The following is a 113504-nucleotide window of genomic DNA, read 5'->3' on the forward strand; positions in this document are numbered from 1 at the left end:
ACATACTAGTGACATATCATCTACAGTTACAAATCAATGTCATTTTAATTATGCACACAAATTACCCTACCATCTCCAACTCTCAGCATGTAAAAGACATTACTGGTTAAATGACAAGATTATGAGTGGGAAATCAATGCAACCTGTCTTGCTGAAAATAGCTGCAACTTAAACTCTTTGGAAAAGCTTTCAAAGAAGCATTCATTCTTCAGAGTTAGAATTAAATAAACAGTAAAATCTCCTTTGATTCAAGCTCATATTATCGTAAATACATGGATGTGGACATGCGGCTTTCTTAAAAAGAGTAGTTTCTCACTGTCTGCTTCCATGGGGGTTTTTACTCAGTGATTAATTCCAAAGTTCTATGCTTCCATGGAAGCATTTATGCAAATATTAACCAGGTGTAACTCTGCTAGCTTTTTGAAATTAGCCGTGTGTGGTTTGATGTTTCCACCAGCTATGCTCTGTTTTGGAGATTTAACTCTGTTTATTTCTGGCCTCTTTCCAGCTTATTTGAACCACGGCAAAAAGTTATATTATCCTACGAGTCATTATAACGCTGCAGATCTAGTGATTAATCAAGTTTCCTACAGATGGATTTATGAAGGCAACAGCTGTCAAGAGCCAATGCAAAGGACAGAGACTAGGCTTCATTAGAAAAACAATGGACAGGGGCCAGCCACTCATCACACTGTGAAATGGATAGAACTAAGCACCGAAAAAAAATAATTTTGGATAGACATTACACATAGAGGCAAATAGCTTGAATTATTATGGTGATCACTCTATTCTTTTTATTTATTAAGACTTTTCTAAGATCTTATTAGAGCTTGGTATTTTCATTTCTACCTGTAGGTTTTCTAGTTCTAGCCTCAGTTTGGATGAAGCTCAACCAAGCACTTGCAGGACTCAAGTCTGCCTTTACAGTACTTTTCTTTCACCCATTCTGAAAGAGCTAGGCTCTTTGGGAGATTGCCTATAGATAATAAGATCTACTGTATGCAGAGGGAGATATAAAATCATCTGCCCTAGATTGAAATAACTTTAATCTTTGTTTTTAGCTTTTGCTCTTGATAACTGTTGTCTTCATACATTAGAATAAGAATACTTTTGAAGGCAAAATGGCACAGAAACAAGAAATGTCTATAGCTCCAAATTGTTGGTTTCGGTTGGTTCATTAAAAACTTTACTGTCTGGCTCTGGAAAGTCCACAGTACAATGTATGTCTACAGAAATGTGTGCCTTTTGTTCGTGTATTGAGAATTCTTTGTACAGGCTAACGGGAATTTTCAAACACCAACAATAAAAAAGATACAGCTATGATATGTGGGATGCTGAGTCAATACTAGAAGAAAGAAAAGCTTTCAATCAGGATGTTGATGCTTGTTAACACTTCTCAAAACCCACAGCAGAATATTGCCTTTTTATACTGCTTGGTGGTCTGAAATGCAGTATGTAACTGTCAACACATTCTGAATAGTTTTGACAATCTAGCCAAGATGGATTTCAACTTCAAGGTTATTTTCTGCTAGGAATATAAAATGAATATTTAGCTTTCTTGCTTCACTTTACTTTGTTTCAGGGTAATTTACACCATGGATGGAAAAGCTGTGATTCTTTAACTGTTGGGGAACCATAATTTGCAGCCTTTTTCATTGAAGTCATGTCAGCTATAGCTGGTGGAGAACTGGGAGCAGAATTTTTGAGTAGTTCGAAGAACCGGTAGTAAAAATTCTGACTAGCCCCGCCCACATCTATTTTCTGTCTTCCAAGTCCCAGCTGATTAGGAGGAAATGGGGATTTTGCAGTAACCTTTCCCTGAATTCGAGGGGGAACGGAAATTTTACAGTATCCTTCCCCTGGAGTGGGGTGAGAATGGAGATTTTACAGTATCCTTCCCCTGCCACGGCCACCAAGCCATGCCCACCAAGCCATGCCCACAGAACCGGTAGTAAAAAAATTTGAAACCCACCACTGATTTATAAGATAGCCCTGTGGTAGAGTTGTGATATATCAGTTTTCTAACTCTAAACATTTTTATTTTGAAAGAATTAAAAAGTCCATTATATTTCCAGTGGGAAAAGAAGTCGTGATAGATCTTACTGATGTATGAATACTATGTTTCATACTAGAAAGATTGTGTCTTGTTTTTCTTATAACAATATTATAATTGCCTACAGCAATTGTGTGCAGCTGTTGATTGATAACTACAGATTAAAAAATCATTTAAATTATAAATAATAGAATCTAAAAGCTTGAGAGGGACTCTGAAGCATCTCCATAATTTGTGCCTGAAGTATAATTTTTGCTCTGACAAAAAGTAATCACTTAATATAAAAAGTAATCATAAAATCTCTTTAATCCATTTCATATGTACAAGTTTAGCAAATGTAGCTTTTGGAGCACAGCCTTTGCACACTACTCAAAAATCTGTTTTTGAGGGCACCATGGTATGCACCCCATCTGAACATGGTAAGCACCCTGTACTAATCTCAATTATTCTTTACTGTCCCTAATATTTTCTTAGTAAGAAACCTAGTATAATGTGTCCTCACTTGTGAAAACTCAAATCTTCCACAGAGTTCAGTTTTTCAACTATTTACGTCTGCTGGAATCATTTAGTAGGCAGACTGCTCATTTTTATTTGCTTTGCTAAAAATAGTGAACACTTCTTGTCTTGATAGGAACAGAATAACTAACCTAAGCTGCTTCCTTTGGAAGTATTCATACTAGCAAGCTATTTGCAGTCACATCTGTGCTCCTTAATGCTAGACATCTTAACTTATTTTCATTCAAATAGGAATGGGCATTCAGTATGTACATGAATGTAAAAGCACTTAAGGATCCAGTGAAATTCATTTAAATAGGATTCTAGCTGAGGAATCATTTTACTTGAAAGGATATTGAAGAAGACACATTCCAAAATAGCTATTGACTCCACTTTGTTTCAAGACACAAAATTCAGTTAGTTCCTTACAACCTATTTAGTTCTTAACAGCCAATATGTCTGGGACACTGTTCTCACTTGAACCATCCCCTTCACATGGGTTTGCCCAAGAGACCCCTTACCAAGTTCTACTTCCTACAAAAAAGCAGCACTTGGCTACTGAAGTCATTTCCATGACGGTGTCCTACATTTGAAAATACCTTTTCTGAAAAATAATATTGATAAGAAACATTTTGTCTTTTCAGTTTTTTGTTTATTTATTTGTAAAATTTATAGGCCACTCATCTTACCTGAAGTAACTCTGGGTAGCTTACAATCATAACCATTAAAAATATTTTTCCTGATTAATGTTTTAATGAAGTCGTTTGTTGCAGCGATCAGATGTTGAAGGTTTTTTGAATTACGTTAAATAGATGGAGATTCCAACAAGAAAAAAGTACAAGTTACCTGATAAAATATCTTCTTTTAATACAGTTATGAAAGGAGAATCCCTTACTTCCTTTTTGGCATTCAACATCTGCACATGTAGAATAGTGAGCGATCCCCATGTGTACAACTTTTTATGTATGCATATTTTCTCCTGTGCATAAAATCTTAGTATTTACACTGGAAAAAATCATGACATGATGAAAAATGCTTCTAGATGATTGGCAGGAGTTGATGTCATCAACTGATTGGCAGGAGGTTTAATTGACTTTCCTTAACCACACAATCCAAGGTGTGAATTAGGGAGTTTCCAAAAGATGCAGCCTGTGTGAATAAAAGGCTGTCATTTTTCATCATGATGTTAACAAGTATGCTGGAGCCCAGGGGATTAAATGAAATAAAATCTCCAAATGAATTTGGCTCCATGCTTTTCTCTCATTAATTAAGCCACAGCTGGTTAATATTATTCACTGAAACAAGTTAAAAATAATCCGGCCAGCTACTACAAATATTTCTGTGATGCCAATTTGAATTTTGATAGTGACTAACAAATTATTAGTAGCCTTACTTTGCAATTTGTTTGGTGTGGGATCCTAGTAAATGTTACCCATAGTGGGTAGTAAAACTGTTCAGTGCCCAAATATTCTCCCAGACTACTAAATATATTGTAGATGGCAAGAAGTCTATATCCATTCCATCCCCCCCTTCCTCTCTATCCTATAACTTATCACAGGACTATAAACCTTCATGTCCAAAATTTAGTATTTTGAAAAACCCTTTGCAGGATTGTCTTGCAGTCCAAATAAGGTTTGTGTTTATGGATAGGTTTAATTTAATTTAATTTAATTTTGCTTTTAATTTGATCAGCAATACATCTTTGTATTTACTTTGTAAATGTTACATTGCTTAATAAAGAGTTAGAATCCAAACTAATTAATAAACCCCTCTCCTTAAAATGCCACATACTTTGAGATGTGCCTTCTTCCCTCACCCTCCCCAACTTCTAGGACCAGCAGCCAAATTTAGAAACAAGGGAAACTATTGATGCCTTTTACGTCGCTATCATCAATGACCTTGGTGAAAGATGTATAAAAGCCAGTAACAGTAGAATCTCCTTAGTTGGTCCTTTTCTTGCCAGGGTAGGTATTAACCTTTCTTCTTTCTGAAGATATATGAGTATATTTTGTGCCTGGTGTCCTATAAAGTTTGATTGGTATTGTATGTTTTTCTGCTAAGATATGAAGGTTTAGTTTTGCTAGCCACATAAACAGAGAATATTGTTTTAGTAGCGCTGACCTACTGCCAATAATGTATAGATTAGATGTATTAAATGCTTAATGTTTTGAAAGGAGATTGGGATCTGTGTTATATTAAAGATGGACTGATACATTTTTAGTCATATTTTCTATTTTTTCCAACTGTCATTGGAACTCATTCTGTGATACAGTTTAAACAGATTGTGGATTGTGATTAAGTTAGAGCTGAGCTGGAATCCTTTAGAAATAAATAGTTTAAACCAATTCTTATTGCAGACAAGAATATTGATCATTGCAGTGGAATACAGCTATTTGTTGGGATTTTTCTTTGGTTTGTATTCTTCCTGGTTTTATTCATAATACTCTTCTTTTAACTGTCCAATATTTCATTAAAAAAAAATATAAGCATTTAATTTATTTTATTTTAAACAGTCAATACTAATTTGCATTACAGATTAGAATTCCATTTCTTCCTACTTTTAACATTACTTAGTATTTCTGTCCAATGTTTATTTAGCCCAGGAATTACATTCTATTGCCATGGTTTTTATGTCACATTATGAGACCTTTCTGAAATTAGTCTAATACTTGCAGACCAGAGGTGGTATTCAGTGGGTTCTGACCAGTTCTGGAGAACTGGTAGTGGAAATTTTGAGTAGTTCAGAGAACCGGTTAATACCACCTCTGACTGGCCCCACCCGTATCTATTCTCTGCCTCTCGAGTTCCAGCTGATCAGGAGGAAAAGGGAATTTTGCAGTAAGTTTACCCTGGAGTGGGGAAAGAATGGAGATTTTACAGTATCCTTCCCCTGGAGTGGGGTGGGAATGGAGATTTTACAGTATCCTTCCCCAGTCCCTCCCACCAACCCACTTCCACCAAGCCATGCCACGCCCACCAAGCTACGCCCACAGAACCTGTAGTAAAAATTTTTGAATCCCACCACTGTTGCAGACTATGGAATATCTCAACAGATGAGAAACCCTGTGTGGAAAAGATTATTCTTATTATTTCCAATCTTAATAGCTGAAAATTCATAAAGATTACTCAGACTTTCTGTTTTAGGATAAAAAGCTTGATACAGTGGTCCTTATTAGTGAACATATAAAAGAAACTCTGGAGAGATTTCTTGTCACTGATAATATGAAATTACAATTGCATTCAATGTAAGTTTTTAGTGAATGAGTCATTTGTTGTACACAAAAGGAACTTCTTACCTTCCACTTTTTTTTAACCAAGGTTTTCTTTTTGATAAATCTTATAAGTTTGTACAAAATGATAGAATTACCACCAAGAAGATATTATGTCAGATGTATAAACATCAAGAGCACAAATAAGAACTAATGTTGATTATTCTTTTGAATGTCTGGTTTTAAGAGGAACTAATCAGGGATGGCTATTATCATTCTTCTGTTTAATTTATTTACAAAAACATTAATATTAGCAACATCCAAAAAGTAATAAAAAGGGGAAAATGAATTTTTTTAATTTCTCACTCCTTATTCTTTAAACCCTAGTACATTTGGATAACTGTATAAAAAAGGCTTCAAAAGTTTTGCAAAATTATCAGGCCTATCAATTATTTAAAAACTATAAAAAGCAGGGTTATATATAGAATACAGTGTACAGTATATGTATATATGTATAACTGTATATCTGATCTTATGGAAAATGAAGGGCCTATCTGGAACAAATGCCTTTAATAAAAATTTAGTAAATTAAAGCATGCAGGTGAGACAGACTATTACTCTATAAAGTGTCATGGCTACTTTGATCTCAGCTAAATTCATGTTATGAGCAAAGAGTATACTACAACTTGTAAACCCATGTTTTTGAGAAAACAATAATCATTCTGCACAACCCAAAAGTTTAATATAATAAATTTACTCATATTTGTTATATTTATAGGTGACCCTACACCAGATTTGAGACAAGTTTAGGAGTCAGATTTAGGAAAGGCATTGGATGGTGCCATTTGGCACTCTTATATGTTTCAAGACAGGAATTATATTGTAAGACCTTACATTTATGTTATTTAATTCCTATAGGAATCCTATATAAAATACATAATTATTGAATAGGTGATGGTGGGTTATAATAAAACAGACTCTGTTCCATTTTAGGTGGGAATGCAGTAAAGCCTCAAAATTTTGAGGGAAATCTTTGACAAAATAATAGCAATAACTAAACAATGAAGGAGTTCCTACCAAATTTAAACATATTATATACAGTATATTTGATGGATCTTACAAAGCAAAAATCATATTGTTTCCTGCTTCTAGCAGCAAAGTTAATTTTCATGACTATTGAAATATCTGCAACTATTTTTGCTTGATAAATGATTTAATAAGATTTGATCTATTGCTCAGCTTGAGAAGTGGAAATAATTATTGTACAGAAATTGGCATAATTTTATCTGTTTTATAAATAGCAAAATTAATACTCATCAAAATATAGAAAATTTAAATTTAAATGAGCTGATACAAGAATGTAGAAATTTGCATAATAAAACAGTGTAATATCATTTTGAATGTTAGAAATTTTATTTAGTAAGTCTTCTTTTGACTCATAATGGCTTTAGATCAGGTCCTTTTAATAAATAACAGCTTCCATTATTACTTTTATTTTTGAAATGTGCACAGCCCTAGTATTCATGTTTACTATAAAATAAACAAAAACTGAATAGTCTCCTGGCCTGCTTGCTTTGAAGATGAATGAATGAATGAGTGAGTGAATGAATGAATGAATGATGTGAACCTGTTTTTTTTTTTTAATTTATTTTTATATGCCGCCCTTCTCCGGAGACTCAGGGCGGCTTCCAATGCGTTAAGCAATAGCCTTCATACTTTTGTATATTTTATACAAAGTCAGCTTATTGCCCCCACAAACCGGGTCCTCATTGAATCTGTTGATACCAACATTCATTTATAATGGAGAAAAATGGAGAAAAATCATATATTTAAAAGACTGCAGTATCACTTTTATTCAAATTCATAGTTAGAATCCAATGTGAGTTTCTAAATCCCAAGTTATCATTAAATTCAAACCTTGAAGAAAAAATAAGCAATATGCCCTGTGGCTTTTTGTATCATTTTGTATCATAAGTCTTCTCATATTTGAGCATTTTCAGAACCTGTAACAGTTTATGGTTCTATTTAATTTTTTGGCTGTTTCCCCTTTATGAAAAAATTCTAGCAAAATGTTACAAGATTTCAGTGTTCACTGCAGGAAGAAGGAAGTGCTATTCCTTGGTTTTTGTAATCCACTCAGAGAACAGTAATAATTAGAAATTATAATGGTGCATGAGCAATTATATACTAAATGTCACAATATCTCCAAGGAATTTTTTCATTCACTCCACAAGAAACCTGAAGAAAAAAGGTATTGATTTTCTAAATTTCAGCTATGCATTATTTTATTTGCTTCATCAATTTATATAACTGCTCACTCAATATAAAAGTGACAGTACAAAATAAATTCAGTAAAAGAAATTAATAAAAAAGACATAGAATATATAAAGATATCAAGAACAGGGAAAGAATTCATCCAACAGGCATACTGCATATTGACAATATCAGCTCGTATTGAATAGACAGAAATAAAGGGTGAAATAGTAATGATCTAGAAAGCAAAACTAAAAAAAAACCATTTAAATCATCTATGTAAATATTTTTTATTTATTAAATTTATATAACCAAATGTGATTCTATGCAGTATATTCTTATTCATCATAGTGTTTTGTTTTATATCAGAAGTTGTATTAGCCATCTAAAAATGTCATATTACCTAGGACCAAGTGCCACTGAATTCACTGGGACTTAGCTACAAATAAATCAGTTTAGATTGGATTGACAATGTATTTAACATTTATTTATTTGGTAATATTAATTGTACTAAAAGGGATTTTTGTTCATTTATATGAATATTTTTACTCCCAAACATCTACCATATTTCATAATGACTCCTTGTTTCATTAAGGGGAATGCTGATTTCATTTTAAACAAAATGAATGAAACTACCATGATGTGTGGCTCTAGTTTTCAACTTAAGAAAATTCAAATTTTACTTTAAATGAGAACAATATTCTGCCTGTTCAGTTGTTTGTGACTAGTTGTTAGCTATGTTGCTGTCAATCTACATAAATAGTTCTGAACTAAGTGGTCTGATTCAATATGGCAACATTGTGTGCCAAAATCAGCCTTCCTTAACTCCTACAATCTCCAGCTGGCAGAATTAGTAAGCAATTATAACAGTTGTAGTACCAACATATTTGGAGGCACTAGGATGTGTTGGGAGTAGAACAGGAGTGGGAAGCTGAATTCTCCAAAGGGGGAGTGTATCTCTTCAAGGTCAGCAGATTGTCACATTATGGCACAATAATGGGACATAAATAGCTTTTAAAAATTTATCAGCAAATTGTGGAGTATTAGGTACAAAATGTTGTCCATATCAGAAATAATGTTTCCAGACAAGATTAAGTCTGATCAGTATTTTTCTATTCCCCTAAAAAATCAATGCTGGGTGATATATATTGAAAATGTTCCAAATGAATCATTTGAGCCTGAAAAAAGGGGACTTGAAATAATAAGAATAACCTGGATATGTATAGAATCAATTATGTGCACAATCAAATCAAGAGCCTTGGTAGTACAGGGGTTTAAGGCACCCTGTTATTAAACTGGTTATTAAGACCAGCTGCCTGCAATTACTGCAGGGTTCGAATCTCGCCAAGGCTCAAGGTTGACTCAGCCTTCCATCCTTTCTAAGGTAGGTGAAATGAGGACCCAGTTTGTGGGGGCAATAAGCTGACTTTGTATAAATATACAAAAGGATGAAGGCTATTGCTTAACGCATTGTAAGCCGCCCTGAGTTTTCGGAGAAGGGCGGCATATAAATCAAATTAAAATAAAAAAAATAAAAAATAAATAAAGTACTACTAAACTATTGTGAGCAGTCCTCTAGAAACCAGAATAACAGAGACATTTAAAAAATAAATGAATGTATGTGTTTGGAACTGGGGAACAATGTTACCTGTGGGCTTTAGAACATGCATTTATTAATTTAATTTAATATTTAAATATTAATATAATATTTAATTTAATTATTCATTTATTAAATTTATATTATTTTATAAGTTTTCTTTTGCTGCAGAGAATGAGCAGTGTGCTTCCAAATTTATTAATTAACTTGCTCAATGTATGGCCCACTTTTCCACTAAGAACACAATATAGTATTTGTGGTAAATTTTTCTCCAGTATTCTCCCATAATAATAATCCCACAAAGTAAATTGGCTAAAAGATAAAGGTTAGCCCAAGGGCAACCGGTCAGCTTTCTTTCCTCAAGAGGAATTTGAATCTGGATGTCACCAGCCTTAGTTCAATATTTTAATTTAAAATTGTTATTTCAACCAAGAAGCATATTCTTTCTCTCTGCTTTAGTGTCCTGTTACTTTAACAGAAATGATTTTTCTGATGCAAATGTATCTCTTAATCTCAAATACACAGATTTTCTCTTTATTTATTCAGGGTCTATGTTTGGCTATGTTGGAAAATAGAGAATAGTGTAGAGAAGAGTAGAGCAGAGCAGAGCAGAGCAGAGCAGAGCAGAGCAGAGCAGAGCAGAACAGAATAGAATAGAATAACAGAGTTGGAAGGGACTCTGTTATTCTATTGAAAAGTTGAAAAGATGTTACCTACTTCTGTTTGGATATTTTAAATTTGTCATTTTATCTTTGTAGGCTAGCTTGCATCATTTTTCTTTTGTGAGCATACATTCTTCACTTTGCTTGCCAAGATGATGGACATGTCGGAGTTCGGGGAAGCTGCAGCTTTCCTCCGAAAAAGTGAGAAGGAAATCATGGTGTTGCAGACAGTGGCCTTTGATGGTAAGATATAATGTGATTCTTCTGCCCATTATTTCTCCTAGACTGGTAAAGCAGATATCTGATTGGATACAATATAATTGAAAGTTCTGATATAAAAGGTACATTGTAGGTCTGAACTTGGATTTTAGCCATTTTGCTGTCTGGGAAAATGTTACTCTGGTTGAATCACAGAATCAGACTAGTTATATCAGGCAAAGTTTATAATATAGCAGGTGAGGACCAATTATTTGTTGTTTTATATTTAAATAAACTATCCTCTTTGAGGTGAAGAAAACATTTGGCTAGGGAATTCTGGGAACTGAAGCCCACCCATCTTAAAATTGCCTTATCTGGATAGATTTTGCAGGCATTACTTAATCTATGAAATGGGTTGAGCATTTAGAGAAAGCAAGCGGCTTAAATACTGCTAAGAGAACATTGTATAATATATAGCTGGTGTTATTTGACAATTTTAAGTATTTAGCATGCTTGTATAACAACAAAAATGTCTTTCTTTTCAAGGAAAGAAGAAATGTTGGATTCCTGATGAAAAGAAAGCATATCTTGAAGCAGAGATCAAGGAGAGTGGTGGTGGCAAAGTTACTGTAGAGACAACAGATGGGAAGGTAAGGAACTTGGCCTCTCCACTCTCAGAAAGGGCGTTCAGGTAAGACAACGCCCCTTCTCTGATTGATAGGTCACAAGTGCAAGACCTACAAGAAGAGAAACAACAAGCCAGTATAAAGAGTTGGTCCAGAAGCACTTTAACAATAAGGTCAATTAATCCAAGGACAAAAAAGAAATGGCACATATAGCTGGAGATTGCCTTTATATTTTTATGTCTTTCTGCCCATCCATCCATCCATCCATCCAACATCCTTCAGTGTTGATGCCTGGTGATTGTCTAGAGACAAGTCCTTATAATTTTCTTGGCAAGAAATTGTCTTCTTCACAGGGCTGAGAGAGAGTGATCGGTTACTTAGCTGAATTTGTGTGCCTAAAATGGGCCTAGAAATCATTGCCTCCTGGATTATAGCATGACGTCTTATCACTACATCAGATTTGCTCATATATACTGTAGTATGTCAGTGTTAAAATATAAGTCTTTTTAAAAAGAGTGCAGCAGTTTCTACCTTGTCCTGCAGGGACAACTATTGTAGCAACTTGATCAGAGTTCCCTACAAATACATGCATATCTTTGGATCTGAGGCTTGGTTAAGTGCAATACTTGTGACACAATAGTGGGTTTCAAATCCCAGCGCTTACGCACTTACTTTGTGAGCACGCGGCACTTCTGTGCATGCACAGAAGGTTCTGCACATGCGCAGAGTGTTTTTGATGACGTCTGGGCGGGTGGGCAGAGCCTCCTGCCACCACAACCAGTGTACCCAAACCGGGGTGAACCGATAGCAACCCACCCCTGTTGTGACAGCTCTGAATATTCTCAGAGGCAATGGGCAACAAAACCTTAAATCTTTTATGTCACATGCACAAATACAAAGCAACTGATTATAAGCAGAGTAGAATAAAAAGATCTGACTTTACAAAATGATAGAGGTAGATTTTGTAATTTTTTGTACATTCCCCAAAAAGAATTGTAAACAATCTTAAAGCAGTCAATTGCCACTTTAATAATTGTTCAGTTGTTTGGAATGTTTTTAAATAAGCATGCTTCTTTGCTCAGTTTCATAAGTTTTTAAATGATTTCATTCATGAAATATGCTTTCCAGTGGTTGGAATTTAACTTTGAATATAGCTTACAATCTTCTATGTCAGATGGCTTTTAATTTATTCTTAGATAGCCAGCATCATTATTAATATCTGAACACCTCAAATCCACTATTATTGTTATTTGAATTTCTACACCATACTTTATAAAACAAAATTACAAACCTACCATTTACAAACAGCAATAGTATCCCATAATTTTTAAAATAAGAGATACATTTTAATTTTTCTATTTGATAATCATCCCAAGAGATAATGGTACAAGACTGTGCTGATCTGTTTAAAATTTAAGTTGCATTTGTAAATAATGTATACTTGGGAATAATCTTTAATAATGTCCTTTTGTAGTGAGGCTACTATATCCACAAAGACAGAAAAATACAAAATTACTCACAACAGATAAGTGGACTGTGAAGATAGTAGAATTTGCTAAAATGGTTAAATTGACCTGTTTATTAGGAGAGGAACAATTTTGTAAAAAGACCAGAAACCTTTTATGGACTTTTTCCTGAAAATGGACAAAAATGAATTGGTGATTTTGGAAAAAGGGTTGTTTAGGGAAAAAAGGACATGTTATGTGATTTGGGAGGGGGAAGCAGTAATAATTATGTTTGTAACTGCTGCAAAGATCAGAATTCACTTATTTAGATATTTTTCTTTCTCTTTTTTCATCCTATTGTTGATTTTTTCACTTTTTGTCCTATCATCCATCCAGCCAGCCAGTTATCTATCTGAAAACCTGAGTGATCTTGTGTCAATCCCTTTTATCTCAGCCTTAGGAAAGAGGCAATGGCAAACCACTTCTAAGAAACCTTGCCCAGGCAATCTCCAAGAATCAGACACAACTAAATGGAAGATAGAGATATACATAAATACCTTTCAAATTAATAATAATGGGAAATAGAATGCATCCAATTAAAAGTTCTTTTCTCTTTTTCTTGCAGACTGTTACTGTAAAAGAAGATGATATTCAGCAGATGAACCCTCCAAAGTTTGACATGATTGAAGATATGGCTATGTTGACCCATCTAAATGAAGCTTCTGTGCTATATAATTTGTATAGACGCTACTCTAACTGGATGATTTATGTATGATTTCTTTACTTTGTCATCTTAAAATGTGCTAGTTGAATAACATATTTTTGTAGAAGAATGCCTTAATGTTTTTCCCTAAAGAATTGTTTAGGAATTATTTTTATGAAATAATTTTTGTGATACATTCCTCTATTTACTTTAACAATATTGTGAACTTTCTCCTTATCAGCCTATTTAAAGGACAACAATTTGTGGAAGGCTGTTTCCAAAATGAAAGAAAGCAAATACATTAGGCTCAGTAGAGTCAATGGATACTGTGTTTTGGGTCAAGGATGTTGGAAAAGATTCTTTAATAAATAAATTATTTTTCATCATCTTTTTATTCTGAAAAATTTCTAAAGAGAGAGAAGGATGTGAATATGACAATTGAATAACAGCATTGTCTTAAGGCAAAGTTGTACAACCCTCAACCTACAGACCTCTGAAGTTCTTGTGAGCCCCCAGAACTCTCTCCTCAGCTGGCTATTGAAATTAAGTGTATTAATAATTGTAAAGTTGTCTGAAGATGATTTAAATTATGTTTAAAACGATGATGTTTCTTTGTTTGTTTGCATAATTTTTTTAATATGTTGCATTTATTTTAGATTTTTAACCCACCTTTATTATTTTTATAAATAAGTCAAAGTAGTGAATATACCTAATACTCCTTCATGCTCCTTTTTTTCCAACAACAACAGCCCTGTGAGGTGAGCTGGGCTAAGAGAGGTAAACTTCCCAAAGTCACCAAGATGCTTTCATGGCAAATGCAAAACAAACTCACAGTCTCCCGGTTTCTAGCCTCTACTAGATCTAACTTAAGAATGTTGGAAGATTATGTATCTATTTTATTCGATATCCTCTTTTATATCCTTACTCCTTACTCCTTCTGACACGAAGAGACAATATTCCTCTTATTAAAAATTTTGGTATCTATTCTTTTCATTTCTAGACTTACTCAGGCCTCTTCTGTGTGACAATAAACCCTTACAAATGGCTTCCTGTCTACAAAACGGAAGTAGTTTCTGCTTACAAAGGGAAGAGACGCTCAGAGGCTCCTCCCCACATCTTCTCCATTGCAGATAATGCATATCATGATATGTTGCGTAGTAAGTAAATCTATTTCATCACAATTTTTTTTAAAGTTATGTGTATGTGTACATGTAGCCTCGAGTGTCCCCAGATCAGTTTGTTAACATTTGATGACAAATCAACAATATACAGCAGTACAGTTTTTAGTTAATATAATGTAGGTGTACTAAATCTCTGCTGGACTTAACTCCTTAATTTGCTTTTTTTTCCTTAAAGTTGTACAGAATAGAACCAAAGTTTCAACTGTGACCTTTCTAGTGATGTCATCTTCATTCTGGCCTACAAATACTTTTTTTTTTATTTATTTAAAAAGGCATATTCTACACTGGAAAGCATATTCTGCTTTCTAAAAGATTTTTAGCACGTAGAAGATATCTTATTTGAAATTACTTTTATCTATTTATTTATCTATGGATTTTATATGCTGCTCTAATTAGACACATTTATGAGCAGTGTATATTCCATGATCCATTAATTATATTAAAACAAAGCTAAAAATATGGAGACATTCACAGAAAAGTAAAACAATCCAATATAACAATAAAACCTTCCTAGGTCAGTATGATATCAATTCTTAGTACTATACCGTCAGGATCATTAAATTATCCATCGATCTTCAATACTTTTTGGAAAAGCGTGGTCTGAAAAGAATGGACTACAGACTTCAAGGACTATGTTGTTCCCAAGAGTGAGAATGATGCAAAGAAGGCCAACCCCTGGAGTTCTTGATGTTAGCATCTCCTAGGTGTTAGGAGCTTCAGTAAACTCTCCTACTAGATGTCATAAGGCAGGCATATCGATCTGTCCTGCAGAGCCATAAAGAGAGTCAAAGAAAAATAATTGTATCCCATTATTGTATACAATTATATTTTTGATTACAATTATTTGGAAACCTGGTCGCAGCCGATACAACTTCCAAAGTACTGGTGTCAGATGGACAAACAAAATAGATGTCATCATAACTTGAGCCTGTCATTTTGGAGATTCAAAATCTTCAAAGGAGCCTGATGGCCAGTTGCAATAATCTAATTGTGATGAAGCCTCAACCCATGGTGACAGATGATGACACTTCACCCAGTGAATTCATAGATCTGTTAAATTGGAGAGATGAGAGGGTTGATCCCTTAAGGCATGCCACAATGTAAGGTACTAGATAAAAAGTGAAGGCTCTAGAAGTATAAGAATTGTGATTCTTAGCTTCACTCACATTTGGCACAATAAATCTATGTTGCCTTTAGTTGAGTTAAATTTAAATATAAAAATGACGTATGATTATCACCAACTCAGACCTACCTTCTGCACTGCTGCAATGATAGGTTGTGATTATCATAATCCAAACTGGACCACATTGCACATTTTGGCACATTAGATTTCTTCCATCAGAGGGCAGTAGTGATGCATGCTTGACATCGGGGAGAGAATATTTGCACTGCTTTCAACATTTATGGATATTACCATACAAGGTTTACAGACTATAATTGTGTGTAGTAATTTAAAGAGCAGTCTGGTACAAATGGATACTTTCTTTGCTGACATAGAAGGCCATAATATACTAAATAATATGTTATACATTAAAAAAAATGTATGTTCAATAATATACACAAAAGCCAAACAAAATCTGTAATTCTTCAAGCTCTAATAATATGTTTTACCGACTTGTATAATTATCTCGTATTTAAATATCTACTTTAAAAGGCAGGATTATTGTTATAAGGCAAAAATAAGGCCTAGCTTGACTCTCTTAAACTCAGTTATTTATTTAATAATATTTGTAGATCACTCCAATCCTTTTGTTTCAATAATTTTTGTTGTTATAAAAAAAAAAAGGGACTCTAGATTAGTGGTTTTCAACCTATGGTTCAAAACCATGGAGGTTCACAAAGGCTTGAAGATTATGATTTAAATCTTGGGGGTCCATGACCACAAAATATATTTAAAGGGGGTCCCTGGTGAAGAAAAGGTTGAGAACCATTGCTCTAGATGATTAACAATTAAGCATAAAAACACAGTTGAAATACTCTTAAAAATGTTAGTTCAAAAAATTTCTATGACTAATATATCCAGGCAAGGGTCAAAAGCATGTTGTAATCATATGGTTTTTACTGATTTACTTATTTCTGAAATGAAATAAGGGGTTGAATGTACCTCAGGTATACACTCCTATACCATTGTTCTACCAAGTTACAAGCATCTCTTAATGGTGGTCTTAAGCCCTCTTTAGATGTTTGGACTTCGTGGGCAGATTCAATTCTAGTAAGGCTCTGCCTCATATATTTCACTGTTGAGCATCTGAAGTTTTGAAGATAAAAGCAGCACTTTGAGCTGATCTAATGGAAACCTACTAGTAAACTGTAAAAAATGATTTCAGCAACAGAGTGGTCAATGCCTGGAATGCTCTACCTGACTCCGTTGTTATAGCCTCAAACCCTCACAGTTTCAACTTCAAACTGTTCACCGTGGATGTCACTCCCTTTTTAAGAGGTCCATAAAGGGGGCATGTACAAGCGCACCAGCGTGCCTACCGTCCCTGTCTTACTGTCTCCATTTATTTGTATTTACTTCCTTTGTTTATGTTTATGTTCATACCTATACTTGTCATCTTGTGCATGTTTGACAAACAAAACAAAACAAAATAAACAAATAAACAACACAATGACTTTAAAACTAGTGTTAATCTGTACTGCTCTCCTCTCAACAGTGTGGCCCTCACATACTCTGTAGACTGCAGCTTCTGAGTCATCCTTAAAGGCACTTCAATGTACAGTGCATTACAATAATCCAACTAAGTAGTGAGCAGGGATTGATCACTACTTGGTTGGATTATTGTCATGCAATGTACATTGAAGTGCCTTTGAGGATGACTAGGGCATCCTAAATTAGATAATATAACTAGCACCCCAATCAGAGTTGGGCAACAAACCCATAGCCACAGTTTCACTCCAACTGCTAGAACATGAACTGAGTATCTAGGAGCACCTTCAAGTCATGAAACACTTGCTTTGGAGATAGAATTCCCCCGTTCAAATTACTATGTCTGCTTATTATTGGGTTTTATAGTTATTTACTAATGAATAGCAACTCTTGGCATAATTAAAGTCATAAGTGACTATAGGCACCATCAACAATGAACAGTTCAATTGTACAACTATTCAGGATTTCAATGGAATTTCTAGCTCAGTCAGAGGTGGCAATGTGTAACCAGGTGTCATCAGCGTATTATTATTTAGTCCCAAGGTGGTGGATGACATTTCCTAACAGTTTCATGTAAATGTTCAATAACATAACAGCCTTAAGCTCTATGGGACCCCACATTACTCGTACTCTGCACTGTCAGCAGAATCAGATACAAATGGAACAGAACAGGCCCTCCAATTTCCAAATTCTGTAGAATACCATAGTCAATTATACTGAATGCTGCTGACAACTACCATCCACTAGACTAGAACAACCAAAGCCCTTTTTACTGATGATCAGGATGATACATTTTCCTGTAGGATTCTCTGTAGTAGAATTTTTTGACAAGAATGCCCTAAAATATGTATTTTAAAAATAAGCATTAAGAATAATTTAGGAGGAGGAAATGCTGTTGAAATTTTTTTTTCCTCTTCCTCATAGATCGAGAGAACCAATCAATGCTGATTACGTAAGTGACTCTTCTCAAATACTTTATATTCAAAAATTACTTTTTGTAATAGTTTCTAGAATTTTAGCATAACATGCAAATCTAGAGGAACCTTATTTTCTTGATTGCTAAACCTTTCCATTTTGGCATACAGTTAAATTTGCTCTTATGTCCTAAAAGCAACCTTGGTTTGTATGAAAGCTTTTTTATTGAGATTACCTTAAGTCATAAATCTGGCACATTTCAAACAAATTGCCCTAGTATTCCTTTCTAACATACATGAACTGTAGATTTAAATGGATCTTGTTTGAGAAGCACTTTCAGAACATATTAAAAACTATGCTGAATTAAGATCAAGTTTTATCTTTTATTCCAGTACCTTATTTGCTACAGGGCCCAATTGAAAGCATCACATCAACAGCCTTTACCTGAAACTGCTCATAAACAACTTTTATTCGGTGGCACATTGGCTATGAGCTAGCATCATTACCATTACCAATGGAAAGTCTTACCCTCCACATTGGACAGTCTTTCCTCTTTTCTTTAGTGTACTATGTTTGGACTGAAGTTATAGCGATAACCACCAGATGGCAGCAGAGTTCTCGGTGTCTCTTTTCTGCCACATAGAGGTCATCTGGATTGTTGTAACCAAATTCCGGTAGTTCCATTTTCCCATAAACATTCATTGAAAGACCACTTTTTAAAAAGGGAAAGTTAGCATTACAAAGAGATTAATTTTCAAGTTGTATTTTCTTGTAAATTAAAATGTTGAGATGCTATCTGTCAGGTTTCGATGTCTAGTGCTGACACTATCATCTTTCTTTTGTTTACAGTGGAGAATCTGGTGCTGGCAAAACTGTGAACACAAAACGTGTCATTCAGTATTTTGCCACCGTTGCAGCAATTGGTGAACCTGGGAAAAAAAATGTAAATACAAATGACATTTACTTTGTATATACAATGACTACATAGTCACAAATAGCATGATAATTACCTATGATGCTTTAAAGAAATTCCAAGAGTAAAAAGACCATGAATCTTTTCTCCAGTTTGTACCATTGTTATAATAGTTATGACTGGGCTTCAGGTATAGCTTATAGGAATATTAAATATTCTCTCTCTCTCTCTCTCTCTCTCTCTCTCTCTCTCTCTCCCTCCCTCCCTCCCCCTCCCTCTCTCTCTCTCTCTCTCTCTCTCTGTCTGTTTTTCAAGAGGCAACTGGACTTTCTTGTTTTTCTTTAAAGACATTTCTCATCCAAGAAGCTTCTTCAGTTCTGACTGGATGGTGAGAAATGGAATGACTGAAGAATATAAATCCTTCCATTCCCTACCATCTGTCAGAGCTGAAAAAGCTTCTTGGATGAGAAGCAAAACATCTTCAAAGAAAAACAAGAAAGTCCAGTTACCTTTTGAAAAAGCACCTTTGGGGAAACCATGACCTGCATGACTGAAAATCTCCATTGACACTCTCTCTTGGCTTCTCCCAAATAATGTTGAAAATGATAATTTTGTAAGGCATTTATGAATTTCTAAGAGATTTCCTACACCCTCTTTCAGACAAAAGAGGAATGATTATAAAAGTTAAGTAAATTTGCAGTATAAAATGCCTCTGACCTAGGGGAAAAACACTGCTGTTGTCATGCCCCTGTTGGAGTGTTACTCTGAGATGGAAGAGGAACAGTGACAGAGAGCGAGCGAGTGGCTCTGTTGGCTGTGGAGTAAACTGGGGAAGGGCAAAGTCAGGCTGGGCTGAGCAGGGAAGAGTTAAAACAAGGGAGAGGGGGAAGACCAAAGCCCACCCTGTCCTCATCCTAGGGCACGCAGGGAAGAACGGAGAAGAGAGCAACGTGGGTTGCGTGGTTTAGGAGGGAAGAAAGGGCCCTGATCCGCTTCCCAAGATACACCTGGAGCTGGAGTTTAAAAGGAGAGGGAAATGGAAGGGGCAGTTGTCAGGAACAAATGCTTATTTCATGTTCGTGTTGACTGCTTTATCTGAGTTCCTGGATCCTCCCAACTGGTTTAATTTACGGCCCTGCTACTTCAATTCTGGAATTCCTTATCTTGCTTGCCCTGCTAGATTAATTACCTTATCTTGCCCTGTTGGAATTATGGTTATTTATTTATTTATTTATTTATTTATTTATTTATTTATTTTATTTTATTAAATTTTTATACCGCCCTTCTCCTGGAAGACTCAGGGCAGTGTACAGCCAGAGATAAAACCCACAACAATATAAAAGTTAAAAGACGAATTAAAAATATTAAATAATTTGGCCAAAAAAGCTAAAATAAAGACAACCCATTAAAATAGCATTAGGCCAACCCTGCTTGGTGAAACAATAGCATTTTGAGGGCGTGGCAAAAGATGCGAAGGTTGGGAATCCTACGAATCTCCGGGGGCAGCTCATTCCAGAGGGCAGGTGCCCCCACAGAGAAGGCTCTCCCCTTGGGGGTCACCAGTCAACACTGTTTGACGACGGCACTCTGAGGAGTCCCTCTCTGTGGGAGCGTACTGGTCGATGGGAGGCTATCGGTGGCAGAAGGCAGTCTTGTAAGTACCCGGGTCCTAACCCATGGAGCGCTTTAAAGGTGGTGACCAACACCTTGAATCGCACCTGGAAGACCACCGGGAGCCATGCAGCTCGCGCAGGAGCAGTGTTACATGGGAGTGTCAAGTCGTTTCCATAATCACCCACGCGGCCGCATTCTGGACCAGTTGGAGCCTCCAGGTGCTCTTCAAGGGGAGCCCCATGTAGAGAGCGTTACATGGTTGGAAGTTTTATCTGCTTACAGGTTTATGGAAGGGTTTTTCTCCAGACCGGAGAGTAAAGGGACATTGAGGGCAAAGTTTGGAGCTAATAAAGGGACTTGTACTTATTTTCTGGCTGTGTTGCCTTTGTGCCACACCCTGGGTCATCACAACTGTTTTAATTATTTACAACGTATATTTTTAGTATTGTCCTAGTGGAATAGGTATGTTTTGCCATTAATTATACAGGGCATAAAACAGCTCCTTCAGGTGGGACAAGACATGAACAAAGTTAATCGGCATATGTAACTGAAGCACTGATCTGATTCTTGGTGATCAGGACAAGGACTGGTCAGGATTAGTAGTTTTGAGAGAACAATCAATAGTAACCAATCCATGCTGCAGAAACTAAGTCTAAACCTAGGTACCATTTTTTGATTAAAAACAAGAATCTTAGAATTAAAATCATGATGTGTCACCTATCAAAGTGAATTGTAAAAGGAATACCTAGTAAAATCACAACTGGAATGGATTGATAGATGAATATATGTTCTTGGTCTTTTCTTCAATTTTGTTTTTATGTTTTGTTTTAAACAGCAGCCAGCCACCAAGACTGGGGTAAGTTATCTACATTTGATTTTGTGCTATCAAACTGTTGTCAACTCTTAGTGACCACATAGTGACTGTGCAGATAGTCATCTATATTACCAAAAATTAATCCAAGAATTTTCTGAAGTTTATAAGTCATGTGTACTATAATGTTAGTGCTTTAAAATGTAAGGATTAGTTTGCATTCATCCATTTATTGAATTATAATGGCAGTAACTGTAAGAGGAATGCATGATTCACAACCCTTCCATATTTGCCAATTGCTTTTTTTCCATTTTAAAAATTATTTACTTGAGGTACTGTCTCACATTACTGGGACTGTCCCACCCTACCCGCACCGGCAGAGGGGCACACTGAGGATCCTGTCAGTCAAGGCACTTTGGCTGGCGGGGTCCAGGAGAAGAACCTTCTCTGTGGTGGCTCCTGTCTTTAGGAATATCTTACCTCCTGAGGTGAAATTGGCTCCCAGCCTCCTGACTTTTCGTAAAAGTCTTAAAACCTGATTATGCCAGATGGTGTAGTGTACTAATGGGGGGAACGTCACACTAGAGGTGGTTGACTAATTAAAGGCTAATACGAAATCCCCCCTTTCCCTGTGTATCTGGCTCCCCCCCCTTCTCCATATTATGTTAATGATTTTATTTTGTTTTGCTTGTCATTTTATATTGGAATATTTTAATATTTTTAAATGTTTAACATAATGTAATGTTATGTTGCAAGCCACCATTTAAAATGAGATGGGTGGCAAAAAAAAAATTCTATTAAATAAATACAGAAAAATCTTAGACGCAAGGAAGGATGGAATTGTTGTAATGCTAAGCCAATATTATGTAGGACATCTGACCAAATACAGAGATTTCAGCTTCTTCATCATAGAATTCATTGGCTGACCTTGGGACAGCCATTTTCACTCCAAATAGGTTGTGAATATGAAATGGGAGAAATATCTCCTATGTCAACTTCCTTGAGTTTCCAGAATAAAGGTATTTGAATTGGAAGGATTAGCAATTGTCCATGTGAAAGCTATTCTGCAGTTCTGACCACATCTTAACCCTGATTTAACTGTTCTGTCTGAATATCTGGACTTTTGTATATTCTTTGCATAGTGTTGCATTCTTCTGGTTTATCAAGGTGAAGCCAGGAATTGGGTATATGGTTACATTCTAAAGGTACTTAAATTTTTTGCATTGTAAGGGAACCCTGGAAGATCAAATCATCCAAGCCAACCCAGCTTTGGAAGCTTTTGGGAATGCCAAAACTCTGAGAAATGACAACTCTTCACGTTTTGTAAGTAGCATTTCTAACTATGGAACATTACCATTTTGCATTATTATGCTCATAAAATAAAAGCAGAAATTGAATTACATTAAAATCAGTTTTTTAATAGTACTGAATTCCTTGATTAAGTTATTGGATTGTTTGTTACAAGTAATGTCAACAGCTGTTCTGCTGTTACTTATTGGAACATTTTGGCATAGAAATTGTACCGTCTTGGGATTTTAGCAACAACTTGGCAAGCTAAACCATAAGCAAACATGACTTGATTTATTCAGGTTTTCCTACTATAAAAATGGCAGGGAAAAATGGTGTTTAGAAATGGCCCAGAGGGAATTCAGGTTCGAGAATTTTATACAAGAACTTTTCTAGCCCCATCAATTACAGCCAATGATTTTTTTTTTCTTTTTATGCCCCTGTAATCCCTTTTATTGGGATGGAGTTGAAGCAACTGAATGGAGCTGAGTGTTTACTGGCTGGATTCCCTCCCTAATGCTTATGCGGAGTTCGCAGCAGATATTTTCTCTTTGCACCCTGATAGAGAAACATCTGTCATTACCTAGAATTGAACTCTCAACGTCCTAAGTGTGAGGCAAGCGTTTTCACATTGCACCACTCAAATCTAGCCAGTGATAATTATCCTAAATCAGAATACAGTACTAAGCGTTTCTGGTTCCTGCATAGGGAATCATTTCCTTTGGAAATATTCTTCCCTTTGTATGCTCTATCTTTCATCTTACCACTGCCAATACTCTCATGTGCTTGGAGGATATACTGTTTAATCAGAAACACACCCTAGAACCATAGAGTTTAAATATATGAAGTTGGCCCTCCCATAAATCCTATGCTTTATGGTCTCAGCAAACTCTGTCGAATTGATTTTCCTCCTCAGATGTTAATTTGCTAGAAGTTATGGTAGACACCATTGAATGTGATACTATCTACATCTTTAATCACTGTTGCCTGTATAGTTATAAAATACTGTCACATTAGAAAAGAACAGAAAAGAAAAACAGAGTTGGAAGAGACCTTGGAGGTCTTCAAATCCAACCCTATGCTCAGGCAGGAAACCCTATACCTTTTCAGACAAATGGTTGTCCAATCTCTTCTTAAAAACTTCCAGGGTTGGACCATCCATAACTTCTGGGGGCAAATTGTTTCACTGATTAATTGTTGTAACTGTTAGGAAATTTCTCCTTGGTTCAAGGTTGCTTCTCTCTTGATTAGTTTCTCTCCATTGCTTCTTGTCCTGCCCTCAGGTATTTTGAAGAATAGGTTGACTCCCACTTGTTTGTGGCAACCCCTTAGATATTGAAACACTGCTATCATGCCACTCCTAGTCCTTCTTTTGATTAAACATACCCAATTCCAGTAACCATTCTTTATATGTTTTAGCCTCCAGTCCTCTAATCATCTTTGTTTACCATTAATAAAGGTGTAATAGGGAAATATCTGATAATGCCATTTACCTCCTCAGAATTAAACATATTAGACCATTTACACATTCCTGGCATGAAGTATTTACTTCGGTTTTTTGCAAAGTTCCTAAATATACACAAACTGCTTACATTCTTACATTTTGTACTTATCTGAGAAGTGTGAAGGTAGTCCAAAGGAAACTTCTTCAAACTGATACTTTCCATTTGTGTTTGGCAACAATTTTAGAATTGGTTATCCTTGACCAAACTAGCTAGGAAACCTGAAGAATACAAGGTAGTTTTATGAACTTGTGGATAGAAAGGGATCCTATTCCTATTTCGCTGCCTTCCTCTAACATGTATTCACTCCCAACAGAATACACTTCTTATATCAACTAATGGTCCAAATTTTACATTAGTTCTGATGTTTATTAAATGAAAACCTCATTTTTCACTGAAATACTTGGCCCTTGGATTATTTTCCACTAAAAACATTATTATTCACTGGAAACGAGAAGGCATGCGCCGCGAGAAAGCAAGTACAGCACAGTTTTGTATATGTGAAACATTTGAGTGCTATGTAATACTCCCTAAGGGATTCAGCAAAAGTAAGCTGATCACAATAAAACCAAAGGACATATTTGTTCTAATAATGGCTACAAAGCTGCAGAAACCACAAACTCACACATTTAAAAAAAACGCTGAAGTTCCAGACACTTGAAAAGTATCTGTTGTAAACTGATAATGCATTTTAAGTCTCTGTTTGTATATACTGTATATAAAATGTGTGTCTTTCTAGGAGGAGTATTTAGAATAAAATGTGTATATCTTTGCACAGATATCTAAATATCACATTTTCTTAAGCAGTCCTAAACAATCAGGCTCCATGTATACCAGCCGTAGATTATTCATCTGTCAAACTGTTTTAGAAAATCTATTGACTTAGAATAGTTCCAAACCAGTTTCTCAGCACTTCAGGGAATGGCCATAGACTTGATCATTGTCACAGTTTTATTTTGGAAAAAATGTAATTTTTTTCTAGAGTTGAGCTTGACTCCCAGTAACCTCCATGCTTATTTGGTTCTCTTGACAACAATATGTCAAATATATTCTAGCTGCTCTATTCTTTGGGATTTTTAAAAAATCAGTAATCGAACTAATTCCTATAGCAATGTACCTTGCTTTTTTTGTATGTGAAGTTTTTCTATATCTAATGGTAGTTTCAGACTATTTTACAATGTCTGCTGGAGAAACATGCATATATATCTAAAGACAAAAAGGGAACCGTATTTAATGACTGTGGGAAGATATAATAGGACAGAGTAATATTGAGCATCCTGCTGATGTTTCTCAGCAGAAGATATTCAGTACCATATTGCTCCTGATATTGGAGATTATAGTCATCATGATCAGCATATGCTAAAATACAAATAGGAAAAATTATTTTAGATTAATATAAGTACGTTATGAAGTTCTAGCTTTTTTCCATAACTTTTGGCAATTGATTTTATAATTAGGTTTCACATTTCACAACTCAAGGTAATCAAAAGTAGCTCACTGAAAAGACTCATCAACCAAATCCCTTGTCAAAATAAAGCTAGACCATTTCACAGAGACCTACTAGTAATAAATTCATAGTCCTGACAGTGATAAAAGAATTGAGATAATCACAAGAAGCATCTGTACAACCATAGAGCATTCAAAGGAGTTGCACTCAGGCAGGGATTTATATAATGGAAAGTCCTATGTTCTACCCTAGGATAGGTAGTGCTGATTAGAGGTAATTTGGTAATCTTATTACTCAGAAACAATAGATCATTACTTTTAATGTGGTCTTTAGACAATCAGGCAGTGGAAATAACATCTGTGGATTTAGAAGCTGTGTTTCTGTGTCAAAGTCAAAATTCTTGATTGTGATGTATCAGAAATCCTGGAGATGGTTTATCAAGATTTCTGAGTATAGTTTGGGAACATGCATGGCAAACTCTTTTTCTAGCCATCGTCACCATTACTTCCTTGAATGAAGATTCATCCTTCCATGGAGTCATGTTTCTTTAATTATGTATTGGTGGAAAAATTTCTCCCAAATCTTCCACCATTAAATTAGATTAATGAAACTTAACAATGAAACCAAGACACTATTGAATATAAATTATATCTTATCACTTACTCTAAATAAACCATTGTGATTTATGCAATAAGCAATGATTTAAATAAACAATGGTGTAGCATAATGTTTGAATCAGTCAAAGATTTATCATAACATCCAAACAGTGCAGTTATCAAAGCAAGCTTATGGTAATTGGTGGGCTACTATTGGTCCTATATATTATCATTTTCACATGTTTTTAAATTTTGTACAATAGGGTAAATTTATCAGAATCCATTTTGGGACTACAGGCAAGCTGTCATCTGCTGATATTGAAATCTGTAAGTAACATACTACTTGTTATAACTATAGGCTTTATATTTCACATAAAACTTTCAACCTATTTTTCAATTTAATTCTTCACTCTCCAATTAGATCTTTTAGAGAAATCCCGAGTTACTTTTCAACAACCAGGTGAAAGAGACTATCACATCTTCTATCAAATCTTGTCAGGAAAGAAAGCAGAGCTACAAGGTAATAAAAAGGAAAACCATGTTATAATCCATGCTTTGTGTGCATGAGGCAAAACTTTTCTGAATGTGAATGAATAGAGGAACTGAGAAAGAAAAATGTTAATGTGAAATAACAGCCATTTCAATTTAATAATATCACCGCAATAAAAAGTGAACAGATAATCTGGAAAACTTTGAGTAGTTAAAATGACAATTTTCTATCTCCAAAATAAAGAGCAATCAACAATCTATTGAAATAATGCTAAAAAATAATTTACAGTTATTGATTTTAAATGATTATTTTATCTCATTATTGGCCATATTAACCCACAGATTCTTAGTCTACAGATTCTTACCTTATCCAGCACTTTAAAATAGAATATATGGAGCTCATATTAGATAACACTATATGTGTATAGAAGAAAAGAACTAAGTTTCTATGTATAATTTGTGTTTAGGGTAGATTGCGCACACGTATAATAGTGAAATCCTAGAATTCCACTACTGGTCAAGGTAGACAGTATTGTCTATATGGATTCTAACAATATGAAAATGAATTCTTATGTACCTCAGTTTATGTCTTGTATTGGGATTCTGCATATACCGGTAATTATGGATGATATTGGTAATACTTCATATAATTTGAAAGAGGAGGTTCCTTTCCATCCATTTTTTTTACTTACATCTGAATTTTTATGTGACTACATCTGTTATTACACAAAACCATTTTTGAATTTCAGTAGCTGGACCTGTCTATCATGTAGTTTTATACCCTATTTATGCATAAGGATTGTACATTTATGTGGATTGCTAGTGCTTCATGTAATACTAGCAAAGCTTCCCTTTATACATGTCCTAAATTTCTGCTTGGCAAAAGCAGTAATAATCTCATTTTTGTTCTTGTCATCCAGGCTGAGTGGACCATCTGCTAAATCCTTAACCGGTTAGCCTTTACTATGGCCTAATTAACGTAGATTAGAGAAACTGTTCCAAAGTGATTTTCAGCTAACAGGATTTGGATGGAAATATTCCACTGTGAAAATGTACCTTCCATGGTTAATTTATTCTTATGCTATACTTGCTGGCCATGATGGTTGTATGGATAAACTGCTGTCCACACAACAATTTTGCTATTACAATCAATTATTCACAGTCTGCACAGCTGTATATGTAGAATGGCAGAGAATTTACTAGAAGTAATAATTTTGTAAGACTGGTTGTTGACCACATTTTCTGATATCTTAATACATTTTTGAAATAATCATTTTGTCCTAATTATTGGGAGGGCGGGGAGAAGGGGGTATGATATGCTTCTTGCCCTGATTTGGTCATTTGAAATTACATTGCTTCTCCCCACAACATCAAGACATTAGAATCAGCTGAACACAATTTTGATGGGCTTTTGAAATATGAGAAGCTGTGTAAATGCCTTGCCCTTTATTATTTGTAGCAGAATAAGGATCAGTAAGCACATCTGCCTATGCTGTTTGACTGAAAAGCTAAGCAGGGTGTAGGATATGAGTCTATTGATCATGTGGAGTTAATTGCATACAGTATAAGAAAGCATCATTAGATGGAACTATTCAAAGAGACTTGATTATCCAGGCAAATAAAATAAAGTCAATTTATAGTTTCAGAATGGCTTGGAATTCAAGATCTTTTTAATCCTGCTGAAAATGTGTTCATGTTATCACTATCACTATTATGTTAGATTAATCTCTTTCTGAAGGACTAGAAATTTCAATAAAAGTTCTGTATAGGAACCAGGTTAATATAAGCAAAGTAGTGGAATAAGCCATTTTATAGTGATCAACTGTGGGTTTATATATTTTGCAACAAAAGTCTCTTTTGTTTGGCACTAATACTGTAGGATTGCATTGTTCTGTTCTTACGTGGAATAAATCCCATTGAATTGGTGGAACATATTCCTGTGTAGATATATGCAGGGTTGCATAGTGATATAATTTAAAAATAGAAATTGTACACATTTGTGTAGATCTAATTTCCCAGCAACTTTGAATAAGCCTTGATGTATGAATTGCACTTGTGCTATACTGTATTTTGACTTAACAGGAGCCCAGATCTTGAGAGAATAAATAGTTTTATCTTCTCCTCATTTGCAGATATGCTACTGGTGTCAACAAACCCATATGACTACCACTTCTGTTCACAAGGTGTTGTTACTGTGGATAATTTAGATGATGGGGAAGAGCTGATGGCAACTGATGTAAGACTTGTTTTTTTATTAAACTACAAAAGGGCATAAGCTGTTCAGTGAGAACAACAGCAATTTCCTTATTTGAGTCAGTTCAAGCCAATCCATATAAATTGTCTCACTGAACAGGATTGCTGAGCATAAATATGCAATGAATCCAGGATCAGTACATCAAAAGTCAGGGCAATTTTCAGTATGCAGAATGGTCTTAACAGTGAGTCAGCCTTAGTCTTCCTGTATATTATTTCAGAACAGGACTATATCAATAAACCCATGCTGTCAATTGACTTTCATAAATTGAGGTAAGAATGTAGTTCTGCTAAATCAGATTAACACCCTTCAAAGATCAGAATTTTGATTCTTATAGTGGTTAACCAAAGCCAGCCAGTATGTTTGCAGTTGAGATGGAAATATAGCAGTTTCCTGTTATTTCTTTGAAATGGGATTTGGAGGCATGCTGCCCACAGCAGTGTGAAAAAAATACTGAAACTACAGACAAATAGCCTTTGATAAACCTGTCCTACATACATTCATCCAATCTCATTTGAAAGCTATTTAAGTTATCAACAATAAAATCTTTTAATAAATATATCCAAAATGTATTTAGGGAGTCTGTTTTCCAATTTGAGCACTGTGTTCCCCCTAGAATTTGCCTAATTGTCTTTTCCAAAGCATTTTGTTAAATGATGTGCTTCTTTTAAATACATTTTCCAAATCTGACAATGTGCTCTTAATGTTGCTAACTGTTCCATCAGCATCAGGAAATAGAACATGAATAGAACTTTTCCAACAGTTTTGGCTTGAATTTTCAATACCAGAAGAAACACAGCAGTGCTCTAAGCCAACTTTGGAAAACAAAGCGGCATGTAGCTGAGGAGGCAAATAACAAAAGTATCTGGTTTTTTTTCTTTTTAAAAATTTTAACAGCAAGCCATGGATATTTTGGGTTTTGTTGCGGATGAAAAATACGGTGCCTACAAACTCACTGGTGCAATTTTGCACTTTGGAGACATGAAATTTAAACAGAGACCCAGGGAAGAGCAGGCAGAAGCTGATGGCACAGAGAGTAAGTATTTTATTTTTTTGTTTACCAACAAAAAAATAACAATAACAACAATTCCTTTTCTTGTTTTGTAATATTAGCATTGTTTCCCCCCCCCAATATTATTCATAGAAATCAAACTATAGATCAGTATGCTGCAGTTGGACACTGCAATCTGAGCATATGGTCCATAGGAGTGGATTGATGTATTATAACAGGGAAAAAAAACAGCAGAGCTTTCAAAGATTGAAAGACTTTAATTGCATAAAAAGTGCCCTGAATAATTTTCTCACTATTTGCTGAGCATTTAATAGAGATTAAAATCCCCACACTTAACTCCCCACCACTCCCAATTCAAAAGATTCTAAGATTCCAATCATTCCTTAATTAGAGAAAAAGTAATAAGTAGTTTCTGTGAGTGTTGCCTTAGCCATCATTTTGCAATGAGGACTCCAACATTACTATATAATAGGCTCTTCTCCTGGGCAAGGCGTATGTGGTGTGAAGCCCTTGGGTGACTCTCTTGTGCCATATATTGAAGTTGATTTTACAAATTACTCGTACAAAGTGTACGTGATACAAACCATGCTGTTTTGCTTACATTTTTACAAGACATACTTACCCATGTAAAATATGCAGAATCTATTAACACAATACGCTATTCATACTAGATAGGTAGTTAGTTCTGTAATCACTTCAGAATCAGCTATTGCCCCCAATCAGTAGCTAATTTTTACATGATAATGTCTTCCAGACAGTTGTCTAAATTATGATCTTATTGTGCCCATTCTCTACACTTTCAGACTAATACCTGCAAAAAAACACCTTGTATTCAATAGAATACACATTGAATTCTTTCTGAGCAATCAGTTTCTCAGTGTCATGAAAGAACCTCTAGGCATGCAGGTGATCAGATCACACTAATTAATTACCTATGGTGAGAGGTCTAAAGATGCATGTGGTCCTCAAAAGCTTCAGTGTAGTCCTCAACATGACCTCGCCTATGTCAACTATAATGTAACAGACGGCAGGTAATTAAATTAGGCCTATGTGATTCTTTGGATTAAATTTTGAAAAGTTACTGAGGGGATGCAAATAGAGCAGCTGTCAGTGTCTAATTAAGAATCAACACCCTTAAAAAATATCTCTCACTTTCTTTTTTTTCTTGCCTTTGAACTGAAATGGACTCCTTGTGACTTTAGGGAAATCTGTCTATATATAACTAAAAACTCTCATTGCCATGACCTTTAACTGGGCAAAATGATGCATTTTAGGGCAACAGTTTTGGAACCAAGATACCTCAAACAGGCTAATTTACAGAATGTGTCCAAAATCTGGGGCCCATGATTTTCAACAACCCACGTTTGGAGAGGTTGTAGCTGCTTCAGTGCTATTGATTGCTGTGGTACTGCTGCTGCGGTCACATCAGCGGTGGGTTGCTCCCGGTTTGGTCCAGTTCTTGCAAACTGGTAGTAACAGCAGTGGAAGACTCCACCCACCCACTTGGACATCATCATGAACGATCTGTGCATGCGCAGAAGTGTGCACATGCGCGCAAGCGAAGAGCGCGGGCACACTCCCGTTGTGAACCGGTAGTGGAGGTAAGTAGAACCCACCCCTGGGTCACATGATCTTCATTGGCAACATTCCATGACAGTTTCCCAGCCAGTTTTGCAATACCTCACTCTTTGAACCCTACCTTTGAACAGTTTGAACCCTATCTTTGCTTTCTTTTGCAATAGTCATTCTACTTTTATATGCAGGCCTTTATATTTTATTGTTATATTTTGTGATTTTTTTCTCCCTAGTTCTTTCTTTTCTCTTTTGCGGTCTCCAGATATTGCAATGTCTTCTATCCAGATTTTTTTGTCTTTCTTTTCAGCAATTCTTAAGTTTGGGGTGTTATGTAACAGGTGCTTGCCTGCCTAAATTCTAATGTCTCAGAGGATTTTAGCGTCTTAATTTTCTATTACTTTGTTTTGTGATCTCACCAGTTTGTGCTTGCAAGCTTATTATTACTATGGTTGATTGCAGTTTAGACTGGATTTGGCATTTTTATCCACTATTGAATCCTTCTGGAGGACTTGGGATAGGTAGATGTTGTTGTTTGATGGTGTTAAATATATCATTGAAGGTTGTAAGCTGTTCCAAGTAAGTTGAATTTGTCATTTTAATTATTATTATTCCTTAGTCAAGCCTACAACCTTGATGTTCCCTGGTAGTTTCCCATGCCAATATTAACTAAATCCAATTGTGTTTGGCTTTTAAGATTTAAAAAAACACTGGGTAGATGTTATTAGATAGCTGACCTCTAGATTTCTGTTCATAGATACATACAAAATTGACTATTAAGGTATTTTCTAAACATAAATATACAGTAAATATAAATATAAATGGCATATGTTTAATAAATAATGTAAATATGTGTTAACTCTTCAAAACAGACCATGTGAGCCAACAGTCACCACACAGATTAAACAAATATGTTTTATTATTATAGGGTATGGTAACTGAATCTTGAAAGCCTGCAAATAATTCCTTCTGCCCCTAAAAAAAATAATACATAGCTATTTTGAATCTCTTTCCCATGCCCCCTTCTTTTACTTTTCCAGAACTGAATTTCATTTACTTCTTATTAGCAGCAATTCTTACAGTTTTTGCATATCTTTGACATGGCTACTTCTGCGTTCCTGTACCATATTCCACTCCCAGGTTTTCAAACTCGACTACATAAAACCATCTTCTTCAAATTTTCCTTTAACAACAATGTATAAAGTAGATTGGGCTAATAGATCATGATTGTTCTTTGAAAAAAAAATTACATTGTGCTCTTTCATCGGTTAAAATAAAAAACTTAAAAGTCTGTAATGGAATCAGTCTAAAAAAAGTTTTTCAGATTTATTTATCAAGATTGTACAAAAAAGAGGATATAGAAAAAAATACTGTCCCAATGTCCTATATGTCTTAAGATGTCCAAGCCAACACTAGCACAACATTGGCTCTGTCCAGTATAAATCAGAATGAGAACTTCTAAGAAAGTTTATCCATAATCACAAAGATGGGTGCCAGTTCACATAAACGTATGCACCTTTAAACACGGTTGTATGCAGGAGTTCAGAAATTTGAACCTGAATAAATTTTTTCCTCAAATTTCCACTAATGTCTCAATTAGAATAAGAATAAACAGTTACAACATTGCTTTGCAGTAGATTATTTTTCTTATTATTTCTGTTCATGTAACTATGGCTTACACTTGTATTTTTTTTAAATTAAATCTTGTTCAATGTCTCAGCTTTTGATAAATCTGACAATTGCAAATGTTGCTTCAGTAACTAAAATAAATATTTCTTTCTCCAAAACTGCTACTGTACACAAACTGCTTATTTATTTTTCATTTTCTTCTGTTTTATTGTTATCCACCTTGAGTGTCATCTAGGTAGAAAGACACCATATTTTGAAATAATCATAATTATAAAGCTACAATCTTTTTTTAGACAGCTAGAATTTCAGCTACTTTGCCATCAGTTAGTTTTCTTTTTTTGCAAGAACTGTGGATCATTCTTGTCTTCTTGGCTTCAGCATTATCATTTCTCTGTGACTGAGATTATACATTGTCTGAGCTGTAATGCTGACAAGTCTGTGTTCTGCCAAGTGTCAAGATTTTTCTGTTGAGGGAAATAAATGTCAACACATAACAATAAGTAGACTTCCAAGTATTAGTACTGGATATGCGATAAACCTAAAGCAGCTTTATATGACGGAAGTATTTTATTCTACTACATGTTTTACATTAAACGTAATTTTAGCTCACAATGATTTTTAGGTGAGCTAGTAGTTGTATTATGGTTAAATACCTGCTTGCATCATACACTTCATATTATTCCTCTACTTTGGAATTCTGTTCTAGAATATGTTATAGAAAACAAATAAGCTATATTTGAAAAATATAAGGCCACAAACATATCCATTACCATTTTACCCATTGAAATGCTGTTTTTTTCAGGTGCTGACAAGGCTGCTTATCTAATAGGAGTTAACTCTTCTGATATGCTTAAGGGCTTGGTGCATCCAAGAGTGAAAGTTGGAAATGAGTATGTCACTAAAGGCCAAAGTGTAGAACAGGTGAGAAATCCTTAAAACCACATAATCCATCCAAATACCTCTGTCATATTCAGTTGATTCTTCTGTAAACAGAAGTATTATTACAAATATTTGTATTTTTATTCCTTCTGCTACAATTGTCGAGTATTTCCCATTCCATGAGTATGGCTTTTGAATGGTCCAATCAGCATCTAGAATATCATAGTGGTTAATGATCACCAGACCAAGCCAAATGGACAGGATTTATTATACGGTTTCAGGTTTCAATAAGGTTCCTATGAAATTTGTCAAAATATCATAAGACTTCAAGCAAAACAATGTTTCTCTCCATAACTGCAGTCCCTTAGTGTAAACTAGCCACAATGATTTAAAAAAAAAATCTTTGATGGATACTTTGGTTCCACCATCTACGTATCCTTCTTTGGAAACTTACAAATCTGCTGCTTACAACTGCACACCAAACACTGTGTGGTAGAAATAAGACTGCAAATTTCTATCATTCTGAACACGAATACTGTACAACACTCATGTCGACCTAACTCTAAAGAACAATAAACTATGGAGCACATTTTAATGCAAATTTCAATTCAGCAAAGAAATATATGGTTTGGGCACAAGAAAGCAAAATTACTTTGTGGCATTTCACACATTATTTTTTCAAAGTTTCCTAGATCGGGATGCCCTTGCCACGGTCATTCATGCCCTTGTTACATCTTGGTTGGACTACTGTAACGCCCTCTATATGGGGCTGCCCTTGGGATGCACCCAAAGGCTACAGTTAGTCCAGAATGCGGCCACGCAGATTGTTACGGGGGCTTCTCGGTACTCCCGTGTGACACCTCTCCTTCGCGAGCTGCACTGGCTACCGATGGTTCTTCGGGTTCGTTTCAAGGTGCTGGTGCTCACCTATAAAGCCCTACATGGCTTAGGCCCGGGGTACCTACAGGATCATCTCCTGCCATCCTCCCATCGTCCGGTGCGCTCACACAGAGCGGGCCTCCTCAGGGTGCCGTCAGCCAGACAATGTCGGCTGGCGGCCCCCAGGTGGAGTGCGTTCTCTGTGGGAGCGCTGACTCTCTGGAATGGGCTGCCCACCGGCCTCAGGTCAGCCCTTGACCTCCTCTCCTTCCGCTGCAAATTGAAGACGTGGCTTTTTCACCAAATGGGCTGAATCCGTAGGGGTGATTTTTAATAATTTTAATTAAATTTTTAATTAATTTTAACTAATTTTAAATTGACCTTGATGTTTATGTAATTTTTTTTGTTCCTTCTTGTAAGCCGCCCTGAGTCCTTCGGGAGAAGGGCGGCATATAAATTACATAAATAAATAAATAAATAAAATAAAGTGAGTCTGAAAAAAATATGTGGCTGTTTTAAGGTGATTCTTAAATGCAGCCAAACAGAGGTATCCTTTTTCAGGCTCATAAAATGCAGGTTGCTCTAAGGAATAGCAAAGATGTATAAAGTACTCTTGAATCATTTCAAAGCATTCACAGTCCTAGTAAACCAAGACAATATTCCATATATATTGATGTCATGCCATACAGTTCAATTATTGATATTTTAATCATTTTACTGACCAATAGAAAAATGGGAGATTAGCAAATATTGTATAGTTCTCAGAATTGGTCTGTTATGGCTTTTCTTCCTAAGTTATCAGTGTATTCGCTCGCTCAAAGCTATTCCACAGCAGAAATGGAAGCAATGAGTTTTAACTAATATTTCTTGCAGATGATAAACTTCATTACATTCTTCACTATATACCCAGCCATTGCTTCTCATGTTTCCTTAGGTTACCTATGCTGTTGGAGCTTTATCTAAGGCAGTATACGATCGAATGTTCAAGTGGCTTGTTACTCGCATAAATAAGACTTTGGACACTAAATTACCAAGACAATTCTTCATTGGAGTATTAGACATTGCTGGCTTTGAGATCTTTGACGTGAGTAATTGAAACAAAAAATGTCTACAAAACACCAAGTTAATATAAGTTAGCAGACTTTATTCAAGTATTTTGTTTGGAAACTTATATTAAAAGAATTATTAGTGTCATATAGTCTACCCACTTATTAGGCAATAACTAGTCAGAAGATTTCTTTGTTAAAATAGTTTTCAGGAACCTTCATCAACCTGTTTTACCACATGCCTTCTAGTTGTATTAGACTTAAACCTTCATAATATCCAGTGTGATCATTTAATGTTATGTTTAAAGCCCAACATTGCTAGAAAGCATCAGATTGGTGAAGCTTGACTAGCACCTTGGAAAATTAGAAATGCAACTAATATTAAAACCTTGATTGCTTCCTGGGATCTCTGATCTAATGTAAAATTAATATCAGTGGGACAAGGATGCCTTTGGGTCATATTTTTGTGAAACATGCCTGAATAATTAGCCTAGCAAACTTTGTTAATTAAATCAACAATTCTGTTTTTTTTTTAAAAAAAAAACGGCTACAATATTTATGCAGATTAAAACAGACCTTATATTTAAAGAAATTCAAGTTTTACCAACAAGCCATACAGAAATTTTGTCTTAGTTACACTGTTTGATTCTAAACAATTTGTTTTCTCTCTCTCTCTCTTTGCCTTCCTGAAGTATAACAGTTTTGAACAACTTTGCATTAATTTCACAAATGAAAAATTGCAACAGTTTTTCAATCATCACATGTTTGTCTTGGAGCAAGAAGAGTACAAAAAGGAAGGCATTGAGTGGGAATTCATTGACTTTGGATTGGATCTACAGGCTTGCATTGATCTAATTGAAAAGGTACTAATAAATTCTTCTAAGTCCCTGACTGTAAATTAATTTAAAAGGTTGAACTAGTGCTGTACCTTTGTCATTTTTTCCCAATAGTTATAAGAAGCCTGCACTTTGGGTTGGAAAGTTAAATGTACTTAAATGCGTTTACATTGTGGCCATCATGTTCTGATTTTTCTATTTAGGATTAAAGGAATTAAAGAGAAGGATTGGTTTCTTACTAGACCATTACTAACAACATGTAGTTTTATGGGTCACAAAGCATATAGATCTGAGTATAAAAGTGTTTTGATTCTATCTCTTTCATTGAGATAAATATGTCAGCCCATCAAAGTATTTTGAAAGCGAAAACATCAATATTATGTCAGCAACTTGGATAAAATCTAACATCTTCACATGCTATGTCAACAAGTTTTATAGCAGATGGAAAGAATAATAGATTAATGGTTATGGAAATAGAAACCCCAACTCTGTTACCAGTAGCATTCATTACTGGCAACATACTGTGTATAGTTGGAAGAACAGGCTCCTAAATCAGTTCCCATTGATTGTGTTGGCTTAGTATTTTAAAACTATGGTACAACTGGAAGGGACCAATCTGGAAAGGCTGTCATTGTTTGTTTATTTTTCTATTTTTTTGTTCACAGCCCATGGGCATCCTTTCTATTCTTGAAGAAGAATGCATGTTTCCAAAGGCTACAGATATGACCTTTAAAGCCAAACTCTATGACAACCACCTTGGCAAATCGCCCAATCTGCAGAAACCAAGGCCTGATAAAAAAAGGAAATATGAAGCACATTTTGAACTTCTGCACTATGCTGGAGTGGTAGGATCTTCCTTCCTTCCTTCCTTCCTTCCTTCCTTCCTTCCTTCCTTCCTTCCTTCCTTCCTTCCTTCCTTCCCTCCCTCCCTCCCTCCCTCCCTCCCTCCCTCCCTCCCTTTGCAGTTGGAAACACCATAGAAAGTTTCTCTTCTGTGGCATCACTTTTTGTACATTTATATCCTATGGGGAATTAAATGCCATAGAACAATGAAGCACAGTGGAATTGGAAAATGGGAAGAGTGAAAAAATGTTTTTAGCAAAAAGAGAAACCGGCATTTTGAAAAGGCTGGCATTTGAAGTGGAAATATTTTGAATATCCTTTTTGCACTAGAAATGTATATCTTAGAATTCAGCAAATAAGAATCAAGATACCACTTTTAGTACACTTTATGCCTACTTCTCACCTTTATATTGATAAAATTCATGCAATGTAATGTACATTAAACACTTGGATAGGCAAGCCAGAAATATACAACCTTTGGGTGAGAAAGCACACTTAACATTTTTGAATAGGGCTGGAGTTTGGTGTAGATTGTCAAGTTTTTTTTAAAATGGGAGATTGACAGCTCCAATGGTAATGGGTTGCTGAAGTTTTTTTTTTTCTTTTTTTACCTCAAAGTAACATCCCTGAGCTTTTATTTTTCAGCAAACGTGTATGGAAAAGGCTTCAAGGACTGCAAAAAAGAGAGTTGTGCGCACAAAAATACTGATTTATTAATAGGTTAAACTAAAATCAGGCCAGCCACTTTATGGTTTAGTATCTTCTATGCATCAGGCCATTTTTTTATTTCATCTTCAAAAATATTAGGAAAAAGAATCCCTTCTTTAAAAGGTCTAGTACAGAAGTATGCAGTATTTTAATCCAAAATGGGCAAAATAGCTTTCAATCTGTCATTCACTTCTTAGCTTTACCTGTTAGAAACAACTCCAATGAGATGCTTCTACCATGCAGATTCAAGAAAATGCTTCATTAAGTCAGAATGATGTTATGGATGAGGTGAAGCATGCAGCAGCATGCATTACTTTGGTCTATCCATTTTCATTTGGAAAGAAAGAGATTGCCGATGTGGATCAAGAACTCACACATTGGAAGGCAGTGTTTATGGAGATACTTACTGGATACTGGATACTTACTTATGGACTCACTCACCAAAAAGTTACTGTAGCTGGGGGAGGGGGAGAGACAAACCAGGATGAAAGCTAATATTTGGTTAACCAAATACAGTAAATCAGATAAACATAGTTAATGTGACAAATGTCAAGCTAAAAATTAATATTTTATGGCAATTTGGGAAGATCTTAAGTCCACAGACTCTACCAATGGTGGGTTTCTACCAGTTCGGCCCAATTCGGGCGAGCTGGTAGTGACGATGGTGAGCTGAGAGCGAACTGCTTTTCTCTGACGGTTAGGTTGGCCCTCCCGTCCGCCCCTGCGTTAGAGATACCTTTTATTTGGTCATTTTTAGCCCAGCTGAAAGGCATGGCAGAGCGGATTGCTGAATCTCAGCTGTTCCATAATACACAGCGCTTGTGCAGAGTGCACGTTTGGTGTGCATGCGTGAAGCGCATGCATGATGCGAACCGGTGGTAACACCGGTTGAAACCCACCACTGGACTCTACCATACGGAGATACAAATAGCACAGCCCTCATTATGCTGAATTAAGTGTAACTTAGTGTAGAACATCCTTGTTATTAATGAATGAGAGGAAATGAAAGTCTGGGAGGCCAGGCAGAAGAATGGGAAAATGAGTATTCTGAAGGTATCATGTGTTACCAAGATCAATTATCCCAAAGGTGCTTTTTCAAGAGGCAACTGGACTTTCTGGTTTTTCTTTGAAGATGTTTTGCATCTCAACCAAGAAGCTTCCTCAGCTCTGATGGGATGGTGAGGAATAGAAGGATTTATAGTCCTTGCAGACAGCTGGTTATTTGCATTGTTTTAGTGAGTCATTAAGGTCACCTGGAGGTGTCATCAGGGTCATTTGAGTGGTGGAAATGGGTGTGGAGCCTTCTTGGAACTGTTGAAATGACTATGTTGTATAAATAGATGATGTTGTATCCCTCCCACCCTGTTGAGGGAGGCTGTTCAATTTTGACATAGATGGCCTCTTTAACTCCTCTTTCAAGGCTCAATGTGGCCTCAATGACTCTCTAAAAGAATGCAAATGACCATCTGTCTGCAAGGAATATAAATCCTTCCATACTCCACCATCCAGTCAAAGCTGAAGAAGCTTCTTGGATGAGAAGTGAAACATCTTCAAAGAAAGTCCAGTTGCCTCTTGAAAAAGCATCTTTGGGACAACAATGACCTGGATGACTCAGAATCTCCATAGACAGCATCAATAGACACCATTTAAAGACCGAAACAGTTCATTTAGTGATTATTCGAAGTTACAACGGCACTGAAAAAAATGACTTATGACTATTTTTCATACTTATGATCGTTACAGCATCAACATGGTCAACATGTGATTAAAATTCAGATGCTTGGCAACTAACTCATATTTATTATGGTTATAGTGTTCCAGGGTCATGTGATCACCTTTTTTTTTACTTTCTAACAAGCAAAGTCAGGGAAGCTAAATTCACTTAATAACCATGTTACTAACTTAAGAACTGCAGTGATTCACTTAACAACTGTGGCAAGGACAGTAGTACAATGAGGCACAATTCTTTTAACCACAGTCTCATTTAGCAACATAAATTTCGGGCTCAATTATGGTCATAGGTCAAGAACTACCTGTACTTCATAGATCAAAACTAAATATAGAATTGATGTCAAGTAAAAAGAGAACAATTGGTTGGGTAGTTTAGTTTCTAGCTTGTTGGCTTTAAAATTCTTTTTGGTGCTTCTTTTAGGTGCCCTATAACATAGTTGGTTGGCTTGAGAAAAACAAAGACCCTCTCAATGAAACCGTGGTGGGCATTTTTCAGAAATCTTCCAACAAACTTCTGGCCAGCCTATTTGAAAATTATATCAGTGCTGACAGTGGTAAGTGAAATAACCTTATATTTTATTTCTTATATTATATACAAGAAAATGTGGCTAATAAATATATTAGCTTATGACCTTGGAATATTTGGCAGTGGCAAATGTTAGGCACATACACATCTCTCTGGGGAGCAGAGTAAGAGTCAATAATTCAAATTGTTGGTACCTCATTAAGTATGTTTGCTGGCTCTGGTGGAATGATAATTATTAAAGGGTACATTTCACAACTAAATATTGCGTATTAGGGAAGGAGCAGAAGCAGTGAGTTGGAATTATAAGGAAGGAATTTCAGATATATTTCCTCAATGTATGCACCGTCAGTTAGTGGAGTAGGCTTCCACATGATTGGCAAGTTCTCTTTCATTATCCTCTTCAAATAAATACTGGATCTCAGAGATGCTCTAGTACTGGGGTGTCAAACTCAAGGCCCACGGGTCAAATTCAGCCTGCGAGATGCTTAAATTTGGCCTGCAGGGCCGGCCTGGAAATAGCAAAGGACTGGCCCGTGGTGCCTTTGGCAGCCAAAATGGGGCATGGGCCACACGTGCCCCCCTTGCACCCCTGTTTTGGCTGATAGAGTGCTACAGGAGGCCATCCAGGCTGAAAACGGGGCTCTAGTAGTTGCTACTATGTGGAGCAGGAGATTGGAGACAATGGCTTCTATGGTTTCCTTTATTTTTTTATACTGCTTGTGCTACTCAAAGATTATACTATTTTATAATGCTTGAGTAGCGCAGGCATTTGTAAATCAGCCATATTATAAGATATACCATATTTTTCAGCATATAAAACACACTTCACCCCGCAAAAAAGTGGGTAGAAATGGCTGCGTCTTATACAGCAAATGTTGCCAAAGCCCCACCCACCTGCCACTCCCCACTTCGGCCTCTGCCTCCTTGCAGCAAACAGCAAACAGCAAACATCGTGGTCAGCTTCAGCACAGCCTCATTTAGCATGAGCAGTTGATTGGTGGTTGGATCTGCCTCCTGGAATACCTCCTATCAGCTGTTCCAGGCTACAGGGATCACCGCCGCCCATCGGCGCCATCGCTGCCCATTGGCACTGCCACCTATTGCCTCTGCGCACCCCGTTTTTAGCCTCCGTGCATCCGGTTTTGGCCTGCATGCGCCCCATTTTTGGCTTCCATGCATCCCATTTTTGGCCTGTTCCAGGTGGCGGGGATAGTCATCGGTGGCGGGGATCCCTGCCGCCTGGAACGGGCTGAAAATGGGATGCGTGGAAGCTGAAAATGGGAGGCCAAAAATGGGGTGTGTGGAGGCAGTGATAGGTGGCAATGGGCGGCTGTGATCCCCACAGCCTGGAACAGCTGATAGGAGGTATTCCAGGAGGCAGATCCAACCGCCAATCAGCTGCTCATGCTAAATCAGGCTGTGCTGAAGTTGACCACAGTGTTTGCTGTTTGCTGCAAGGAGGCAAATTGCTGGGAGGCAGAGACAGATTTTTTTTTTCTTGTTTTCCTCCCCAAAAGCTAAGTGTGTCTTATACTTTGGAGCGTCTTATAGTCCAAAAAATATGGTATTTATGAGGAAGCTAAAATAATCTATAATTTTGATCAATAAAGGAGAATATTTATAGCTCAGGATTGAAATGAGAGTTTGCTCACCCCACTCCTCTCTATCACTGATGATATTACCTAGTTTGGGTAATAAAATGCTTGCAAGAAAACAATCAAGCTTAGACAGCATCAAGGACCTCTCTCTCTCTCTCTCTCTCTCTCTCTCTCTCTCTCACACACACACACACACACACACACACACACACACACACCCCTATAGTTTTGAAGATTGAACAGTCTTCAAAATGTACATTCATATTTCAAGAATGCAAAATAATCCATACAAAAGGGATGTTTTGTAGTTTAGAGATATAAACCCTGTAGGTGTAGACATGTACTGTTGCAAACAAATTGGATTCAGACCTCAGTGTTATATAGACAGGCTTTTGTATGAAAGAACAAAGTAATATATATTTATAACACAGAAATTGCATACACACACACACACACACACACATTTCTGTCTGTCTGCCTGCCTGTCTGTCTGTCTGTCTGTCTGTCTGTCTATCTATCTACATACATGTTTGAACACACAGCTACATCTGTTTAATTTTGCCTTAGAGTAATCTCGAAGTCAGCCCTTATGTTTGGTAAAACATGGTTTATGGCTGACCATAATGGATAAGAATAGCCATTGTGGCTCCTTTAACCAATCATGGTTAAACTAACCATGACTTAGTGTCACAACACAATAGTTTATGGATGAGTCAACCAAGTGAAAACAAATTGTGCTTTGTTTGTTTAGAACTGCATACAATTATTGTACATGGGTCATTAGTTGATAATGGTTGTGTATGTCATGAATTTTAAAAGGACATTATAGGAATCCATTCTCCGTGGACACTAGCTATAACGTTCCAATAAAACAAAGCTGAGACAGTTTATACACAGACACACATAAATACGTTGAATAAGGATGTGTCTTTAGTTATAAAAAGTATTTTGTTCTAAAATATTGTACATTTGATAAGTAAAAAACAAAGTTGGCTACTTTACAACTTCCTTGTTATGGAGATTAATGATTTAATAGTTATTTGTAGAAACCAAATATCTACATATTACACATTTTTACACCATAATTTCCCAAAACTGAATTGACATCAATCACACCAGTTAGCCATATGACCAGGCATTGTCTATACAGTAACTCTTGGACCCAGAGCTTTCATGGAAGATCAGTTCTGATTGACAGTTGGCATAGTTGTTATCAATAGTTGATGTCAATAGAAAAAACTATAAATAATTTTTTTTTAAAAGAAGTTGATATCAATGGTTATTCCTGGCCCAAGATTTGACTCTAGTAGAATAGAGGAAGTTCAAAAGAACAAGTAGTTCCAAAGATTTGCCCAACATTTTAAAACTGAAAATACCACTGAACCAAAAGAAATCTGTTTGTTGTTTCTAAAATACTCCTAAACTTTTAAATCACGTAAAACATCTGTGGTTAATGTTAGGGCTACAATGAGAATTTAATTCTGTTTTTTTCTTTTATTTCAAGTTGATCAAAGTGGAGAGAAGAAACGCAAGAAAGGGGCTTCCTTCCAGACAGTGTCATCAATGCATAAAGTAATTTTACACACACTTTTTAAGTATAACATCTCATTTATATTTTCTTTCACTGCTGCAGAAATAGTATATTCGAATTATAACAGAACAGTAATTAAAAAATCCTTTTACAAGGTTTGCATTTTCAGCATGTTCACTTAAAAAAAGAACTACTTCTTAAAATAATTATATGAATACTTAAACTTCCATAGGATTCATTGTTACTTTTCATGGCAAGCAGTGGTTAGATTTCTCAGAATTAGATCAGTGACCAAGGCCACTTCCTAGTCATCTGGATTCTTTTTCAAAAGTAACTGGCATGTCTGCTTTGGTAAAAGTAATTGGACAGCATTTACCCTTTAGGAGTTCAGAATATAATCTGAAATTTTCATAGCTCTGCTAATATATAATGCTAAACCATAATGTAGGGATTTCTGAAATGCAAATTATTTGCTTGTATAGCAAACTATGCCCCAAAGGCCCTGGTAGAAAATACATATCTGAGAATCAGTGAGAATTTATACTTCAAAACTAAAGATCCAAATAGGCCAGCATAGGTGGCCATTTTCACAGAAGATACCTTCTATATATTAGGTAATATTTTTGCCATTGATAAAATTTGTGGCTTAGCCCAAATTGTAGAAAATGTGCAATTCTGGATAAAAAGTGCAACTTCTGCTTGTCACACTCAAATATATAAATAGAATAACTGCTAAATATCTAAAGATCACACTTTCAAGAGTGAACGTTCTGTTTAATTTTGTTTGTATTTCTTTTCAGTATTGGCATTTAATACAGAAGATAGGTCTTCCTTCAATGTATTTAATTCATTAAAATTATCAGATACCTCTGTTCAGAGTCAGATCCTGTTGCAGAAAAAAAATCTGCAAGATCCTTTTGGCCCAGCAGTTCCCAATATGTGGTGTAAAAGAGCAGGAACAGATCTTGCTAGAAAGACCAGATTGCCTGATTGAACAACAAAAATATGGAAGTGGGGGTGGGTGACTGACAAATAACTTAGTTTGCTTGTTTAGAATCATAGAATTATAGGGCTGGAAAGGAACTCGGAGGGCTTCTAATCCAATTCTGCTCAAGGCAGGAGACTTCTACTATCCCAATAAAATTGGTTGCTATTTAAATAAATAATAGTTTAGAATAGAATAGAGCTAGAAGGGGCCTTGGAGGTTTTCTAGTCCAGCCCGCTGCTCAAGCAGGAGAACCTATACTATTTCAGTGGCTGTCTAGTCTCTTCTTAAAACCTCCAATGATGGAGCACCCATGTTTTCTAAAGGTAAGCTATTCCACTGGTTAATTGTCCTCATTGTTAGGAAGTTTCTCCTTAATTCCAGGTAGCTTCTCTCTTTGGTTAGTTTCCAAGCATTGTGTCTTGTTTAAAGTTTAAAACTGGATGATGTAGTGTATACGGTATATAACTTTTTTCAGGAAAAAGGCTGCATCCAGTCTGTAAATAGTATGTGAAAGACCTTATGTCAAAAGGATTAAGAAAAAATTATAAATAGGTAGAAGGGACTAGGACAAAAAGTCCTATTTTCATTTCATTAAAACGTGATTTCATTTCATTAAAATGTGAATACACAGTTAACAACTTCAGTACCTCATATTTCATATGTTTTCCCTTCTGCTAGGCTAACAATGATAATTTGCATCTAATGGTGATTCTGGAATTCTGGGAACCACACATAATATTTTTGGAAGAGGCAGGCAATTATGAGGCCTCAGGTTGTATGGTGTAAACTAAACACAGTGTAATCCAAGATGGACATCACAACAATACACTTTCACTTTTAGAAAGCAGCTGTTTCTAATTTTCTACATGGAAGAAATGTTAGATTTGAATGCGCAAGCTCAAAACTCACCCAAACTCATTATTATATGATATAACATTATTATTTAGCATTATATCTAAATAATAACAAAATAAGAATACTTAACCCTAAGTGAAAACTTGAATAGACAGCAGAGAACTGATATACGCTTCATTTTAGGACTACAGTTAGTATCCTATAAATAAAATTAGTATGGTAATTTATGATGTAACTCTTCCAAAAATAATTACTTTCTTCAGTGAATTTGCCTACATGACATGGCCAAAGTAAATGAGACACAGTTTTGTGATTTAAATGTTTAAATGATTTAAATGTTTCATGTTATAAATGGCAATTTATATTCTCTCTAATTCCACTGTTTAGGTTTTATTTATTTATTCTCTCTGTATTTAGGAAAATTTAAATAAATTGATGACTAATTTACGATCTACATCTCCTCACTTTGTGCGATGCATTATTCCCAATGAAACAAAAACTCCAGGTAAAACTCTTTGTATATATATATTGCTTTTAATACTTAATCTAATGGGGGGGAAATCCTGCTTTTAAGCATGTGTATATAGGAATGCATTTATTATCCTATCATTTCAGGGGCAATGGATGCTTTCCTTGTCCTCCATCAACTTCGCTGCAATGGTGTCTTGGAAGGAATCCGTATTTGCCGCAAAGGCTTTCCTAATAGAGTCATTTATGCTGACTTTAAACAAAGGTAATGTGAAAATCAATGGCACAGTTAAACTGTTACCTTTACAGAAATGATATTTGTTCTTTAGTAGCAGCTCAGTCAATGGTGGGTTGCCCCCATTCGAACCGGTTCTATAGAACCGGTAGTAAAACCAGTGGAAGGCTCTGCCCACTGACCCTGATGTCATCAAAATGCTTCTGCGCATGTGCAGAAGCTCCTGTGCTTGTGCGCGGCCCCATTATGAACCAGTAGTAAAGGTAAGTAGAACCCACCCCTGAGCTCAGTAGATCCGGTTCTTCGTTTATTCTGGCCAATAACTGGCCAGAATAAATTGTCTTTGAATTAAAAAATGAGAACATGAAAGATATATTTTAAAATATGCAATGCAAATATGCAAAGAGAACAAAAGGATGTTTCTGACTCCACAGAGTGCACTGCCTACGTAGTGCCCATCTCATCTTCTGAAAATGAACATATTTTCTCAGAATTGCATAAATCAGCATAAACTGGTTCCTCAGTTAGAATTTTCAGTCAGCATGGATAGTGGGCCAGAGTGGGTTAAAAGTTCTGCCTAATGCAGTTATAGCATCTCTGAAGAGCACCAGATTGAAAAAGATTGATGTAGACATATTTGATTAGATGGACAAAGTGTCTGGGTTCACTTAACATATTTAATCTGGTTACATTTTTGTGTTCACATTGTAATGAAATCGTAATCATATCCTATGAATTGTCACAATCTGCCAAATCTCAAAAAACTAATCCAGATTAAAACCAATCAAGTTACATAAATGTTTTAAATAAATAAACAAATAAGTTTAGTATGCTGTGTAAATAAAGTACAATATCTACATTTTTAGAAACTGAAGTATTAAACTTGTTGTGGAAAGGCACACATTGTGAGGTATTAGTAGACTTCCTGATTCCTAAATCAAGGAAAGAATTACACCATGGTTTGGAGTTTAATTTTTTTTTTTGTCTGTTATTTATTTGCTCTTACCAGATATCGCATCCTGAATCCTTCTGCAATTCCAGAGGACAAGTTTGTGGACAGCAGAAAAGCTGCTGAAAAATTACTGGGCTCTTTGGATATTGATCATAACCAGTATCGCTTTGGGCACACCAAGGTAAAGCAGTTCAGTTTATCCAGCAATGGAGAAAATGAAAAGACATGTTCCTAGTTGGTATCTGGAGCAAAACTCTTTTAGAATGAAATAACTATTATAAGGGTTATAAGGGAGAGTTAGAATAACCCTTAATTTATGTTCTTTAATCATGTATCTCCTCATATGCAGCCCCCGTTGATAAAGTCTTTCTGGATTATGTTTGGGCAGAATAGTTTTATCTCAAGAATGAAAGGAGAGATTTAAAATGGATCTACTACCAGATCCATAGCCTTGCTATCTACAGGTACAGATTGAAATTTCAATCAATTGTATGAATCTTTTAATGCAAAAAAGAAGGTTTGATCTTTTTTAGTCATCTGATCTGATCTGATTTATAGTCATCCTTGAAATCCTTCTAAAGTGCTTTGTCCCCCAATCCTGAAGAAACAGGCAACATTTCTCCAATTTTCTCTAGATTCTCTATTGGCTTCTTTGCACAGGCAGAGTAGTTCCATTATAAATAGCTTACCAGAATGCTATTATGGTTCAAATACATAAAGGCAGAAGCATTTAAAGTGCCTTGGGTAGAGATCAGCCACTGTGCAATTTGGGTCCAAATGTTTTACTGTATCTAGGCTGACAATAAATACATAAAGGGAGAAGCATTTCTAAAGTGCCTTGGGTAGGGATCAGCTACATTTGGGTCCAAATGGTTTTATTGTGTCTGGGCTGACAAATCAATCTGCGCTCATATATTTGAAAAAGACCATTTTTGGTATCAACTGAGACAATTTCTCCACTAGTATTATAGAGAATCTTCTAGCATTACTTGGCCATAATAATGATAGAAAACCTGCCTTTCTGTTATATAGCACAATAGTAGTTGAATTACTGTAGAAGCCTTTATAAATCACTAACAGATATCCTGCCTTAGGTTTTATTTAAAACTCCTGCTGCTTGCAAACTTGATGTTTATACAGATAGGCAAGATGTTGTAATATTTATTCCCATTTAAATTTCCTAAATGTCTATTAAAACTTGAGCAGGATGCTTTTAAAACTTTCAAAGGCTTTCCTTTTTCTATGACAGAGGTTATTTATTTATTGTATATATGGAATTTGACAGGAAATCCAAAGTAATAAGTAATCTTTGGGCTTATATTTTAGCTGATTAGTTTTTCCACCTCAAAAGAAATCTGTTCCAAATGCAAAACACAAGCAGAGGAGAGGAGTTTCACTTTCAGTTTTACTTTCACAGCAGCAAGTAGCTTTACTACAGAACAGTTGAGCTAAGCCACACCCAGCCTCCTTTCTTCTTGCTCACACAGCAAATACTGTTTGAGTTTCCAAACACCCCTCAACTCTCTCACACATTGACAGGATACTAGCCAGATGAATACCGATGGATGCTGCGGGCTGGGACATTCTACTCCCCCTCCCCCTCTGTTCCAACTGCCAGTTGCATTATATTAACACACTCTGATGCTACAGAGTTACACATTCTACATGAAGTTTCAGGCTGTAAGTGTCAATTTATCAAGTCCGAGCCATAGTTTTGTAGCAAAGCACGGGTGTCCAGCTAGTATTTGATATTGTCAAATACTAGATGGGCCACCCGCAGTCTGGGGTCCACAACTTTCCAATGATTGCCTTTTCCTTGCACCAAAGCCAAAAGATTAACAATCCATCCACTTGTCAAAGGACTGAAGTTGAAGAAAGATAGTGGCTATTATTGTAAGATTACTTGCCTTTGTTCCATAGAGCACTTGTGAAATCTAGCACTTTTTCTCCCTTCATGAATCTACCTCCTCTCCTGCTTACACCCACTTCTCTACTTAACACATAGATTTAAACACACTGCTAGGCTAGAAGACGAGTTAATTATTAACTTGCTGCTCCTCCTGTCAACTGTAGTTTAGCTGGCATATTTTAATTAAGTTCCAGAAGAGATGAGCTTTTGCACTAGAATAAAAAAAACCCCATGACCTAGCTTTCCTTCTTCTAATATATTCATTTTTAGAAATTATATTACATCCCTCATAGAATCCTAGAGTTGGAAGGGAAAAGCTGCTGTGTTGCACGTATACTACCCAGAAGAAGATATATTTTCATTGCTAGATTGTCCAGCCTTCTACATTGTGGAATATGGCTCAGTAACTAGAGCAATTTCATTTCGCAATGAGCTATTATTTTTGCACTTATTTGTATATACACATAAATATATCTATAACTTTGCTTCTGTAAGCAGCACAGTATACCGTAATCTATCTCTATGTATCTTAGTTTCAGTCCCAATTCTAAACCAATTTTAACACTTTTATTACATTTGTACAACTGTTGCAGTATTCTCAGTCTTCTGTTCTCAAAGGAAAATACCCTTAGCTCCGTCAACATCTTTTCATGGGAATTTCTAGCTCCCAATCACTTCACTACCTTTCTCTGAACTTATTCCAAATGAGCTCAATAATAAAAATCAGGTCTGACCAAAGCAAAATAATATGGAACTATTATATCATGTGTTTTTGAAATCTTACTTCTTTTGATACAGTCTAAATTTGTATCTTCCTTCCTTCCTTCCTTCCTTCCTTCCTTCCTTCCTTCCTTCCTTCCTTCCTTCTTTCCTTCCTTCCTTCCTGCCTTCCTCCCTCCCTCCCTCCCTCCCTCCCTCCTTCCCTCCCTTCCTTTGTTTTTTTACTTAATTTCTTTATGAGGAAATTTATGGACAAGTCCCTTCAGTTTTCTTAGTAAGCTTTTTCAGAAGTAGTTTGTCACTGCCTCCTTCCTAGGCCTGAGAGAAAGTGACTAGCCAAGATCACTCAGAGTCTCCTAGTTTCTAGCCTGATGCTTAACCACTACATCAAACAAATTCTATTCTAAGATATTTTTCAGGAGAAATATTATAAGCCAAATGTCTCTCGTCCTAAAGCCGTACATTTATTTTTTGTTTCCAAAGTGAGTTTTTCATTTGTGTACTTAAATTTATTATTTTACTTGCAGTCTACTTCTCTGCGAATATCATTTTTAGTTTATTTCCATCTAAAATAATGGCATATTATCTATTCCATTCGATTTTCTGTCATCTGCAAATTTGATAAACATTCATATTTCTATATCTAAATCATTTGTAAAAATATTGAAGAATTGAGGACCCAGTCCTGAATTAACTTATTCAAGGCGTCAATGCCCAGTCCATCTTCAAGACAACTTTGTCTGTGGCCCCAGAATCCAAATTGCTTCTATAGACACAATTTCCAAATCATAGTTCATTTATAGTATTTTCATTTTCCTTTCCCTGTCTTTTTCATAGCCTGGAAAGATAGAATGGAATATTGTTTGAACCCTCAGTGTCTTCACCTTTTTCAAATGTCTGCTGAAAATTAAGTAGTGATTAAAAAAAAATGGACCTAGCAATAGGACTAAATGGCAATTTTTATTAAGGAAAAAGCCTAACGGAAAAAGGTATATTCTTAGCTCTGGTAGTATAGATTTATATTATCATTCTCATTTGCTTTTACAATGTTTAATTTAAAGAAAAATGAGATATATTTTTATATTTCAAGAGTCAATAGTAATTTCAACTATTTAATTAACCACCTTATGCACTGGATAATGCAATATCACTTCTTCTAAACCGGCATTAAGATTTCATACTCTACTATTTTTATCTTGTTATCACAGTATGCTGATACAACTATTGTTATGCCCTTATACTGTTATATGGCTTTGTTACATGTCTGAAACTGAACTATGTGTCACCAATAACAATTGATTAAATTTATTTGACAAACTGATGGCATGTATTTCAGGTTTTTTTTAAAGCTGGTCTCCTAGGCCATCTGGAAGAAATGAGAGATGAGAGATTAGCCAAGATCTTAACTCTAATTCAAGCAAGAGCCCGAGGCAAACTGATGCATACTGAGTTCTTGAAGATGTTAGAACGAAGGTATTATGCTACATACTCTTCACGACACTGTGTACTGGGGACAAAGTGTTACTTCTTTTTTCCAAGTGATTATATTATACAGCAATTTTCCTCAGCCTGGCATCATCCAGATAATGCAGCGTCCAAATTTACAAGCCATCACTTTCATCATGTGGACTAGGAATTTGTAGTCTTAAATTACATATGTGAAGGAAGTAGCTTGAGGAGGCAGTAGAAATTTGATTTATGGAAAAGAACTTTGAAGTAGTTCATGTAGTATCTGATATTTCACAATTGTGAATAATGCCAGAAAATGCCAGAAAAAAATGTATTGTTTTTTTCCTTCTTTCTCCATATTATTATCTTATGCAAACAAGGTTTGTTTTTTTTCTTATGTTGACTGAGAGCTGAATAAGATTTTTCCCCCATGTCTATTTCTGCACTGGCATGTTCTGGCTAATTTTTTTTCTTCCTGTGCTCCACTGAAGTCCATGAGTGAGACAGCCTTAAGTCATCCTTAGTAACAGCATTGTTAAAATAACCTCTCCTCCATTATTCTAACAGTATCCAAGGACAACCTCAAAGTATATAAAACCTGTCAGGCTTTTCCATCACTGACTATGGTGGGGAGGAAGATAACTCCAGTAACTTGAAACATTGGCAATAAGGGCAAGATAATGACTGGCAATAGGCATACCAAATATAATCCTAGGATAACCGCCAGGAGCCATTTGATGTGGAATGGCACACTAAACAAAAAATTGCATGGATTCAAGGATAGGTTTACAGCACTATAATTCAGCAGTGGAGAAAAACCTAATTTTTTTTTTTATATAAAATAAATAAATAAATTTGCATCACTAAGAAGGAAAAATAGCTGCAGTTTTTCAAAAGCACTTGATCCTTTTGTTACATATAAGTAAAGGCTCGAATATTGTTTTTTTCTTATTTCAAAGGGTACTTATCAGTGATGGGTTTCAAAATTTTTTACTACCGGTTCTGTGGGTGTGGCTTGGTGGGTGTGGCTTGGTAGGTGTGGCAGGGGAAGGATACTGTAAAATCTCCATTCCCTCCCCAATCCAGGGGAAGATTACTGCAAAATCCCCATTTCCTCCCAATCAGCTGGGACTTGGGAGGCAGAGAATAGATGGGGGCGGGGCCAGACAGAATTTTTACTACCGGTTCTCCAGAACTGGTCAGAACCTGATGAAACCCAACCCCTGTTACTTATACAATATAAATAAAAACATGTATCCGTACTAATGGTAGCTGTCACAGCTGTTTCTGCTGCAAAAACAGATAACTGTACTTATTGCTTTGAAAATGCAAAAGAAATGTAGAAATGGTAACACAAAATGAAGCATACAATCTAGAACTAGGAATTATTAAAATATGTAGCATTACTATAATATTTAGCACATAAAAGAAAATAAATTATTACAAAGGCCTAAGATCATGAGAGAAGATCCAAGAACTAGTACTATAGTTGGCTCCATTTCAGATAACTCAAGACTTCCTTCCTTCCTTCCTTCCTTCCTTCCTTCCTTCCTTCCTTCCTTCCTTCCTTCCTTCCTTCCTTCCTCCCTCCCTCCCTCCCTCCCTCTCTCCCTCCCTCCCTGCAGAGATGCCCTACTTGTGATCCAGTGGAACATTCGAGCTTTCATGGTTGTGAAAAATTGGCCTTGGATGAAGCTATTCTTTAAGATCAAACCCCTCCTAAAATCAGCAGAGACTGAAAAAGAAATGGCTAATATGAAAGAAGAGTTCCTGAAATTGAAGGAGGCCTTAGAAAAATCAGAAGCCAGAAGGAAGGAGCTTGAAGAAAAGCAAGTTTCTCTTGTACAGGATAAGAATGACCTGCTCCTCCAGCTGCAAGCAGTAAGTAGATTAAAATATCAGTGTTAATTAATCCAACCCAAGCTTTGGTCCAGCAAAGGAAGCTTGCTGTAAAACTGATCCTGCTAAGTACAAAAGTGAAATCCAGGGGCACGTAAAAGGGGCGTTGGTCCTACCTGAGACGCTCCTTCTCGTTGGGTGGAGACAGCAGCCATCTGATGCTGATCCATTTAATTCTAGCACAAGCTTTTAATACTTACAACCTTAATTTACTCAAAAGTCCCCTTCCTTTCTTTGAGTACTTCTTACATAACATTTAATTACATTTCATATACTGTGAATCATAAAGAAAGAATAGATAAGTAGAATTGAAGGCTTGCCAAAAATGATTGATACATTTTCCATCTTATAAAAAATAAAATTGATAGGTACTAAAGTTGTTCACAAAATGTTTGACAGTCAGACATTTTGCAGCAAGAGAAAATTGGAATGGACAATATGGTGTTTTTTTCAAGAAATGCCTGAGAACAAGTAGAATCTTTTATTATTATTATTTCTTTCAGTTGCTGCTCACCAAAGTTTATAGCTCAAATATGGCTCCCCAAAGTTTATAGCTCAAGGAGAAGAATTTTCTTTCCATTGATAAAATGCTGCTATAAGAAAGTTGGTAAAAAAAAATATTTCTATTACTAGAGAATAGTCAATTTCCTACAAGTAAACAAGTAATAATTTTGCATTTTTTCTCTTAAAGCAAAAACATAGATTGCAGAAGTAACATAAATCTATACAAAAAGGATATGCAAATTACAAAGGAGAAACATATTCAAAAACATCATAAAAATTAATAAGGGAAATATTATAAATCTTTTACTCTATAAAATAGGGAAAAGGTTGTTTTTTTAGTTTATCATATTTTTCAAGTATTTTTCACAATAAACTTAGCTTGCTTTATTTTTTTAAAATAAATATCCTAAAAAAGCAGGAAAAAAAAGAAACAGCCAGTTTCAATAATTTGTTCAACTAAAGATGACAACCTTTGTTTTGCTCTGCATTAGTTAACATTACTTTACATGTAAATATATGAAGTGTAAAACTTTAAAAGCTTGGATATAAATACTAATGTTTTTATACATATTTCAGTCTCAGAATCAGTTTCCATGGCAAATCAACAAAGAAATGGAATGTTAAATTTGGGATATGTAGCATTTTATATACAATTCGTTGGTGTACTTTTGCACTGGCAAAGAAAAAAATGCATATTTTAAGTGTTTGTTTTCTTGAACTTATATCTCAACTGACTGATTATTCTGTTTATACATGCAAAGCAATTTATACCACATTCTTTTTTCACTTCATAAATCCTTTGTGATGAGATGAATAATGTTGGTTGAGATATCATAGAAGCTGCAATATTGTACTGGTTGTTTGCTTATTGATCACTGAAAAAAGGATTGTAAAATTCAGTTGGACCTGTGGGTAACTCGCTTTATGACAACAATGACTTACATTTATGATAGACAGGCTCCATTGTGGTCATAAGTGAGGACTCTCTGTATTCACATAAGAATATATAGTGTTGAAAGGGATTCACTTTTTATGATATATGTATAGGATTCAGAAATTAAAATGGTAGTTCTGGGTTTAATAATCACCTTCTTTTTGTTGTTGTGCCATGTCCGTCATCGGACATTGGCGATCATGTTGGCAATCCTATTTTTGTCAACAGCTGTATGAAAAAGTGCTGCTGAGTTTTGTCCAAACCAGTCCCTTAGGTTTTGAAGCCATGATGCTCTTCTTCTGCCTGGGCCTCGTTTAATAATAATCACCAGATGTGATAAATTTAGATTATTCCAAAAGGAAGCTTTAAATAGAGCCATCACTTGCTATTAGAGTTGAACATTTATTTAGTTATTATTTATTTAGAAAATTACTTCTATGGTACCAATCTCACACATGCATCTCTGGGTGCTGACAACACATTTAGAAACAGTACAAAAAAACCCAGTCTCAACAAAAGTGCTGTATGTCTGATTATTTTGTGCCAGTTTACTGTTAAATCTAGTGACTACATATATAGATTATCTGCACGATGATCTGATCCCAGGCTGGTTCTGTGGGTCTTTTAATGGTGCACACATTGCTACTGTAACTGAATCTTGTAAACATGCTGCTGATTGTTCACTGTTTTGGTTATTTTCACATTTTCCAGATTTCTCTGGAGAGTTAGGTCTTCACGTACTGTCCAAAGTATGATATTTTGCACCTGGTTATTTCTGCCTCGAGTGAGAACTCAAGTTGATGTATTTGATGATTCATTTGTTTTCTTGGCTATCCACAATATCCCCAGGAGTCTGTTACAACTACTTCAATTCCAAACCATCAATACTTTTTCTATCCTACTTTTTCAAAACCCAATTTTCACTTCTATAAAGTATCACATGGAAACTATTCCTTACCTGATTCTGATCTTTGTAGGCACAGAAATATGATAGCATTTGAAAATCTTTTTCGAAGTCTTCATTGTGAACCTACCAGGTACACCTCTGTAGCATATTTTCTGACTCCTGGTTTCATTATTGCAGACTAACCCTAAAAAGCAGAAACTAGCCACTATTTCAATATTTTCATTGTATAAGTAGCTGAACTTGTCAGTAATTTTGTATTCTTTATACTTACTCTTCAGTGAAGTCTTTAATTTTATTACTAGAACTTCCATATAATACCTCTAAAATCGAAGAATGTTTTCCCTTGATGCAAATTTCAAGGTAAAAGCAGTGGAAGAGATCCATTGTCCTTCTATCATGCCTAAAACTTCAACAATGTACCAGTGACATAGATTGCTAAGACTAAATAAAGCACAACTGAAAATTTGAACAAGTAGGCCCATTTTCGTGCTCCATGGGCCTCTGGGAGGTCCGTTTTCCACCTCCCTGGGCTCCAGACGCTCTATGGAGGCTGGAAATAGGCCCATTTTCGCCCTCCATGAGCCTCTAGGTAGCCCATTTTTCACCTCCCTGGGCTCCACCCTCTCACACTTACCTGGGATCCAAAACGGGCTGTGTGGGGATTCCTGGGAGGGGCGGGCGAGCCGGTCATCGGAACTACCGGTTCACCGAACTGGACATAAAACTAACATCTTGTTTGCCCAAACTGGTCCAAACCAGCTGAATTCCACCTCTGAGTCTAGTCCTTTCAAACTGTGTTAATAAAGAGTCAGTTTAAAAGCCAAGTGTGAACACTTTTCATCTATCCAGACCTTGGTATCTACTGCTTAATATTTTTCCAAGAACTCAAAAATATCTCATTTTTTCAATAATCCCTTGCATCTAGCATGGGTTTAGAGTAGCATCTAGTCTAGATTCCAATTTTGTGGCTTAATACTAAAATGTATAGTTGATGATTGATTAGCTAAATAGGTTTTCTTGAGCCATTAATACAAGTCGCTGCAAATTCTGACAGGAGCAAGATACCCTTGCGGATGCAGAAGAACGATGTGATTTACTGATTAAATCTAAGATCCAGCTGGAAGCCAAAGTTAAAGAACTGACTGAACGGGTAGAAGATGAAGAAGAGATGAACTCTGAGCTGACATCCAAGAAGAGAAAGCTGGAGGATGAATGTTCTGAGCTGAAGAAAGATATTGATGACCTTGAAATTACTTTGGCAAAAGTTGAGAAAGAAAAACATGCTACAGAAAATAAGGTACCTTTAATATTTAAAAACAAAAAACAAAAATCAACCTGGTCTAACTGTATAATGATTGTATAAATGGGTTAAAAGTTACATATTGGAATGAAATCTTTCCTAGCTTCACTGATATGCTGAACAATAAGGAAAGGAATATTTAGATCGTGATGGATGGCTTAATGAAAATGTAAAGCTAATGTTGGTCCCTTTGAAAAAAAGCAAATTTCAGAGTAAAATGAATCAAAAGTAAAATGTCCACAGTTTGAACTATGCCTCAGAAAGCTGCAGTTTCTCAGTGGGAAAGGTTACAACAGTTGGAGATTTAAGACTAGAAAAAGAAAGACATAGTGGGGGGAACAAGTGCAATAGCATAACTTCATAAAATTGTACATGGTATAAAAGTAGACAGAAAAACATTAAATCTTCACTAAGTCCAGTGAAATTGAATACTGTAGATGTTTTTGATGACATATAGAGGTCAGTTATGGATTTTGCTAACTCAAGGTCTAATAATTTTTCAGGAAAAAGATATGGTTGAGAGAATCTATATAAATTACATTATTTCCTCCTCTTATTTCGTCATCCTGATATCTATGCCCATAGAAACTACCTATAATTCTGTTATTTTCTGATAACATTCACATGAACAAATGCAGTGCCTGAGTATTTGTTACACACACAAACACACAAATGAAAGTACACAGACACAAATGTGTGTGCACACACAAAAGCATTTAATGTAGATAAAATTTTCTATGCACAGACTCTCCTCTTCAAGTATTGGCCACATCACAGTTGCCTGGAAGATACATTATATGCTATGACATCTTGAGTGTTGAAAATTGTTATGCAGGTTATTTTGAACAACATATTTTATTACCTGGATATGGAACTGTCTCTGCTCCAATACTCTAAGCCCAGGTTTTTCATACTGTGTTCTTCACTGTAAAAATTTGATAAGAGTTTCAATAGAAATTAAAGCTCAATTGAACACAACTTGTTTTGAATCACTAGAGCTTTGCCCTTGATAAAGAGTTCTAGAATTTCCCCCCCCCAACAAATAGGTTTCACAACTGAAAACCCTTCATCTAAGATATTTTCCTTCCTTTCTTATATGATGACATGTCTGTGATTCAATTTACATGAGGGCATACTCAAAAAAGGACCAGCTTTCTTTGTTTTGTATGAATCAGAAGGACAGTGTTTTTCACAAACAAGGATCAAAATGCATTTGAACTGCATTGACTTTACAAGAAGTTCTTGACTTTTGTAGTTACTTCCATTTCATTTTTCAGGTTAAAAACCTAACAGAAGAAATGGCAGCACTGGATGAAACTATCAGCAAACTTACAAAAGAAAAGAAATCTTTACAGGAAGCTCATCAACAGGCTTTAGATGACCTGCAAGTAGAAGAGGATAAAGTCAATACTCTGAGCAAGGCTAAAGTAAAACTGGAGCAACAAGTTGATGATGTATGTTTGGTTTGTTGTTGTTGTTGATTTACCTAGATAAACCTTACCCAACTGGTGCCTTTAGATACAAAGGAGTACAACTCTCATCCTTGCTGATTAATATTGCCATATTGATCTGGAATGGTGAGATCTTTCATCCAATAGTTCTTAGAGTCATTTAATTGAATAAAATTGGGCTTTTTAATTGATTGCCTGGGTGTTTGATGAGTAATAGCTTTGATTTGTTTTGCCATAGATGTCAGACCCACACTTTGCCTTGAGAAAAATGAATTAAAGCAAACTAATTACTAAGCTTCCAATTCAACAACAATGGCCTAAGGTGAAGCATGAACACACATGTTGATTTAATGGTCACATCAGGCTTAGCCAGAAGTGACGGTTTACGAACTATAATGGCTAGGGTCATACAGTATGCTAAACAAAACCAAATAATCCACATTATGTCTTAGCATGATGTACAGACGTTCTATACTTTATTATAACATATGTAACTAAGTATAAAATACTGTCAGAATTCATCGCCCCTTGAAGCCTTGATCTATCAAGTGTTCACTTCCAACTTTTTATGTCTGTAGCTTGAAGGATCTCTGGAACAAGAAAAGAAAGTGAGGATGGATCTGGAAAGAGCCAAACGAAAACTGGAAGGAGACTTGAAACTGACTCAAGAAAGTGTCATGGATTTAGAGAATGATAAACTGCAACTGGAAGAAAAGTTAAAGAAGTAAGGTTATTTACAGCTTTTAATAATTCAGTTTGATATGGTAGCATAGGGAAAGGCAAGCTAATGCCTTTAATCACAATTTCTCCAATTCTTTGTTCCTCACAATTTGCCATGCTGGGTGGAACAGATGGAAGTTGAAATCCAAAACATATAGAAGGGACGTGCCTTTTTGGTATAAGCAATTTTGGGTTCCTTTCATATTCACTTCTAAACATGGAAACTAACTACCAATTATGTGAAAATAATTCCACATACCTAAACTTACAATATAAACTGCTGGGTATTTGGAGGTTCCCTGCACTTTTTGGTCCAGGGAAAGCAGCCAAAACCTGAAGGTTTGTCAGTCTCCTGGGGTTTTCTCATATGTGCCTGGTGGGTATGTTTGACTAGTAAGTCACAGCTTCCACATAACAGAAGTGGATAGCTTGGGAAGGAAGTGTAGAGAATTGATAGCTAATAAGATTGTTAAAAAGAAAGGTCGGGGGAATATCCCTACCTACAAAGTTACCTTGGGCGCTTTTAAATTTTACACCTCAATAATAAGAGGCAGCAAGACAAAACAAAGTGTTGTAGGATTCCATTTTTATTTTCCTCCCCTGATCTGCTACAGTTTCTTTTATTACAGCAAATTGGCTTTGGCAGCAGATCAAAATGTAGCACACAGTAGACTCACCAACTTCACCCAGTATCAGAGTTATTAAAAGTACAACATCCATGGATTGCTTAGTTTGCAAATCGAGAAATAAGATAAGATTTTTTAAAACTTTGCATTAACAAGTAGGTTTAAAATAAAATATCTTGATAAATAGCAGTAATGGTGGCCATTACTCCTGAAATTGCATTTCTGCTTAGAAAGCAATAAGGCTATTCTGATGAATCATTGTCTTATATTCCACTACATCTAAACATCTATTTCATTAACAGGAAAGAATTTGAAATCAGTCAAATGAACTCTAAAATTGAAGATGAACAGGCCATAGTGATGCAGCTCCAAAAAAAGATAAAAGAGCTTCAGGTAAATAATGAGTGATCCTTACTCCATTGAGCTGGTAATTGTTTACAATTTATAAATCAATAGTGAATCTGAGCAGCTTAAAAACACAGTGCATTACGGGGGGGGGGGGGATGATAACCTGCACCAAGGGAACAAATATGCAATAATAATAAACATTATTATTGTTGCTGTTATTGCTTAAACTGTACGCTGCCATTCCCCCAGAATCTCTTATCTATATAAGTCAACCCAGATAAATACCTCAGTAGTTGGGTGAGAGGGCAGGGATCATGACAGAAAAGTCTCAGAGTGGATTCTAGCCACTTCAGGTGCCTAGAATATTTTTCACTTTAAACAGGGCTGGTGACAAGCTATCTGTAGGCTGTTATGCACATTTGATTGGGTTCACTCTTCATCTTCCCAGAGGTGCTCCAGGGCATCTTACCTGTTGTGTCATCTTCAGCATCTCCTTGGAAAATAATGGGCCACAGCTTGGGATCAAAATGGTATATCTTGATACTGTTTCTAAACAGCTTTAATACCATTCAGTCTGAATTTCTGGCAGAGATATCCATGTATGAAAGGTTTGCTGGATGCCACTGGATTCCACAGAAAACATCCAGATCACATTTCTCTACTTCAGTGCTGCTTCATAAATTGGGAGTCCAATTTATATAATTTGTAAAATTTATACTGTTTAAAAATCCATGTCCTGTTATTGGTCTAAATAATGCTTCTCTGTGTGTTGTCTTCCCACAGCTAGAGGTTCCAACTATTACTTCATGAGTACATCTATTTTTCTTTTAAATTCATCTAATGTTGAAAGGGGTTTTGGATTTCATATGATTTGGATTCCTTCTTTTATTCACTTTCTCTTCCTCTTTCTTTTGGGAGGATTTAATGGTTAAATTATAACCATTGAATAACATGGAAATATCTAGGCAATTAAATAAGAATGTTGCACCTTCAGAATGCCGGCTGGCCTTATATAGTCATTTCTACAGCCTGACAATAAATGCAAATCAGAATCCCTTATCATTTCCTATGCCCAACATACATCCCTTCATCCACAGTTTAAACAAAAATGATATATGTGATATAAATGAGATCCATGGCCGGTGAGTCCACATCTAATTCTTCATTTCAAACCTTTGGAACAGGAGATGTAAACTGGAGCCACAGCCTTCCTGATTTTTGTTTTTCAGAGAGTCTCTTCTGATTGTATGATTTTCTGCCATTTTGAAGCAGGAAATACTTTAATACTCTAGGTTAAGTATCCAAATAGGTTTAGTGTAACCATTTTGGAAAAAAAGTCCTCCAAATACCTCCCCTAATCTCAGGAAATCAGAAATTATAGCTTGTCCATTTATATAATTTGCAACTTTTGGGTTTCTCACAGATCTAAATAGCTATCCATCACTCCTGCTTTAAAAGAAGTGCTCTTCACTTCCTGTGAAAAGAATGATAACAGTACTCATTCCCTCACCACACCCTCTCCAACACACAGAAAACTTCATTGAGTTTTATTTTGCACTTTTCAAAAAAAAAAAAAAACTATCGATCACTTGAGAAAAACAGGTTTGAAATCTCCTTCCAGAACTGCAGGGGTCCAACTAATAGGCAGGACTTAGTTGCTGGATTGGCAATCATAAAAGAGTAGGTGAGACACTTGGAAAGAAAGATATATGAGAGAAAGTGAATTGGAGAGGGAGAAAAGATACTCAGCAAAAACAAAAACATCTCTCTGAATACCCTTGATTATAAGTATATAGCGGCTGGTGAGTTACAGAATAAGATTGTATCTTGGAAGAAGACAACATGAACTGTGTTGATATGTGACATCAACACTGAATTTGTACAAGAGCAAAGCCCTTCCAGGAATAAAAATACTCCCCTTAGCTATTGATCTATGGAGGCTCCATGATCATCTTGGTTTAACAGCTGACAAAGTTAGTTTTCATTTCTCTTTGGAGGGGAGGTTATGGGAAGTGCCATTAATAATGCTGCAACTTGCTCATTGCCCAGAAGTAGAATATGCAACTAAGCCGTTTTGACAGTTCTAGTTCAGAGTCAAAACATGGATGAGAACTACAAAAAGAGCTTCTCTTTACCTTGTAATTAATGCTTCTTTGAATTTTAAAGGGGCATAAGACACTCTAGATTTAAAAATATCTATTTACCACTTCCATCAAAATTTGCACTGGGATTTTTGCATCTCAAGTAGCCCTTAGAATAATTCTATGCATAGTTAGACTAAACCCTGCAAAGTTCAATAGTGTATTCCATATAATTTCAAATACAACTGCAGGCTGATGTCATGGGGAAATGGTACAAAACTACCTTTCCAGACAGGTGGAAACATCGTAAATTCACCGTGTATTCAGAATACATATCAGACATTTACCTTCATTTTAATGTCTCTATGGTTTTTCCTATCCAATTATATGTTGAACTGCAACTCTTGTCATCCCAGTAATAATGCTGCCTGGGGATGATAGAACTTAGGCTTCATTATGCTATGGTGTTTTTTGGTCTACAATTAATATTCTAACTAATGCAGAATATTATCCTGCTATTTTTTTCTTCTGGTTCTCTTTCACTCTGATCGTTGATTTTGTGTTTTACAAATTAGGATAAAGGAGAAAATAAATTCAGAGGAAATTTCATAGATGGTATTTGAACTTATTGAACAGAGAAGTGGTCAAAAGATGTATTCTGCCATTTTATTGCTCAGTCAGCGATCAGTAGCTTCCCAAGCTGTACACATATCAATAAATCCCAAGAAAGTCCATTATGAAGGAGTCACCCCCTGGGGCTTTTTGATTAGTAGTGTACTGTCACAGCTAAGAGGGAGTCTTGCCCTTAATAGATTGTTGAAGGATTTCTCTTTCTGCCCACTAAGTTGGTACAGAATTTTGAAAGGCCTGAAGCTCAGATTCATGTTCAACTAGGTGAAGAGAGAACTTAATAAGGTTCAAAATTAAGTATACATTCAGATTATATATACAGCTTGTAGCACATATAAGTGGAATACATAAGAGTGTTTAATTTGTCTGATAGGCCCGTATAGAGGAGTTGGAGGAAGAACTGGAAGCAGAAAGGGCTGCCCGAGCAAAAGTGGAGAAGCAGCGATCAGATCTGGCCCGAGAACTAGAAGAACTGAGTGAGCGACTAGAGGAAGCTGGAGGTGCTACTTCAGCACAACTGGAAATGAACAAGAAACGTGAGGCAGAGTTTCTCAAATTACGACGGGACCTTGAAGAAGCCACTTTGCATTACGAAGCTACTGCATCTACACTAAGGAAGAAGCATGCTGACAGCATGGCAGAGCTTGGGGAACAAGTTGACAATTTGCAGAGGGTCAAACAAAAACTGGAAAAAGAGAAAAGTGAGCTGAAGTTAGAGGTCGATGATCTATCATCTAACATGGAGCAGCTGGTCAAGGGAAAGGTAAAAGCAATTTAATATGAAAATTTGAATGGGGATCTATAGAGAGATAGATGCAGTAGATGTAGAGATATAGCTAGATAGTTTGTCTATTTTAAGTTGTAAGAACAGTTTCCTCTTCATTATGTTGAAGAGCTGGGTAACTTTCTGTTTCTCAGTTAGTGTGGCTATGGTTTTCTGTCTATCCATAGTTCCCGCATAGTTTTATATATCCATTCTCATTAGATCTGCTATTGTAGTGACATTTCATCAATTCCAGAATCTTTTGTCCTATCCATATATGATTGGTTCCAGGAGCTCACTTATTGTCAGGTTGCCCTGGCTCCCCAACATCTGATATGGATCTTGTTAGTCCAAGTGTCATCTGAGCCAGCATGACTCTCTTAGATTCTCGTATTTGAGATAGGCAGGTGAAGTGTTAGGACCCCTACTGGTAAGGTAAGTACCAACCAGGATTTCAACCTTGTCTCCCCTGTCAATGGTGGCACCCTAATCACCATGTATGTATGTATGTATGTGTGTGTGTGTGTTTGTTTGTATGTATGTATGTGGGAGTATGTGTATGCACAAACACACAGTGAGAATGTATTACCTTTTTTTACTATCCAAAACTCTAATTTCATATCTTACTTCGGTTTTCCTTTCTTTATAGACCTCCATTGTAACTTGTCACTAAATTAGTCACTAAACTGTTAGTTACTAAATGAAGCAGTCACTTAATGAGTATTAAAACTAGTGACCACAAACTGTTTTGACATTTTCTGAATTCTTCTGCAGAAATGTTAAGCTACTATCTTTTATGGACTTTGGCAGAAGTGGGTGACAATTTATTGTAAGATCACATCATGTTCTTCAGAAAAATTTCCATCCAAGAGTCCCTTGGGAGTTGGGCAGCATAGAAATTCGATAAATTAAATTAAATTAAATTTTACTTTTCTTTAATAATAAATGATGTGTGGAAGAATTGTAAAATATTCCTTAGGGGTATTTTTTTCTCTCCCAACTACTGACAAGAGTTTCTAAAAGAATGTCTAAAGCTCACAGAAGCATACTATTGTCTAAGTAACATATTTCATTTCATGAATTCAGTCAAATAATTCCAAATTATTATTAATTAAATGATTTATTTCATTTCATATGTCATTATATATTCCTATATGTTTGTTTTTGGGTGATATAATTCCAGTAAAATATTACCTATGAGAAGTTTCTATTTGGATTTCATTTATTTATTATTAAACTTGTATGCCTCGCATCTCACCAGAAGCAACTCTAGGCAGCTGACAGACATTCCATTAAAATGTACCAGAAAACATTAAAACAGCAAATAAATTCCTTTCCTGCTTACAGTAGGTTTGTTCCATTGCTTTAGGCAAATGCAGAGAAACTATGCCGTACTTTTGAAGATCATCTCAGTGAGGCCAAGACTAAAGTAGATGAAATGACCCGGGTGATAAATGATCTCACTGCACAGAAAGGGAAGCTGCAAACTGAGAACGGTAAGTTATTTGACAGTTCTGTACAATTCTTTTTTTTTTTTTTGAAGAAAATTTTTATTTATTTTTCTCTTTAAACATAGATAAAATACATCTTTTTAGAGCAAGGGTTTGATCCGGTATAAAACAAGTACAATTGCTCACACTCCCTTCCAAATTTCATCCATTAACATCTTAAAAAGGAAAAGAAAAAAGAAAAAGACACAAAGAAATCCAAACCCAATTTTTATCACTCAATCTAACATCTTATTCTAAATATTTGGCATTCTGCTATATCACCCTAAATCTTAAACTCCAACTATAGACAGCTCTTTGTTATATTCATTTATCATTTTAACAATCAGTATTTCATATATGTTCTTTACTTCTAAGACCCAAATCAAATCAGTATTTTTCTTAAATCACATCTAATGCCCATAGTTTTAACATAAAATATTTTACTCCTCTCTTAAAATCCTTTCAAAATCAATTCACTTTAAAATTTATTCCACATTTCCATCTATAATTTATTATTCCCAAAATGCTTTGTTTTTGCTAATTATGAGCTTCTTCTCCATTGCAACTAGTTCTACTTTTTAACTGGTTCATAACTTAAATAGCTATTCCCCAGCAGTATTTTCCTCCACTTCTATCAATCTGGCTTTTACTGTTCTTCAAAAATATCTCCTTCACTCCTCCTAGGTTTATTTTTGGCTGGATCACAGCTTAGTTAGCTGGTTTCCAGGGATGCTTTCCTTCACTCCTCACCTTATTTGTTGGCTGGATCACAGTTTGGTTTTAACTGCTCTCCAACATTTTCTCCTCCACTCCTCCTAAGTTTATTTTTAGCTGGATCACAGCTTAATTAGCTGTTTTCCAGGGATGCTTTCCTCCACTCCTCACCTTATATTTAACTGGTTTACAGTTTAGCTTTAACTGCTCTCCAGCATTATCACCTCCACTCCTCCTAAGTTTATTTTTGCTAGTTCACAGCTTAATTAGCTGTTTCCCAGGGATGCTTTCCTCCACTCCTAACCTTATATTTAACTGGTTCACATTGGCTTTAACTGCTCTCCAGTATTATCTCCTCCACTCCTCCTAAGTTTCTTTTTAGCTGGTTCACAGCTTAATCAGCTGTTTCTCAGGGATGCTTTCCTCCATCCTAACCTTGTATTTAACTGGTTCACAGTTTGGCTTTAACTGCTCTCCAGCATTATCACCTCCACTCCTAAATCTATTATTCAGCTGGTTCACAACTCAGTTGGCTGTTTTCCAGCAAAGCTTTCTCCATTCCTTCCTATTCATGGCTAGTTCACAGCTTTATTTCATCTAATCACCAATTAGATGAAATTCTGTACAATTTTTATTATTGTGTTTTATCTTACTTTTTCTCAACAGAAATCTGCCTCAACTTACATACCTCAACATCTCAGAAGGGCTTTTCCTAGAGTTTGTTTTAAGCACTAGACACAATAATAAGTTATGGGAGGTTTCATGCAGTTTGATTTAAAGAAAGACTCTCTGGAGCACCAGCTATTGGAGACATTGGACACATCCCTCTTGACTGTAGACTATACTCTGCAGAAAGGGCAGTTTACTTAGAATTTTATTTAAAAACTTAAAAAATACTAGAGCACCTGGGAGAAAATGTCTTACTTTTTGCAGGGAACATACCTGCATATCATTAATAAAATAGCACTCTTTATATCAAAGGTCAAACTTTTATATCAAAGGTCAAAAAGACAGAATATTTAGATCAGACTGAAATTAACTATAGGGATGATGACTTAGTATGAAAATATTTTATTGTTTTCCTTGTATCTACTTGTATATTTGTATTACTTTTAAATTTTTGATATGTTCAAATGACTAAATCAATAAAGATTCTATTCTATTCTATTCTATTCTATTCTATTCTATTCTATTCTATTCTATTCTATTCTATTCTAGTCTAGTCTAGTCTAGTCTAGTCTAGTCTAGTCTAGTCTAGTCTAGTCTAGTCTAGTCTAGTCTAGTCTAGTCCAGTCCAGTCCAGTCCAGTCCAGTCCAGTCCAGTTCAGTCTTTATTGCCTGGGTATCTTTTGTTTTATTTATTTATTTATATGCCATGTCTTTCACCAATAAGATGACTCTTGCCTACCTTGTCCTAAACTCTATGACAGTGTTTCTTAATTTAGCAATTTTAAGCAATGTTGACTTCATCTCTCCCCCCCACCCCCACACACTCCCCGGCCAAGTAACTGAGAGGTTTTGAGGTTGAGAAACCCTGCTCTATGCATTTCAGAATTCTCGTTGAATGTGAGGAAAATGCTAGGGACAACATTCATACTTCCTTCATTGAAGCTTCTGTTTAGCTGAGCATCTAAACAGATGCACGATATACCTTGTTTACCATATGCACTCTATTGCTAATTGATATTCAGCTTTTAAAATTGATCTGACCACACTTTCTGAATAGCAATCCACTAGATTGCTAGGCTATTCAATAGATAGTTTTTATTACTGCGTTTAATCATTTTTTAAAAAGAAAAATACTATTCAAAATAAGAATGCACTGAATACTTGTATTTCTTTAATTCCCACCAAATAGTTATATAAAGTCAAAAGCATTTGGCTCAGAAAAAGGTTTGCTTTTTGAATCCTGGACACTGGTTTGTGAATTTATATTCAGGTTTTTAAATAAGGATACCAAACAGAAATACTAAATCAGACTTCCAGTCCTTCATTTCTGTTTCTGCATGCAAGAGCTATTTTGTTTTCAATATCTTTCTGCAATATTTTTAGTGTTCTTTAAGTATTCATACATGGTAGAAGTCAATGGAGATGCATTTGTAATAAAACTGAATATCCTGGCTAGCACAGCTACTATATGTACATTATGCATTAACCTGAAACTTCACGTTTCTGCATCGTTTCAGTCCAACATCACATTGTTTTTTCCCTTTGCTTTCTCTATGACCAGAAGACATCTTGAATTCCTAACATAACTCCAATTTTGGCAAAGTGTAAGACAGCCTGCAAATGTTTTGTACTATGAAACACCCAATTTACTATCTGAGACCATCCCATTGTCTCTGAAGGGCGATCTCACTTTAGAATAATCTGAACTGATAGAATATTTGCCTCAAGTAACAAAATACATTCCATTTTGCTTTCCTGTCATAAAAAGCATATGCTCATTATTGCTTTTGATACCTCTCTGGCAGGTGAATTTACAAGGCTGCTGGAAGAAAAAGAATCACTTATCAACCAACTTTCTCGAGGGAAATTGTCTTTCACTCAACAAATAGATGAACTTAGAAGGCAGCTAGAGGAAGAGACCAAGGTAACGCATTCATTAGGAATCCTGGCATGCTTCTGAAACAGCCAGCGAAAAATTCTCATTTTAAGATAGTTTGTGAATAGGTACGGAATCACATGTCTCATGTCAGTGCAATGGAACTGCACTGATCTGCATGACAGGGCAAATCGGTTCATTATTGTTTTTCATTTCTTTAAATCAAATCATTATTTGTCAAGATTTGTGTAAATAGCAATAGCAATTGCATTTAGATTTAGATACCACTTCACAGTACTTTACTGCCCTCTCTAAGCAGTTTACAAAGTCAGTATATGGCCCCCAACAATCTGGGTCTTTATTTTACCCACCTTAGAAGGGTAGAAGGCTGAGTTGAGTTCACTTGAGCTGGTGAGAATCAAACTACTAGCAGTCGATAGAATTTACCTGCAATACTGCACTCTAACCATTGCACCACCACAGCACTTAAAATACAGAATGGGATTATAAATTCAGAATAAAGGTTGTGATAGTTATTATGGATCAAGTGATAGAATGTAATTTATGGGAATTTCATATCTAAAAGATAAAACCCAAAATTAAGAATCAATCACAGGAACTTGCTAGTTACAATTCCACTTGTAGTTCCTTTTTCTGCTACATAATGGGCTAATTCCCGTTTCCTTATCCTGCAGTCCAAGAATGCTTTGGCCCATGCTCTGCAGGCTTCTCGCCATGACTGTGACCTCTTGCGTGAGCAGTTTGAGGAGGAACAAGAAACTAAGGCTGAGTTGCAGAGGGCACTTTCTAAAGGGAATGCAGAAGTAGCACAATGGAGAACTAAGTATGAAACAGATGCTATCCAAAGAACAGAAGAACTTGAAGAAGCTAAGTAAGAGACATCATAGTTACTGCTTAACTTTTCACTACAGGCAGTTCTCGGCTTACAACCACACTTAAGCCCAGAATTTATGTTGCTAAGTCAGACATTTGTTAAGTGAGTTTTGCCTCATTTTACGACTTTTCTTGCCACATTGGTTAAGTGAATCACTGCAGTTGTTAAATTAGTTACACAGTTCTTAAATGAATCTGACTTCTCCATTGACTTTGCTTGTTAGAAGGAAACAAAAGGGAATTACATAACCCAGGGACACTGCAGCCATCATAAATATGAAGCAGTTGTCAAGCATCCAAATGTAAATCATGTAACCATGGGGATGCTACAACAGTCATAAGTGTGAAAAATGGTCATAAGTCAATTTTTTCAGTGGCGTTCTAACTTCGAATGGCCATTAAAGGAACTGTTGTAAGTCAAGGACTACCTGTATATTCTTTTTACAAACTGGTATGAATATGTGAAAAAGAAAAGTAGAACCTAGTGGTGAAACTATAGCAGAAATCTCAAAGCAGTTTTATGTAAATATTATATAGAATGAGTCACCAGAAAAAACTTTGGAACAGATCAGAACTGATTCCTGAGATCCACTGGTTTCAGAAGTCCCCAAATTCTGCGCTGGCCAGGTGTTGCAAAAATACTCTATACCTGGAAACAAACTTTTGCCAATATGTAACAAAGAAAGTTCAATAGCATTAACTGAATAATAGATTGTTTGATTTTTGTAAAAGTCAGACTTTTTTGGATGGGTTGATTTATTATGAATATCTGCTATCAGGAAAAAATTGGCAGCTCGTCTCCAGGAGGCAGAGGAAGCCATTGAAGCTGCCAATGCCAAATGCTCATCTCTGGAAAAGACAAAACACCGACTGCAGAATGAATTGGAGGACATAATGATCGACTTGGAAAAGGCCAACTCAGCTGCAGGAGTTCTGGACAAGAAGCAGCGCAATTTTGACAGGATTATTGTAGAATGGAAACAGAAGTATGAAGAGTCCCAAGCAGAGCTTGAGAGTGCCCAGAAGGAATCTAGGAGCCTCAGTACAGAATTATTTAAACTGAAGAATGCATATGAAGAAAGCCTAGACAATACAGAGACCTTAAAAAGAGAAAACAAGAATCTCCAAGGTAGGTCATTCGTTACCAAGGATACTGCAGGGAAGTCATGAATAATTTGTATAAGGAGCTTGGAAGCCTTAACCCACAAAGATACAGAGCAATTTGCCTACCTAAAAGGAAGGTAAATAAAAGCCTCGTGTCATAAAGATCCAGGTATGATCTGGACTTATTTGTCTAGAACTTCACCTCTGAAGTACCAAAAAGAACTTTCATATCAGAAGCAATAACTTTCTTAAAATCAGTAGAGTAACTCTAAAAAGTCTTAACTGCCATGGTATTTGCCAAACACATTAAGTTCCTGGAATGGTAGAAAAGATAGATATCTAATATTTATTTATTATTTATTTATTTATTATTGCGATTTATATGCTGCCTTTCTCCCGAGGGACTCAAGGCGGCTTATAAAATGACAATTTCCAATACAAATCACAAGATAAAATTAAAAATCAACACCCCAATTAAAACAGTTTAAAATTATAACAATGTACACCCAAATGGATCAGTTGAGTTGACGGAAGAGCCACGTCTTCAGCTCGCGACGGAAGGAAAGGAGGTCGGGGGCTGTCCTGAGCTCGGTGGGCAATCTATTCCAGAGGGTCGGGGCTCCCACAGAGAATGCTCTCCTCCTGGGGGCCGTCAGCCGACATTGTTTGGCCGACGGCACCCTGAGGAGGCCCACTCTGTGAGAGCGCATGGGACGATGGGAGAGTGGTAGGAGATGGTCCTGCAAATACCCCGGGCCTAAGCCATGAAGGGCTTTATAGATAAGCACCAGCACCTTGAAATGAATCCGGAATGCCACCGGTAGCCAGTGCAGCTCACGCAGGAGAGGTGTTACATGGGAGTATCGAAAAGCCCCCGTAATTACCCGCGCGGCTGCATTCTGGACTAGCTGGAGCCTCCGGATGCATCCCAAGGGCAGCCCCATGTAGAGGGTGTTACAATAGTCCAACCTAGAGGTAATGAGGGCTTGAGTGACCGTGGCGAGGGCATCCCGGTCTAGAAAAGGGCGCAACTGGTGCACAAGACGGACCTGTGTGAAGGCTCCCCTGGTTATGGCCGTCAGATGATCAACCAAGGACAGCCGAGAATCCAGGAGGACACCCAAGTTGCGGACCCTATCGGAGGGAATAAGGGTCTCTCCCCCGATCACTAAATATGGAAACTCCAGATCCCGGGATGCCGTCATCCACAGCCACTTAGTCTTGGAAGGGTTGAGTCTGAGTCTGTTCCTCCCCATCCAAACCCGCACCGCTTCCAGACAGTGGGACATCACAGAAAGGGCATCCCTAGGGTGGTCAGGGGTGGAGATGTAAAACTGGGTATCATCAGCATATTGATGATACCTCACCCCAAAACCACGAATGATCTCACCCAGCGGTTTCATGTAGATATTAAAGAGCAGAGGGGAGAGAACCAATCCCTGAGGCACCCCATAAGTGAGGGGCCTCTGGGAAGATCCCTGACCCCCCGTCCAAACAGCCTGCAAGCGACCAGAGAGGTAGGAGGAGAACCACTGTAAAACAGTGCCTTCTATCCCTATCCCCCTGAGCCGCTGCAGCAAGATACCATGGTCAATGGTATCGAAAGCCGCTGAGAGGTCAAGAAGGACCAGGATGGAGGAACAACCCCCATCCCTGGCCCACCAGAGATCATTTACTAGGGCGATCAATGCCGTCTCCGTGCTGTGACCACGCCTGAAACCAGATTGGTAAGGATCGAGGTAGTCTATTTCTTATAGTTTCCTCATATAAAACAATGAGTACATGATACTGATTTATCAGAACAAAGGAACAGAAGATACAATTATCTGTGCCATAGAAAAGCATGGCACAGAAGATACAATTATTTTCACCGAAATAACCTAGTGTTAAACAATACCGTGTCTCTCTTTATATCTGAACCACACAATCTGTGTACCATCATTTCAGATATATTTCCTTACCTAAGAAAAATAAAATGAATAAGGGCAAAAAAGCAGCAACAGCAGGAGTGACTTCCAACTTCCTGCCAGCTTGACCATGGCTGACCAGCATCTGGCAACCATGATGGGACAGGTCTTCCTGGCTTCTGGAAAGTTAGGGTGGAACGATTCTACTGAACCTGTTGGTGACAGCAATATTTAAACCACCACAAATTTGCTCATGGGAGTCATGGGTCCTGGATTTTGGATTCATTCTGTAATTTAGCCCATTTGAGGTAATTAGTTCCAAAATTGGTGCCCTGTGATCCACTGTTTCACCAAATTAAAGTTTATAGACATAAAAGTTTCAGTTGTTTGTAGATAGATGGAATAAGCATATGAAGACAAAGACATAGCATTTTTGTCATGCTTCTGACCTAAGTCAGTTCATAATGAATATTCTTCAAAATAGTAGTATACTATTATTATATGATCAGTATTTCCTTATAACTTATGTATTCTAATGATAATATAGCACCCTGTTTTCATCAAAAATAACAGAATAATAATAATAAATCTTGGGTGATACTTAGAAAACATATACATTGGCAAAGTTTCCACCTGTCAGTTTCAAAAAGCCACATTGTTTGGATCTGCGCATATACTATGCTGATATATTACTACATCTTAGGTTCTTAGGAAGAATTCAATGTGTATGAAGTCCAACACCAGCTAAAGAACCAGAAGCGCTGATTTCACATTTTTGTGTATATAATAATAGTAATAATTTGATCAATGATCAGCCAAAATGTTAGAAAATGCAATATCAAAGTAAATTTGAATAGATGAGATAAACTATCAGCATAATATAATTATTAATAAAAATTTGACATACACTGCTATAATGCATTAATTACTTGTACAAATGTAAATCTAAAACATTATAGACTGAAGTAAAAAAAACAATCTAAAAACAAAATAGCTGGTACTTGTTAAATTGAAAGTGATAAAACTGAAGTGATTTTTTTTCTGTAACCAGTTGTGCTTTTTTTATGATAACAATACAGAATTTGGCTACTGCACAGGTGATAAACAGTTTCACATCTTCTAGAAGATGGTTCACATGGAATTGCCTGGTCTTCCTGTAAATTTATATATTAGGGGCAAAATATAAGTATACTTGATATCTGTAGAATTTACAATGTAGTAATACATGCAATACAATATATGTATTACAACAATAACAGAGTTGGAAGAGACCTTGGAGGTCTATCTAGTTCAACCCCCTGCTCAGGCAGAAAACCCTATACCAGTTCATACAAATGATTGTCCAATCTTTTCTTAAATATTCCAACTTCACAACTTCTGGAGGCAAGTTGTTCCACTGATTAATTGTTCTAATTGTCAGGAAATAAAGAGGGAGTCAATCTATTCTCCAAAGCACCTGAAGGCAGGACAAAAAGCAATGGATGGAAACTAATCAAGGAGAGAAGCAACCTAGAACTAAGGCTTTGGAGAATAGATTGACTCCCTCTTCTTTGTGGCAATCCCTGAGATATTGGAAGACTGCTTCATATCACCCCTAGTCCTTCTTTTCATTAAACTAGATATACCCAATTCCAGTAACCGTTCTTCATATGTTTTAGTTTTCAGTCCCCTAATCATCTTTGTTGGTCTTATCTGAACTCTTTCTAGAGTCTCAATGGTGCCAGTCATTGTGTCAGTCTTCTTGATGCTGCATGGGCAGGTATGCTCAGTTAATAGGGTTTAGAGTATCAGTCTTGCAGTAGTGCAGATGGCAAGATCTTATGTCTGACTTTGAAAAAATACTATTTTCAGAGTTAGATTTTGTAGATATCTTGCTGGTTCCCAAGTACTCCTATTGGTCCAGTTTTTATCATACCCATTTTTGGAATATGACCAGTCTGATCCATGTATGCAAATCATCATTAAAAATAACAGTACGGTTATTCAAATACCCCATATTTATCTGGAATTTTTTTTTAATTGACAGAACTTAGAGATCCTTCTTATTCTACCTTGTAGGAACCAATGATGCATTATAATATGTGCTCTACATTGGGACTACCATTGGACAGTATTTGAAAGCTTTAATTGGCTCAAAATTCAATGGCCTGTGTAGTTTTGTGCAAGCCTAAATTTGTGTATGTTTCACCTTTTTTGCAGAGCTGGGCTTCATTGCTGCTGATTTTTTTCTGGGGCAATTTAAGGTCCTCGTTATTACCTTTAAAGCCCTACATGGCTTGGGATCAAGTTATTTGAAGGAGTGCCTTTCTCCAGTTATATCTATCCAGTCCATTAGAGCAGGAAAGCAGGGCATCTTGTGTGACCCACCTGTTAAGGAAATATATTGTGTGGGACCAAAAATAGGGCCTTCTCTTCCTCCTTCTCTGTAGAATATGATTCCCCTGGAAATAAAATTTTCTTCAAAAGACCCTGATGACATAGTTCTGTCAAGGAACTTGGGGGCTCTTAAATTGATCCAAAGCCAGGGAATGGATTTTGGGGCAGGGGGTGTTCAATTCAATTTAATTCATTGCTGTATGCCATGCAGAGTCACTGTGTGTATTTTATTTGCTAAATAAAATAAACATTCAACATCTTTCAGCTTTGATGGCACATAAACACAAAAGTGTACACATGCATGTGCACAGACATTGGTTTAGAAGAAAGGGAGGGTCTTCAGATCATTATTCCTTCATTGTTGTTTTTAAAAATTCTTACAGAGGAAATTGCAGATCTAACTGATCAGATCAGTGAAGGAAACAAGAACCTTCATGAACTAGAGAAAATGAAGAAGCAGACTGAACAAGAAAAAGCAGAAGTCCAGCTAGCCCTGGAAGAAGCTGAGGTAAAATAAAGATTTGGAAGAATGTGAAGGATACCTAACCTGGGCTGCGAATATTCAGAATTCTTTGCTACCAGTAGTAGTTGTCTGATATTTGCCTCCCAAATCTGAGAGTCTTAATGTTGTGGAAATAAAGTCTTAAAATCAATGCTGAAAGAGTTAAGAGAACTCTGGGAATTTGAAAACAATTATTCTGTATGAGAGATAATTTGTTGGGAAAGGTAAATTAGTAAAACAATTAAAGAGCAAATTTGCATAATTTTAAACTGACATTTGCATTTAACATGCAAATAGAATCAGCTGGGGGAGATGATAATTATCCAAATCAAAGAAGGCAGACAGAGGGACGCTCTGACTCTTTTACTCCTCTGTTGTAATCTTGAGGGAAATCCTGGCTTTTGAATTCAGGAAATTCCTGCCGCGTCCCCAGTGAAGTGTAGCTTCTGAGGAAGTGCTTTTCTTAAGACCTCATAAAGAGAAGAAAGGGCTAAATCTTCTCTTCCAACTGTTACAATCAGATAATTGTCAGTTGCATATCTAGAGAGAGCTACAATTTAAAAAGGATGTAGGGTAAATGCAAATACATATTTCACATTATGTAGTTTGCCAATTTATTACTTTTGATTTGCTCTGAGGGCACATTCATAAATGCATGCTTACCCCTGGTTAATTTAGCCATGGTTTACCTCAGGGGTGAAATCCAGCAGGTTCTAAAAGTTTCTGGAGTACTGGTAGCGGAAATTTTGAGTAGTTTGGAGAACCGCAAATACCACCTCTGGCTAGCCTCAGAGTGGGGTGGGAATGGAGATTTTGCAGTATCCTTCCCCTGCTATGCCCACCAAGCCATACCCACAGAACCGGTAGGGAAAAATTTTAAATTTCATCCCTGGTTTATCTAATTGATCCAGAACACAATATGCTGAATTATAAACTGAGCATGCACTCTGTGGTTGCCCAACATGCTAAACTATATTATGGTTGGCCAGTTTGCAATTTTATGTGTCATGTGAACAAGACATAGCCAACTAGCAAAGGTTGGAGTTTGGTCAATTTGCAAAAGAAGCATTGGATCAAAAGTAACTTTTTACAATTGTGGGGTCTTTCTTCCTCTTGAAAGTGGTGTTTTTATGCCTCATCCCAAAGTGAAAATAAATTTGGAAATCTTATTTACTTTGTACAACCTCTTGGGCAATCTGGAAAAGTGAAAATGGCATAAAACCTTTTAATTATAGTGCTACATAGATTCAGAAATAAATGCTTCTTGTTCTTTGGCTGTAATCCAAATTCTCTTATTACCCAATTGGCCAATAAGATATCCAATATTATTGTAAATGTACGAGTATGGAAAAATTGTTACATTTAAAAATCACATTCACTTACCTTGGCTACAAATATCCAGGTGTTTTCTGCTCTCATTGTTGGAAATTTCCAGCCAAGACATTTTTTTGTGTTTTTGTGAAATGGTAATCATCAGGTTGATTTCATCTTTTTATATCTGTGTTCTTCTGTGCTCTCTTAGGTATAATTTAGTGTATCTGATTATCATCTGTTTACATTACAAGTTAAATGAATATGTTCAATAGCACTGTCATAAATTAAAATTTAAAAAAATCATTCATTTATTTTAAAAGGAAATATACCATCTATTTAGCTAGCAGTATTGGGAATGCACTGATGCTGAAAATAAGCTCTGAATCAGCCACATGTATCATTTTATTAATCTGTCTTTCTTTTTAAAAAAATTTTGCAGGCTATCTTATGTTTCGCAGGGATTTCCCCATCAAATAAAAAGGTTTTGGTATTACAGCAGAGGAACAGCATGCTTGGTTCCACAGTTTCGAAGCAAGCATATATGTATATGCTTGTATACATATGCTTATGTATATGTATGTATGTATATGTATGTGTACTGTAGACACCATATATACACACAGGCAGAGAGAGACTTTGATATATAACATATGCAGCATAAATAGAATTGGATTTACCTGAGCACTATATATCCATTGGGTGATTTGAAAACTTTACCTTGATAAAACAGTCTAGAATGCAACCTGGCATCCTCATTAAAACAGCTGTTCTATAAAACTACAAGGAGGATTTTTATTTTTGTTTCTGTTTTCTAAGCAATGCATTTTGCAGTCATCCAGTGCAAAGAACCCAGGGCCATGTATGTCCTCAGAGTTTCTTTTTAGTGGGCTCTGATGACAGTTGTGAAAATCTGCAGGAGACATCCAGAAACTGTAGTGTAAGTGCTGAAATAGGCTTAAAATAGTGGGAGGTGTTTTTTAAAAAATAAAAATCCACTGCCCTGTCCAGTATAGACTGCTATTCCCAAACTGTTGATTATGGTCCCTCACCATCAGAAGGTGAAGAAAAACTCTCTCAAAATTTTGTTGCCCTTTGACTTTTGTACTGCATGGTAAATTAGGTCCATCTCAACCACTTGATGCATATTCATACATACCTCATGCTATTCCTTTCCAGAGTAAACAACATTACGCATTTCACAAATACAGGGAGAAAAAATTGGGAAGACAGGAAAAAAAGTAAAGACAGCCGAGATGAAGAGAAAATATAACCAGAGCTAGATTCTTACTTCCACCATGTTAATATATTAATTCCTACATTGTTTTTGTTCCTCAATATTGTAGTCAATAACTTCTAAATTTAACAAATGAGGCCACGCAATAAAGTGTTGCTACACATTACACATGTTTTTATGAATATAAATGTGTGTGAGAGAATGAAGACTGGAGATTGTGGGAATGAACACCTAATAAATCATAAACAAGTTTCTCTGCAATCCCTTACATGAACAAAAAATGTTTCTTAAAATGATTCCATTTGACAGATGACTAAAATCAGATAAGCACATGTGCCTTCATTAGCAATGCTTACAGAGTTGTACTAGAATAACAACATCTGATAAGCATATATACCCACAGATTGAATTTGCTTCATTTTATAGAATCTCAATGTATAATATCTAGTCAGATGGCATAACACTATATAGAAAAACAAATGTTCAATCCACGTGAAAGTTAAGAGGGAACTAAATGAATTATACTGATCCTTCTGCTGCACAATGCTCTATTTTAAAAGCCAGTTTAAAAATGCAATACACAACTGAATCAGAAAAACAAATGCAATGAAAATCAAGGAATTATTATTGCAGGATTTTATATTATCATTTGCTGTTAAATAATTAACTTTAGCCTTTATTTGGAATCTTGGCCACAAAATTTAAAAGATTCTTAATAATTCTTAATTGTCTTTTGTTAAAGGAAAAATGTATTGATCAATTGGCTGGTTTTTGATGCATGAAAGCTCATCTTGTTCCATATCCCTTTTTCCTGTCATTCCTCAGAACATATTTTTTTTCTATAGTACATTACCATGCAGTTTATTCATGATAGATCTTAAAGCCAGTCATAAATGCCTCTGTTTCAATATCTGCAACAAACATAAATGAGCAAATGGATGAAAAGATAAATAATCTACCTATGCAAATAAAAAAAAATGGAAACAATGCTATCAAGTTCACATAAAAATGCCCAGGTAAATATTTTAGTGCTATTATAAGAAGCTTTGATAGCCTGGAAGGAATTAACCTTCAACCCTACTACACACCTGTGTGTGCCTGCCATAGCTATTACATTACTAGTGGAGGCTTAAGCTAGATAGAACAAATGGTGTTTTACACAACATGTACTGCTAAGACAAAATACATTTTGCTACCAGAAGGGGATATCAGATAATACCTGTTTTCATCCTGATATCAAATCAGGTTGTAGGGTCATTCAAAAGCAGTTAAATTAGAATCAATTGCATGTACCTCTTGTCATCCTGGCAATAAGAATAAAACAGTAGTAAACCAAATTACTAACAGATTGCTCCCTTTTTATGATACTCAAGGTGAATTGCCCTGATAGACATTTCATTCTCTTTGATGGTAGTTTGATCTAATGATTAAGATATGGAGTCAGAAAAGAAAAATCTGAGTTCCAGTCCTGCCTTAGGCAAGTAATCAGCTGGATGACATTGGACCAGTCGCTTTCTCTCAGCTCTTGAAAGAAGGCAGTGGCAAACCACTTTTGAAAATATAGAAAACTGCAAGGACTGGTCTGTAGAGTCACCTGGACTCAACAAAAACTCTAAGGCATCTGTAAACAAACAAACCAGGTAGGATCAGTGATGACAAGCTTACCTGCTCCAAGTAACCCTTGCATGTAAAAATGTTACAAACTGGTGCTAATGCTGATAAAGAATACCAATAGTTAGAAATCTTTTGTCTCTGCTTTTCGGTATTATCATAATGATTGCTTCGCAACTGAACAGAATATTGGATTATGCCTTTCAGCTACCACAGCATATAGTGTGGTGATTTTTTTTCCTTTTTTTAAAGATAATTAACCTTAATTTATATTGTGCATTCTTATTAGGGAGCTCTGGAACATGAAGAAAGCAAAACATTACGCTTTCAACTGGAATTTTCCCAAATTAAAGCAGACTTTGAACGAAAATTGGCAGAAAAAGAGGAGGAATTTGAAAACTTCAGGTACAGTATGATAAACGTTTACACAACCTGTCATACCAAAACCAAAACTGGATTGATACTAACGGTAAACTATATATGGAATTTTGGCTTAGAACTTGTCTCTTAAGTACTGTTTAGGAATTCATTATTGAAAGTGCTCAATATATGTGCAGTTTGGACAAACCTACCACCATCTTTCAAAGTTGTGTTGGCTGTGGCAGGGGCAAACATCTGTTTACAGCCTTCACATTATGACTCTATATGTATTGGCTTTTACATAGGATTTCTCAGTGTTCTAGCTTTCCTAGAGTCCAATATCACTTCATCACTGATGATATTTTTGCGTATATGTGTTATTAGCAGGTTATGTCATTTGACATACCTCAATACGGGAGGTTATTTGGAGTATTTTCCTGTTGAAAAAGAGATTACTATGATTTAAGATGACTGACTGCCCCTATTAATTTTAACTATGGCTAGGTCCAGACTGCAAAATTGTACACAACGAGTAAATAGCAAACATAAAGGTAGTTCTAATACTTTGTTTCCATGTAGTGGTTATCTGGATTTTTGCCATCCAGCTCTAGTAGTACTAGTGCAATAAAATCTAAAAATTAGTTTGCAGTATGGGTGAATCTATCAGATTTGTTAAATAATCAGATCATTCAAATAATTTTAAATTTCTTGGGTGTGTGTGTGTCCCAATTTGTAAATTCTGGTTAGTATTTTTAAAGAGAGAAAAAGAACACTGAACAGATTTCTACCTGAATACAATATCTTATTTACATTTTCCTAGTCTTGAGAGAACTGGGTTTAATAATAATAATAATAATAATAATAATAATAATAATAATAATAATAATAATAATAATAATAATTTTATTTATATACCGCCCGAATATACTCCCGAAGGACTCAGGGCGGTGTACAGCCAGAATTAAAATACAAATATACAAATATACAATATCCTAGTTAAAATTAATTAAAATCATTAAATAGTTTTGGCCGAATTTTAAAACCCAAAATTAAAACCCAATTTAAAATCATTCAATTTGACAGCCCTGCCTGTCGGAACAGTAGCGTCTTGAGGGCACAGCGAAAAACCCGGAGGTCAGAGATGTTACGAATATCCGGGGGCAATTCATTCCAGAGGGCAGGAGCTCCCACAGAGAAGGGAGCTGATGGCACTCTGAGGAGTCCCTCTCTGTGGGAGCGAACTGGTCGGTGGGAGGCTGTTTGTGGCAGAAGGCGGTTCCGTAGATATCCTGGTCCTATGCCATGGAGCGCTTTAAAGATGGTGACCAACACCTTGAATTGCACTCAGAAGACCACTGGGAGCCAGTGCAGCTTGCGCAGGAGAGGTGTTACATGGGCATAACGAGGTGTACCCATAGCCACCCGCGCGGCCGCATTCTGGACCAGTTGGAGCCTCCGAGTGCCTTTCAAGGGGAGCCCCATGTAGAGAGCATTACAATAGTCCAGACGGGAGGTGACGAGGGCGTGAGTGACCGTGCACAAGGCTTCCCGGTCCAGAAAGGGACGCAACGGGTGGATCAGGCAAACCTGATAAAAAGCCCCCCTGGCTACGGCCGTCATATGCTCTTCTAAAGACAGCCATGAGTCCAGTTTATTGTTAAAGTTGGCTAGACTGTCTGTAAAAGACTAACAGCTGTAATTTTGCAATACAAATATAAATGAACTCATAGAGATTCAAGCCCAAATATTTAAGAGCTACACAATCCAAACCCTCTGAACATATTTATTTCTTCACTTTTCTTTTTTTAATCTGTAATTATTACACACACACTTTTATGTTTAGGAATAATAATAATAAAATAATTAGAGAAAACAAAGAAAGAACAGAAGCAGTTAAAAGTGCAAAATAAAAAATAGAAAAAGGTAGAAAAAAAGAAAGATATAGAGAAAGATATACAGGAAAGATATGTACGTATATGTATAAAGAAGTAACTTCTGATATTCTTCACAGCAATTATAATTACATTTATATTGTACATCTACTATTATTGCCATACTTAGAATGGCAATTCTAAGGGAATGGGTTTCCATTCCATTCTAAGTAGCTCACAATTCTAAACAAGGTTACTAAGAGGTAGACTCTACAGCAATTAATGGGTCTTAGTTTTGGGGAAAAAGAACCATGAAAGAGATTATGCTGCCAGTACATGCCTTCTATCTGGGATGGTCGTCCTCTTCCACCGAGCGCGTAGCTTCGGGAGGGATGCACATGGAGCAAAGGAAGGGGACACCCGCCTAGCCAGCCAGATCAGCAGAATCAACCCTGGTGATCAATGGGATGACAGATGTCGCAGCCAGCTCGCCCTCACATCCAGTGCTGTCAGTCTAGATCCAATGAGGTTTATCAATAAGAACTACTATAGATACAAGTGATCTATATTTCTTAACCATCGCAAGATTTTTTTCATAGTTGTTCTGCCAGTAACACATTATGCAGAAGAGGGCAATTTACTTCTGCTTATGAATCTGCTGAACCATCTGCACATGCTGTCTTAATTTGCAAGAATGTTGTTAAGACTGATTGATAATTACTGTCTGCACAATATGTTGACAAAAGATATATTAATAAACAAAAGGAAATAAACAACAAAAAAAAAATGGAATCACTTTTTAAGAATTAAGAATTGAGCCAGACTGTCTTTTATCTGATAGACAGACAAAAATATAACAGCCTTCCTGATAGTAAAAAAAAAAAAAAAATGCTTGAAGATAACTTGGGATGAAAGATGTGTATATATTTAAAAAATTATTTCAAAAATAGGAGAAATCAGCAGCGTACAATAGACACACTTCAGTCTACCTTGGATTCTGAAGCTAAAAGTAGAAATGAGGCTGTCAGGCTGAAGAAAAAGATGGAAGGTGATCTCAATGAAATGGAAATCCAGCTGAGCCATGCTAACCGGCATGCTTCCGAAGCAACTAAGGCCACACGCATCCTTCAGGCTCAAATAAAGGTATTCCATGAATATTCTTAATGAAATCTGTACATCATAACAACAACAGCAGCAAAATTCCAACGGATGCAGATAGCATATAGTACTAAGTTTCAAATTTAGTGTTGTAAGGAAAATTTTGAATTGCCAACCCATGGCCAATACAAGTTTTTTCCCCCTGTCATTCTAAAATAAGACAATAAGTCCACCTGGATAAAATAACATGTATGAGAAAATTGTTGGGTGTGGAGGAATAAAAAATGTCACCAGCCAGACTACTTGGCCTTGGACTACAATATTTCATAAATTGTATTTTATAGTACAATGGCAAATATAGTTTAAAGACTATTTGCCATGATATCTATCAATATTTTCCCCTGGTGACTGTGCAGCTTGAATAGCCTTAAGAAGCTCTATCTTTCTCACACAATTAATGCAATTTCAAGTCATTGTATCATATTCACATTAGTATGCAATTTATAACAGGAGGTAGTAGTTCTTATCCTTTTCCTCCATTTTAAGTTTTCCTCTCTCTACTCCCTTAGACATAATGGTCATAATAGGCACAAGGACAGGAATTACATAAGCATGCAGCTATCTTTGTATGTATGTACATATGTGCCAGAACTTCAAGGTTCTTTAGCTAAATAAGAAAATTCAGATCTCTTTAGCTTGTTTGGAAGTAAATCAGAACTTTCCATGCATTTGTTAAAAAAAAATAATATTTATTTTACTCTGAAGAGAAAAAGATAGAAAACTAGATGGAAGTGGGGCATCAACTTATTTAAAAGTGGTAGAGCACTTTGAATTTCATCTCTCTGTGTTTCTTTTTATATTTTTAATGAGAGATGTGCCAACCAAGATATAAAACACATACGCTTGCGTTATTTATTAAGTAAGTAGAAAAAAGAGACAGAAGGGAGTTATAATTATCACTGTAGATGGCATATTCTGTTCACCTGTGAGAAGAAAACCCTAAGAAAAATCAAAATGTTTGGATAATTGTACTTCTCAAGAAGCAGACATGGAAGCAACCAATAATTAAAAAAAAACACATTTTGAAATTGGTCTTGGTTCTCTTAATGACAATTATGTAGCTCAAGTTGCCAGGCTACTGAACGTATAGCTACTCCAAGATAATAAGAGGTAACTCTAAAAGTATTTACATAATATTTGCTGATTTCAGTAAAAACAAAACACAGTTACGCCTAGGTGTGAATAAAGACATCAGGAATTCTACAGCTGTAGTTAGAGACAGGTAGACAGATATATGTGAGATTTCATCTTCTTTCAGGAACTGCAAATGCAGCTTGATGATTCAACACATCTTAATGAGGATTTCAAAGAGCAATTGGCAGTCACTGATCGACGTAATACTCTTCTCCAATCTGAGCTGGATGAGCTGAGGGCTGTGCTGGACCAGACAGAACGTAGTCGTAAATTGGCAGAACAAGAATTATTAGAAGCCACTGAACGTGTCAACCTTCTGCACACCCAGGTTGGCTTGCTTGCCTGTTCCAGTATTCTTTTCTCTGTCTCCTGGTGGATAATAAATCCAACATTTCCCATAAAGGAATGATTTCTTTGTGGTTCCTTGGTGTGGAACAACATATAGGAAATAATGGATTTATCCACCAGGGTTTCTTTCTGTGTGAATGGGGGGTGGGGGGAGAGAATAAAGTATATATTACAAACTGACCAATATTTTAAATTTTATTTTTTGGCCTCTCGGTCAAAGAAAATTGGCCTTGTACACTTATGTGACTGATCATTTCTTTAAAAACCCTTGTGCTTAAGGGAATATTTACCCATCCATTACTTGCTTGTTTTCTGTTGGGCATTTTTCCATCCAAATTTCCATCCAAATTTTAAGGCTCTTCTGTGCTGCAAGAGCTTTGGAGAATATCCAGATAATTTCAGTACAAGAATTATGTACCTTATTTAAGTTCTTTTAAATCCCACTATTTCCATGAAAGTCCATGTCATAGCTCTTTCTTGTGGAAATAATGGGACTTCCAAGAGTATCATCTTGGGTAGATTACTCATTTTTTTGCTTCCTGCTGTTTTCTAAGTTATAGATCGGCATATCAGCCAATACTGGTGATCTTTTTGCAAACTAATTACAAGAAAGAAGCCTTATAATATCACGCTTTCTAGAGAGTTTTTTTTCCCTCGCTTGCATAAAACATAGAACCCATTTTATTGAGAGTTGAGAGATTTTTTTAACCAGGTTTCAGAAGTATAGAAAAATGTGAGGCCTCAATAAATGTAGCAAATATATTGTCTTATTGTTTAATGGTTTAGGGACTATTCCATAGATGCAGCTCATAAACAACTCCAAGAATGAATAAGACTATTGTTATAGTTTATCTTATTCGCACTGGTCCTACAGGGGTGGGTTCTACTTACCTTTACTACCGGTTTGCATCGCTCATGTGCAGATCACCGTCCAGGTCAGTGGGCGGAGCCTCCCGCCGGTTTTACTACCGGTACTTGCGAACCAGTCAGAACCAGGGGCAACCCACCATTGTGGTCCTAGTGCTACAAAATATCCTGTCCTCCTAATTAACATTCCTTTTCCTTTGAAATAAAAGAATACAAGCCTAATCAACCAGAAGAAGAAGCTGGAAACTGATGTTACTCAAATACAAACTGAGGTGGAAGAAGCTATACAGGAATGCAGGAATGCTGAAGAAAAGGCCAAAAAAGCAATCACTGATGTAAGTAAACATTCTCTTTTTTCATTTCAGCCTAAATAATTGCTTTGTTATATTACTTATTTAGAACAGTATTATTTATGATCGGTTGTGAAAATTTATCTAGAGCTTTAAATTCCTATGTCCATTAAATCATAAAAATGAAAAGACTCATTTTGGTGTTGTAGAAGACGCCATTTCACATCTTTATGTTATTTCAGGCAGCAATGATGGCTGAAGAACTTAAGAAAGAGCAGGATACCAGTGCTCACTTGGAGCGCATGAAAAAGAATATGGAACAGACTATCAAAGATTTACAGAAGAGACTTGATGAAGCAGAACAAATTGCCCTCAAAGGGGGCAAGAAGCAGATTCAGAAGCTGGAATCAAGGGTATTTTTCTTTGAATTCAAATCAAGTGGTAGTTGTGCACTTAGTTCTGGCTGAGTTAATATTGTTATTTAGTATACTTTGATTTAAGAGTGTCTAGTGTGTCTTTAAAATGATAGAAAATAATATAAATCAATGATTATTATATTTACCTATCCTTTTAGTTAATTTTTAAAGCAGAGATAGGCCTTGCTATAACATTAGAACCAATCCTGAATTCCAAGAACTGATTTTCCCAAAAAGTCTTCCAAGCAGATTCTTTAGAATGTCTATCCATCAGCCTTGGTGCCAAACCTTCTACATACGTGGGAATACAGGGGGGCAATTCTCCCTCTAGGGTATCCAAGAGCAAAAAAATATTCTACCTTTCATTGTGAACTTCTATATTTTTACTTATTTCATTAAAGAGGAGCTTATAGATATATGTACAAATGCAATCATAATTTTCTAGAATACTAAACTTCTTGTACCAACTCCCGCTGTATGTTGCATATACCATATTTTTCGGAGTATAAGATGCACTTTTCCCCTCCTAAAAGAGAGTAAAAATTTGGATGTGTTTTATACACCAAATGTAGCCCCGCCCACCCGCCGGCCCCCACCCTTTGGCCTTTGCCTCCCAGCAATTTACCTCCTTGCAGCAAACAGCCCATTTCAGCTTCAGGACAGCCTGATTAGCACAAGCAGCTGATTGTCAATTGGATCGGACTCCTGACCCTCAGCTGTTTCAGGCTGCAGGGATTGCCATTGCTTATTGCCGCACAGGCCTCCGCTGTTTTCTGCAATGAGGCAAATTGCTGGGAGGCAGAGGTAGATTTTTGTTGTTGTTTTCTTCCCAAAAAAAGGTAGGTGCGTTTTATAGTCCAGAGCGTCTTATACTCTGAAAAATACGGTATGTATTCACTCTAAATTATCTCTGCCAATGTCCCATGCTTTAAGATCTTTAGCTCGTTTTCTTTTTGCCTATCTTGATCTCAAGTCTGTTGTGCAGTCTCCTTTCTTTCACCTTCCACATTGGCTGGGCTGTGCATGGATTCTCTGGTATTTTAATTCAAGAAAAAAACTAGTGTATCTCTCCCTCAACTTAGTCCTCTACTTTGAGATCATTTTCACGAATCCTGTTTCTTGCCTCCTATAATTTAGCTATATAGCTGCCTTATGCCAACATTTTTGCAAAGCACTGGGTTGTACAGATCCATAATCTCATGGACTAATATATATTACTAAATTCCTGAATTACAAACTCAATGACATGTAACCCATTGGCTTCACCTATTTTACTATAAAATGTGGTTTACAAATCACAACATATAGCTTACATCCTGTGCTTCACACCCCATATGTAGGGACAAAATTCAGAAGAAAGTAATTGAATTGCATTATAATCTTTTGATAAAAAAGGGACTGGATATAATAATAATAATAATAATAATAATAATAATAATAATAATAATAATAATAATAATAATAATAATAATAATAATTTTATTTCTATACCGCCCTTCTCCCGAAGGACTCAGGGCGGTGTACAGCCAATTTAAAAACACAAGACACAACAATAATTAAAAATTAAAATAATTAAATAGATTTGGCCGATTTAAAACCCCAAAAATTTAAAATACCCCAATTTAAAATTATTAAGTTGATAGCCCGGCCTGGCGGAACAACAGGGTCTTCAATGCGCAACGAAACACCCGGAGGTCGGAGATCTTGCGTATTTCCGGGGGCAGTTCATTCCACAGGGCTGGGGCTCCCACAGAGAAGGCCCTCCCCCTGGGTGTCGCCAGCATATCTGAGGAACATTTGTCTCCAATATTTTTTCCCTGATGTGTCCCAGCAGAATGAATACACTCCAGGTCCCTTCTAATAAACACTGTCATCTTTGTGGGTCTAAGGAAAAAATGCCTTCTCTAACCCAGCCCCACCTTCTGGAACAGCATCCTGCCAGAGACAAGGACTGTGTTCTTTGTGTTAAGGTTATGAAAATCTCTGAAAAGCCTGATAGGATCCTAGGCTTAGATACATTATTGTTCAGCTAGGGTCCTTATTTTGTTTGATTTGAGTTGTTAATAACATTGCTGTGGCCTGGGCTGTTGGCTTGGTTTGATATTATACCTGTTTTTATGGATTTTCCTGTTTTGTACACAGCTCAGACTCCGCTGGGCAGCTAATAAATAAAATATGACAGGGCCTCTGGAACATTTAAAACTCTTTCCATCTATCCTAAAATAAGATGAAACCATACCACTAAAACATGAATCAATATAGCTGAATTTTAACAATACAGTGTTCAGGTAAAAATGTTCAACTAAGAATGGGAAAGGGAACATCAGTTTTCTGAGAGATGAACTGACATTCTTCCCATTCCAAAAACTTTCAATAAACCTTTTAAAATGGCAAAAAGTTATCCCTTCTGATGACATCATAGACTAATTGGAAGGTTATTAGTAATCTGGAGAGTGAGTTACATCTACAATCTATGCAAATTTGTTCACCTTGAGCTCAGTGTTATGGTAAACACAATCTAATAATATTTCTGTATTGGTGTAGATTCGTGAGCTAGAAAATGAGCTAGAGGTAGAAGTTCGTCGAAATACTGAGTCTCAGAAAGGAGTCCGCAAATACGAGAGGCGCATCAAGGAGTTGACTTACCAGGTAATTCTAGTTTAGTGATCTTAAAATATTGCAGTAAAATAGTAAACTAACACTTTTTTTTCCAGATACTATACACTCATATAAATAAAGCAACATTTCTTAAGAAATTAACAAACCACAATAGAGTTTTATTTATTAGTATTAAGTTAACTTATTACTATAGTGTAAGTACATTTGTTATTAATCTTTGTTAAATAATTTAGTGTAACTTCTGTTAACTTTCAAGAATGGAAAACAGAAATAATTAATAGTATCAGTTAGAGAAGATAGAGTAAACATTAGGAGTCCATGATTCTTATGTTGGAAGATGACATGCTTCTTTCCATATTAAGCGTGAAGACTTTTCTCTAAAATAGTATTAAACTTAATAGTTCCTTAATATAGCCAACTCTAGGTTGGAAAGTACTCCTGAAAAAAGTACAGTTAAAACTCTAACTGATATTGATGGCCTATAGTTATTGTCCCAACAGAGGGTATCATCTTCAGTTATAGGAGATGATGAAAATTGTATTTGTGTCCTTCATTTTTTTTGAAAAAAAACCCATGTAATTAAAGTGTGCAAGAGTATATGATTAGTCCACTAATTTCTTCTCATGTGAACTGTGGTGATATTTTGGTTAATTTAAATACATACTTCTTGTTTGTATTTTATTGCTTTCTGGAAGGAAAGAGGACTACCATTTTTTAAATATTCCAGCTATGGTGGAAACTGTGATTCTTCACCTATTCTTTCCTTTACTCTCATTTGTTGATAAACACAGCAGTCCAATGAAGGTCATCCTGAACTACCTGGAGGAATGACAAGATGAAATGTAATAAAAATAAAGAATTATATCTTAAGAAACAACATTTGGACTTTCAGTAAAGCAAACTGTTTTACCTGTTAGGCTAGCATTTGTGCATAACTCATAGTTGCTGACGTTAATCCTTTATTTATTAAAAGGCAGAAGAAGACAAAAAGAATTTGACAAGAATGCAGGAGCTAATTGATAAATTGCAACTGAAAGTAAAAAGCTACAAGCACCAAGCAGAAGAAGCTGTAAGTGGTCTTGTAGTCATTATTGTATATTTAGTTTTTATCCCCCTCCCTGCTAAATTTTATTACATTGCATGTTTCTATCTTTTTATGATATTTCCAAAAATCCTGGAGTTTTCAAAAATGGGGCCATTTTGTTTAAAGAAGTGCCCCGACATTAGAAATACAGAAAATTGCAATTGGAATGAGTACCATTGTACAGAAATACAATTTCATCTTTCAGAATTGAAAATCTATGATACATTATGAGATGAAATCATTTATTTTAGCATGATAAGTAAAAGAGGTCACTCTAATTTTTGTTTCTGCCTCAGGAGAGAGTGATAGATCTTGCTTACTACCCTGCAGAACAGAAACAAAGCAATATGTGTGTTTACTGAAAGCTGCAATCCCATGAAGTGGTTGCATACACAACTTGCACACAAGATTTTCTCAAAGGTCGATCAGTCTTCTTAAAAGCAATGCAATCGGGTTAAATTATGTTAAATCTGGGTGTTATTTTTGCTGAGTCGCAAATCCACTTATGTGTGTGCATTTACACAAACACACCATTATTTCAATCATTGCTTCCCTGTTCTGTGGATGCTGTGGAATTCCTCCCTTGAAAACTAAAAAGCAAAATAGTGTAAGTAAAAGATAAATCCATTTTCATGCAAATGAATACAAATATAATAGAAAATAACCTTTTGTAATAGACTTATGAAAGGTTATATTTAATTTTCATTAGATTAGATTCTGATAAATATTTAAATATAATTTAAATATAATAATGCAACACCTGAATATGGTAAGTTCAAAATCTATATATAGTGACTACAAGAGTGAGCTATTAAACTTTCAAAATAAATTTAGTCTGTTCGTGACAATGCTTGATCAGCATTTCATTCTGTACTTTAATAATGACAATTTTGACTTTATACTTGAAAAAGTAATAATTTCTTAACCATTTATAAAGCTTAATTCTGCTTGCTGATCTGTGTTAATTCTACACTTTGATATCTGCCGTTTAACTATTCAGCTCAGAAATCTTGATTTAATCATGGTTTATTAAATTGACCACATATGTTTAGGCTTATGCACCATGCTAGGCTATAAAGGAGGAATATACAACCAGAACCATAGGCAGCCCCCAAATGATATACAGATATATCAAAATAGAAATAGAAATTATTAAATTATTTTTTTTAAAGGAGGAAAACATTGTATATATGATTCAGTGGTATCTACAAGAGATTAAAAAAGAAAAAGTGTGTGACATTATTTCAGATACAAAAAGGCCAGCGCTTCAATCATGCAACTGTGACTGCCATCCTGACTTATTTTTGTTCCCCCTGTAGACACCATTGATATGACTGGAGAATAGATGTTATTTTTAAAAAATTCCAATTAAATTTAAAAGCAAATGAAATAATGTCAAATGTGGGGATTATCCTATTAAGACCCATTATTCCTATCAAAAAAAAAAAAAAAATCCTTCCAACATGCCTTTTTTTATAAGCCACAATGGTTAAATTTATCTATTATGACAAGCCAAAACCAAACAAGCCAATTATGAAATGCAACTCAGTGTCCCTCGTTAGTAACTTCATAGATTGGTATAAATGAAACTGCTTTCCAGCACAATATCATTAAATATTTAACAATGAAGTACAGCAGCCTTTACCAGCTTAATGCTTTTTAAAGGTGTTGGATTACAATTCCCATAAACTCCTGGCTGGTAGATGTGATAGAACTTTCAGTTCAATATATCTGAAAGGCAATTTGCTATGTATAAACCTGTTTTGTCTTGCCTGTATGTTTCAGAGGACCTTTGCTTCTTGATTGTCAAAGTCAAATATTGTTATATCCTTATATGTTTTTCCCCAACAGGAAGCTCAAGCTAATCAATACCTTACAAAATATAGGAAACAGCAGCATGAGCTGGATGATGCCGAAGAACGAGCTGAGATTGCTGAATCTCAGGTTAATAAGCTCCGGACCAAGTCAAGAGACATTGGCCTGAAAAAGGTATGAAGTGGGAAAAAATGATTCTGCTAGAATCTCTTAAAAGGATAGTAAGGGAGAAGAACAAGGATAGGCAAAGTATCTAGAATATGCCACTGAAATTAATTTTTTCCAAGGTGAAAGTCATTCCTGGTTCTCTTCTGCCTGGTCCCTTTAGAGGAGAAGGCCATTCCTGTCAGATGGGATGAGAACTGAGATTCAAAATGGAGCATTGGGCCACTAAATTAGACTTTTCCATCTAGGTATCTTGAGTACCCCATCATTTGTTATTTCTCAACCAGTCTACAGTATTCTCCTAATGAATCTGGAAAAACATTATGATTGGAAAGACTATGCTAGGCTGGAGTGAGTAACGACCCTCTCTTTCTACTCTCGCTGAGCTAAAAAAGCATTATATACTACATGAGTATCATTTGAAATAAAGTGCTGTTGAGCACAGAAACCAAAATTATTTCAGTCTGGACTATTAGTATTTAAAAAGGTATCCACCATGTATTAATCAGTCATGCTTTGCCCATGTAATTGTACTTTTAAAATGACTGTAATTAATATTACAATTAATAACTAAAGATACAATCTAGGACTATTAAAACAATTTGGGAGTTGACAAAGGATTTTTAAAATTCAAATTTGTGCCACAAAACAGCTTTAAAAGTGGTTGTTAATACTGTAGCTAATTTTAATATAGGAGCAATTACATTTCATGTTATCTTGTTTTATCATGTTATTTTCTCCAATGGTGGTGGGTATTGACAAAAAGAAATTATTCATTGACTTTACCCACTGAAAGCTCCGAAAAGAACAGTGGAGACTAAAAAGTGGCCTCTAGTGCAAATTGCATTATCATTGGTTGTTGTCATGGTCACCATTCTGAGGGCTCCCCAGAGGGCCAGTGGAGAACATATACATGCCTTCAGCCTGTATAAATAACAAAAGCTTACAACCTCACACACTATCTATAATAGACACTGCAGTCTCATCTTCTCTGCAGGTTATATGAGTGCCTACATCTTCTGTTGCTTCCTTTTTTAAGCAGTTACAAATATTACAATAAAATCACAGCTTGGTGTTATAATATAGGAGGATCAAAATCTAGCAATTTTGGGAAACTTGGAGGCAGTTAACTTTTTTCCAATTCAAAATGTAAAAAAAGCTACATGCAGAATATTTAACCTATCTGCCTGTCTTTCCCTCACTATCTTGCCACTTTCCTCCAAAATATTACTCAGTCATGAGATCATGAAAAGACCTTGGTTTTTATCTAGTCCAACATTCTGGTCTCATGAAGGCCAAATTAATACCCATGAGAATCATGTGAGGGCAATTATGTTATTTACAGAATTCTGCTTCTGATTTTCAAGTATTCCAGAAAATATTACAACCTGAAATTCATATCTATTATACACTATTTAGTGTATAACATATCTGTTATACACTAAATAGGTTTGTGAATCAGACCTGATGGTAGTTAAACCAAAGATTTAATGTTTGTAGGTGCCCAATTCAATTTTGCGTGTCAAGATGCCATCCTTATTTTAACAAGAACCGCTTCTGGGAAGATACAAAAAGACACTGAATGACAAATCTCAATGTGATACTAATTCATAAAGTTGTGCTTATTAGCAATATTCTATTTGAAAGATTAGAAGGGTTTCACTTCTCAAATGGTTTGCTTCTCATAATCTAATTGTAAGTAGGTGACAGAATTAGTGGAAGGCAGGTCAGTAATTTGAGTTGAGCAACTGTACTAGTGAAGACAATTATAGACAACACAAGCTGGCTACACTGTTGAGTTGTTTCAGAAACTCTCAGAATCAAGCAGCTAGACTGTGAGGAAGAGGACAAGCATAGAAGTAAGACACACATATTCTACTGCACATTGTGGGCAACAGTGTAATATGACAGTGTAATATCGTGTAGAAAGAAGTGGATTTTAATGACAGCGGAGGAAGCAGGCGGCTGATATGAAGAAAAATGGCTTTGAAAGTTGAAAGATTGTATGGTATATGGGAAAGCTTTTGACAATGAGGCTGTAATGGCAGATTGGATGCCATCATTGTATTGCTGCAGATCTTTGTAGAGTTCAGTTCACTAGCTGGAGAAGTTTTGGCAAATATGAGCAATGGTAAATTTTGTTAGGCAGTGAAGCTGGTGAGGCTGACTGGCATAGAGGTATCTTTCTGTACTGAATAGATGTATTAAGCAATAGCAGAGAAAGATTGACAGTAGTTGTTCCCAATTCTTAAGCAGAATGCCTGTACAAAAAGGCTCATTCATAGTCTAAGCCTCTTTCCCAGAAGGAGAAAGCATTTGAAGGAAAGGCTTATTCCTAATCTTGTTTCTGTTCTTTAAGCATTATGTATTAGGGCTTTGTTTTTCTTAAAAGCAGTAAGCATTTTAAGCAAAGTCCAATGTTGACTTGTTTCCCTATTCTTAAAAGCAGTGAGCCTTTGGCATAAGACCTATTGTTAGACTTGTACCTATTCACTCAGTGCTGAGTTTAATATTTTGAAATTGTAACATTAGCACTAGTCTTACATGAGTTAAACTTTATGGCCAAATTTAAAAAGATGTTAGTGAAAGGTGGTATTTGAAACATATCCCAAACCATTCTGGTGCCTACACTGTCATCCCAATGTGCATCCCAAAATTCCATTTAAATCAGATATCAATTTGCAGTGGAGTGAAGATATGCTATCACTCACATTATCTGCCTAACTAGCTGGGTTATCCCAACAGCTAACTTTAAGAAACACCAGCTACATTGTCACTTCATAAGAACATATGAATGATGGGCTGTTGAAATATTGAGTCCCATCCTGATCACCCATTTACAGGTAATGCTGGTTAGAAAGTCCTTAAGGTATTCCTGACTGATCCTGAGTTGCAATAGGTAGATAACACAAAATAGGGATCATTTCTTGCCTTCTCAAAGTGATCCTATGCAACTCCATTTCCACATTCCTTGAGTCAGTCTGAAGCCTACAATTTTTTTGCCACTGCAAGCCAAAGGTTCAGTGGAAGAAGTCGTGTGCTATCCCTTAATTGAGGAGACCTTGGAGAGAAGTGTATATGTGCATGTTTAGCATGTCTGCATCCCTATGAGTTGGTGTTGACTCCTGGCGTCAGCTGGGAGAGAAGCTGAGAGAGACTGGCCAGCAGTGAAATGCACTTAACTTCGCTACCGGTTCGGAAATGTGAGAGCGTGTTTGTGCTCCCTACATTTGCATGCGCCTCTTCTAAACATGTGCAGAGGGTCAAAAACGCGATGTGATGATGTCCTAGCAGGTGGGCGGAGCCTCCCACTGCTGGCCCTATTGGTTCGCACAAGCCAGATAGATCTGGCCAGATTTCACCGCTGAGACTGGCCCAAGATAACCCAACTGGCTTCAAGCAGGACTAGTACTCCAATAAAGAAGAATCTTTGTAGCTCAGGGTTGAAATGGGGATTCCTTGGTGCTGTCTGAGCTTGGTTGTTTTCATGCAGACATTTCATTACCCAAGTTAGGTAACACCATCAGTGCTAGTAGTTCACTGATAATGTAACTAGTTTGGATAATGAAATGTCTGCAAGGAAACAACCAAGATCAGGGAGCACCAAGGATTCCTCAGAACTAGTACTCACAGTCTCTTCGTTTCAAGTCTAATGGCTTAACTACATACCAGACTGCTCTGAAGAAGACTAAATGACATGAAATTTCTCTCCTGAATATCAGCAATGTTCTCTTCTCTCATGGGGGGAAAAAACTCTACTTCCTGTTTGCTGCATTTGCTGTCACTGGCACAGATAGAACCATTATGCTATGGTCTCCAGGATTTCCTCCCATCTCTTTGGATGCTGGTTATGTAGGATTATTTCTACTGCACCACATTGAGACTAGTCTATGAGGAGGGAAGAGTGATGCTTTGAGAGTATGGAAAGCACACCCCTCCTTACCCTCCCCTTCTAGAACCTCTGTCTTGTTAATATGCAAGCAGTGGTGGGATTCAAAATTTTTTACTACTGGTTCTGTGGGTGTGGCTTGGTGGGTGGGGTGTGGCTTGGTGGGTGTGGCTTGGTGGGCATAGCAGGGGAAGGATACTGTAAAATCTCCATTCCCTCACCACTCCAGGGGAAGGATACTGCAAAATCCCCAATTCCTCCCGATCAGCTGGGACTCAAGAGGCAGAGAATAGATAGGGCCAGGGCCAGTCAGACGTGGTATTTACCGGTTCTCCAAACTACTCAAAATTTCCATTACCAGTTCTCCAGAACTGATCAGAACCTGCTGAATACCACCTCTGTATGCAAGTTATATTAATAAGCAAGTATGTGCTGCTTGAGAAACATTTTTTTAAAAAACCCAGGAGAATGAAGGGGAATAAAAGATGCAATTGAGTGACTGAAACAAGTTCAGAAAGACTGAACATGGAACTTAAAAGCAGGCATTAATATTATATAGAGAAGACACATAATGTTTAGATAGGATAAAAGTACACGGGTATGAAAAAAGGGAAATAAAATAGGACTGGAATGGTCTTGCTTGCACAAAGAACAGCAACATGTCCCTTCATGAATATTTTGATAGGCAAGAGCTGACGAACTGTCCTCATATCGTTAGCAGTACATTGTACCACTTAACCCCTTCTCAGTTTAACTGTCATACATTCCTTGTTTTACTTTTAGGCAGTCCAACTTTAGGAAAGTGACAAAAAAGTGGTTAAAGAAGGGGGTGCAATTACTCCAGTATATTCCAGATACTATTTCATTTGTCTTGCATATAAATCCACCATAGCAATATAAACATTGCTAAAGATGTCTGTCATATTTTTAATGATGATTTATGAGCCAAAACATTAGTTCAAGGTATCATGAATTATTATGTAAATATCAGATTAGGAAGATATAAAAAGAACTCATGCTGAAGCTACTACAAATATTTCAACTAGACAGCTTTTTGCAATGGAGGTAGTTTTATCAAACAATTACTTTACAAGCCTTGATATAAACATGTGTTAGTTACCCCATAGTGTGGCTGCTGTACCATGGTAGACTGATTTTCCTTTTGAGATATTTTTATTAACTGTAATAAAAATTGTGTTTTAATAAAAAAAGTGCCTCAGACAATGATTTGAGGATAAAGTTATGTGTGAGAGAAATGTATGCCATGATGTGCTTCAAGAACTCTAAATATGTTCTATAAAGTGCTAAGATAATCAGTGAGCTGAAGCAGATTCTCACTAAACAGCAGTTGCTCACAATCCAGTGATAAATCCTTCAGGCATAGACAGATGTCCTTAGTGCTCTACCTATCTGTGAGCAGATCAAAAGTTGGATGCCACTGTTTACTAAACAATTATGCATGGAGCAAGTTACATTTCTTAAATATACATGTTTTCTTATGCCAAAGTATTTTCCACAAAGGGAACCAAGGCTACTAGCCTTTGCAGTTTGTAGTAAAAATCAGCTCATATGTGCCAAACAAAAGCCATATTTCTTCATCGCTTCAAAATGCCACTAGTGAGGAACTAAAACCTTTTTCATTTTTAATAGGAAATTCTGTACATATTTACTCATAAGGAAATTTATCTAAGTTTAACAGGGCTACTCTCCTAGTGTTACCGTAAAAAAAAAATACTATTTTAACAATTTGTGTAGGATACATACAGGATCATTGGGCCATCCGACTAATATGCTCAACACTGGCAGGCAGAAGCTTTCAGGTTCTAAAACATTTTTGACTTTAGCTGCCTAAACAGAGAATAAAAAGTTTTCTAAATGTAATCTACTGCATCACATTCCTTTCCTATTGTTCTTTCCTTACAATGGTAATTTCTGTTGCATCTAAATTGTACTGTCATGTTTTATGATATTTCAGGTTCACAATGAAGAATAAATATACTTTCCTTGAATAACTGATGGTTGGAATAGTGTTCACAAAGAGAGCACTCATCAACACTGAAGCAGAAGAAAACTGATTTTTAATTAATAAAAATCAACATCTATATACTGCTGTTGTCCTTGCTCTATACATTTTTCAAGGCTTGACATAAAAATGTTTTGTTCTGTTCATTATTTTGCATGTTGAGATTCATTTAAAATATTGGAGAAAAGGGGCACACTTCAGTACAGAATACATTTTGAGTAATCCCTGCTGAAATTAATGGAAATTGCTCAGCAGCTGTGCTTTCTTTCAAGTTCTTGCCTCTTTACTAGCCTTATGAATCACATCACCAATTATGAACGAACCAGAGGTGATCAACAGCTTAAGGTCATGGTGATTAAAAGCAAAAAAAATGTTTCAGAAAGTAGTAAAGCAAACTAAATGATCCTGAATCAAGCCTAAGTGTTTTGGTAAGGTAAATACTTCAAGGATAATCATACATAAAGATAGATTCCACAGGAAGAATGATTAAAGAGCAACCTTAAGTAATGTTCGATTGTATAAATGACCTCAAGTACTACAGTAGTTAAAATACGTTCCAATATTGTATTCCAGTGGGATTTATCTCCAAGTTTCTCCTCAACATTTTGTTCAGCAGAGCTTCAGATCATCTCTGACTGGTAATAAATAAGCCAGTAACTAGAAGAGAAACATCAGGAAATAGCTCATCAGTGTTACTAATTTTATCATATGAGAAAGTGCTAGATATTTCTTCCTTTCATGTCAGTTCAACTAAGACCTTTGAACAGAAAGGACATAATTAATGTAGGTCCTTCTTACAATACACATGGATATTACAAATAGGCTACCACTATAATTTCTTGTTCTAGAAGGTTGCAGAGTTCATTACTCTTATTTTTGCTTCATCATCATTTAAATTTAATAATAATAATCCAACTTTCTATTTCCTGGCCTTGTTCGCCCAACACTATTAAACCAAGGAATCTCTGATAATTAATGGGTTTCAGCTGCAACAAACATGCTAACTATATTTAAAATCACTATTTGGGAAATACAGTGGTTTTATTTGTTTTGTCCAAAAAATATATGATATTTCATGAACCCTTAGATGTTACTGAAAAACTATCACATTATCAGCCCTTCCTCTTTGACCAGGCAAGTAATACCGGGTAGTTGATTCGAAACAAATGAAGCAGGGCAGCTCTGGAGAGTCTGATTCAGATTTTTAATTCTCACACATTTGCCCTATCCCACCATAGTCACTCATTTCTCAATTTTTTGATTACCTCAAAAACACCCTATGGTAAAACAAAAGTATAAACATTCCTTGCAAGCCAAATGTAATTTTAGTAAGAGATAAAAGCAACAACAAAAGAAGACACCCACAAGCTGCACAAATTCCAACAGAGGTCAAAAGAAAACCCATAAAAGTAAACAATAATGGGGAAGAACATTAACAAGTGAATCAGAGCACATGCCCAGCATTTAGACTATTACATACGCAAGTCTGAATGCACAAGTAAATCAGCAAACTTTGGGTTCCTTCGTCATCTATGCCAGGTACAAAGGTGGTGCTTCTAAATAAACCTTGCCAGGCTGAAGGAGATTACAATCACTTTTATAAACCCAGGATTTTTCAGAACAAAAAATTTGCTCTCTTCACCACAGTTGATCTAGATATCAGTGGGACTCTTACAAGGCAAACTAGGGGCCTTGCACAACAATACATCCCCATAGTTTTCATGGGAATTATGAATGCAAGTAGCAGTTATGAATACAAGAGGCATCCAGAGCTAAAACCTGATTCCATCTTGAGGACTGAATGTAAAAAAAAATGCCACCTTAGTTTTAAATATCCAAATGCCTCTCATACAATAATGGCTATAATAGCTGTTGGAGTTTCCTTTAGTTTATATTAGTCAATGTTGTTCTTATTGTACTATTATTGTTACATTACTAGTCATATTTCACCAATTTTTTTAAAAAAAAAGTGAAAAGGGGATGCTCCAAAACACACTTATAATTGGAATCTCTCTGCCCATAGACCTGTGAAGGACCCTTGATGTCCATCATGACTTGAAGCATCATATAATCATAATATTACTTCCTATTATAGAAATTGGATTCATTTTCCTCCAAGCCCAGGATGCGTATGAAAGTGAAGTTCAAAGCAAATCCCATTTAACGGAAGCCCCAAATGATATCTTCTTTTTTCCCACCTTGATAACATCAATCAGGTAAAGCTTATTTAGTAGGCACATATCTTGATTATCGTTCAAGAATGAAAGTCAATCTACTGCCTTATCACAGACATAGTCCTGTCATGCTACATAGGATACATGGTATTCAGGGGGTTTTCTTCTGGCTAATTGGGACTGGCCTAGCTTCTGCTGAGTCCTTGTGGTAGTTGAAATCTTTTTAGGTTTTAGGATTATGGATTTAGCTCTTTAATCTTGATATTTATTTACTTTTAGAATACATAAGATTATTTTAATTATAGTATAAGAAGTACTAGGTGCTTTGTCCACGTTAGAGTCATCACCGGTTACAATGCTTGCAGGAAACATGTTTGTGTTCCCATAACACAGCTGACTAGAAAAAGTTAGTTGAACCTGTATATGATGACATGTTTGGGGGTATTTGTAATTCTGCCAAGATTATTTGAAAGTCCACTAATCTCTTGTTGGTGTTCTCAAATTCAAGCCCTTCCCTGGCCCAGCTAAATATGATGTAAGAACAGAACCTGTTAGTGAATTCTGAATACAATGAATGACAAAAGTATAGCCCTGTCACAGAGTTTTATTTTTCTTGTAATTAACTGAATTGGCATAAATGTATAATCTATTTGCTACAAAGAATTGCATTTTTCATTATCCTGGCTTTGTATTAAGACACACACTATAATGTTAGCTTCAGCACTTTAGCGGTACTTTTTCACTCAAAGTTATACCCTTCACATTGACAACATAGGCACACAATGGCAAAGATTTCAATGCTTTATTCTTAGTAATTGACAGAGTAATTAAAGTTTTAAGGAGTGAAAGTGTTCTCAATACTTCTAAAAAGACTAGGAAAAGATGAGCACCTCATCTCCAGTTTTTAGCTGAGCTTATACCAACCTTCTTCATACAAAAGAGTTTTTGATAGAATTAATTCAAACTTTGAATCTGCAATAATTGTAAGTTTCTTCATTACAATTTACCTAGTTGGGGTTCAGAGAACAAAAGCTGCATACATTGTTCTGCTACTAGCCAGAAATTCTACAAAAAGAAGACCTGCTGTTAGGATCAGCATAATAGGACCCTATGTTCAACTTAATAAATGTCTCAGAACTCCCATACTGGAAAAATGTGTTGAATTATGTGGTTCTGTATGACTGATTGACATATTGCACTAAGCCATCAAATATGCTTTACAAATCACAATGGCTGGGTGCATACGGTACCCTGTGCCAAATCTCAATAAAACCTCATGATGCATGATGCCCAGTCAATGCTAGCAAAAATATCTATTTCTTTCTGGTGTTTTGAAAACATAAGAGCAAAATATTGGTCTGGTAGAAAAGAAATAAAACCAGTACTTGAACATTTAACACCAGGGCCTGGTGGCTCAGCAGACTGATAGCATTGTGATTAACACCAGCTGTCTGCAATTACTGTAAGTTCAAATCTCACCAGGCTCAAGGTTGACTCAGCCTTCCATCCTTTCTAAGGTAGGTAAATTGAGGACCCAGTATGTGGGGGCAATAAGCTGACTTTGTATAAATATACAAAAGTATGAAAGCTATTGCTTAACGCATTGTAAGCCACCCTGAGTCTCCGGAGAAGGGCAGCATATAAATCAAATTTAAAATAAAATAAATATATATATATTTTAAAGAACAACTAATATATTGCAACTATCGTTTAAAATTTAAGAAGTAACCTTTTCCCTAGGTGTTTTTACTACTTACTATGAAAAATACCATTGCAGCTTTTTCATTTATTTTTAAAGATAGAACAAAAATTATGTTGGACCAAAAATAACGGGATTCAGATATATCTAGCCATAACAATCACTTGCATCCAATATCATATTGCTATTGTTTTCATCCTAATCTCTCTCAGAGAGGAATTGAGCATACTACCATGAGACTGTTGGAGGCAGATGAGATATAAACAAACAAGCAGATAATGTTTGAAAATGGACCATCTTCTGGTCCATTTTGTGTTTGGGGAAAGTACTGCAAAATAGAATAGAATAGAATAGAATAGAATAGAATAGAATAGAATAGAATAGAATAGAATAGAATAGAATAGAATAGAATAGAATAGAATAGAATAGAATAGAATAGAATTCTTTATTGGCCAAGTGTGATTGGGCACACAAGGAATTTGTCTTGGTGCATATGTTCTTGGTGTACATAGAGAAAAGATACATTTGTCAAGAATCATAAGGTACAACACTTAATGATGATAGGGAACAAATAAGCAATCAAATCCTATTAGAAAACAGTCAATATAAATCTTAAGGATACCAGCAACAAGGTTACAGTCATACAGTCATAAGTGAGAGGAGATGGATGATAGGAACGATAAGAAGATTAATAGTAATGCAGACTTAGTAACTAGTTTGACAGTTGAGGGAATTATTTGTTTAGCAGAGTGATGGCGTTCGGGGAAAAACTGTTCTTGTGTCTAGTTTGATAATCACGATGTCATTGGTAATTTATTATTATTTTGTTTAGGTGCCTCAAAAAGATATATTTCACAGGAATTGGCAGAGCTAATATAAAATATTATACTTAAATATTATACGAAGTACAGTGTAAATAAGCTTGGTGGAATGATGAAAGAAAGAGGCTATAAAGAAAAATGCATATAAGAGAGTAAGTGCAGCAAAGCTTGACGAGTAGAGAGACATATTATATAATATGTATAGTGAGACAAAAAAGATACTTGGAAAGAATGTGGCCACAATAGCAATGTTTTGCTTTGCTTTATTTACATTTGAGAATGCTATATAAGCTACAGCACATTAGCATAGATATTTTTTTTGTACTGTATTTTATTTTATGCTGGCCATTGATTGCAATATGTATTTATTCTGTATTGTTTTGATTGTTTTATTGTTTGATGCTTTTATGATATACCAGAGTCACTGGTTGAGATGGGCAGCTAGAGAAATTACGTAAATGAAACAAATAAAGTAACCTAAGTTTTTTTAAAAATGCAAAGCTATTTTGATGGGTTTTTAAAAAATAGTTTTAAAAGATTTTAAAAGAAGAACATTAAGGGAAGACTGCAGAAGAAGGAAAGAATTAAGAAAGTAATGGAATGGTTTGCTATTAAAATGGACTGGAGGAAAACGAAAACAAAATATTTAGAGATTACTACTGGAATTATAGTCATATGTAGGAACTAAAGTTGTAATGATTGTTACTCATCAAGAAGAAATAGACAAAAAAAGAAGTGAAATGCTGTTGAAAAATTTGAAAATGAAAACAGTTAAGGTATGAGTGTAGTTTGACTACAAAGGAGCTGTTTGAGTTCTTCACTGAGTGTGTGAAGACTGCATTTGTCATTGACAATTAAAGATGCTGCTATTGTTCTTTATACAAAGAAAAACATAATGCTGGAATGGAAAAACGACTGAGGTATTAGTTTGTTATGTATCTGGAAAACCTGGATATAATCCTTACTAAAATGGTTCAGGAGGAGAAAAGGAGCAAAATTTGGAAAATGAAATATTATTTTATGCAAGAGAGAAGAGTATGTACCAGAGTGTTACTCTTTAGCACATCATCAAAAATGGCTGATTATGGGAAAATATTTTTGTGTGTGTTTGTTGATTTAGAGAATCTGTATGCTAAAGTAAATAGGTTTGAATTATAGTACATTTTGCATAAACATGGTATTGGAGTTGGTTCCGGATTGTGATAAATGATAAAAGTAAAACAAATCTGAGAATAAATGCAAATCTTAGCAAATGGTTCACCATCAAACAAGGAATAAGACAAGGATGCACAATGTCGTTTGATCTCTTAATGTATTTATAGATCAACGTATAAATAAATGGTTCTGATGACAAAAGAACAATGTGGGTTTGAAACGGGAAAGTGTGTGTATCTTTGTATAAAGGTGATGCTGGGCTGCTGACTGAAAACTCCAATAATTTGCAAAGAATGTTATGTAGCTTGTATGATAGTGCAAAAACAATCTATCAGCAAGCAAGGTAATTATGCTTGATATGTTTGAAAAGAATGTGGTATATTATGTACAAACGGTGAAAAATGAAAGCAAGCAGATGAATTTGTGTACCTTGAAAGAATTCATGATGGGGGAAAAAAAGAAGTTGTTAAATATTTTAACAACTGAAATCACTGATAGAAACTTAGTGGAGAGTCTGGAGTCTGGTGGGAGGAATGACTATTTGTAAGAAGCAATAGTGGCTGGGTCTAAAAGCAATTTGTTATATGGAAATGAAAATTATATATGTCAGAAGAAATGGTAAGATGAATGTAGTAGGTTAATTAGTTGATTCTGTTTCTGTCAATAATCAGCATAAAACAAGATGCAATACAATAAAAGCACCCATGCTATGATAGCATTTTCAAACAGAAATAAAATAAAACATCAGAGTATCAGCACTAAATCAATAAAGCCGTTTCCAAAATATGTTATAAATATTGCTTGAACAGAAAGCAACAAAACAGTAATTTAAACATGTAGTATAATATATAACAAATTTAAAATACTAGGGTTCAGTTTCTATAATCTGACAAGCAATTAAGTAGTTACTGCCTATTGGACCCCGCAGGCAATATAACAATATTTAGAGACATTCAGGGGAACTATGTTTCTTCGATGAAACAACAAATCCTGAACATATAATGAGTCTGGTTGCCTTGGGTGATTTATTATTAGAGGCTTTTTACAACATGCATGAATATCCTATAAAAGCGTCAGGAAGGGGGAAAACACAGCAATGGACTGAATATTGGTCATACACAACCATTATATACAGGTAATCGTCACATAACATGTATTTGTTCTGCCCATTTTGAAGTTACATTGACACTGCAAAAAATGGACTTGCAACCAGTCCTTGAATTTATGACCATCGTAATGGCCAATAATCAGATGATAAACATTTGAGCCAGCTCGCATTTACAACTGCCCCTGTTCTGCGTCCACTGTTGCCCCTTCGTTGCTTTTCTTGTCTCCCCTTCACTGGACTCATCATCCTGGACATCCTAGGGAGGTACCATAGTTCTGAGACTTTTTACCACACGGGTTTTGCAGCTGCTTGCACCTTCCATATCCTCCGTCATTGCAGCAACTCTGCCATGCCTCACTGGCTATCTACACCCCCTCCCCCAGCCTGTCTGTGCTTGTGCTGCACCTCACCAGTCACCCACATGCCCTGATGCACCCTTCCCCAGCCCATGTGCACTTTCACTGTGCTTCACTGGTCACTCAAACCCTCTCGTGCACCCTCCGTCAGCTCATCTGCCCTTTTTACAGCACCAGACACCCATGCATCCTTGCACAGTTGGTAGCAGCCACTTACCTGTCTGCTGGCCTGCTTGCAAGCCACCAGGGAATTGGAAGTTCCTACTGACTTCTCCATTGATTTTTGTTGTTGGAAGCCAGCCAGAAGGTGTGTGGAAGTCCCAATTTAATGACATACAGTGATTCATTTAACAGCAGCAACAAGGACTGCAGGAATTGCTGATGCTAGGTGATATGATCATATGATCATATGATCTTTGTGACTTCACTGATTAATGATAGAAATTTCAGTCCCAATTACCAATGTTAATCCAGAATTACCAGCATACAGTATATAGAAAAATCTTAGTTCCCTTCCAGAGTAGACCATTTTTTCATAATTCCTATCCGAACAAGGAGAAGACTTGAGATAGCCCACACGTACTAGAGACAGTTGCTCCTTGCAAGGAGACCACAAGACAGCAGTCTCCAGAGGGCATGGGGCGGGCGTTAGAGCTCTGGAAGAGGGGAGAAATCATATACTTTCTTATTTTTTCAGTTTATGTTAGTTTTCATCTTTGTAACTACAATTTTTAATAAGACTACATAATAAAAAAGAAAAAAAATAAGAGAGATCAGTCCCACAGAATAAATGTTTTATTGGTGTATATACTATTACACACCAATAACTGTTATTTATAGTAAAGTTTAAATTTTAATTAAAGAATAGCACACAAGACACATTAAGGTATCCAAAAATATTTCTCAAGGGTTTAAAGCATAAGAACTCTGTTTCTGCATGATTTTATATGTATGTCATACAAAAGTTGCCTTTGGACTTTTGCAATAAATATTTTAATTGCTGCTAAAATATACAAAACTCCCTGAAAGCTATAAAAGGTTTGAACAGTCAACACGGATTTTTGTTCATTCTGTATAACTTTATCTAAGTAGGCATTCCAGTTTTCTGCAGGATAGAAAAATATACCCTAATATTTAAACAACTGCCCCGGCACAACTCATTGTGATAAAATGTTGATTTGAATCAGTGAAGAAAGAGAATGCCCAAAGAATATAAAAAAGATATTTTAGTTCTGGGAAAGAAAAAAAATGATAGAAAATTAAAACAACTCCACCTGAATAATGTTGATTAGGGGGCTGTTGTGGCTCCATTACCAGAGCCTGTGTCATCGTCAGGAGAGGACTCCGAGAGTGAAGAGGAGGAGTTGGCAAGGCCTCCCTCTCCAGGACCCTCCTCTCTGGCAATGCCTTCGGTGTCCGTCGAAGGGCAAGAGATAGGGCCAGGGCCAAGCACGTCCACGCAGCCACAGATGGACAGTGATGAGGGTAATGAGTCTTGGCTGGACCCACGCCAGCGTCGCAGAGATAAGCGTGTGCAACAGAAGAAAGGGCGTGCCTGAGATTAGGCTGAGTCACTGGACCACACCCCACAGGATATAAAAGGGAGCGTGGTGGCCAGTCAAACCTTGTGACGAACAAAGCTGAAAGCTTCCATGCCATTCTGCATTGCCGGACTTTTGCTTTAAGACTTGACGGGATTATCTCTGGACTTGATTGTAATTATTGAGCTGCTTTCCTTTGATGTATCAGAAGTGGGGAGAAGTTATCTCTCCTCTTTGTAAATAATAAACTCTTGGCAGGCAGCCACTAGGTTGTTGCCAAGTTCCGTTATCATAAGGAAAAGGATTTTGCCGGCTGGTTTGGTCTTTAACTCCTGAACGTCTGTTGGTGTGTGTGCGTGGGGTTGGGGACAGAACAGGGGCATGGTTATATTTCAAGATTGATGCCAGCCCTTCAAGTCTGGCAAGGTCAAGAAGTAGGAGTCTCTAGAATTCTTGGGACATGCTTGGGACATACCAGTGGTGGGTTGCTACCAGTTTTCCCTGGATCGGGTGAACCAGTAGCAGCGGCGGGAGGCTCAGCCACCCGCCCGGATGTCTCACGCCCATAAGGGAACCGGTAGCGGCCGAAATTGAAACCCACTACTGGGACATATATACTTAGGGTATGATAACAGAAACTGGGAACCCTGGTTTCCAGCATTCATTGAAGTTGAGGAAGGGGAAAAATGAGTTTAAAAGAAACTTCTCAAACAAAGAAAATCCTAGTGTAGTGTTCTGTGATCCATTTAAAAAAATCCTTAAAAAGTAATTATTGAATTTTATCCATGCAATAAATAAATAAAATAAATAATTTTATTTCTATACTGCTCTTCTCCCAAAGGACTCAGGGCAGTGTACAGCCTATTAAAAGCACAAAGACAGACATCAGTTAAAAATAATTAAAATTATTAAATAATTTCGGCTCAGATTTAAAACCCCAAAAATTTAAAACACCCAATTTAAAAATCATTATATTGATAGCCCGGCTTGGTGGAACAGCAGGTTCTTGAGGGCACAGCGAAATACACGGAGGTCGGAGATCTTACGCATTTCCGGGGGCAGATCATTCCACAGGGCAGGGGCTCCCACAGAGAAGGCCCTCCCCCTGAGTGTCGCCAGCTGACATAATTTGGATGATGGCACCCTGAGGAGACCCTCTCTGTGGGAGCGAACTGGCTGGTGGGAGGTTGTTGGTGGCAGAAATCGGTCTCAAAGGTACCTGGGTCCTATGCCAGGAGCGCTTTAAAGGTGGTGACCAACACCTTGAATCGCACCCGGAAGACCACTGGGAGCCAGTGCAGCTCACGCAGGAGGGGTGTCACGTGGAAACAACGGATTGCGCCCATAAACACCCGTGTGGCTGCATTCTGGACCAGCTGGAGCCTCCGAGTGCTCTTCAAGGGGAGCCCCATGTAGAGAGCATTATGATCACATAAGAGATAAAAGACTAAAAGAAATAGCTCATTTCTTCATTAATTCATTAATGCATAATGACACTATTATATGCTAACAATGATAGAGACTCGGTATGGAAACACATTAGTATGGATGTTTAAAGGAAAGTACTGTTTTAAAAGTCATATATGTTGCATTTCTTAGTCAGCCTTTCCCTCCGTTTTCTCAGCCCCCATCCCGCATGGATATATAAACCTGAGATAATTCTGCATTTTTACTGATGTCTGACCCACCAACAAATGATCCAGTTATATTCTTCAATGATTATAGACTTCCTCATAGATTAATTTTGGAAAATTCCTTCTCTCCTCATTATTCTTCCTTTAACACAACTGAACACATGCATTCTTGACAGCATTATATAAAGCACATGCTGGGCACAAGTACTACTAATATAAGTTATTCCAGTTGTATTAAATGTGCAACAATTCGCTTTTCTTGATGGTAACGCTACTGATGTATTGAGTTATATTATAACAACAGCTGCTGCCACTCAGCCCTTATATATACCCCTAGGGGTTTCTTTATGAGGGAGAGCTGCAGAATTTTTATACTTAGGTTTTTGAACCAGCAGCCAATCCTGTTTGTAGCAATGGCAGCACACATTTCTTTCAGTGAATTGCTTTTGTCATTTCTAGAAGAATAAAGCCAAGAGGGGTACAGTCTTCTGTCAATTGCCTGGTACATTTTGACAAACTAAAAGGCAATATGCATCTGGAAAGCATTTACAAAAACATGATGGCAAACTTCTGCTAGAATCATTACTCTGAATACGTACTGTCAATTGGAATGATGAGCTTTGAATGCCATTGGGTACATAATGGGCATTTTAATAGGACATATGATGGCGATTCAGCCTCTTTATCTGAACATAGGCCAGCTTTGAGACAGAAGGTTAGTGGGTTTGCTCATTGTCATTGTAACGGGTATTGTACAATTGGTATATATATATTTGATATATGTATATCGAGAATATAAAGGGATAATTGGGGGGAGGTTTTTAGAAACCAATTGGAACTGCTTTCCATTATTAGCTGATTCAGGATTCTCATGTTATTCTATTTTATTCTCATATTTACTGTATTTCGTTTTTATCATTGTTCTTAGGCTGTATTAAAATAAATACTAATACTCTAATCAGGTAATGAAAATTATCTTAAATGTAATTGCTTTGATAATGCTATATTTTTCTAATTTTAAAAGCAATTTCTTATGACAGGCACAAGAGAGTTGCATCATTCCTTGTTTTAATGTATGTACTCATTTTTGGATCACAACTAGAGCAGCTGATGAAATTTGTAGGTCCTCTGTACTTTTGGTTTGTTTTGGTTCAAAGGCAGCCTTGAGACAGCATCTGCAGTGGTGGGTTGCCCCCGGTTTGGAGTGGTTCGCAAGAACCAGTAGTAAAACTGGCGGGAGGCCCCGCCCACCACCCCAGATGTCATCGGCGATCTGCACATGCGCAGAAGCAAGGCATACAATCCCATTGCGAACCAGTAGAAAAGGTAAGTAGAACCCAGCCCTGACCATAGGTACTTCCCTAGTGCCATCATTTCCACTCTCCGGTCCCCCAAAAGCAAATTGAAGATAATGTGCAATCGTATTCATTAACATGTCAAAGTATGAGTGCACTGTCCTAATCTGAAGAAACTAAATTCTTCCATCCCTATTCATTACAAAACAGAAATAAATTATACAAAATATATGCAGGTTAGTAGGAAAATAGTCTTGGGAAATGACATGAAGAAAAGTATATAACCATTTGAAAAAGGTTATAGATTGTTGACTAGTTTATTAGTCACTTCCCACATTCTGCTAATTGTACATGATTTGGATGTGTATGATTCTATTCCATAAATGACATTGTTCACAAAACAAAAAATGTAGAAGTTAAACCTGGACAAATTCCAATGTATATTTTAGTCAAACAATGGTACTTTGCATTGTGAATTCTTTGTACACATTTTGTTCATAAATCTGCTCTAGAAATCTTTGTTTGTGGAAGATGTGCATTTTCAGAAGGAGCAAGGGTGGTAAAATGACAAAGCATTGCAGTATAACCCAAGCTCCATTCCTTGTGTAAATCTACCATGACATTCTACAACAATATGCCAAGGGCAGAGTTGATTAGACAATGCAATTTTGTCAAAATTTCAGTTAGGAACAGATGCCTCTTTATACAAGAGGAAGATGGAATCTGTTGCATTAATGGTGTCTGTTGGTAGCTGAAAACTTTTGAGTTCATCCATTGTTAAGTGCTTCTCATAGTGATGTGAAGTTTTGATCATACAAAGCAAGCTTCAATTACTTGAGAGAGTCTTATTATAGTAGCCTCTCACAGCTATTGTGAGACCTCTGCTGTTTTCCTAGTGAATATATTGAGGATCTGATAGAAAAAATGTCCACTCATCAAACCATTGTTAGCCATGCCTACTTGTGTATCAGAGCACATATTTCTTTGGTAGTAGAGGACAAATATTTCAGAGGCTTTCTAAAGTTCATTTCATTCTGAAATGAACAACTAAGAATATGATATTGTTAGAGAAAAAATGGATTTCTCAACCGTGAGTCATGTAGGCAACTCTTAGGCAGAAATAGATTAGGCTTCATAAGAGAAAGTTTGTTTGGCAATGGACATGTGAACTTTATCAGGAAAGCTTTAAATTAAACTGGAATGGGAAGGAAGGTTCAGAGAGTCATGAAGATAGCCTTGAAGACAATATCCAGAAGCCATTACAGAAACATTCCTTAGGCTCTGGGAAAGGAGATAGTGTTAGGGAAAGTTGCAGGCTTCTTCTGTTTTGACCCAATGGAATATAATAAGAGAGAGAAGGTGAAAAACAATTGGGTTTGCAAGATGCTGATACTTATAGCAGGGTCCCTGACCTGTGGGCCTGTTAGGGGTTTGCAACCAGGCCATGAAAATGAAAATGGCTGGTAAGTGCGTGCGTGTGCATCCTCACTTGCGCAAGCACCAGGTGAGCATGTGCACATGCTCCATTTAAGTGAGCGGCAGGCAAGCATGCACACCACTTGCACAAATGGAACTGCATGCGCGCACACTTGCCAGCTGCTCACGCAGAACTATCCCCTCTCCCCCTCTCCTGCCAGTCTGCAAAACCAGAAATTTTGGAGAACTCTGATTTATAGCCCATCTCAACTAAATATAGTTCTAATCTAATCCATTTCCTGATATGGTCTAGCTTAAAGGACTGACAAACCCAGAGGCATAGATTCAGGTGGTGGAGTGCTGAAGATTAGGAATAAAGTTATCTATATACTACTAAAACTCTCAATGTGTTTATGTTTGTACCTTCAAGCCAAATAGTGCATTATACCACAATTTTTGAATCAAGGTGCCTAAATTCCACTAATTTAAAGAATGCATTAAAAATACAGGATCAATTATTCATGTGGAATTGAAATTTCCACAATGTTCAGTCCAGTTTTAGTTGCAAAGTTTGCAAACCAGTTATTTACTGGTTTGGGTTAGGGTCAATCCCTTACAGTTCTGCATGGAAAAGTCAGGGAACTAACAATAACAGAATTGGAAGGAACCTTGGAGGTCATCTAACCCAACCCCCTGCTCACGCAGGAGATCTATACTACAACCGCCAAAATGACGATCTTTCTGATAATGGTAATAATGGTATACGAAAAAGACAAAAACACTTCTTTGCATTAGTGTTCTATACTTCTAGTTATGAAAAATAAAATGTGTAGTACAGGACTGAGGAGAGCTGACTTGGCAATAATGCATATGAAAAAGAATTGGAAGTAGACTCACCTACTTTTATTTGTAATGGACAAAGCAAAATTGTCAGTAAAATCTTTCGGGCTGCTTTAACAAAAACTTTGTGTCCAGATCATGGGTTTGAATATTCTATAATACTATATACCACATAGTACTATATCCAGTTGCTGATGTGGAGTAATCATAGCAGGTTTATAGGAAAAAGTTGGTAAGAACAGTGAAAGCTAAGCAGTTATGAGAAATGAGAAATAGTTAGAAGACCCAGATAGTGAGGTAGTCTAGAAATATCTACCAAGTAATCATGGGCAGGAGAGAGTGATTTTGTTCTCTGTTGAAACCAAAGTGGAACAAAGAACAATAGGATAATATTGAAAGAAGAATCAGGATGACTATTAAGAAGATATTTTTGACAATAAGAGTGATTTTCTTATTGGTAGACCTTTAGAAAGGTCTACCTAAAACAGGAGTGGATTCCCTACTTTAGAGGTTTTCAAACAAAGGCTACTGGCCTTCCTTCAAACATGATTTAGTTGATTTTTATACTAAGCGTATCAGGGAACTAGATGACCCACAAGGTTCCATTCCAACTTATGTATCCTGTCCTACTACAATGAAAAGTGCCAGAGGAGCACTACTAGGATGCTCTATTTGAAAACAAATCAGTGTAGACTTTCAATATTTTAACTGTTCACAACACACTGGGGAGTGTTTGTAATTCCTGTTTAAGACTTACTATCATTTGATCCCTAAATGGCTACCATTATAGATTCCTTTAATTCAAACACTGAATCTTAGGTTCAGTTAGTTAAAGTGTTAAAGAAAGTTGCTGTTTGAGATTCAAAGAAGGCAGTGACCTAAAAAGCACAGAAAGCACTATTAGCCCTATTGTTTCTGTTTCATTATCAGTCTTCAAAATACATGCACACAGGACAAAAAAGTAGCATTTGCTTTTCTGTCATGAATTGAATGATATTTTATGGATTATCTACTCCATTCCTCTGTTTAGCAGCCCCTCTGTTTAGCTTACCACCGACTAAGTGCCATATTAACCACTCACTATCACTGGCTGGCTATCACTATGATCATAGTGGAGGAAAAGCCTGAAATCTGGAAATGATTTCTTAAATCAGATTCCAATGCAGGAGACAAGGTGTGATATCAAAAAGCTTTGGAATGAAACTTCTATTAAAGATCTATGTTAGATCCTTATAAATAATTTTAAAAAATAAAAAAAATATTAAAAAGTTCCGATTATTTGCTGGAAGTAAGAGCTAAGCACTCTAAATAGATATACAAAGCACAAAGAGACTACAGAATTTGTTCACGCATTGCATTAAGCCAGAATGTGGCTTGCTTCTCTGTGACAGCTTTTAAATATTATTAGTTTCTACAGTCTGAACCACAATGTATTGCTTCACCTGATTTAGTGTACAATTAAACTATGGAGTCTTATTACACAAGATATAGAAGGGCTGCCTACTTTGTTAGTTTTTAAAATGTTAATTGGAAAATTTCAGGTTGAATACAGATATTGATAACTGTTGATCAAGATAGCTGCAATATGGCTGTATTCTCACAACATATTAAACCCAGTACTATTATTTTCAAGGGATGAAGAACAATCCTGAATCATGCTCATCACATTGTTTTACATTGTATTAGCTAAAGTATCACAATGCCATATAAAAAGTTGTGAATGGTGTGATTTAGTAATCATATCTTAAGGCCCAGCTGTTATGCAAACACAGCCTGGATAATATCAGATTATCAGCAAGTTTATCTCTCAGTAGCCTTGTTCTTTAAGACTTCCCCTAACCTTCACCTCAGTTATTTCCTAGTACAATTTGATAGCTTATTAGTAACCTTAACTATCACTAAGTGTTGTATCTTTTTTATTCTCGATGAATGTATGTTATTCTCCTTATGAACACTGAGAGCATATACATGATAGACAAATTCCTTGTGTGTCCAATCACACTTGGCCAATAAAGAATTCTATTCTATTCTATTCTATTCTATTCTATTCTATTCTATTCTATTCTATTCTATTCTATTCTATTCTATTCTATTCTATTCTATTCTATTCTTAATGGGAAGTCTGCTGAACCAAATTTTAATCTAATTTATCTGTGCTGTAAAACATTGGTTATGTTACAGTGCATAAAGACCTGTTTAACAAGTACTCCAAATCTAAGATTTATCATTTAATTCTACCCGATTAATTTCTGTTAGTTTCTTTCTTCATACATACGCGTGGTTGAATTAATACAATTTACCCATTA

The 113504-nt window shown here is 36.1% G+C and overlaps 1 protein-coding gene across 1 annotated transcript; it reads left to right on the plus strand.

The window, feature by feature from the left end:
- The first annotated feature begins 10365 nt into the window (after positions 1 to 10365).
- Positions 10366 to 97242, plus strand: MYH15 (myosin heavy chain 15). Its single transcript, XM_070942705.1, has 42 exons — positions 10366 to 10512; positions 11014 to 11117; positions 13164 to 13307; positions 14242 to 14398; positions 17997 to 18024; positions 18837 to 18930; positions 21350 to 21370; positions 22556 to 22648; positions 26421 to 26484; positions 26579 to 26677; positions 28779 to 28882; positions 29798 to 29936; positions 33916 to 34034; positions 35806 to 35955; positions 36610 to 36780; positions 37419 to 37598; positions 40457 to 40589; positions 43664 to 43731; positions 45951 to 46038; positions 46149 to 46266; positions 47246 to 47369; positions 51154 to 51290; positions 52892 to 53147; positions 56565 to 56807; positions 58088 to 58264; positions 58840 to 58985; positions 59910 to 60000; positions 63040 to 63429; positions 64799 to 64925; positions 68108 to 68226; positions 68874 to 69070; positions 69852 to 70201; positions 74843 to 74967; positions 79410 to 79525; positions 82302 to 82494; positions 83768 to 83971; positions 85068 to 85193; positions 85391 to 85561; positions 88109 to 88213; positions 89157 to 89252; positions 91119 to 91256; positions 97112 to 97242. Exons 1-42 carry the CDS (start codon positions 10422 to 10424, stop codon positions 97127 to 97129), a joined length of 5814 nt encoding a protein of 1937 aa, XP_070798806.1. The 5' UTR covers positions 10366 to 10421; the 3' UTR covers positions 97130 to 97242.
- The last annotated feature ends 16262 nt before the right edge of the window (positions 97243 to 113504 follow it).

Source organism: Pituophis catenifer, unplaced genomic scaffold (genome assembly GCF_029215685.1).
Source record: "Pituophis catenifer annectens isolate HBS135680 unplaced genomic scaffold, rPitCat1.0.hap2 SCAF_4, whole genome shotgun sequence".
Classification (NCBI taxonomy): Eukaryota; Metazoa; Chordata; class Lepidosauria; order Squamata; family Colubridae; genus Pituophis; species Pituophis catenifer.

Coding starts and splice junctions, on each gene's coding strand:
- MYH15 (XM_070942705.1), top strand. CDS start 10,422: ATGATGGACATGTCGGAGTTCGGGGAAGCTGCAGCTTTCCTCCGAAAA. Junction 46,039..46,148: donor CAATGAAACAAAAACTCCAG/GTAAAACTCTTT, acceptor CTATCATTTCAG/GGGCAATGGATGCTTTCCTT. Junction 58,986..59,909: donor CTGGAAGAAAAGTTAAAGAA/GTAAGGTTATTT, acceptor TTTCATTAACAG/GAAAGAATTTGAAATCAGTC.